We start from the raw sequence: 134,599 nt of genomic DNA, 5'->3' as shown, positions 1-134,599 counted from the left end.
TGAAACAGAACCATTCAGGTAAAGAAATGTATAAAAGTGAAAATATTATTATATGATTATTAATATGCATTAATCTTGTTATCAATTATGTAATAGCAAGTGAAAAGAGGAGCAAGACCCTTTGGTTTTTAAAACTATTTGGGTTTAAGGTTACTTACATGGGTGTTGCACTTACAAGAGGAACTGTGTCCTTTGTCTTTTGTTTGCTTGGCGCTCCAAAGGGAAGTGTCCTGTTGACTTACTCTCCATCACGTCCTTATCAAACCTGGAGTATCTATCAGAAGAAAGATATTTGCATGCCACTCATCACACCCATTTTGTCAGAACACATGTAGGTGTGTTTTCTGGGTTAGCATATATTTTGCACCATTCCATTTTTAGCCTTGATACATTCAAGTCAAGGGGGTTTATGGCCTCTGAACAATTCCTCGTAGTGTCTGCAATCAAGATACTGCAACATCATGCTAGTGCATTATAAAACGAAGAGCAGCTAGTCTGTTTTCACTATCTATTTTCATGAAAAGGGTTGGAAGTTGGGTGGGGGGAAGCATGGGATAAGGGGAGACAAGAAAGAACATAGAGGGGAAATCAAATCAGTATATTTTATGTCTGTATACTAATGTGAGAAGTATGGAGAATAAGCAGTTAATAAACAGAGCTATGACACAACTGGCATCACAGAGACTTGGCGGGATAATACACATGACTGGAATATTGGTATAAAAGGGTACAGCTTGTTCAGGAAGGACAGGGCAGGGAAAAAAGGAGGAAGTGTTGCCTTATATGTTAAAAATGTACACACTTGGACTGAGGCTGAGATGGAAATAGGAGACAGACTTGTTTAAAGGCTCTGGGTAGGATAAAAGAATAAAAACCAAGGGTGATGTCATGGTAGGGGGTCTATTACAGACCACCTAACCAGGAAGATGAGGTGGATGAGGCTTTTTTTAAACAACTAACAAAATTATCCAAAGCACAGGACTTGGTGGTGATGGGGACTTCAACTACCCAGACATCAGCTGGGACAATAACCCAGCAGGGTACTGATTATCCAACAAGTTCTTGGAATGTACTGGAGACATTTTATTTCAGAAAGTGGAGAAAGCTACTAGAGGAGAGGCTGTTCTAGATTTATTTTGAGAAATAGGGAGAATTTGAAAGTGGAAGGCAGCTTAGGTGATAGTGATCATGAAATGGTAGAGTTTATGATTCTAAAGAATGGTAGGAGGGAAAACCGCACAAAAAAGATAATGGATTTCAAGTAGGCAGACTTAAGCAAATGCAGGGAGTTGGTATATAAGATCCCATGGGAAGCAAGTCTAAGGGAAAAAACAGTTCGAAAGAGTTGGCAGTTTTTCCAAAGAGACATTATTAAGGGCACAAGAACAAACTATCCCACTGCGTAGGAAGGATAGAAGTATGGCAAGAGAACACGCTGGCTTAACAAGGAGTTCTTCAATGATCTGAACTCAAAAAAAGCCTTACAAGAAGCGGAAACTATAAATTATAAATGATGAACATAAACAAATAACACAAGTATGTAGGGACAAAATTAGAAAGGCCAAAGCACAAAATGAGATTAAACTAGCTAGAGACATAAAGAGTAACAAGAAAACATTCTACAAATACATTAGAAGCAAGAGAAAGACCAAGGACAGGGTAGGCCTATTACTAAATGAGGAGGGGAAAACAATAACAGAAAATGTGGAAATGGAAAAAGTGTTAAATGACATTTTTGTTTTGGTTTTCACAAAAAAGGTTAGTAGCGATTGGACGTCTAACATAGTGAATGCCAGTGAAAATGAGGTAGGATCAGAGGCTACAATAGGGAAAGAACAAGTTAAAAATTACTTAGACAAGTTAGATGTCTTCAAGTCACCAGGGCTTGATGAAATACATCTTAGAATACTCAAGGAGCTGACTGAGGAGATATCTGAGCCATTAGTGATTATCTTCAAAACGTCATGGAAGATGGGGGGGATTCCAGAGGACTGGAAAAGGACAAATATAGTGCCAATCTATAAAAATAGGGATAACCCAGGGAATTACAGACCAGTCATCTTAACTTCAGTACCTGGAAAGATAACGGAGCAAATAATTAAGCAATCAATTTCTAAACATCTAGAAGATAATAAGGTGATAAGTAACAGTCAGCATGGATTTGTCAAGAACAAATCATGTCAAACCAACCTAATAGCTTCTTTGACTGGGTAACAAGTCTTGAGGATAGGGGGAAGTGGTAGATGTGGCATATCTTGACTCTAGTAAGGCTTTTGATACTATTCCACATGATCTTCTCATAAACAAACTAGGGAAATACAACCTAGATGGAACTACTATAAGGTGAGTGCATAACTGGCTCTAAAAACCATTCCCAGAGAGTAGTTATCAGTGGTTCAGTCATGCTGGACGAACATAACAAGTGAGGTCCCACAGGAATCAGTTCTGGGTCCAGTTCTGTTCAATATCTTCATCAATGATTTAGATAATGGTATAGAGAGTACACTTATAAAGTGTGTGGATGATACCAAGCTGGGAGGGGTTGCAAGTGCTTTGGGGGATAGGATTAAAATTCAAAATGATCTGGACAAACTGGAGAAATGGTCTGAAGTAAATAGGATGAAATTCAATGAGGACAAATGCAAAGTACTCCACTTAGGAAAGAACAATCAGCTGCACACATAGAAAATGGGAAATGACTGCCTACAGAAGAGTAGTATCTGGGGTTTATAGTTGATCACAAGCTAAATATGAGTGAACAGAGTAACACTGTTGCAAAAAAAGCACCCATTTTGGGATGTATTAGCAGGCGTGTTGTTAGCAAGACACAAGGAGTAATTCTTCCGCTCTACTCCACACTGATTAGGTCTCAACTGGAGTATTGTGTCCAGCTCTGGGCACCACATTTCAGGAAAGATGTGGACAAATTGGAGAAAATCCAGAGAAGAGCAAGAAAAATGATTAAAGGTCTAGAAAACATGACCTATGAGGGAAGATTCAAAAAACTGGGTTTGTTTAATCTGGAGAAGAGAAGACCGAGAGGGGACATGATAATAGTTTTCAAGTACATAAAAGGTTGTTACAAGGAGGAGGGAGAAAAATTGTTTTCCTTAACCTCTGAGGAAAGGACAAGAAGCAATGGGCTTAAATTGCAGCAAGGGCAGTTTAGGTTGGATCTTAGGAAACACTTCCTGTCAAAGTTGTTAAGCACTGGAATAAATTGCCCAGGGAGGTTGTGGAATCTCCCTCATTGGAGATTTTTAAAAGCAGGTTAGACAAACATCTGTCAAGAATGGTCTAGATCAGGGGTGGGCAAATTTTTTGGGCCAAGGGCCACATCTGGGCTGGGAAATTGTATGCATGGCCATGAATGTCGGGCAGGGGCAAGGGGTTGGCGGTTCAGGGCAGTGGGTTGGGGTGCAGGAGGGGTATAGCAGGGGGCTCAAGGCAGGGGGTTGGGGGCTTAGGGTAGGGGGTTGGAGTGCAGGGTGCAGGAGGGGTTTGGGGTGTGGGCTCCGGCCTGGGCCACTTACCTCAAGTGGCTCCGGGATGGCAGCAGTGCGCAGTGGGGCTGCCCTGCACTGCTCCGCTCCCGGAAGTGGTGAGAATGTCTGGCAGTGGCTCGTGGCGGTAGGGTGGGGCAGGCGGCTCCACTGTGTTCTGCCCTCGCCTGAGGGTACCACCCCCGAAGCTCACATTGCTGCGCCACAGGGCTGGCAATCCTGCGGGCTAGATTGAAAACCCCGACGGACCGGATCCAGCTCGTGGGCCATAATTTGTCCTCCCCTGGTTTAGATAATACTTAGTCCTGCCATGAGTGCAAGGGGACTGGACTAGATGATCTCTCGAGGTCCCTCCCAGGCATACGATCCTATGATTAAAAAGAACATGCACCATTAAAACATGTATGACCACCATGATACTTGCCTTTTCCTTATTTTAGTGTCTGCCCATGCAAATAGAGCAACCGCTTGGATCAGAGATACATTGTCAGTTCCTAACCAACATTCTATTTTCTGAAAGGTCGTAGAAAAAGGCATCTGGGACAAAAACAAAAAAAGCCATTTTGATTTCAAATGACAATACAAATGACAATATAATAAATAATGGAGTAGGTCTTCCACCTGCCCTAAACCTCCTGGATAGAGGCAGTTACTTTTCTTGGTGCCAGTAGACTGGCCTTCTGTGTAAACTGTCTGCATGAACTGAAAAGGAAGAGCTGTAGGGGTCCTCCTTAGCATGTTATTACACAAACTCTAAATATCTGGCATACCCATGAGTCTTTGAACAAGGGGGAACCAAGGTGACATATTTTAAATAGAAACAAGTGCAATATCCATTTGCTTATTAATATTCTCTATTCTTGACTTCATTATGGATTTCACATTTTTAAAACTTTAATCATTTCTGATTTTGAGAAACCTAGTGAATGCAAAGACTTTTGAATATATTCTAACCAAGGAAATTTACATGAAAAAGTCCAACAGAGTAGTGCCTCTAAGCATAGCTTTGGCAATTGCTGTGAGTGTATACTGTGACCATGAAGCCAAAAATTAATATTACTATATTGCCATTTGGGCAGAATAGAGTCCATACATGTCTTGGCTCTCAGAAGAGCAGCGGTGTTATTATTTGGAAGACTGATAATCTTCCTAAGAAATTTGTTTAGAATCACTTTCCAGTCCCATGGTATCATTCCATCCCCATATTTCAGCACCATACAAAACTGAGTGCGTACCTTGGCCTCAAACAGTGTGAGGGCTGATGCAATTAAGTGGCCTCCATGAGCCCAGGAAAAACATAACACAGCTTCCATTGAATTTGAGGCCTTCGCTTTGGTCAGTAATCATGTAACGCAAGAGGCTGGTTCCTGGAAATAACGGATTGTGCTCGACTGTACTTGCCTGACATGTTGCTGGCTCCATCAGAGATTTTTCCTCTCAGCTTTTGCAATGGAAATTCAGGCTAAGAAGTAAACCGCACACCATACCATAAATATGCTTTAAAAAAATAAATTTTGGAAATTTTAATTTTCCCTTCTCTCCCCTTCTATTCCCTTTTAGCCAATGAGTGAAGTGTAATGATTAACGTCCACAATTTAGGGCTTTTTTTTTTTTTTTTTTGCTACTCTGTAACTTTTCACTTAAAAAAATTACAGAGTGAAAAAGGGATGAAAAAAAAAATCCCTGAAGTCATGAGACTACTGCATAGGACCTTCAGCTTAATGTTAAAATTGAAATCAGGCCCTTAATGCCCTCAGACTATCTTTAATAATAAGCCCTTTTGTAAAATTTGTAAATAAAGGAAGACAATCTTGATACTAATTTTGAAATTAAAAGAATAAATGGAAAGTAAGATTGGTATTTGAAGAAATTGCTAATAATTACTATCAGTTTGTAGAGTAACAGCCGTGTTAGTCTGTATTTTCAAAAAGAACAGGAGGACTTGTGGCACCTTAGAGACTAACCAATTTATTTGAGCATAAGCTTTCGTGAGCTGCATCCGATGAAGTGAGCTGTAGCTCACGAAAGCTTATGCTCAAATAAATTGGTTAGTCTCTAAGGTGCCACAAGTCCTCCTTTTCTTTTATCAGTTTGTAATGACTTCAGTGAGATTACACAGAGTACTGCTAACTTCTTTCACATGGGAAAGAAATTACAATGGTTACAGTTATGCCAAAAATGCCACTTAAGCTTTTTTTAAAAACAAGACTGAAGATAAAAAAGAAAACTTGAAAGTACTGCAATAGGTCTAGCACTTTCCGTACTTACTGGTGGGATTCCTGTGTTATTTTGGTATGTTTGATGAATAGATGTGTAGAAGATAATTGTTTGTATTTACTGCGTATGGTTTGAGTTACTTATAGGCCAAAACACAGGAAAGTTTGAACATGAGCAGAATGTGGTATTTATGTGAAACGGTTATTTTCTTGCTTTAATTTTCACTGGTTTGTAATATCCTAGAAGCATGCTTTTTATATAGATTTTTATATTAACTCTTACCTCTTTTTTTCTTATGTGAAATAAATAAATAAGGATACAGAAAATGCATACTGTGGGCCACTTACTGCCTTAGGTCTGCATATATAACTGCCCCTGATCTCAATAGACATCAGTAATACCTAGCTGTTCCATACCATGATACTTCCCATTAGAGGTCAAGTGATTTGCCCTAGGTCACCCAGAAGGCCTATGGCAGAGCCAGGAATAGCATGCAGATCTTCTGAGTGTCAACCCACTGCTCTAGGTTCACTAGGCCACATTGTCTCAGTGCAGTAATTGTTAACCTTTCCATGATGGTGACCCCTTTTGCTAAGTCAGAACTTTTGCAAACATCTTCCTCCCCCCAATTACATTTACTATAGAAGTAAGAATAAAAAAATGTATCAGTGATCACAAGGATAGGCCTATATAATGTATTTTGTGTGTATGTTTGGAGAGATGGCTACAGATTGCTTCACCTTGAAGGGGAAGGGTATGCAGGAGGTAGGAGTGTGATACTTTCTTTGCTTTAGATTGTGCAACTTCCAACTGTATAACTTCCAAGGCCTTGCACTGCCCTGACTACCTTTTGTGTGACCCTCTGTTTGTGAAACACTGTCCTAGCAGAGCAAGAGCACAAAGTAGCTTCTACTTTAGAATTTGGGATCAACTGAGTTCCCTCTAGAAGTAGCAGCACCAGGCAGGGAACAGAAATAGACAAAGTGCGGCTGACATTTCTGTTTTTGATTAGGCTTGTTTGGCCTTTCGTTGCCAGTTTCAGTTTTTCTTTCTTTCTCCTTGTTTTGTTTTAGTGGGGGCCATTTCACTGGTTTCACATTTTTTCCCTCTGCTCTTTCTGAAAAACAAAATGAGAGGCACAGCCTAGAAGATGAGAAATAGCCTTTGCCCTGTCCAGTATTGGGTAATATTTGAAGTATTGGGGACAGGCGAGTCTAGGCCTGCCCAAAACTAAAGACTCTCCCCTCAATTAAGGGGGAGGATCCATTGATCCCAAACAACAATTGATTTACTGGGGACAATGAATGAAAAAACAGGAGTGGGAGTGGGGTCAAAGATTGAAAATCAGGGATCTGGTGGGGGACACTGAGCAGAGAACCCTCGATAGCACCCACTGCTACTCAAAGGTGTCTAGGGAGTCAGTGGTTGCTCCCCAGAGGAACTGTGCCTGGAGGCATGATCATACCAGGGATTGGATAGGGCCCCACAGTCGCGGAACACCTCCACCTTCCTCCTCCTGGTATGATGGATGGCCACCTTGGCCAGCGCCTGGAAGAGGTCGACAAGGAGGTTCCTCCGCTTTGTGCGGCCATGGATGGGGTGTTCATTGATCAAGAGGAGTGAAGAAAAGTGCAGCCAGAAAAGGGGCTGCAACTTGATGTACCCTGTATAGGATGACCAGACAGCAAGTGTGAAAAACTGGGACAGGGGGTGGGGGGTTATAGGAACCTATATAAGAAAAAGACCCCAAAATCGGGACTGTTCCTATAAAATGGGGACATCTGGTCACATTAAACCTATATAGATATGCACCAGGGTGTCCCTCTCTCCACAGAAGGACAGGTGTCAGGGAGTTTTGAACCGCGTCAGGTACACACCTGTGGTTATGGCTCCATGAATGAGCCACCAGCTAATATCTCCAGCCAGCTATGGAACCAGAGTGGAGTACAGACTGGCCCACTGGAGTGCCTTGCCCTGCTTAGGTGGCAGCAGATTGACAGCTCAGAGAGGTCTCACAGGAGACCTCTTGGGTGGAGATAAAAGAATTGCCGGTCGTACTGGAGGTGGTAGAAGAAGGCATGTGCAGCATGCTCCATGCCGGACTACCTGAACTGAGAAGAAGACTCTGCAGGGCCTGGAGGAAGCCCAGTATGGGTTTCCCTGGGTAATTGAGGCCTCAGCCCTTGTGCACAATCTACAGAGGGGTGTACTTGGGAGGGGGCTGCCCAGGATCTAGCTGTGATGCTGCCTACCATGGGAGCTGGCCTGGCTGAATGTGTCTCAGCTTGGGGAGTGGGCACCAGGCTGGCACCAATGGTGCTGCTGGAGGGGCTGTGTTACATCCCTGAGACTCAAGTGGAGTATGATCCCACCCCAGCTGGGAGATGAGGCCATTTGCTCTCTGGGGAGGGATGAGGCCAGCAGGTCCATCCTTACAGCAGGCAGGCGGGGTGTTGGGGGTGGGGTTTACAGTGCAGGGGACTCTGCCCTCTGCAGGTAGTGTGAGAAAGTGCACAGCGCGTGTGTCATCTGGGATTACATCGTCTGTGTGTGTGTGCGATTGTGGTCTTTGTGATTGTGTCATCTGAGTGTGTGTGATTGTGATTTGTGATTGTGCATCTCTGTGTGTGTGGATGAGATCGCTGCGATTGTGTCATCTGTGTGAGTTTCTGACTGCGATTGTATCATCTGTGTGCATGTCTGACTGTGATTGTGTCAGTTTATTGATCCCTGCGTATGGTTGTTGTCTATGAGTGGAATAAGCCTGTGTGATTGTGGTGTGCCATGCCTGCTTGGTGTGGCACTCTTTCTCCCTCTCGTGTCACCTAGGCCATCTAAAAGAAAAGGAGGACTCGTGGCACCTTAAAGCTCATGCTCAAATAAATGGGTTAGTCTCTAAGGTGCCACGAGTCCTCCTTTTCTTTTTGCGAATACAGACTAACCTGGCTGCTACTCTGAAACTAGACCATCTAGAGATTACTGAGTCTGTTACAGCCTTAGCTAAGAGCCACATGGCTTTTAGCTCATGCAGTAGAGGCTCCTGCACTAAGCTTCAGAGATCCCTGGTTTGATCCTGCTGGCAGACACACACAGTACTATTAGTATGATGAAAGCCCCCAAACCACTGTACTATGTAGCACTTCCCCGACCCTGCTCTACTGGAAGCTTCCCCTCCTAGCGTACGTGACCCACCTATCCTTTGTTTTGTGTTTGCTAGGAGACTGGGAATCATGGGCGGCAGGTATAAGACGCTAAATGGGGCAAGAAATGCCAGATGTGGCACACCTCCCTTTGGAAGTGTGTCTGCCCTCCACCTTTGGAGTACTGCCTCTGGAAGCTCCTGAGAAGTGGGGGCCACAGGTGCCCTGACCATGGCCCCACCCTTGCTTTGCCTCTTCCCACCTCTGCTCTGCCTCTTCCCCCGAAACCCCCCTTGCCCGCCTTGGGGAGGGGGGATACAGAGAGGTGTGAGTGGCGGGAAGTGGGGCCTCAGGGGCTGAGAGGAGCGAGCGGAGGGAGGCCTTGGGGGAGGTGGCGGAGAGGCACAAGCAGCGCGGGTGGGGGGCTCACGGAGCAGGGGTGGAGCGCAAGCTAGGCCTTGGGGGGAGGAGGCTGAGCTGGGGTGAGGCCTCGGGGCAGAGCAGGGGGCTGGCCCATCCCCCACTTCTAGGGAGCTTCTGGTACAGATGCCCAGCCTCCCCAAACACAAGAGTCACACACCACCTAGGCTGGGGATGATTGTGCTGAATCATACTGAGTTGGTTACTCTGAAGTGCAGAGGAGGGTGTTCAATGAGAAGCAATCTTAGTTTGCAGGCTTGCACAGATAGGGAATTGCAAGGTAGAGTGTTTCATAGGTGAGAGAGGGGAGATAGATTACCCTAGGCATGAGATGCAACTTTCCTTTGGTGAAAAAGGGAAACTCGTTGGCTTCAAAAAATTGAGGCTCCCATCTGCTATTTTGGTTTTTGCTACAGGGGACATGTTGGTTGTTCCCTGATTTAAAGCAAACCAAAACCTCATAGTCTTTTGCCAATTTTCTGTCTTCATTTGCAGTTCATGTTCTGTGCTAACTGCTGTTTGTGAGCTTGTGTGTGTAGGTGCTTAAGTATGTTTTGTTTCTTTGCTTTCCAAAATATTGTACTGACAGCATTTAAAAATCTTATCTATTTCCTTAGCAGATTTTTGAAATCCCACCCATTTCAACAGAACACATCTATGTTTGTTCGTCTATATTAGCATACATTTTGCACAAATCAAATTTTTAGCTGATCCATTAAAGTTAATGGGATTCTGACATGTACTGTGGTCCCTAATAGGGGATCCTGATATAGTATTTGGGTGTGGCCTGCACAGAGTTCTTTTGAGGCCTGAGCAAAATCTGAAACTGAGCTCCTTCCCTCCCCCAACCTTTCCAAATCCCCAAGGTTGCAAAAACACTGAAGGGAGGCCCTGGGGCAAGAGCAGGGAGGAGACTGGAGAGACAGCCTGCCATGCACCCAACCTGCAACTGCAGCTCCTCACCTGCAGTGCTGGGCCTGGCTCCCCATTCCCCCATTCTGGGTGTTGTGATCTGACGCACAGGGTCACAGTACAAAACCTGAGTGACACTGTGACCCTATGCACTAGGTGGCAACACCACTCCCACAAATTTGTCCCGGTTGCCCCACTGTCATGATGGGGGGATGGCCAGGCCAAACCTGAATGGCACTGTGCCCCTGTGTACCAGGTCACGTTGCCACTCAGTTTGGGGGTAGAGTTGCCAGGTGTCCAGTTTTCAACCAGAATGCCCACCCCCAACACTCCTCCCACCTGCTGTAAGGACGGACGGTCTCATCTCCCAGCTGAGGTGGGATCATACTCAACCTGAGTCTCAGGGATGAAACACAGCCCCTCCAGCAGCACTCTTGGTGCCAGCCTGGTGGCCACTCCCCAAGCTGAGACACATTCAGTCAGGCCAGCTCCCAGCCATGGCAGGCAATATCACAGCTAGATCCTGGGCAGCCCCCTGCCAAGTACGCTCCTCTGCAGATTGTGCACAAGGGCTGGGGCCTCATTTACCCAGGAAAACCACTCACCCAACGCTAGGCTGCCTCCAGGCTCTGCAGAGTCTCCTTTACAGTGCAGGTAGTTCAACAGGGATCATGGGGCTTTGGGGTGTGGGCTCTGGGCAGCACTCACCTCAGGTGCCTCCCAGGAAGCGGCAACATATTCTGGTGGCTTCTAGGCATGGGGTGGCCAGGGAGGCTCCACATGCTGTCCCCAAACACTGACTCTGCCCCCACAGCTCCAATTGTCTGTGTTTCCGGGCCAATGGGAACTGTGGAGTCGGCACTCAGGAGCAGCGCACCGAGCCTCCTTGGCCACCCCTGTGCCTAGGAGCCGCAGGGACATGTCACCACTTCCTGGGAGGTGCCCGAGGAGAGCGCAACCTGGAGCCCACACCCCGCACCATACCCCAACCCCCTGCCCTAGCCCTGAGCCCCGTCCCGCACCCAAACTCCCTCCAGGAGCCTGCACCCTAACCTCTTTCTCCTGCCCTGAGACCCCTCCTACACCCTAAACCCTTCATCCCCGGCCCCACCCCAGAGCCCGCACTCCCAGCCGGAGCCTTCACCCCCCACTGCACCCTACTCCCCTGCTCCAGCCCAGAGCCCCCTCCTTCATCCTGAACCCCTCATTTCTGACCCCAGGCTAGTTCATCATTAAACCGTTACCAAATAATGCTAGGGGCTGCTTCCTGGTAATAATAAGTAGTGCTCCATTGTAATTGCCTGACACATTGCCGGCTTCACCAGAGATTTATTCTCAGTGGCAAATATAGGCAAAGAATGATACCACATGCCATGCCACAAAGATTCCTTTAAAAAATTCAGTTTTTGAAATTTTATTTGTCCCGTCTCTGCCCTTTATTTCTTTTTAGCCAACGAGTGAAATGAGAGGATTTTTTGGTGTTTTACCGGGGTTCTTGTTTTGTTTTTTTGTCACGTCGTAACCTTTCACTTGAAAAATTATGGCGTAGACATAGGAAAAAAGGAAGAAGACAAACAGGAAAGTTTGAACATAAACACAATGTGGTATTTATTTGAAATGGTTATCTTCTTGCATTAATTATCACTGGTTTGTAACATCTTAAAACATGTTTTTTAGATAGAATGATATATTTACTTTTACTTCTTTTTCCTCTAATGTAAAATAAATAAATAAGGATATGGAAAACACTATGGACCCCTTACTGCCTTCAGTTTGAATGATGTAACTCCAGTTGATCCGAATGGAAATTAGTAATACCTAGCTGTTCCATAACACTTCCCTTAGATATCATTATCCAAACACAAAGAGGTGAAATGACTTGCCACACGTCACCCGGTAGGCCAGTAGAAGAGCCAGGAATAGCATGCAGATCTTCTGAGTGCCAACCCACTGCTCTGTTCACTAGACTACATTGTCTCAGTACTGTAATTGTTATCCTTTCCATGATGGTGGCCACAATTGGGTTACACTCTTGCTCTCACCAGCCTTGGTTATGTTGCATGGTGACCCCAACACACCCCTAGCCCCAGATTTTCCCCCAGAACAGCATGTCCTGTGCTACCCATCCCTCTCCTAGACAGTATAAATATTTTAAGTTCATTATTTCTTTAAGGGAATAATATGTTAACTCATTATTTCAAGCAGTTATTCAGACACTTCAATTTAAACACTCTGGATTAGATAAAACAGTAAAAACAAGTTTATTAACTACAAAGAAATAGATTTTAAGTGAATACAAGTAATGAGGCATAAAAATCAGAAATGGTTACAAGAATAAAAATGTTTACTAATGCCTAATTTAACAAACTATATTAGATTCAAACAAAATTTCCACCACATAGTCCAGCAGATTACTGATCAAACTGTCAGGTCAGGACCCCTCCTCCTCCGAGTCTACATGAAAGGATATTTCATGCTGTTTTTTTTCACCTGTTTGAATTTCCTTTGTCTTCCCTTCCTGCTTGATGACTCTGTTAGCTGCTTAATGCAAATTAAGGCACACACACATTTCTTTGTTTAGAACAGACCTGTTTTCCAATTTCTGCCTGGACAAATTCATGGCCATGAAAAACTCATCACAGACCATGCAATCTGGTCTCTGTTGTGAAATCTAGTTATTGTAGGGGAGGAGCAAGGCTGGGGGCTCCTACTGTGGGCCAGGCTCTAGCTTTCATGGGAGACGTAGGGGCACAAAGTCACGTTAGGGGGACACCTTTCTGCAGCCAGGGGCGGTTCCCGGAGGCAGGTCTTACCCAGCCCTGGGGAGCAGCCAATGCAAGGGAAGAGGACATACCATCCCTCCCCAGCCTGGCCCCTCCCTGGCTCCAGGCCCAGCGCTCAGGGATTAAAGGAGCCTTGGGTTGGGTCTGTGTGTGCAGGTGACCACAGCATCTCCCTGATCATGGGCAGTCACCCACTCACCCGCCTATAAGACTGGTCCTGCTCCTCTCACTCATGTGACCCTCACTTCTGTGCTGCTGCCGGTGACAGCGCTGCCTTTAGAACTGGATGCCTGGCCACCAGTCCCACACTCCGACCACCCAGCTCTGAAGGCAATGCTTCCCCAGCACAGAAGTAAGGGTGGAAATACTGCAACCCCCCCCCACCCCATGACCCTTTTTTGGGTCTGTACCTCTAGGGTTACAACACTGTGAAATTTCAGATTTAAATATCTGAAACTGTGAAATTTACAATTTAAAAAATCCTATGACCAGGAAATGGACCGAAATGGACCAAAATGGACCCTGAATTGGGTAGGGACCCAGCTATGGGGTTTGGAAGGTGCGTTAACAACATCATACAGGGGAACCTTGCACCTTTCCATGCAATGTTGCCACACATATTTTACTAGCACAATAGTGCCCAGCAAATTACAAGCTTTCAAATGGCGCCTTACGAGCCACACTTTGAGCAAAGATTTATTACGCTAGCATGCAGGGGGCCTGCACACAGCGGCGCACGACAGCTTGTTTGGCTTTGATTGCCAGGTTCTGGTTCTTTTCCCTGTGGTTAGTTTTGGTGTGGGGCTTTATTGCTGGTTTTTCATTTTCTCCCCCCTTTCGGAAAAGCAGACGGTGCAGCTCCGGTGGGGGAACAGACCCAGCCTTGGCCCCGGTGCCAGATCTGCAGAGGGTGCGTCTGGGAGCGGGCTGCGCAGGACCCGCCCGTGATGCCGCCTGGCCTGGGGAGCGGGCACCACACTGCATGTGCAGCCCGAGGGGCCCCGCCAGCTGCTCCCGAAACCCCTAAGACTCTGGAATGGGTATGCATCGATGAAGTGGGCTGTAGCTCAAGAAAGCTTATGCTCAAATAAATTTGTTAGTCTCTAAGGTGCCACAAGTCCTCCTGCTCTTTTCTTGGAACGTGTCAGGGATCTAACGCGGCACACGGATGGCCTGAAGGCGCACCCCTGCCTCCCCCATGCCACAGCCAATAGACAACTGGCAATAGTGGTGGGAGGAGACGGAGAGCTCACTCCATTCGCTCCCTGGGGGCGGAGCCATCACTGCAGCTGGCATGCGAGCGGGCGGGGGAGCCTCTCTGCAGCAGGCAGCGCCAGAAAGCGCACAGCGCATGTGTCACCTGGGATGGCGTCCTCTCTGCACTGTGGCTGTCCTCACTGATCTGTGACCATGTCATTTCATTGTGTGTGGCTGGGGTCTCTGTGCGATCGTGTCATGGCATTCATTGAGCCCTGTGTTTGGCTGAGGGTCTGTGACTCCGACCATGAGCCGGTGGGATGGCGTGTGCACGCTGGCGGAGATAGCCGTACTTCGGAGGTATTAGCATCGTAAAAGCCCCACCACCAGTCTGTAGCATATGGGACCTCCCTGGCACTGCCCTGCCCCAGGCTGCACCCTCCCTTCCCCCCTCCAGTATGTGACTCACCCATCTCGTTTGCTTGGAGATGGGATGATTGTGCTGACTCATGCTAAGTTAGTTACTGTGAAGTGCAGAGCAGAGGGAGTTAAATGAGAAGCAATCTGTGATTTGCAGGCATTGCAGTGGCACTAGCAGCTTCAAATTTAAAAAGACATACATCAGAAGATCACCTAAAATTACTGTGACAAAGTTCCTCCTCTACCTTGCTGGGTCTTGCGCTTATTGGGGGATTTGCTCACCTTGGAGCTTCACGGCAGCCCTCAGCTTGGCTGTTTTTCTGAATTCACAGTCCAGGTCGACTCCTCCTGTGTCTGACCAGGAGTTGGGAGGATTTGGGGGGAACCTGGGCCCACCCTCTACTCCGGGTTCCAGCCCAGGGCCCTGTGAAATGCAGCTGTCTAGAGTGCCTCCTGGAACAGCTGTGCGACAGCTACAACTCCCTGGGCTACTTCCCCGTAGCCTCCTCCCAACACCTTCTTTATCTTCACCATAAGACTTTCCTCCTGGTGTCTGATAATGCTTGAACACCTCAGTCCTCCAACAGTCCGCGTTCTCACTCTCAGTTCCTGGTGCCTCTTGCTTCTAGCTCCTCACACGCGCACCACAAACTGAAGTGAGCTCCTTTTTAAAACCCAAGTGCCCTGATTAGCCTGCCTTAATTGATTCTAGCAGCTTCTTGATTGGCTGCCGGTGTTCTAATCAGCTGGTCTTAATTGTCTCCAGAAGGTTCCTGATTGTTCTGGAACCTTCCCTGTTACCTTACCCAGGGAAAAGGGACCTACTTAGCCTGGGGCTAATATATCTGCCTTCTATTACTCTCCTATAGCCATCTGGCCTGACCCTGTTACAAAACTTAATAAAATCACTTTTATTTGTTGATAAACCCAGAGTATACCTGGGGGAGTAAACAGCTGTGCATATCTCTCTATCATTGTTATAGAGGGCAGACAATGAATGGCTTTACCCTGTATAAGCTTTATACAGAGTAAAATGGATATATTTGGGGTTTGGATCCCATTGGGAACTGGGTGACTGTGTGCTGGAGATAGGTGAGCTGCTGAGCAGTTTTTGGTTAACGTCTGCAGCTCTGGGGGCATGGACCAGACGTGGGTCTGTGTTGCAGCAGGCTAGCATGTCTGTCTGAACAAGGCAGGATTCTGGAGTGCCAAGCTGGAAGGGAAAACTATCTCAGAGGTAATCTCAGTACATCAGGTGACAGTCCCAAGGGGGTCTCTGTGACCCAACCCATCACAGAGAGTTCCAAAGAGGATGGAGCTAGGCTGTTCTCAGTGGTGGCAGATGATAGAACAAGGACTAATGGTCTCAAGTTGCAGTGGAGGGAGGTCTAGGCTGGATATTAGGAAAGACTACTTCCCTAGGAGGGTGATGAAGCACTGGAATGGGTTACCTAGGAGGTGGTGGAACCTCCATCCTTAGAGGTTTTTAAGGCCCAGCTTGACAAAGCCCTGGCTGGGATGATTTAGTTGGGGTTGGTCCTGCTTTGAGCTGGGGGTTGGACTAGATGACCTCCTGTGGTCCCTTCCAACCCTGATATTCTATGATTCTATGATATAGGTTAGCCTTCGTCCAGCCCTGAGTGTGGGGCAAGGGGCAGGGAGATCCAGCCCCGCCTCTCCACTGGGTCCCAGTCCAAGGTCCTTGAAGCGATGGGTGATCCTGTTTCTGGGTTGGCAGGGAAACGTGAGGCCACTGCCTCGCTTCCCAGAAACACAACAGGACCAATGTCTTGTTTTCCTGGGCTGTTTTCTATCAGCATCTGGTTGTGTTGCTCCATAGCTGCTGGGGCCTGGGTCCTGGTCTCCTCGCTGAGTAGCTCATTCTTCGCTTTCTCTTTGGGTTCCTCAGTCTCCCAGGGCAGCAACTTGCCTTGTCTCCAGGCCAGCTCAGGAGAGTCATCGCCTGCTGCAGCCGGTCATGGGTTTTGTGAATGGTCCAGCTCCCTGGGAAGAACATCTGGCTCTTTCCCTGGTCTTGCCCCAACTGAGCTGCAGGGCCCTTGTATTTCCTGCCCCTCCCCCACACTTCCTGCAAGAGGGAAGGGATGGGGTTAGCTGAGCCCAACAGGGTGAGTTAACCCCCTCTGTGCTGGAATGAGGCCATTCAGCCTCCTTACAAGTGTGTAGCTATATGCCTCAGTGAAAGGCTGTGACAGCAGGGAGGCAGCTAGGAAAGGCTCTGGCAGCTCCTTGCTTGAACCAGCTCCCGCCTGCCAGAGTCTTTCCCCGCTGCCTCCCTCATGCCAGAGCCTTTCCCCACTGCTGGAGCCTTTCACTTCTGTGTGGAAAGGCTCTGGCAGTAGGAAATGCCACTGGTAAAAATAGCAGTGTAGACATGGGAGGCACTACTTGGGCATGTAGAGAGCCATGTATGGTATATACCCTAGGGATTCAGGTGTGTAGGGCACGCTACTCATCTAAGCCATGTTTCATTGTCTACGGTGCTCTTTATATATGTGCTAGCTGCGTGTGCAATGTCTGTACTCAAAACGCTGTCATAAGCATAGACATAGCCTATTTCTCAGGTATTATTAATGCTAGGTTGAAATTTGGCATGCCAATATGCAACCTTTATATTCCTTCACTAAAAGGTATTGGGGGAACATGGGGTGGTCTGTTGCTGTTGGCGTTCTACTTGTGTGCCTCTTTTATTTTCAGCTGAACTTTTCAAGGCCTTTTCATGTGCTTGTATTTCCTAGAGAGGTGTGCATTTACTTTCTATGTGGCATTACCCATAGTTTTTTCCAGTCTGGATTCATGGCATTTACCCAGAGTAATGTTACTTAATTTACTGTAATGAGGTATATTAGTCCTTGGAGACCAGAGAGGGAAGTCTTAGATTCCAGTCTATCCTGTTCCAAGAATTCTGGACCAATGCAGATGCTGGGAGAGAGGAAGTGGGCCTGGAGTAACAGTATCTGGGAAAATCTCAAGCTATGCAATCCTTGTAGTGTAGGTTGGTACAAGGATTCCCTCTCTCTCAGCCAACCAGGACCAGCTCAGGGAAGGAGGGCAGCATATAATCAGCCTCTTCCCTCATAATGGGAGAAGACATTGCTTGCCTGCTGATTTCTTTGAGTCCAGGAAGCAAGGACTGAGTTGTTTTGAGCCTGCCTCCAAGCTGTGGAGGAAGGTTCGAAAGCTGCATCCCAGCAGAGATGCTTAGGAGGAAAGGACTTTGTTATGAAGGCTTTGAATTTTATTTGAAAAATTTGCTCCCATTCTATGTGGAGTCAGCTGAAGGTTACTTAAAGCTAGCTCAGGACCAGTCTGCTACATTTACCAATAGGGATCCATGATTTCAGAAACTAAACCACACACCATTGTATCCAAACAATTAGTAAATAGAAGAAGAGGTTATCTTGGACAAGAGTGTCTAAATGGAATTAACATTTCAAAAGCATAAGTACTCTCAATTCTTTCGAATTATGTAGTGTCAGATTGCCAGTTGGTGTAAACCAGCACAGATCCATTTAGGACAATGGAGCTATGCTGATTTACTCTAGATGAGACTCTAACTTGCTATCTCTTGATAAACTTTTCCTTCAGCCAACTTATCATCCTATGTGGGTCAACGGATAACTGCTGTCTGTTCGCTTGAAAAATATCACAGGACAGTTACCTTTGCCAAGAGACTAATCTGCATTATTGTCGTTTAGATGTTGTCTTGTCCAGTGCTTCAGGAGCTGTCCTGCACAACTGCAACAGAGCATCTCCAGCATCACAATTATTTCCTTCACATCAACTGCTCTAGGATTCACAGTTGTGTGTGTGCACACGAGTGCGTGTGTGGTTTTTAAACAGCTCTCCTCCGCATCCAGAAACTTTTTTCACTCTTCCTTCATCAGTCTGTCTTGCTCCTAAAATCATAATAGTAAAGAAAATTGAGAGTAGCTTCCCAAACCTTCCTCTGATTTGTAATCCTGAGCCTTGTAACCAGACCACAGCAGTATTCATTGCTTGAAGATCTCTTCTATGCTGTTTACTTATTATAACTTTCCCCTTTTACAGTACAGTTTCCTAACATGCTATCTATTATCCCTGTGGGAATTTTGCGCCACTGCGCATAAGCAGAATTCATGTCGCCACAGATTTCTTTGCTTCCCCGCAAATGATTTTCTGACAGGGAAGCTGCAAGAGCAGTTATGCACCACTCCCTAGCAGTGCAGGTACATCATTTCAGGTACCCGGAGCAGCCGGCACAGAGGTAAATCACAGCAGGGCCGGGGACATCCCAGCCAGTGACTCCTACCCTGAGCCAGGATCAGCTGCTAGTCCTGGCTGGGCTGGAGGCAGGAGAGGATGGGACTTCCTCTTTCTCTGCAAGGAGTGGCTGGGGCTGTGTCAGACCCACCCCCAGAAACCTCCCCCAGCTGCAGGAAGCTCAGCATCCTCCCCTGCTTCCTGCCCCCATCACTCCTCAGCTGTGGCAGGAGGGGGGGTCACTGTACAGGGAGATGCTCCCCCATCCACCCAACCCTCATGTATCTGGACCTGCCATTCCCAGACACCCCTGCCAAGCCTCATCTGTACATCCAGAACCCCCCCTAGCCCTCCATACCTGAACCCCACCCCACTGAACCTCAATCCCTGCATCAGGAGCCCACTGCACCCAGACCCCCTGCCTTTGGACTCCCCACCTCTGCACCCAGACCACCCCCCACTGAGCTTCCTGCACTCAAACCCCCACTCTGATGCCCCACCCCCTGCACTACTCTGAGCCCCCACATCCAGACCCCCATGCCACTGACCCCCAACTAGCTGCACCTAGACCCCCACCCCACCAAACCCCACTTCTCCAGCACCCAGACACCCGCATTGAGACCCCCATGCCCAGACCCCTCCTCTGAGCTCCAACAACCTTCATCTGGAAGCCCCTGCAGAGTCCCATTGCCCCTGCATTTGGAACCCTCCCAATGAGCCTCTGTGCATCCAGATCCCCCCACACCTAGCCCCTCCCCCACTGAGCTGCCTGCATCCAGATTGTTCCACACAGAATCCTCTCACCCCATACCGAGCCCCTCCACACTTGGATCCTGCCTGGTTGAGCCTGCCTGCCCCACACCTGGTGCACCTGGCGCAGAGGGGTAGAGCCCAGGGTCTTTCTGGGCATGCCCAGGCCTTGTACTGTGTCAGGGTTGGGTGCAGCCTCACTGCTGAGTCCGTGTCCCGGGGGTGGGAGGGCTGCAGGGTGATCTCCCACTTTTGTGCAGCCAGTGGCCTGTGCTCCCCATTGCCATGATGGAGCCTCTGCATTTACTTATTGACAAATGAATCTTGCAGAATTTTAAAATATTGTGTGCAGAATTTTTAATTTTTTGGCACAGAATGCCTTTAGGAGTAATCTGTTCATACCTATCTATTCATTATAGGTTCTTATACTGCCCTCATCATTTTAGTATCTGAGTACCTTCCAGTAGTGCATGAAGTGACATGACTAATATCTGTTACTAGTAATTTCTTCTCTCCTCCTCTCCCCAGGAGGAGAATTACATGTCTTGTTTGTTTTGGTAGGGTTATATTTGTGTGTGTTTGTTTTTTAAATGTGCATGCCACTGTGTGTTTAAGTTAGAGAAGGCAGATCAAAGAAGGGCACGTTGCACTTACAGTGAAAGGTGGTGAGGTTTATGATGCAGGTTTCTGCTTGATAAAATCTCTGTCTCTCATACACTTTGGCATATATTAATCAACAGTATTTTATTGCAGCATCTAATTTTAATTTCCAGTTAAACCTCTAACATTACTTCTCTATTTCCTAACATCATCTCCTTTTTATGCTGTACTAAAACCACACAGAAACTGAATGCATCTTTCCTCAAGCTACATCTAGTTTGGACCTTTGGAGTTTGTTGGTAGACAGTAACAGTTGGTCTTACTTGAGATGCTGGCTATACTTGAAACAATACCCATCCCACCCATAGCTACCCCTTTGCAAACTATTATTTTGCAGGTATTTACATGTCATCTGTCACCATAGGATCTGGACATCTTGAATAGCGTGATAAGAACACTACAATCCCTACTGGGTGGCCAAAAACATGCTTTCTTATGACAGTGTAATGGCAAAATTCATTGGCTAGCACCCATCTCATCACAGTACTCTAAAACCAACGCTAATTAAACAGATGTATCACCCTCATCCTTGAAGGGCAGCAAGCTGTACTCTCCAGTAAGAGGAAGTGAATTCCACAGCTGAAGGTCTTCTACTGAGAGACTCCTAAAACTGGGACTTCAGAGTCCTCTTCCTGAAACGGAAAGCTATCGTGTCCCAACTGCACTGTGAGTTTGTATGTATGGATGTGGATGATGGTAATTCATTTTGAAGGGAAAATTTCTCCATGCTAGGTAGGTCCAGCATATAGAATCTCTCCTGGACAGAGTTCTTCATTAAAACCCTCTTTCATTAAAACCCTCGTAGTGTTTGCTAGTAAGACTTAGGTCTAGTTTACCCATGCAAACTGCATGTACAATATTACATTTGCATTTGAGAAGTAAGGTTGTGGTGACTGAGAATACTAGCATTTTAACAAAGTGTTTTTGGAGTTACAGTATGTTTTCTGCATTTTAAAGAAAAGGGGCTCCATTGTCTATGGGGAGAAATTTAGCACTGAGTATCAAACAAAATAGCCATGGAGGTTACAAAAAACCTTCAGGGCCAGCTTGAAATACCATAGTTGCATTGAATAGTGTTTTACAGCATGAGCAATCCCATTGAAGTCAATCAGACTACTTTTGGAACAAAACACTACTCAGGGGGAGGGAGGACCTCAGTATCTCAGGAATACAAGATCAATTAACATGGAAATGGGAGCAAATGCAGAGTGATGCACTTTTGCGTTGTGGTGTGCAGGGAGTTAGCAATGCAACTCACATTAATATTTAAAGACTATCACCATTTGCCATACCAAAATTCATCCTAGATTCAGAATCTTCAATAATGATTAATAAGCTGGTTAATTGTGTGGCGTATTTGTGCACAAGTGATTGAGAAATCCATGGATTCCACTTAGAACTTGACTTTTTTAAGCTCATTGGCATACATTTCCAGTGAAAATGAACTAGTTGGACTCATTATGTATTCTTTCTATATTGCTGACTGTTAGAAATATTGACATTATACATAAGAGCAAGCACAAAACATACAATAGATGTGTCATTTTAAGCTCACTATATAATGTAAATTTTTTTTAAACTGTGCTTCTTTTCCCCTCCTCAGATTAACTAGCATTCAGGCTACCCGGTGCCAGAAGGTTTTGCATGCGGCATATAAAAACAAGTAAAGCTTTCTTTTGTTGGACAAAAACCTAGACAACATGTTTTTCATGTTTTTGCACAATAATAAACTTGCTGAATCAAGTAAAGAGAGTGATTCTTGGCAAAGCTTCAAGATTATAAAATACAAATATTAAAGTGCATATAATATTAAAGTGTGCATGATACTTAATTTATTTAAAACTGGTCTTTGACCAGATGGTATTCACCCAAGAGTTCTGAAGGAATTCAAATATGAAATTGCAGAGCTGTGGTATGTAACCTATTGCTTAAATCAGCCTCTGTACCAGATGACTGGTGGATTGCTAATGCAATGCCAATTTTTAAAAAAGGCTCCATAGGGGATCCTGGCAATTACAGGCTGGTAAGCCTAACTTCAGTACCAGGTAAACTGGTTGAAAGTGGAGTAAAGAACAGACTTATCAGACACACAGAAGAACAGGATATGTTGGGGAAGAGTCAACACAGCTTTTGAAAAGGGAAATTGAACCTCATGAATCTGAGCAGGCCACAGAACCTCACCCACCCACTCCTGTAATAGACCCCTAACCTCTGGCTGAGTTACTGAAGTCCTCAAATCGTGGTTTAAAGACTTCAAGTTACAGAGAATTCAGCATTTACACTACTTTAAACCTGCAAGTGACCCAAGCCCCGTGTTGCAGAGGAAGGCGGAAATCTGCTGGGTTCTCTGCCAGCCTGACCTGGGGGAAATTCCGTCCCAACCCCAAATATGGTGATCAGTTTGATCCTGAGCATGTGGGCAAGAGCCACCAGCCAGACACCCAAGAAGGTTTAAATGGGATTTAAAATGGTGCATAGGATGGTGAAGGCCCTCCGCATACATACAGGTGAATTGAACCATTAGTGGACTGTATATAATGGTATGCCCTGAGCCACTGGGGTAAAACTGTCCTTTACTGTTCAAGAGTGGAGGGTGAAGAGTGGCCATCTTCAGTTTGCTTTTGATCACTATAAGATTCAGGATGCCTTTTTTTTTTAAGGAAGACATAAAAATATATTGGCTTTAACCCAATGTAAAGAAGTGAATATTCCATAAGCAATGATAATTTATGCACAGGATAGGAACTAACCATAAACAATATGGCCAATCCCAAGTATTCAAAAATCATGAGTCAGGCCCGAAAGAATCATTATATTTTAAAGATGAATTTTTGTGGTCTCCTTTTGTCTTCTGGTTTTTGCACCTTTAGGGTGCACTCAGGTCCCACTTACAAGCTTTTCTCCTTAAGCTTGAGTGCTAGCATTTTTTAAAATAAAAACTGAGAGATTCTCAAGTATTCTGTTGGCTTAAAGAGGTGAGTCTTCAAGTAGAACTCCAACTGTCGTGCGACTTGTTGTTTATAACAATCATGAACTTACAGCTGGAAGATTTAATATGTACAGCTAACATAGTGTCAGTGGGCTGAGTCCATCAACCTTTATTTCTCATGAGAACCGGCAGATGGCATTGTGTGGCAGCACTAAAAATCAGCATGCTGAATGAAGTAAGCATTTATTTCGTATTTACTGGTGGGTGGAACGTACTCATAAAAATTCCTGTTTAAGTAAAGTGTCTTAATTTATGCTTTAATGGTATGATCCAATGGCTATTGTAACCAAAGGGCATTCCATTGACTTTATAACACCAAAGACCTGAGCCAGTATCCATTAGACAAGTATCTGCCTTCTGATTCCGCTAATGCCGTATCTTGGAAAGATGAAAGAACAAGAAAAATCTGAGTTTGAGTGTCCTTGTATGTGACATACTTGGGATAAAGTATTTATTTACTCCACTGGCTTAATGCAGCAGTTATTCTTCTAAATTTAATTATAATGGTAAGCTATTGCTTATTTTATTTCCCATTTTATAATAATACATAAAAAAGTGGGTTAAACTTTAAAGGAAACATTATAGTATAGTACTGATATCCTCACACCATGATATAGTTTATGAACATAAATATATCACTGTAAGGTCAATATACAATAAGACAAATTTTTTTTATGCAAACTACTATTTCACTCTAGTAGAACAAGGTATGAACCTGTAACTTGAAATGCAAAGGACAAATAGTATTTATAACTTTAAAATGTTCACTTAAATATAATAAAAATGATTGTCAGAACTGGTCACCCGCCACCTCCAAATAACTGTGCTTGTAAATAGATTCCAAAAGTATAAGTTCATTTAAAATTGCAGAGAGACACTCAAGGAAATGAATACAGACTTTGGCTGTTGAAATAATGTCAATGATAGTGTTTCAAATTGTGGTATCCGTTATAACTACGGTCAGTTTAGAATCATTACAGAGAAAAGTGAGGTTTGGAAGCACTTGCTTTCAGCTCTGCTATAGAGCTGGTTGGGAATTTTTCAATAAAATGGTTTTCATAAAAAAAATGCTGATTGATTAAAATGGAAACTGTTCACAAAACAGGGTCAGATTTGATGATTCTCCTGACTCGAAAAGCATCTGGGGAAATTTTTTTCAAAATTGGCAAAAGTTTAATATTTTAGAAATGAAGAATTCTGGTTTTCAGTTTTGAAGTAGCTTTTTATTTTGAAATTTAAGCTAACTGTGATTGACAAAGGTTAAAAAATGTCAGAATCACAGTGGAACATTTGGATTGACGCAAATTGGAAAACTTTATGACTTCCGTCCCCATTTGGGATGGGAAAAATTTTTGAATTCTCAAAAACAGTCATGGGATGGGAAAATCATGTATCGTCCAGCTCTACTCAGCTACCTCACTATCAGATGTTCTCACTGTTGCTGAAAGACAATTGCCTGCTCCAGTTGGAGTAAAGAGAGGCACTTAATAGGTTAAGGGTGCTTGATATTGTGAGGTGAGAACTATATCCAAGTGTTTGATTCTTTGGTGAAAGAATAAATTTCTCCTGTGATGGGAGACTAGGGCCTTTGGTTTAAAAAATGTCTAGGCCAGAGGATTTTTTTTTCCCCCGGGATATGCCTATTACTGTACTGTCATGCTGAATATATTGAAATGTTTTTATTTTGCCGCTGCATTCTGATTTATTGTTGTCAAGAGAACTCAACCAAAGTTGTCAAGAGAACTCAACACAACAAGCTTGTCAGGATAAGGAGGGGGTTAGAAGGTGAGATAGCTAAGTTTGTTGGTGTATAGCTGCTCAGATGGTAGAAGCCTATACGAACAGAGGACTTCATATTCAGTGCAAGAAAAGAGAGAGAACACTTCAATATATCTTCATCCTCAGGAGGGTACAGCCTGTTGCCTCAGTACCTATATCTTGGGCTAAGAAACTCTTTGCCCTAGGGGTATTTTGGAATGTGAGGCTGCTATGTTTGTGGCTGACCTGTCAGTGAGGAATTCTGAGAGTTGTAGCAAAGAGACTTGCATAATCACATATCACAATTTTCAATCTGAAATCTCCTAGTACAAAAATAAAAGGAGAACAAGGAAAGAAACAAGTCTCTAGGGAAAAGCAGCGTGTGTCCTCTAACTTCTTGACATTCAACATGGCAGCAGACCAACAAATACTTAAAGGTGCAGTTCACAGAAAACAAAGCTCACTTACAGAGCCACATACACCGTGGGAAAAAATGTTCTCAGAAAATGTGTGGGGCCAGGTCCTGGGTGCGCGTTAGCAGCATTTTCTGCTCCTGGAGAGACGGGGGGTGGGGAGGACAAAGATAGCCTTATCCCACCTTTTTGCCTCCCAGCATATTAAATGGTAAAATTTGTTAAATCAAAAATTAATTATAAACACTTGAGTGTGTTTTCTGTTTAATAAGTATAGCTTTGGGCTTGGTATTCCCTTTATACATTGTCAAAATTATTATTCCTACTATTTATGTTATGATAGCACCCAAAGCAGGCTATGGGCTCCTTTGTGCGAAGTGCTGTGCAAACATAGAGGCAGGCATAATTCATGCCCCAGAGAGTCAGAGCCAATAAGGTATCATTTAAGGAATTCATATTATTCTCCTGCAAATTGCAGTAACTGTCCAGCTCACGCTTAATGTTTTGTTAACTTAGTGCTTAGTTTTTGCTGTGTTAGTCTATGAACGTCCACAATGAGTACTTTAAAAGCTTAACTTTTAGTATATAGTATCTGAGTTTTTCCAGCCTCTCCACTCAAGTTAATAATCTAGCCTTATTATCATGCTTGTTGATTGCCTCCGGAACATCTCAATATCCTTTCTGTACAAGGCTGCCAGATACTTAGTGGAGTATTGTAAATGTCTTAAGAAAAGTAGATAAACTTATTCCTCTTGTTTATTGACAGACATATGTTGGTGTTGATGGTTTCATGATTTTGTCTCACACCCAGATTCCCTCTATGTGTTTGTGTAATATATGAGCTTCAGTTTCCATGGGCTGTGCTGCCAATTTAGGATGCAACTCTGCAACTTGATTCAAACTCACAATAAGACTCATTGGGTTGCAGACACATACAAAACAGAAACAATAATGCTTGCAGAATCTTCTGCAAACTGAAACCTTTGAGTTCTGCACATCACTGTTTGAGTTTTTTTGAAACCCCAAACCCTGACATCTTACTGGCTGGATTATTTGGATTCTGATTTTGTTTGTGAATTGGGACTAAGGTACATTACGTTTGGTTCAGTGAAGCAGTTATGTATGTTTTCATGTGAACATCTTCTTAAGAGGTTTCTTGAGGTTTTTTCTCTATTGTACACAGTAATAACTAGGCCTTATATATTGGTTTTCATTAGAAGGTGACAAAGTTACTGGTTTGGTCAATAGGGGAGAAGCAGTAGATGTGATAAATCTTGATTTTATTAAGGCTTTTGACAAAGTCGCACGTAACATTCTCATAAGCAAATTAGGGAATGGTGATCTAGATGAAATTACTATAAGGTAGGTGTGCAACTAGTTGAAAGACTCTACTCAAAGTTTAAATTCAGTATACGTAAGTACAAAGTACTGCACTTTAGGAATGAAAAATCAAATGCACGGTTACAAAATAGGGACCAGGTGGTAGTAGCGCTGGAAAGGGTCTGTGGGTTATAGTGGTTCAGAGACTGAATATGAATCAACAATGTGATGCAGTTGCGAGAAAAGGCTAATAACGTTGTCGAGTGTATTCACAGGAGTGTCGTATGAAAGGCCTCAGCTGGAGTACTTTGTCCACTTCTGGGCACCACACTTTAAAAAGGTGTGGACAAAACAGCGAGAATTCAGAGCACAGCAACAAAACGATAAAAGGGCTAGACAACCTGGCCTATTAGGAAGGGGTAAAAAAAAACTGGGCATGTTTTGTCTTGAGAAAAGAAGACTGAGGGGGGACTTGCTAACAGTCTTCATTATGTTATGGGCTGTTTAAAAGAGGATGGTGAACAATTTTTCTTCATGTCCATCAAAGGTGGGACAAGAAGTAATTGGCTTTATCTGCAGCAAGGGAGATTTGAGTTAGATATTAAGAAAAACTTTTTGACTATCACTTTAATTAAACTAAATACAGAATAAATGGAGATCAGCCAAATATAATAAATCCTATTTGTGGTAGACTGAAGGCCTGTCTACACTACTGCTTAAGTCAATGTAACTTACATCGCTCAAGGGTATGAAAAAAGCTACTCCCTTGAGCGACACAAGTTACATCAACTTAAAGCGGTGTCCACAGTTCACTATGATGCTCTCCTGCTGACATAATTTCCACCTCTCATTGAGGTGGAGTAATAATGCCAATGGGCGAGCGCTCTCCTGTTGGCATAGAGCGTCTTCACCAGATGCACTACAGTGGCGCAGCTGCATTGGTGTAGTGTAGATTAGCCCTTAGTTAGATTATCATTTTAACAAACAAGTTTAGGATAATTATAGACCTAACAAGAAGCTGACCTTCAAACTATGATTTGGATGTTTCACCCCTTCTATTTTTTTAAGTAAAGAGTTCACAGTCTGACCAAAGAGTTCATCAGCTGCCCCCTGCTTTGAGGGCCCCTGAATTCCAGGGCTTAGACCCTCAGAGCACATGGCATGGTCAATTCTGGCTGGTCTCTGAAATCTCTTCACCCATTCTCTTTCTCAGAGCACAGAGAGAAGAAGCAGTGTGGTGCAATCCAAGCTGAAGAAACTCGCTTCCTGCATCCTAGTGGTCCACTGCTCTGCTCATGTAGTTCAAACAGAACAGGGAAAGGGATGGGCACGTGACAGTATGCACTGTTCCACAGTCTCTGAGCATGCTTAATGTATTTAACCAGTGGTTCTGAAACCTTAATTTGTGGATCACCCAAGTCACTCCAGATGGTCAACAAAAGGAGAAGCTTTGTGAACCAAATAATGGGAGATTGGGCAGGGATTTGAGAAGGATGTTGCTCCATGAAAGGGGCTTTTGCTAAGTGAGGTGAATCACTGTCTGTTGTGACTAAGCAGTTTTCTATGCGATAACAGTTAATTTATCTCATAACACTTAGTAACAGAGATTGTACCACAGTCCTTCCAAGTGAAATAGTGATGAACTTGGCCCAAAAATCTGAGTACATCTTTATATTTTTTATTTCCATCAGCGGTATTTTGGGAATTAAAAGTTGGGTATTGAGAGTTGTGGGAATGGCTCCTAATTTATTCTGTTTTTTTTTCTGACTCGACTTTTGTCATATTTTGCAACCCTTCTGATTGTTGTGATATACGAGAGCTGACTCTTGGTGGTATTAATGGTTATTAATATTTATGGGTATTCATTTTATTGTCACAAATATCTGTTCTAGAAAAGGTTTCTCCGATAGTTAAAAGCTTACATAGTCATGCCAAACCTTTAACCACATGATAGTCTACAACTGTTTTGAAGGACAGTAATTATGTCTGAGGGGTACTAGTGCTATGCAACTTTGTTGGAGTCTCACAAATCAAAAATAAACCAACTAAGTAACTTCATCTCGGTTATGTCTTTTTGCCATGAGTGTTGAAATGTGCATATGTCTTGGACTTCAAGAATGTGACTTTTTTCCTTCCACTCCATTCCTCTGATAAGTGTTTTGTTTCAAACAAGCTTAAAAGTCTCAATGTTTTTTGTTGACATGGCCTCATGCTGTTATGTGCTGTTGGCAAAAGGGGCTCTTCATTCTTTGGTTACTTACTATTAAGTGGTTTTTTTCCCCTTCCATCTGGCAGAGTCTCAAAGTGAAAACGAAGATTACAAATGCTATTGTGGGCAGCGTGCTGAATGTCTGAGTTACTGCAGACATTCTTATCCCATTTGTGTTAAATTTGACTATTGTCAGATAGAATTTGCATGTAAAAATTATTTGACTGTTTCAAGCTGGTAAGCCTCTTGTGAGATTATATGCATTGCAGTAATGCTACTATTAAAAAATAAATACTAGTGCAAGAAGAAAAATTGAAGCCATCTTTATTTGACACTTTCCTTGGGCTAGGGCTTGGTGCTGTTTCCATTCTCTTTTCAAGAAGAGAGTAGATGAAGTTTAAAGCAACTACTTTTAACCCAGTTTAGACTGATTTTTTTAAATCATGGGTTGCCCATGAACTCCATCAACCAGTGCAAAGACCTTGTTTAAATTAATCATAGTTAGACCCGGCAGCTCAAATTTTACGGTCAAAGTTGCCTAAAACCCAGCTGCGGTAACACTCTTGGGGGTGGGGGAGGGACTGCAAAACATCTCTCACACTCCCCTGCCCACCCTCTCAGATGTGACTAGCTTTTGGCCACTCTCACCAGGCCACTATGCATAAAGCCAACATTAGGATTTTGGGGAGGATCGGTGAGGTAATAATTTACAGGAATTGTTTCTTAACTCCATCGCCATGAGCCTTCTGCTGAAAGAGAGATGGAGCCCAAAAGTTTGTGCTGGGGTCTCTATATAGCTGCCAATATTTTGTGCAGATACAAAACAAGTGGCCTTTTTCTTTTAGGCCACAAACCCCAGGAATCATCTGGAGGCACAGAAGCTCTGTGCCTCTGTACCATCCCTGGTAGCTCCACTCCTTAGCGTATGGCATCTCTGCTACTGATGGCTGCTCCCTGAAACTGCCTTTGAAGGGGTGATTCTACTGCACAGTCAACCCTTTTTATGGAAGAAAAAGCATATGTGTATTTCACCCTTGCATAACTCAGAAATGTTTGAACAGGTTTCCCCTTGAACTTCAGGGCTGATAGCCGGCCTAGGAAAACTTTAGCTAAGCCAAAAATACCTTTGGAGAAAGTTAAGAGCTTACACAAACAGAAGGTTTGTAATGGAAGTCTCAAGGTAGCATACCCTATACCATCTATACTGTAACAGAATAAAAGGGTAAAATATAGTTTGTAATACCATATGTGGTCTGCACACATCAAAATGTTGTCCATCAGAGTCTAAATAGCCTGATTCAATACCAATGTCATGCTGTTGTAACTGTACCGACTTCCATGGAGTTTATGTCAATATCAAATTAGAGTAATGTAGTAATGAACCAGCCCTTTGATTTAAAAATTAGCTTTCCTTATGTCTTGAAAGAAATAGCTAATGCATGATGATGCAGGTTTTGGTGTATGAGTAAGCCTGCCAGGCACCAGAGGGAGCTCACCTTAACTAAAAAGTTCTGAGGAAATAATCCTCCTGAAGTGGAGCTGAAGGACAGCAATCAACATTTAGTAAACAAAAAGGTGAAAAACGAGCAGAGAACAGTTGAACTAAAACTTCTAATATGGCATTAAACCAGAGTAAAAATGTACTGTTACAGCATTTGACAATGTCTTTTTTAAATGGAGGGGGAAAACCACTGAAAGTCAGGAAAATCTTTTTTAATTGGAAGAATAGCTGTAAATTGGAAAAAAAAAAACACCTTGGTTCTTACTATGCAATTCTTGAGTACAAGATGAATACTTCTCATACTGAACGTAAAGCAGTGCATAAAACTTCCGAGAAGGCTGTAATTCAGTGGATGCATAGTATAGTACAAACATCATAAACCACAAGGACTTAGCTCTAGAGACTTAGACATGTTAGCAATGTCTCTGTAATTGAAATAGGCGCTTCAGAAACTTGTAATATATGCAGGATAAATTTCAGAAGTTGTTAGGTTTTAGGTTGTTTGAAGAAAGGCAGAGAGGGTACATGAGATGAGGAGGAAGATTAGTGTGGGTACAATGTCTAACAATGAATTTGTTCTCTTTAAAAATGAGATTTTTCAGGAATTTGAAGCAAACTCACACTGTACAAAAACTTAGGGGTTCTCTAAAATATTAACCGATCCATAGCTGCACAGCTCAGGATGCTTTTTGACCAGGTGTCAGTAATACCTGCTGTTTGCCTGCGGACGAGACTTCCTTCTTATGGCAAAAGTCTCTATCCCTTTCCTCCATCCTCTGATTCCTGCATAAATAAAACCCAGATCTTTGGCTATGTTCTGCGAGCAAAGTTCAGCCTTGACATGAGGACACTTATCTGTATCAACTCCAATGACTTGCCCTGCTTAATCCACCTCTGAATCTACTGTTGCCTACAGTCTTGTGATATTTGGAGGTTTTAAATGTCACCTGATCTCTGTATTTCTGCCTTCCAGCTTATGAATTTTTCCTCATTCAAAATGTTCATCTTCTCCGATGGGGCTGAAACCAAGGAAGATGGCTGCCATTTTCTTACGGTCCTGGCATGTAGACTTGAGGCTGTCTCTAATAGAGATGGGCCCCATTCTCATTGTTTTTAAAGGAAGTTGAAACTATGATACTCCAAGGAGAAACCTACAGATGTGGCCTGACAGGCTAGCCTCCTGGGCCAGGAGCTCAGGGGAGGAGGGTCCTGCGGGTCGGATGTGGCCCAGGGGCCGTAGTTTGCCCACCTCTGGCCTAGGGTGTCCCCACTCCAGGGTGCTTTCTCTGCAGTGATGATAAACTTAGTTAGTTTTACTTTTTCCTTATTGCCATCACAGCAAAAACACTGGTATGCAGAAGATAGAGCCTTGATTAGTTTCTTCTGCAGTTTCCCTTTGTGTTGGAATTGAGACCAAAAAGAGGAATCCTGAATGGCCTCCAGAGGTCCCTTCCAACTCTGTTATTCTATGAAGATTTGTGTGGACATGCTGGTAGATTGAACTCAGGAGATTTACAGGTGTGGGAAAGTGGGCAGAAAGGAATCATTGACATCTTAATCCTAAACAATGACTACTTGTGCCTTTTCATTTGAATTTGTGAAGAACCTACGGCTGAGGAACACTACCCCTCTTTCTGCTATAAGAGAAGTTGAAACTGGCTGCTTTTCAACTCAGCCACTATATTGCACTCTGTTGTCATATGGTTAGATAAATTCCCAGCATGCCATGTTACCATGGGAAACTTCATATTTTTCTATTTAAAATCTCTGCTAAAGTAGATTAGCAATAAATTATATTGTTTCAGTGCAGCACTTCAACATTTGAAATCAATAGATAAACTAAATGTTAGGAAAGATTATTGTTTATCTAATCTGTCTTCTAACCAGACAAAAGCTTTAGTCATATTAACTTGTCCAAGTTAATGAAATTCGAGTGTGTTTTCTCTTCTCCATTTTCTAAAATTTAATGTCTGTGTTGTGTATTCTGTTCCTTCTATATCATCTTTCTAGTGGATGACAGCCGGGTGGGGTATTCTTCATGCAGAGATGCTCTGCTGAGAGGAACCAGCACATGCTCTGCAACTCTGGGTCAATTTGAGAAGTTCAGAGAAAATGGTGGAACCACAATACCAAGAACTGAAAAACAAAGACTTCCCCAAACCCTCCAAGAATGGTGTGACTGTGTCCGTCATTTCAGGAGAGGCACTGGGTGTAAAGGTAAACTGTGATCATTGGTACAACTGGTGACTATGTACAAGTAATACCTACATTTGAAGCTTTAACTATTTATCATATATTTGCAGACAAGTTTAAACATCAAATGTTTTGTCAGCTCACTTTTGTTGTGAAAGGAAAGATCCTGTGAGTTTTATAAACATTCTTTAAAGGTTGCAGTTATATGGTAATTGTTCCATCTTGTCTTTTCTGTTTGGTAAGACATGTTTCTTGTAAGAAAATGCTGCATTACAGGTTATTCCCTTAAGTAATGTACTATAAATCATGCATATGACACAGTTCTCCTCTCAAAAAGAGCAAAGTCTGTGTGCTAGGCAGAAGATTCCTTGGCCTTTTGGAGGGATGCAGTTAACTGTCAGTTAACAGGCCCTAAAACAAGAAGTGTTGTTGCAGCCCTTACTCACATGCGTAGTCCCTTTTAATTCAATGGGACCACTTGCATGAGTAGGGCTATTCAATATAAGGGTTGCAAGTTCAGGCCCTTAAATGTATATGAAGAGCTAAATAATGTTTCTGCAACAGGCTGGCAGTTCATCTGAAGCAACCCATCCTGTTAGCAAGGTTTGCTCTTGTTGGGATCAAAGCAAGCTGGGAAAGGCAAGTGCTTAACTGTTCAGCTGCAGTAGTGTGTGGGGAGGGCATAGGGATCTCAATTCTCTAGTCCCGTGTTCAACCATGTTGGGGGCAAACACCTTTTGTTGGGATGCACAAGTGGTGTGGTGAGCAGGCTGGCTAGTGGTGCCGGCAACAGTATAGTGGATCCTGCGGGCCTCGTTCTATCATGCCTTGCGCTTTGTGTAATCATTAACATCTATGCAAAGTGGGTGTGAAATGCATCAGATCAGAATAGCAGCATTTCACACTCACTAGCACAGATGCAAATGATTATGCAAGGCATTGGGGAATCAGGCACAGAACGAGCATGTCTGCTTGGGGCCATGACCCGAACCACTCAGAGTGCCTGGGTGGCGGCACTGTGAGGAGCACGTAGCAAATGGCTCTTCTGGGCACACTGCCCTACATTTCCAGCACCCAAACAGACTGTGTCTCTTTGGAAATTATAACGCTTCAAGCCATCTCTGCTCTCACCTTTGCAAAAGGCAAAACAAGTTTCCATAGTCTCTGTACTCACTGGAGTCTAGCTGTATTTGAACCTTCTTTTTAAAATTTTGGCTAACTGAATGTTGGCTGAATATATATAGACTAGGGCCTGATTCCCCCATTGCCTTGCCCTTTGTATGGTCATGTAACATTTCTGAATCAAAATGGTAGCATTTTACAGCCATTCTGCACAAGGGGTATGGCAGTGGAGAATCAAGCCCTGAAACTATTCATAACATTTTCCCTGCTAACACTTCACAACAATGGATATCACTATTGTGCATGAAGTAAAGCTTCATGTTAATGATCAGTTAAAGGAGAATTTGGGGACTTTAGACCTGTAATTTCCTTTTGACAGATCTTAGTGTGTACTTGTAATTCCTATTAATGGGAATTACATGCAGCAGAAGAAAAGCTATAAAATGCTTAGATTTGTACTGGAAAAAGCAAGTTTTTGCAAACAGTGACCATATAAGAACTGGTACCAGAACAATTTCTAGATATTATTAGGGCAACTTGAAATATCAAACTCAACTTATTTGTTAAGTCTATGTGATTACGAAGTGTCTATTCCCTGTGTTTTTCTTTCAGCTGCAAGTAGACTTGTTGTGGAATGGACGCCAAGTAACCAATGAAATATTATTGTTTCACATTTCAAGTTCTGCTTTGAACTCATATTTACTAAAACCAGGAAAATTAATATAATTAAATCTTGGTTATTTTCATGGCAGACGATGAAGGTTCATAATCTTGGTATTTGAATCAATCTTTTTATTAGGCGTTTTATAAGCTAGTTAAATTGCACAAAAATCTAACAGCATATGAAAAAAATTGAGCCAATGTCCTCATATACATAATGTTACTAAGAGAAGACATGCCTTTGTAATCTACTGGAATGTGCATTGTAAAGGAAGACTGAGCTTTTGTATTTGCAGACAAGGTTACAAAGAAAAAACAAACTACACAGCTGGCTAGGCTGGGCCCAGCTGCTCACACGTAGTGCTTGTGAGCCCGTTCCCTCCCTTTCCAAGGTGAATCCTGACCACTCCATTTTGCCTCTACATTCCACTGCTCTCATTAAACTGACCGTTACCTTGTAGAAGCAGGGCAGCAGACAGTTGTCTCTTTCAGAATGCTTGTATATTTTTTATCCACAACTAGGGGCAGTTCAATCTTGATGCCCATTGAAATCTGGGCCTCACATGGGACTGCCAAGAAATCACATGAGCTGGAGTGATTACATCAGTCCTGCTTGAATCCTTGTACCACCTCCTTCCTTTCTACTGCATCAAGTTTGATCTTTGATCCTTGCTGTCAGGGCCCTACAGGAATGCCCCTGCCTAATTATACAACCCTTAATTCAATGAGACTGCATGGGTGGTGTAAGCAGGGTGGAATTTGGCCATCAGATTGTACCCTTTTGGGTCCAGAACACTTGTTGTCTTACCCTACTGGACTGTAAATCACCTAGTACATTTTGGCACTACATAATTTTATACTGGGAGGTGGGTTGGAAGAGAACAGTCAACACGCACAACAGGAATAGTTTGTCTTGGACAACTCTTCTAGCAAGTCCATACTTGCATCTTTTAAAAGAACGATTCCTAGTCCCCTACTAAGAGCAAGTATGGCTGGTCATTTCCTAACTAAGGAAGTGTGAAGTAACTGGTTCCATCTGTAGCTGCAGACATTTAAATGAAGAGATGGGTGTGACAGGATCCCCAAAGTGCAGCCTGGGACCGTGGGACCGCTATGCCCCCTGAACTCTCTCCAGCCTGAGCCATCTCTCTCAATGCCTTGCTAGTGATGAGCAGCAAACCCCTCCAGGTGCTGTTATCACTCAGAACAACTGCATGTGGAGCCCAACACCCAGTAGTTTGCATGAATGCTCCCAGAGCCACTCATGAATCACACAGAGAAAGGCACCAGAGCAATCCCCCTTCACCAGCTCCCAGCACTGTACCCCAGGAATATACTGTCTTGCACTCTTCAAGACAAGTGTGTACATTTATTAATTGGTTCACCACTTCATCAATGAAAAGTGGATATACACCAGCTTTTGCAAAACCTGAGCAGATCTGCCACACACTTCATAGAAACCCACTGGTAAAGATAAGAATAAAGATATGCAGTAAAACAAATTTATTGACTATAGAAGATAGATTTTAAGTGATATTAGGTGATAGGCAAAAAGTCAGAGTTAGTTACCAAAATAAAATAAAATATAAGCACACAATCTAAACTCTCAACCCTATTAGACTGGGCAACATCTAGATTAAGCAGTTTTTCTCACCCCACTGGATATTGCTGTCCTTAATATACAGATTTGGCCCACGTTTACGGGACAGTCTCCTCTGTTGGAGTCTTGTCTTTGTCTTTGTTGCTTGCAGCAAAGGTGGGGGAAGGAGAAAGGCCCAGCATGTGGCCACCGTGTTCTGTTTTATACTTTTAGTCCCATGTGCTTGGGGAGCACAAATCCAGGCATGTCTGGGGGGTATTGCTGAGTCTCCAGGCAAGGTTGAGCATTTCTCCAGGTGTGGCCTCATGCAGGTGAGTCATTGAATTGTAGCTCCCTTGTTGGACAATGGCTGTTGATGGTTTGTTTGACATGCTGCTCAGGTGTTGGTTACTTTACTTGCTGTTGCCTCTGGGGAGCTAATATCTGGCTGATTCTCCAATGTACAGCATGTTTTAGTGACAACCATATAACACAATTCTCATAACTTCATATGCATTAAAGATATACATATATGGATAGAGAAATGACTTTCAGCAGATCATAACCTTTCCCCTAATACCTTACAAGGCATGCTTTATATATGTAAGATCACGATGATATAAAACTGAGGAATATGGGGGTTACAGGATGCTCCCCCAAGGTATAGAATGTCACAATGGGGAAAAAGTAAACAGTTTCAGGAATGCTCAGTAAGGCATAATCATCTTGTTGCATTTTTTCTTGTCATCATTTTTGTTTGTTTTTGTGATCGGCACAATGCCTGTGTGGAACATTGAGCAGGAATGAGTTAACTTTTCTGCTACACAAATATAACTTGGTGCAGGTACTCCATTTCTGTTAAGGCTGCTCTTGAGACATAGAGAATGTACATGGTAGCATAGAGTATGGAATTTCTGTCGCCTTCTCTCAGTGGACATCAATGAACAAGGAAATAGGCTTTTGGGAAGAGGCTTTGCAGATGATAGCCTGCTACTATGGGTCCCCTGAAAGGCATTCATTGTGAACATCGTCTACAATATTTTCTACAAACTAGTATTTTATTTATTTCACAGATCCCTTTATTTTAAGAAGTAGATACTCTCCCAAGGAATATCCATACTTCCAAGTCAAACTGTTCCCCATGAGCTTTGATCTTACAACTACAAGCATGAAGTGCTGCAACTTCATTTGTAACTCAAAATTGCCAAACAAACAGTGCTGCAGAGTGCACACAGCTCAGTTGGTCCAAAATCTTAGTAATGTTGATCTTGCCTGTGCTCTTGCTTATTCAGGGTGCAAGTCCTTGACATAGGGCTTGTCTTCACAATGGAGGCAAGTCGACCTAAGTTACGCTACTCCAGCTACATGAATAAAGTAGCTGGAGTCGATGTAATTTAGGTCAACTTACCCTGGTGTCTTCACTGCATTGCATCAACAGGAGACACTCTCTGATTGACTTCCCTTACTCTTCTCGGGGAGCGGGAGTCCTGGGGTCGACTGGAGAGTGCTCTGCCATTGATTTAGCAGGTCTTCACTAGACCCGCTAAATCAGTTTCTGCTGCATCGATTGTAGCAGCGTCGATCTCCCCATAGTGAAGACCAGCCCATAGTTACCCGGGAATTACATTCCCACCTACTAGGATGGGATCAAATATACTCTTACATCGAAATAAAAATATTTGACTCACTACAGCATCATTATCAATATAATGAATAATAGTGAGAATAAACACACATCTGGTGCTCCACATTTGTACCTGGTGCTACAAAAATATGAATTTACAGTAGGACCTCTCCACCAGAGCAACAGAAGATGGAACTGGTCTACAAACGTTGTGCATAATATTGTGTCAGAGATGCAGTACTGAAATGATGCTGGTTTTCTTCAAAATGGAAGAATTTATCTTATGCTATAAAGAAAGACCACTTATTCTCTAACTCATGGTTTGACTGGGTATCTTGTGGAAATTGTGCTGTTAGAAGCTGCTCAGCCAGGTAGAGGACACATAGACACTTGGATGTCCAAGGTGTTCTTTTGCCACTGCTAGGTAGTTGGTGGAGCCTCTTCTATTTAAAGAGAAGCTAAAAGGGACTACACTGCTCAGATGGAGCAGGCTTTCAGGCAACACAGGCCATCCACATATACTCCTCTGTAAAACACCTTCTGCTGTTTCCAGCCATAGTGTTTAGAACCCACATACTTGAGGTCTGCCCTCCTGGAATAATAGCCTGTCAACTAAAACAAAGAGTGTAGAATGGACTGATTGCACAATAGGATGGTTACTAAACAAATACACCAGAAAACTGCTATATTATTTAGTTTTTACAAAACACACCAATTAAAAGTTCTCAGTCTAACTTCATGGTTAAGATGGGAGAAGAGGCAGCTGCAAGAGAGAAGGAAGAGAAGCCCTGACGATTTTGATTCCTTCAGTTGCTATGGCCAAAAGAAACTGGTAGGGTTGGGGCTGATGCTCTTTGTATGGTATTACCTTGCACCAAACAGCAAGTCCTGCATGGGGGCATGTGTGCAGCCACTGCCTTGCAGAAGTTTCTGAATTTCAAAGCTGAGCGCATTAATACTCCTAAGTGTGAGGGATCTATACTGACAATATCTGAAGGAGTAATAAACCTTTCGACAACACCAAGTCCCTTAAGAGTAAAAAATCAATGGGACAGTCTCAGACTTCCAAATAGCCAACTGTCTTCTAGCCAAAATTCAGTGCTATGCTTAAAAATAATCTCTTAAATAGTCATTGGAATAGAAGAATAGTGAATAAGACGATAAATTGCAGGCACTGGGTCTATTGCTACACTCAGAATGTTGGACAGAGTGTCAACTTTTGCCTGCCAAAAACTCTGTATTTTGATGCAGGAGCAAGTCCAGCAGCAGGGAGTATCCCTTGATAATCTGCATTTAGGAAATCAGTCTGAGAACCTGAAATCTATCACATTAAAATGCAAAATCCACAAAAAATAATAAAATAAACTACATTGGCGTGTACCTTGTAATAACAGTATCTGTTCAGGTATAGCTACAGATATTCTCTTCTCACTCTGGAGAGGTATCATCTGTTGTGTAGGGGGCACAATCTACTGGAAACTATCCACAACTCATTTTGGGTGTCTCCCTTCTTACACATAGACCGTAAGAATGAAATCTGTTCTATAAGACTTCCATGATGTGCAGATATGAAACTATTAAAGTGGGGAAACTCCTTTTTTTAATAATGTAGAAAAGGAAGATCAGATGCTTCTGTTCTCCCTGTCCGAACACAAGAACAAGGGGAAGTTCAGTGAAACTGGAAGGTGATAAATTCCAAACTGACAAAAGGAAATACTTTTTATGCAATGTGTAATTAGACTGTGGAACTCATTGCCACAGGAAGTTGTTGATGCCAAAAAATAACAAGATTCAAAGCAGGACTGGAAATTGTATAGAGATAACAAGAATATCCAGAGTTATGTTTATTGCTAACAAAAATTTTGGAAAGGATATTTAAACCTCATGCCACAGAGCTGAAGCCAGTCACTAACTATTAGAGATCAGGATAAGACCTAACGTGGGAGGCCAGTTATCCAACATCTTTCTGATGTGGGGTTCTTGCACTATCCTCTGAAGTGCCTGCTACTGGCCATTGCTGAAGACAGGGTATTGGACTAGGTAGATTTTGGGTCTGATCCAGTATGACAATTCTTTTGTACACAGCACATAGAAACAAAGGGACAGTCTCCACTATACCCCATTTGAAATGAGCTAAAATTCCCTTGGACGACTCAAAGTATGCTAGGTTTCAGAGTAGCAGCTGTGTTAGTCTGTATTTGAAAAAGAAAAGGAGTACTTGTGGCACCTTAGAGACTAACAAATTTATTTGAGCATAAGCTTTTGTGAGCTACAGCTCACTTCATCTAATGCAGTCATCGAATGCATTCACTGAAGGACGACCCATCACTCTCACAGATCTTGGGAGATAGGCCAGTCCTTGCTTACAGACAGCACCCTAACCTGAAGCAAATACTAGCAACCACACACCACACAACAGAACCACTAACCCAGGAAACTATCCTTGCAACGAAGCCCGTTGCCAACTCTGTCCACACATCTATTCAGGGGACACCATCATAGGGCCCAATCACATCAGCCACACTATCAGAGGCTCGTTCACCTGCACATCTACCAATGTGATATATGCCATCATGTGCCAGCAATGCCCCTCGGCCATGTACATTGGCCAAACTGTACAGTCTCTACGTAAAAGAATAAATGGACACAAATCAGACATCAAGAATTATAACATTGAAAAACCAGTTGGAGAACACTTCAATCTCTTTGATCACTCGATTACAGACCTAAAAGTTGCAATTCTTCAACCAAAAAACTTCAAAACCAGACTCCAACGAGAGACTGCTGAATTGGAATTAATTTGCAAAGTGGATACAATTAACTTAGGCTTGAATAGAGACTGGGAGTGGATGGGTCATTACACAAAGTAAAACTATTTCCCTATGTTTATTCCACCCCCCACTGTTCCTCAGACATTCTTGTCAACTGCTGGAAATGACCCACCTTGATTATCACTACAAAGGTCCCCCCTTCCCACTCTCTTGCTGGTAATATCTCACCTTAAGTGATCACTCTCGTTACAGTGTGTATGGTAACACCCATTGTTTCATGTTCTCTATGTATATAAATCTCCCCACTGTATTTTCCACTGAATGCATCCGATGAAGTGAGCTGTAGCTCACAAAAGCTTATGCTCAAATAAATTTGTTAGTCTATAAGGTGCCACAAGTACTCCTTTTCAAAGTATGTTGTTTTTCTTCTGAGCTTATGTACATATTAATATATGCATGTTGTAGGCAGTCACCTAATGAAGCTCTGGACAACGTGGATCACTTCTTCTATCTCTGCTCAATTCTTACCAGCTCACTTATCCTTGATAGGGAACTTTTGATGCTAGAATCGGCAAAGCTTCTATTACCTTTGGCAAACTTACCTCATGTATTTGGAGCAACAAGTTGCTAAACCTAAACACAAAGGTGACTGTTTATCAGGCTTGTGTCCTGAGTACCCTCCTTTATGTTGGTGAAAGCTGGGTAATGTACTCCAAGCAGGAGTGGAGATTCAACAGTTTCCACCTCCACTGTCTTAGAAAAATCCTTGGAGTTACTTGGGACAAACGGATCACCAATGACAAGATCCTTGAGACAACTGGCCTACAATCTATGCAAACTACGCTGGACATTTGCAGGCTTCACTGGTTGGGGCATGTGGAGCACGTGCCTCAAGATTGCCTGCCGAAGGCTGTGCTGTACAGTCAACTTAAGAACTGCTCACGACGCAGAGGAAGGCCAAAGCTCCGATACATCAACAAGGTGAAGCAAGGCCTCCAGAAATTCAGCATTCCCACTGACAACTGGGGAAAATCCTTCCCAAAATTGTTCAGATTGGAGAAGCTGGGTTAAGACTGGTGCAGTCACTGCAGAGAGCCATCAGACAGACCAGGCTGAGGCTTGCAGGTGAGCCAGGAAGCAGAGTATGCTTCAACTTTCATCAGGCAAGCATAGGCACTGACTTCTAATGGCGCTGGTGGATGCTTGACCCCCCTCTGCCCTCAGCCCTGCCCCGACTCCACCGCACCCCGCCCCCTCCTGCCCCCATTTCAACCCCTTCCCCAAAGTCCCTGCCCCACCTCCACCCCCTCCCTGCCCCTATTGGACTCTTTCCCCAAATCCCTGCCCTGGCCCCGGCTCCTCCCCTGAGCATGCCACGTTCCTGCTCCTCCCCCTCCCTCCCAGAGCTTGCTACCACTGTTTGGCGTCAGCAAGTGCTGGGAGGGGTGGGGGAGGAATGGGGATGCGGCGCACTCAGGGGAGGACGAGGAGGTGGGGGTAGGGGTAAGGGGGGGAGTTTGGCTGCCGGTGGAGAACCCTATAGCTCTGGAGGACCCATGGAGTCGGCGCCTATGCAGGCAAATGGACCTATAGCCACTGTGCGAAGGTTTGTTGCTCGTGCATCAGGCTCTTTTCCCATACCATTGCTAAGCACCCTGATGGACCAACTTTGTCGTGTCTCCTTTCATCTGTCAGGATGTTGGACGTCCGTACCCATATAGCATACTGTGCGATGTCTTCATCTTAGGATATGGCATTCTTTCTGAAGGAGAGGTTCAGATGAGCAAAATTGTAGAACAAAAAATAGAGTTCATGTCACCTGCACTGAGAATTAGTGTTTGGTGGAGGTGGAGAAGCTACTAGGAGAGGCTGTTCTAAATTTGATTTTGACAAATAGGGAGGAACTGGTTAAGAATTTGAAAGCGGAAGGCAGCTTGAGTGAAAGTGATCATGAAATGATAGATAGAGTTCATGATTCTAAGGAATGGTAGGAGGAAGAACAGCCAATGGATTCCAAGAAGGCAGACTTTAGCAAACTCAGAGAGTTGATAGGTAAGATCCCAGGGGAAGCAAGTCTAAGGGGAAAAACAATTGAAGACAGTTGACAGTTTTTCAAAGAGACATTATTAAGGGCACAAGAGCAAATTATCCTACTGCATAGGAAAGATAGGAAGTATGGCAAGAGACCATCCTAGCTTAACCAGGAAATCTTCAATGATCTAAAAATCAAAAAAGAGTCCTACAAAAAGTAGAAACTAGGTCAAAAAACAAAGGATTAATATAAACAAATAACACAAGTTTGTAGGGACAAAATTAGAGAGGCCAAGGCACAAAATGAGATCACACTAGCTAGAGAAATAAAGGGTAACAATAAAACATACTACAAATACATTAGAAGCAAGAGGAAGACCAAGGACAGGGTAGGCCCATTACTTAATGAGGGGGGGAAAATAATAACAGAAAATGTGGAAATGGGAGAGGTGCTTAATGACTTATTTGTTTCGGTTTTCACCGAGAAGTTTGGTGGTGATTGGACGTCTAATATAGTGAATGCCGGTGAAAATGAGGTAGGATCAGAGGGTAAAATAGGAAAAGACAAGTTAAAAATTACTTAGACAAGTTAGATGTCTTCAAGTCACCAGGGCCTAATGAAATGCATCCTAGAATACTCAAGGAGCTGACTGAGGAGATATCTGAGCCATTAGTGATTATCTTTAAAAAGTCATGGAAGACAGGAGAAATTCCAGAAGACTGGAAAAGGGCAAATATAGTGCCAATCTATAAAAAGGGAAATAAGGACAACCTAGGGAATTACAGGCCAGTCATCTTAACTTCTGTACCCAGAAAGATTATGGAGCAAATAATTAAGCAATCAATTTCCAAACATCTAGACGATAATAAGGTGATAAGTAACAACATGGATTTTTCAAGAACAAATTGTGGCAAACCAGCTTGATAGCTTTCTTTGACAGGTAACAAGCCTTGTGGATGGGGGGAAGTGGTAGTAAAGCTTTTGATACTGTCTTGCATGACCGTCTCATAAACAAACTAGGGAAATACAACCTAGCTGGAGCTACTATAAGGTGGGTGCAAAATTGGTTGGAAAACCATTCCCAGAGAGTAGTTATCAGTGGTTTGCAGTCATGCTGGAAGGGCATAACGAGTGGGGTCCCGCAGGGATCAGTTCTGTTCAATATCTTCTTTAATGATTTAGATAATGGCAGAGAGAGTACATTTATAAAGTTTGCAGATGATACCAAACTGGGAGGGGTTGCTAGCACTTTGGAGGATAGGATTATAGTTCAAAATGATCTGGACAAACTGGAGAAATGGTTTGAAGTAAATAGGATGAAATTCAATAAGAACAAATGCAAAGTACTCCACTTAGGAAGGAACAATCAGTTGCACACATACAAAATGGGAAATGACTGCCTAGGAAGGAGTACTGCAGAAAGGGATCTGGGAGTCATAGTGGATCACAAGCTAAATATAAGTCAACAGTGTAACACTCTTGGAGAAAAAAAAGCAAACATCATTCTGGGACGTATTAGCAGCAGTGTTGTAAGCAAGACATGAGAAGTAATTCTTCTACTCTACTCCGTGCTGATTAGGCCTCAACTGAAGTATTGTGTCCAGTTCTGGGCACCACATTTCAGGAAAGATGTGGACAAATTGGAGAAAGTCCAGAGAAGAGCAAGAAGAATGATTAAAGGTCTAAAAAACATGACCTATGAAGGAAGATTGAAAAAATTGGGCTTGTTTTGTCTGGAGAAGAGAAGACTGAGGAGAGACATGACAACAGTTTTCAAGTACATAAAAGGTTGTTACAAGGAGGAGGGAGAAGAATTGTTTGTCTTAACCTCTGAGGAGAGGACAAGAAGCAATGGACTTAAATTGCAGCAAGGGAGGTTTAGGTTGGACATTAGGAAAAACTTCCTGTCAGGGTGGTTAAGCACTGGAATAAAGTGTCTAGGGAGGTTGTGGAATCTTCATCACTGGAGATTTTTAAGAGCAGGTTAGACAAACACCTATCAGGAATGGTCTAGATAATACTTAGTCCTGCCATGAGAGCAGGGGACTGGACTAGGTGACCTCTCGAGGTCCCTTCCAGTCCTATGATTCTATGATAATTTATTGCTTATACCCCATAAGATGATGGACTCTTAGCTAAACTTCCACCTCATAACAATTATGTTGAAAACCTCTGCTATGCTGTGTTTTGCACAAAGTGATAGTGAGGCTTGCGTTGTTCAGTATCTGATCTAATAGATTAACTACTCGTGGCAGAAGCTTCAGGTGTAAGGCAGAATCTCTTTTATTTATCTGTGTATGTTTCAAACTTGTTACTTATTATTTATTTGTATTACCATAGCACCTAGGAGCCCTAGTCATGGACCAGGACCTCGCTGTGCTAGGTGATGTACAAACAGGGTATGTCTACATGACAGCTGGGAGGTGTGATTCCCAACGTGGGTTGATAGACTCCTGCTAGTTTTGCTCAAGCTAGCACATGAAAAAGCAGTATGGATGTTGCTGCCTGGGTGGTGGCTTGGGCTAGCTGGCTGACCTCAGACCCAGGGGGTCAGGCAGGCTTGGACTTGGGCAGCTAGCATGAGCTGCTGGGCTTGCAGTAATGTCCCACTCTGTACCCTTGGCTATTGCTCTTCTGCCAGACTCTCTGAAGAGTCTCATACCAGCTCTTGCCTCATCCCTGTGTCTCCATGACTAAAGAACAATTCATGCCTTTCATTTCCTGCCTTGCTTGCACGAATAGTTGTGACCCAGAACTAAATCCTCAGAATTCCTTGCCTTAAAGGGCTACACTGGCTGTGCCTGTGTGTACATGGCCAGCATCCTGTTGCAGAATGTCAGAGATGGAAAAGACTATTGAGTGCTCCAGAACTTCTCCTTGCCAGTAAAGAACCATTCTCTATATTCTAATGTCTTGACCAGGCTAGTTTAAAAAGTGCTACGTACTACTTCCTGTAGACAAGCCTCTCGCCTCCAGAGCACCTCCATGTGTTCACGCACGGTATTGCAGAGGTTTTTTCAGCTTAGTACCCCCTTTAGCCATTCTTGTTCCACAGCGATCTGTCATTTTCCATGGCCTAGCCCTCCAGCCAGGTCACTACTTAGTGCATTCTCCTGCCGACCCTTAAGGGCAGGGCACCTCATCACACTTTCCTTAATAGATTATTCAGGACACCTCACTGTTAGGAAGTATTTCCTATTATTTTGCCAGTGTTTCCTATTGATGATATCATTCCATTACTCCTAGTTCATGCACCCAGTTAAGACACTAAATAAAAATATTGCCAACCCTTAGTTTTAGAAATCATGAATAGGTCTTAAAAATCATGAGATTTAAATTAAATAATACATTTGGGACTCTTTTTATTTGCCTTCTGACTTCTGAGCCTTTAGAGTGCACATGGATTACATTTTCAAGCTTGTCTCCACAAATATAAGAGCTAGATGCTTTGGTTGGTTGGTTGATTTATAAGGAATGCTGAGATTCTCATAATCACATGAGTCCAGGAGAGCTAGATGCTTTGGTTGGTTGGTTGATTTATAAGGAATGCTGAGATTCTCATAATCACATGAGTCCAGGAGCTGGGGCTTTAAGAAAAACACCAAATATCAAGATGTTGTTTTCTCCAGGTTTCTTCCCATCCTTCTGATCTAAGTCCCTTTGTATGATTTTTATCTCCTGACTGCTGTTTGCAACTCCTCACAGTTTAGTAGCATCGGCAAACTTCATAAACATGCTATTTCTTCACTTTTCCAGATCATAAATTTACACATTACATAAAACAGATTTAGCACTGATCCCTGCACCATCTATTAGCTATCTCTCCATAACTCTGTACCGTTGCCATTTTTACCCTTCCTTTCCTGTTGACAGGTTTCAAACCACATGACAGTGTTCCTATCCTAGCCAATTCACATTAATTTTGTAAGATTTTGTAAGACACAGGGGTCGTCTACAGAGTGGGGTAATGCACTCTATGGGGATGTGATTTTTAAAATGCATGAATGTATTGTGCATTAATGGTCCATGTAGACCTGCTGATGCTCTAAAGGTACTAACTAAAGATACGTTAAAGCATACTAGGAACCATTAGTGCACATCGGCAAGGTCTACACAGACCAATTAATGTGCAACACGTGTGTGCTTTAGAGCACATTACCTCTTCCATAGAGCACATTACCTCTCCACGTACGCAAGCCCTCGGTATGAAATGCTTTGCTGTAATCCAAGAATGATATTTACTGCATTTCCTTCAACCACTAGTCGCGTATTTATGTCGAAAAGCAATCATGAAAAAACAGTGAGCATAAGTAAATAAAGATGGAAGGTGTAGGTTTACATAAGGTATATATAATCAAGACCTCACTCTTAAGTAATATGGCAGAAACAGTATTCACAGCTGAGGCCTCCACGTCTCACACAGGTATTTTCCTTCTGCCATTCATGTAAATGGGTTTCATCTGTGTGAAGTACTGCAAATATGGCCAAAATAATGAGATACCCTTGAGGTTTTATGGTTTTCATTGCCAGATGAAGCAATTGTCTGTTTACAAAAAGGGGGGGAAATAGTATAACTGAAGTCACTAAAGTCTGAGATGGATACTAAACTAGATGAACCACTGGTCTGATCCAATATGACAATTTCTATATCCCTTTGAAGCATACATGACATTATGAGAAGGCATGTTTTAGTTCCACCTTTTGCCCATTGCTCTTGTTCCTACCTCAGTACTCTGTACATTGGACAAGAGAGGGAGGCTCTGAATTAATAGTCCTGATCTCCTCTTCTTTCACAGGTCATTTTCTATAAGGTTTCAAGATTTAATAATGGGCTCTTCAGTCTGGCAGAGAAAGATATAACATGATCCAGTGGCTGGAAGTTGAAGCTAGACAAATTCAGTCTGGAAATAAGATGCCAATTGTTAAAGATGAGAGTAATTAACCATTGGAACAATTTACCAAAAGTTGTGGTGGATTCTCCATTCCTGAGAATTTTTAAATCAAGGTTGAATGGTTTTCTAAAAGATACTCTCTAGGAATAATTCTGGAAATGTTCTATGGCCTGTGTTATAGAAGAGGTTATACTCATAATGGTTGCTTCTGACTTAGAATCTATGAGCATGTCCCGATTATATGCATTTAAAATAAGCAGGCCCTTTAAGGGGAAGAATAGTGCTTTTTCCAGATCCCTCCCACATGAAGTCAGTTTTGTCAGCTCCTTTAATTTTATTTGTGAGTGTTGTGATAGTTGGTCATTCGCTCAAGGCCCTAGCTCTTGGAGTCAGATTATTAGGTGAAAATCTCAGCTTTTATTTATTTTTAAAGGAAATTTCTAGCCTCCATGGTTGTAGAGAAAATCTTGAAAATTGTGGTTCAGAAACTAGAAGGGAAATTTAAAATAAAAATCTTACTAATTTTTACACCTCGTGATTTTTAGGCCAGTCTCATGATTTTGGGGAGTCTGACCGATTTTTTTTTTGTAATCCTTGGGGTTCTGTACTAGGTAGTCAGACCAAATCTATCCATGCAATACCAAAAAGAGACGGAAACTTTCATCCTGACCCTCTGTCTAGCAAAAGGCACTAGCTTGATCTACCAACCTCAGGATACCACAGATGGATCGGACCACATAAGTTCCCCAATATTTTAAGATGCAGAATCCCTGTTAAGATTCATGTGGGAGGTTCTTAAACTGTTGTTTGTTTTTTCAGCTTGGGCTACAAACATGCAATATGGATAGGCTTGGCAGAATTCTACTTTTCTTCCTTTATAATTTTGATAGATGATATTGATGTTTATTTTAATCATTATTTAGATTTTTATCTATTTTAATTTTCACAGTTGTGAAAAATTATGCATTTAAGCATTTTTATTTTATTTGTATCAATTTAAATTTTCACAGTTGCAGGAAATTATGAGATGACATTATTAATGATAGTAGATGTTGAGATTCAAATGGTTAAAGCTTTATGAACCATTTAAACACAAATTGTCAACATTGCATGTCAACACATACAAAGTAAATATCCTTAAATCAAGAGCTCATAGCTGTTTTTCTGTTCATTTACTAGTTCAGGTAACAAACCGAATTCAAAAATCTAAATCACTGGATTTTGACTCTAAGAAGTCCTCAAGCAGCATTTTTCTTACTTTGCCTATCTGTAAACTTTGATTATTTATCAATGGAAATATTTTTTTGTCCATGTGTGTGCACAGTTAAATCAACGTTTACTGACATTTACTGGTAAAAATCTAATCCTTGCAAACTTAATATGGGCTTACACCATCCCTTCAGCATAGTCACCCCATATTTCCTATATCCTGGGATGGCATTCATCACCTGACCCAGTCCTTACCTTCCTCCATGTGCACACACATTCACAAAGGACTGACTATGGTATATACCTGTGACTGTCACTCAGGAGCTGCTATGCTGGAGACGAGGGGTGGGGGGAGGGAGGAAATAAATGAAATAAGCGGGGGGGTCATGTATACTAGTGGGGCAACAAAGAAAATAGCAAAGCATGCTCCACAGCTGTACATTACTGCAAAGCGTGGCTCTTGTTTTGCCACTATTTTTTTGTTGTATCTCCAACCAAAGCTAGACATTATTGCTCTGTGTCAGCATTGCTGGATTCTCCTGGTCTGCAGAATGTGTCTTGGAGCTTGCAGCAACTTGGCACGTGCAGACAGTGCTGTTGGAACTGTTTGTTTCCAAGAAAATTGAGGTAATTTTTCAGTGTGGGAGAATGTTAGTGTTTGTGGGTCACTGTTGTTCTGACTTGGTTTATAAAGCTGCATGTGGCGCTCTCTGTTGTCCAAATTGAATTCAAGGTCAATGAGATCATTGCAAACATGCCCCATATGTAGAGTGTGAACTAAATGGAAGCTTTGAATTCAGATTTATTACTTGATCATCAAACTGACAGGTAATTCCCTAACACTGACACATTGCACTGATTCTGATAGCCAGTATCAGGGGGTAGCCGTGTTAGTCTGTATCCACAAAAACAACAAGGAGTCCGGTGGCACCTTAAAGACTAACAGATTTATTTGGGCATAAGCTGTCATGGGTAAAAACCCCACTTCTTCAGATGCATGGAGTGAAAATTACAGATGCAGACATAAATATACTGACACATGAAGAGAAGGGAGTTTCCCCACAAGTGGGAACCAGTGTTGACAGGACCAATTCGATCAGGGTGGATGTAGTCCACTCCCAACAATAGATGAGGAGGTGTCAATTCCAGGAGGGGCAAAGCTGCTTCTGTAAAGGAAAATAACAGAACATGACTGGCCATCATGTATAGCCCCCAGCTAAAACCTCTCCAGCACATTATTAACGATCTACAACCTATCCTGGAAAACAATCCCTCACTCTCCCAGATCTTGGGAGACAGGCCAGTCCTCGCTTACAGACAGCCCCCCAACCTGAAGCAAATACTCACCAGCAACTACACGCCACACCACAGAAACACTAACCCTGGAACCAATCCCTGTAACAAACCCCGCTGCCTACTCTGTCCCCATATCTACTCTAGCGACACCATCATAGGACCCAACCACATCAGCCACACCATCAGAGGCTCATTCACCTGCACATCTACTAATGTGATATATGCCATCATGTGCCAGCAATGCCCCTCTGCCATGTACATTGGCCAAACTGGACAGTCCTTACGTACAAGAATAAATGGACACAAATCAGACAGGAAGACACATTTAGGCCCTGACCCTGCAGTCGGATCTTTGCAGGTGGGTCCTTGTGCCTGTGTGTAGCCTTGGTTCCTTGCATGGACACAAGGATCCACCTACGGGGATGTGACTGCATTAGTTAAATAGCTGATAATCTCTTTCCCTTCTTTGTGTTGGAAGGGGGACGGGGCAGGGAGGTGTTGATGTTTTTTTGAGAGAAGAACAGAACACTCTATCCTCTTATATAAATATTTCAGTCCCATTTTAGCTACCAGCTTCTCAGACCAGTATCACTCAATGTGGGTAAGAGATTAAGGCCCTCAATCTTGTATCAGGATTTTCAACAGCAGACCCCCTGCACTAGTATGATGTCCCATGGAAGCAGGGGTCCACACTAGCAGATCCCGATGCAGGACTGGGGCCTGACATGGCTCCATACAGGAGTTAGTGGCCTGCAGTTGAGCCACCACATTCACACTGAGGTTTTTGCTATCTAGATAGGGACAATGGACAAAAGACTTCATTAAAAAAAAAAAAAGCACACAGGGTAAATGCCCACTCAGTCCTCTCAGGTCTGTGCTCAATGGAAGTCTTTGAACCAATATAAGGTAAACAGCTGTTGCCCAGCCTGCAAATAAAGTGTGAAATCTGCTATGGCTTCGGACCCCTTTACAAACGGCAAGTGTAACGTGGGTACTTACATTTCACTCCTGGTAGCTTGTTTGTTCAATGATCTCATTTTAGTATTAAGGATTTTGCACAATCAGAAGTAAATTATAGGAAATACTACTTTTGAAATTCTTCTGGGCAGGATGTGCATTTTCATTAGATTACCTCATCCTTGGAAAGAGAAGAGCAGGTCTGTCCAAAGTAGATTCTGATATAGAAGGCTGGCTGCCAGGCATAGTTTCAGTTTCTGGGTTTACACTCTCTAGCATGTAGTAGAGTTGAATGATTTGATTTGAATGACCGGTGTGTCCAACGCAACAAAATACAGAAAAGTGGTAGCCACTGTCATCAGGGTTAATCATTTTGAATTTAAAGTTTATTTTAAGTAGAAAATATACTAGACTTGTTGACATTGAATGCCCTCTGGCAAGAATTCAGCAGGTCCACATGGTAGTGTTTATTTTTTTCTCCCTTATAAAAAGAATGATCATCTTAGTCTTTCTTTCTTTCTACATACCTCTGCTCCTGATGAGCCAGTGGTGCCACAGGTTTAAATGCCATCACAAATAAGGGGGGTCATAAGGTACACATCTCTCTGGGCCCCACTACCATCTTAAAAGCATGCCACGCCTGTGGATAGGTAGGGAGGTGTCTATATCTGATTATCAGTCTCACAAAGGCTGTACGCCAACCCATCTGTCTCACTGCCACCAGCCCACTGGTTGTAGTGAAACTGTCACTTCCACAGTATGTGAGACCCATATCATAGATCCTTAAAGTCCTTCATGTGAGCGAGTCAGAGGGTATGTCTGCATGGGAATAAAAGACCCATGGCATGGCCACATCTGGCCCAGGTCAGCTGACTCAGGTTTGCAGGGCTCGGGCTGCAGGACTAAAAATTGCGTAGCTGTTTGGGCTTGGGCTGGAGTGTAGGCTCTGGGACCCTCCCACCCAGGGCCGTCCCTAGAGGGGTGCAGGGCCTTGGACATAGGCACTGAGTTTCTATCTGCCGAGGGGGTACTCCCCCCCAGCTCCGCCCAGGCCCCGCCCCACTCCACCCTTGCCCCCCAAGGCCCCACCTTGCCTCTTCCTAGCCTTGCCTCATCTGCTCCCACCCCACCTCTTCCCCACCCAGTTCCATACCCTCCCCCGAGTGCTCTGAGCCCTCGCTCCTCTCCCCTTCCCCCCAGCGCCTCCAAACACAGAAAAACAGCTGATCGGTGGTTGGCGCTGGGAGGGAGGAGGAGGTGCTGATTGGCCAGGCATGTCAGGGCAGGAGACACTGCGGGGAGGAGGAGGTTGGTAGGGGTGCTTCTCCTCGCCCTTGCCTGCCTCCCCTCCTTGCCTGCCTCCTCACAAAGTGCAGGGCCCCCCATAGTTCGGGACCCCATACAGTCACCCCAATTTGCCATACCCTAGGGACAGCTCTGCTCCCACCTTGCTGGGTCCCAGAGCTTGAGCTCCAGCACAAGCCTGAACATCTACAAAGCAATGTTATGGCCCTGCAGCCCGAGCTCCGCAAGCCCTAATCAGCTGACCTGGTCCAGCTGTGGGTATTTCATTGCTGTGCAGACATATCCATAGAGACTAGCAGTAAGAGCACTGTTTTGCTTGAGGCTTTCAGATGCTCTCCTGTGACATGAAGAAGAAATTTGAACTGAGTTAGTGGTTTAAGCTTTATTCTGGGTGCAAGGTCATTTGTTGCCATTTTTATAATTTTGCAATATTTAATTATATTTTTCAAGTTGTGTATGTTGCCCTGTATATGTAAATAATGTTACCATTTGTGACAGGATCCCCCTGGAGTGCAGCCTGGGACTGTGGGACCACTGTGTTCCCTTAACTCTTTCCAGCCTGGGCTGTCTCTCACAGTGCATTGTTAGTGACCAGCAGCAAGCCCCTCCAGGTGCTGTGATCACTCAGCACAACAGCATGTGGAGCCCCACGCCCAGCTATATTGAATGAATGCTCCCAGAGCCACTCATGAATCACACAGGGAAAGGCATCAGAGCCAAATCCCGCCTCCCCCTCCCCTCCCTGCCCCCCAGCTCCCAGCACTGTATCCCAGGAATATACCGTCTTTCACTGCTCAAGATGGGCAGTGAAAATTTATTGATTGATTCACCATTTCAACAATGGAAAGTGGACATACACCAGCCTTTGACAAACCTGAGCAGACCCACACTTCATTCAAACACACTGGTAAAGATAAACAATTAAACAAATGTATTGACTATAAAAGGTAGATTTTAAGTCATATTTAAGTGATAGGCAAAAAGTCAGAGGTAGTTACCAAAAGAAATGAAATATAAGCACACAGTCTAAACTCTCAACCCTATTAGACTGGGCAGCAACTAGATTAACTAGTTTTTCTCGCCCCACTGGATATTGCAGTCTTTAATATACAGGATTGTTCCTTAAACCTGGGCCAATCTCCTCTGTTGGAGTCTTGTCTTCTCAGTGTCTTGGTCGCTTGCAGTGTAGGTGGGGGCAGGAGAAAGCCAAGCCTGGGCCCCCTGTGTTCAGTTTTATTCTTTCAGTCCATGTGCTTGTAGAACACAAGTCCAGGCATGTCTGGGGGGCATTTCTGAGTCTCCAGGCAAAGTTGATCAATCCCCCTGGTGTGGCCTCATGTAGGTGAGTCATTGAATTGTAGCTCCCTTGCTGGACAATGGCTGTTGATGGGTTGTTTGACACCTCGCCCGGGCTTTGGTTACTTTCCTTGCTGTTGCCTCTAGGGAGCTAATATCTGGCTGATTCTCCAGTTGACAGCATGTTTTAGTGACAACCATACAACACAATTCTCATAACTTCAGATGCATTAATGATATACATATATGGATAGAGCAATGACTTTCAGCAGATTGGAACCTTTTCCTGATACCTTATAAGGCATGCTTTATATGTAAGATCACAATTATATACAGATGATGAATATGGGGGCTACAGGGTGTGCCCTCAAGATATAGAACATCACACAATTATACTTTGTTTTTCTTTGATTTCCATGTTTCAGATTACATACTCATCACAATGTGACAGCTTGGATTTTTGTGACTGGATCCCGAGCTTCTGTAAATTGGTGGTGATATGTCCAAATTAGGGCTGTCAAGTGATTAAAAAAATTAATTGAGATTAATCGCACTGTTAAACAATAATAGAATACTATGTATTTAAATATTTTGGATGTTTTCTACATTTTCAAATATATTGATTTCAGTTACAACACAGAATACAAAGTGTACAGTGCTCACTTTATATTTATTTTTGATTACAAGTATTTGCACTGTAAAGAAACAAAAAAAATAGTATTTTTAATTCACCTAATACAAGTACTGTAGTGCAATCTCTTTATCATCAAAGTTGAACTTACAAATGTAGAATTATGTACAATTATGTATGCATTCAAAAATAAAACAATGTAAATTTTTAGAATTTGCAAGTCCACTCAGTCCTACTTCTTGTTCATCCAATCGCTCAGACAAACAAGTTTGTTTACATTTGTAGGAGATAATGCTGCCCACTTCTTGTTTACAATGTCACCAGAAAGTGAGAACAGGCATTCTCATGGCACTGTTGTAGCCGGCGTCACAAGATATTTAAGTGCCAGACGCGCTAAAGATTCATATGTTCCTTCATTCTTCAACCGCCATTCCAGGGGACATGTGTCCATGCTGATGACAGGTTCTGCTTGATAACAATCCAAAACAGATGTATGTTCATTTTCATTAACTGAGTCAGATGTCACCATCAGAAGGTTGATTTTCCTTTTTGGTCGTTCGGGTTCTGTAGTTTCCGCATCAGAGTGCTGCTCTTTTAAGACTTCTGAATGCATGCTCCACACCTCATTTCTCTCAGATTTTGGAAGACATTTCAGATTCTTAAACCTTGGGTCCAGTGCTGTAGCTATCTTTAGTAATCTCACGTTGGTACCTTCTTTGCATTTTGTGAAATCTGCTGTGAAAGTGTGCTTAAAATGAACAGCATGTGCTGAGTAATCATCCGAAACTGCCAAAAACATGAAATATATGGCAGAATGCAGGTCAGACAGAACAGGGGACATACAATTCTCCCCCAAGGAGTTCAGTCACAACTTCATAGAATCATAGAATCATGGAATATCAGGGTTGGAAGGGACCTCAGGAGGTCATCTAGTCCAACCCCCTGCTCAAAAGCAGGACCAATCCCCAATTAAATCATCCCAGCCAGGGCTTTGTCAAGCCTGACCTTAAAAACTTCTAAGGAAGGAGATTCCACCACCTCCCTAGGCAACGCATTCCAGTGTTTCACCACCCTCCTAGTGAAAAAGTTTTTCCTAATATCCAACCTAAACCTCCCCCACTGCAACTTGAGACCATTACTCCTTGTCCTGTCCTCTTCTACCACTGAGAATAGTCTAGAACCATCCTCTCTGGAACTACCTCTCAGGTAGTTGAAAGCAGCTATCAAATCCCCCCTGATTCTTCTCTTCTGCAGACTAAACAATCCCAGTTCCCTCAGCCTCTCCTCATAAGTCATGTGTTGCAGACCCCTAATCATTTTTGTTGCCCTTCGCTGGACTCTTTCCAATTTATCCACATCCTTCTTGTAGTGTGGGGCCCAAAACTGGACACAGTACTCCAGATGAGGCCTCACCAATGTCGAATAGAGGGGGACGATCACGTCCCTCGATCTGCTTGCTATGCCCCTACTTATACATCCCAAAATGCCATTGGCCTTCCTGGCAACAAGGGCACACTGCTGACTCATATCCAGCTTCTCGTCCACTGTCACCCCTAGGTCCTTTTCCGCAGAACTGCTGCCTAGCCATTCGGTCCCTAGTCTGTAGCTGTGCATTGGGTTCTTCCGTCCTAAGTGCAGGACCCTGCACTTATCCTTATTGAACCTCATCAGATTTCTTCACACATGAAGGAATCAAATTCCATTTTGAAGATTTCAAATTCTGTGATTAAACTGGTGGATTGTTAGCCCAAGGTTATAGAGAGGGAGACGGAGAAGAGAGAATATACACTACCACAGGAAATAAGTTACAGGAAAAAACACATGGGATAGCTAGGAGCTATATTTCACTATGTATATGATATTGAGAACTCCTTTCTGGGTTCAGGCTATTTGTAGCGATTTTGATATTCACATACTAATGTACAGTGCATACATTTAAAACTTTATTGCATCTTCTTATTGTTCCTGTTTAATTGTGTTTCTGGTATGTCATCCAACTCCTTCCTGTCCCATATATAGATGGCGACTTAAGTTATTAAATTCAATTTTGTTGTGAAAAATTGAAACAGAATTACATGTTATGTTAGTATAATATAAGATGCAGGAGCACCAGCATATTGTGATTGCAGTGGTCACATTGCCTGGGGGAGACTGGAAAAGGCTTATATGATATCCAGTCCATCTCCCTTCCCATGCATAATTGTTTTCTGCTGTACATTTTGTATTGTCTTCAAGAGTTAGCTAATTCCCTAATTGCCTAAAATGAATATATTCCATTTTTATTGACTTATATATGTTCACAATTTTCAAAGGATCCTGGGCCTGTTTTATATAAATCATTATTTTACAGGGTCTTTTTACTTATTGATTATTCAAATCTCTTTTCTTTGTTTTTCTTGCAGAAGTCCAACTTTTAAAGAGGAGCTCAGGATCTCAGCAATTTTTGAGTTATTAATTTCATCCCTTCCTTTCATTTTATTGTTTAATTTTATTTATTTTGAATTTATATATAAAAGAATACCTATCCCTGGGTGTTAACTTTTTCTTATATTTTCTGGGAGTTAATTTATCACAATAAAAATCACAATAGATAAATGGCAGCATGCCACAAATTCCTGCCCTTCTGCAGAGAAAAATAACAAAAATCCTCATCTCTTTTTCCCAAAATTTACTTCTGCCCCACTCCGTTCAGCCCTCCCCAAACGTCTTTGCAGCATGCCCTGATGGTAACCAGATTTGGGATATTTTGGACAAGAGGTTAAGGGAGAGAGAGTTCTACAGTTAGGTGGTATCAGGGTAGCAGCCGTGTTAGTCTGTATCCAGAAAAAGAACAGGAGTACTTGTGGCACCTTAGAGACTAACAAATTTCTTTGAGCATAAGCTTTCATGAGCTACAGCTCACTTCATCGGTGTGGTAGTCACTGAGCATGCCCTGCCAGCACCTCTCTCTCTTACAAACTTAATGATCATTAGTTTCAGTCCCTCTGATAATTGCAACTGTGACAGGATTGCATGGGGGAAAAAGGTGATCTCCGAAGTAGGTAAATCCTAGGCCAGTGTCAACCCCTTAAATTTCAACAGACAGCCAATGCAGGTCATGAAACACCAGTATCCTGTGCACAGAGCAAGATACTCCACTTAGCAGCAGGCAAAGTGTGGCATTCTGCAGTAGCTTCAGCTTTCAGAAACTTGGGTTTAAGGTTTTCCCCCTGCAGAACATGTTGCAGAAGTCCCGATCTAATGGTGGTGAGAAGTTCCTTCCTAGCCCTGTCAGTGGATGATTGGTTTATGCCCAGGATCAGTAGAGTTTATATCCCTTATTTTAAAAATTCAGTCTAGAAATTCTGGATGTGCTCACTATTCATATTAATTTCAAGGTCTCTCCCTCCCCTTTTTTTTAATTCGTTGTCCTTGGCCTCAATGTTATCTTGTAACTGTAGATTCAAGAGGTTAATTGTCATTTTCTTAAATTGTTTCCTCTTACCAGTTTTAAACTCTTCACCTTTCACTTTAATTGAATATCCCTTTGTTCATATACTTTGAAAGATAAAGGATAAGTATGATAATGGACTTGAATGACCTAAACTGTAACTCCTGAGGTTCTCTGATTACTTGGACTCTCATTATTTATGAAATAGTTATTTAGTCTTTATTAACAACATTTGATTACAAAGCAAACAGTTGAAGTAAAAGCTTTTGTTTGTGTCTTTGATTTCTCTGTTGGTACTATTAACATTGCATACAGAAATATTACATGTATGTGCAGCCTGAATCTGTGGTCCAAACGGCTTCAGATATTCATGTTAATTCATTCATTATTGCTTGGAGTTGAAAAAAAATTAGCTTCTAAATGAGTTTTTTAACAAGCCGTGGAGAATGAAAACTAAACTGTTGTGCTTTGATGTCTTGGAATTTACTCTTAGTCCTTTTAATATGGGTCAGGTAACCTAATCACAACAATCACATTCTTTGTTAGCAGTCTCAGCAGGGAAGGCAGGAATTGATTTGGCATGGAGACTAACCTCTCACCCCTTCAGGTGGTCCCCTCAGGAAAGCATGGAGGCACATAAATGGATTAGTGTGGGGAACCTTACATTGCTGGCTGTTAGTTCAACACTTTCCATGAGCATTACATTCATCTGGTTGTGACAATAGTACAGCTCTGTGCAACAAGTGAAACACAGATCTATTTCCATTCCATTCCTGTTTTCACATTTGTTTTTGTATTCCCTTTTCAGACTAAGCTTTTCCATTGCATTTGTACCCTCAGTTCATAGTAATATGTTGGGAATATGACTAATGTAGATCAGTATCCTAATTGTTTTAACCAATAATGACTGATGGGTGGGGTATTTCCTGGCAGCTAGTGACCATCTGGAGGAGGCCTTTAACCCATCTGGTAATTAACTGCCAGGAAATGATTGACTCTGAGGTTGTTATCATCTGTTATAAACCAAATAGATTTTTTTTTCTTCCCTCACCATGTCTATTGCACTACCTACCTCATGTGCTCTCCCTGATGAATATTTTTTCTTTACTGAATAATTTATTATCTGTATATGTAGTTGTCCAAGATGCACCAGGAGCTTTACAGAAATAAAAAATGTGGTTGCTGACTGGAAGAGTTTACAACCTGGGGCCTCAATCCTGCATTTGGATCTGTTCAGTGGACCCTTGTTGAATTAAAAGGGGCTCTACAACAGATGCGAAGGTCTGTCCACTCAGATTCAGTTGCCATATCAAGGCCTACATTTAGGTATAAAGCTACAAAATTGGAAACAGACAACAGGGGCATTATGGGTAGGGAAAATGATGGTTACAATAATGTGCAGCATCCCTAAAAGATATATGTAGATGAATGTTAGCATATAGGATAGTTATATAACAGTAACCACCCAAGAAGCAGCATTGACTGGCTCTGGATGAGACCTATCTGTCACTGGTCAGAAGGACACGTCACTCTAATGCAGAGCCTTGAAGAGGAGGAAAAATTGAGGGACTCTGGGCAGAGCCCCCGCAAAAGTCACTATTTGCTCATACCATTCATAATGTTCCATGAATTGTGCGCAGCTCCGATTCTAATATCCTGATGGCATGTCATCAGTATGCATCTAATCACAAATGCAAACGGAATCTGTGTGATTTCTTCATTCATCTGACAGGAAACAACTATTTTAGGAGAAAAGAGCAGATAGGACCACTAATTATGAGATCTCAAGATGTGGGATTTTCATACCTCAGTTACAAATTGTAATCTGATCAAAAATTGAATCACAATTGGAAATGCACCATAGTGAATTAAAAAAGTGTGTCCTCTGAAAAACATTAAAACAAAAATATCTTTTAAAATGATACTATAAAATACTTATGGAAGCATTTGAAACCACATGTTGATGGAATTTATAACTTTGTTGGTATGTAACCTCCACTTCATTTCATCGTATTTTATTTGTTTTGTCTGAGTATGGCAATAAAGTGCCAGCATTAAAAAGGTTCAGTAAATCAGCTCTGATATGTAGAAAGCAAATTGATGGATGACTTAGTGTACTTTTGTCTGTCATGCTTGCATTAGAAAATGCAGTTTTGCCTCATTGGTGCAGCCATGATTTCATTAGGCTATACAGCTTACATGTGGCAATGATTTTGTCTCATAATTAAGAAAACGTTTACAAATAAAGCCTGAGGAAGGAAGGAAAGAATGTTCAGAGTGATAAAAATTACAGACTTGTGAATGGGAAGTCTTTGAAGGGTATGCAGTGTGGGTAATCCTTGGTTTTAAAAGGAAATGTGTAAGTATTGATTAATGACACTGTGTTTTTTGTTTTTTGGGTTTAATATGGAGAATCTGCATATGATTAGAATGAACCACTGCTAACTAAAGGCCAAATTCTGAACTTCTTACTCACTGCTTGGTCAGGGAATTTTCCACTGAAGCCAGAAGAGCAAGGATTACAAGAAAATGAGCAAAGACTTCAGGATTTGGCTTTATGATTATATATCTTAGGCACTTAGGAAGTGGTGGAGATATTTTTACATGTCTGGTAGCACTGCATAGTTAAGGGTCCTTTATAAATCATCTTCAGGATGTGCATAACTTACAGCTAGACTGGTCCCTTGGGTATGTGGAAGGGGGAAATGTCAACTCCATGGCAACATATTCTGTCCCGAAGCCCTGTGAAGAGCTCTCTGTGGCATTAATGGTTCATGAGCAGAGAGAGACTGGAAGGGGAGGGTGGAATTGGGTTTACTGTTTGCATCATCTCTCCCTATTTCCCATGGGAACCACTAGGAAATCCACAGTCAAATGAATTCTGAGGCTGAATTAGCTTTTTGTATGGAGCCTTTCCACTCTGTGGAACCTTCCTTTAGGGAATGGCTCCCAAGGCAGCTGTAAACAGGGAAAGCCCTGTCAGCACAGCTCCACCATGGTGAGTGACTTCAGAAGCACAAGGTCCCTGCATGGATAGCTCTGTCCTTTGATTACATAGGCAGATCCCCTGAGATCCAGACACTCTCTAGGCCAACCCCCTGCCTTTTGTTTAGAGATGAGAGCTCCACACCTTTTCCCCATCCCTGAGGAAATGATCTGGAGGCCTCTTCAGGAGTTTACCTGTTAGTGGGCTTTTCCACAGTGGGAAATGATCTGGCCCGTGTCTATGGAAACTCGCTCTTGTATGAAGTTGGCCTGTAAGGTTAAAGCCTAGCTGCAATTTGAAGACACAGAAGAGTAATGTAACATGGCTAATGATATTTGTGCCTTTACAGAAGAATAAAAGGAGGGAAATTTACTAATTCTGTGGCCTTTCTTGTGCTGTGACTTTAGAAGCAGATTTTATTTTTTAAAGGATGGTTTTGCAGTTCATTAATCCATAGATAAAACAAAGCCCTTTGGGTATTGGGTATTTAACAATATGAGTTAACCCACAAAGATGCAGATAGTTTAAACCAGTCTAGTGTACATGTGCAGAAAATAATATCCAGAAGCATGTCTGTTATATTTTGGATGTGATGGATAAGGCTGTATTACTTTGTCAGCAATCTCCTACAGAAAACAGTAAATGATTTTGTCGTGAACAATATAAAATCTCTGTAAAATTCCAACTCCCTCTTTTAATTCTTCTCCATCCCAGATTATTCTAATAGTTCCTAACCCTTTCCTCTATTGTTGATTTATTTAAGTTTAAGCACTGAGTGTATGTATTCGTGTACAGCTGTGATCTCCTTCATTGTGCTTTGCACCTGCAATGAGACAACTTGTTTATTATCCATTTATGTAGGACTGTAAAGTGTGCACAGTATTTTACAACTGGTCAGCGTGCCATACAAAGAACGTCATCACTGCTCTAAGGTGCTCATGGGCTAACGGCATAAATGGGAATATTTCTTTAAAGGGTTCTCAGAAGCTGCTTAAAAGACAAGATGGAAGAGGCTGCATTGAGATCCCTAATGCAATTTCAAAGCCAAAAGACTGGGCCCATTGTGTTCATTACAATGAAGGTGAAAGTGATCATTGCTAGTGGGAGGCTCTGCTTGGTCTTGCTTTAGGTAAACAAAAGAAAAAGCCTCCTGTTTACAAATCCTCCTCTCTCCCCCTAGGATGGATTAAAGGAAGAGAGAATGCTTGATGTCAACATCCTCCCTGTTCCAACATAACAATAAAATTACCCTTTTCAAACTAGAGCTCAAAGGCCACTGAAATCATCTTGAAAATGTTACTTTGTGTGTGTGTAAACAATGAGACAAAACTCACCCACTACTTAGGAACTGTTTATAGCACGCTGATGGTACTAAATCTGTTATCAATAACTTTAGAGGCCATTGTTGTTCGTTACAAGCTCCATTTGTTTTGTTCCAATCTGAGTCCTTGTTAGTGTGCATAAAAGGCAATTTCTGCAGAAAATCACTTCATAAAATGCAAAATTTTTAGTATTCTGCATTCTCAGTAAAATGAACACTACTGTAGTTGGAAAAAATATTTTGTAAAAATGGCAACATTGTTGTTATTCAGCGACCTAGATGCGTCATGGCAGGGCTGTGTAAAAACTGTCTATTGCACCCTGCCTTCAGATTTCGCTATCATTGTTCGTTCACAGATTCCTTACAGCGTGCTCTGTCCTGTGAAGACAGAAGAAGCCATAGTCCCTGTTCCAGGGATAATCTCCTGCAAACATTTACTGCCAAGTGTAGTGCTCATTGCCACAGTAGTTCCATATGATATATCTACATTTCAGAATTTTTTGTGATCAAACATGAATCTTAAATTGGCTGCTGCAATACTGACTGTCAATCAGTGTAGATGACCGAAAATCATGTTCAAACTTGTGTCAACTCTTAGTTAATCTGTTAGCTGATGTTATGCTGAACACAATTTGCTCTAGTTTATATTGGCCAGTCAGCTGTGGTCAGCATTGTGTCAGCAAACTCAACTCTTCACACTTCATGGTAAAATTTTATAATGCCCATCAACATCTGTAGGACTAATGACACTGAGCATCCTTCTGAAAATGTCTTATAAAATTTTGAAGCGATGAAACCAATGAATTTATATAGAAATCTAATGGAGTCCAATAAAAACTACTCTAACTATAGAATTTACTAGAGAATGATAGTGTTTCTAGATTTTTTTTAAATGTATAGAATTCTATAGCAGCGATAGATTTCTGTATTAAATTCTATAGGATGATTCAAATCCCTGTAGCAAGGGTTTTTTTTCTATTAAATTCAACAGCACTTTTCTAAAAGGACACTAGCTTAGCAGTAAATGTTTCCAGGAATGGGTCCTGCATTGTTAACTATTTTGAGGGAAACATTCTGCCAAGACTGCAAAGCTATCAAATCTAGCAACACTCCACTGGGAGGTGACTGAAAAATCAGGAGAAAATGGCTGTCAGCATTTTGGAATGGACTGCCTTTTCTTAGATACATTCTGACAGCTTAACCAAATTATTCCAGCTAAACAACTTTATATAACAATAATGAACTTATCAGTTGCTCCTGTATGTTTGTCATCCAGTTGTTTATATAAGATCTAAGAACATCTTAATAATTATATAATACCTTAGAAGGTTCTGAGATAGCTTTATCACTTGTCTCCTAGGAAGGAAGGCTGTACATATTGGAGGATTTTCTTTTTGGGGCCTTTTTCATGCAAGTCTGGAAGTGCCTCTTAATTAGAAAAACTTCCAAATAAGTTTGGGCTGTTGTGGGATCCCCAGTGTCTCTGTTATTGGGGCGGGAAGAATAAATTGTTATTACTCTGATTATGGGAACTGTGCTTGGAACTGTACTTGGCCTTTTGTTATGATGGAGGGACTCACCATCAACTGAGTAGCACTCGCTAGGCAAGGGACATGGGTTCCAAAACTCTGTGAATTGAGAGAGACTTGAGACAGGTATTAGTACCTGGTGGTGTGGGTCCCTTTGTGAGGGCCTGAAGCACCAATTGCACCTCTGTCTCTCTCCACTGTGGAATGTCAGAGCTAATTTTTGGTCTATTAAGAGTCTTGCTACAGGTACTGTGCTGCATTCACTTTGGCCTTATGGTGCACCAGCACTAAGGCTCCCACTACTATGAGCTGAAATCACTGAGCACTGTGTCAAGTAGTGGGGAGCCGGAAGATCTAGAGTGCAGCGGTGCTGTTCGTGGATAGACTGGCGGAGTGTTCGTGAGATGGCGAGGTGAGCAGAGCTGTTTGTGAGACGGCGAGCTGTGCAGAGCGGAGCCGGTCGTGAGACAGCGGTGTGTTCGTGAGATGGTGAGCTGAGCAGAGCTGTTCATGAGACAGCGGAGCAGAGCAGAGCCCTGTGGGGCAGTCAGCTTCGGGACACGTAAGGTGCCCCTTACCTCTTTCCCCCCCACACAGGCACATTTTAGCCAGACTGGGGAGTAACACTATGCAGATGAATTTTTGAACTCTGGGGCTGGACTTTTTGGACTTTGGGTGATTTGTGGATTGCTGGACTCAAGAGACGTTTGGGTTCTGGGACTCAAGAACCCGAGGGAAAGGATGTGGCCCAATTTTCTGGGGTGAGTCTTTGCTCATGGTTTGGTTAATGAACACTAGTTGTGGTGTTTCCCCAATTTAATGCTATGTTGTTTACCTCATGTTATTAAAGATTCTCTACTACACCGAGACTCTGTGCTTGCGAGAGGGGAAGTATTGCCTCTTTGAGGCGCCCAGGGGGTGTGTAAGATTTTCCCAGGTCACTGGGTGGGGGCTCGAGCCAGTTTTGCATTTGCTTTGATGAGAGGGAACCCCTGTGTACTGAACCCGGCCCTTGCTGCTATCAACTTGGCCTGGCAGAAGGGTTACATAAGGATAGGCCAAGTAACCTCCCCCCGACTGGAAAAAGTATTTTATTGCAGTAATAGTCCTGTTGGATATATTTATTAGTTTTATTTGCTTCTGTTCTATTAACATCTGTTGTATGCGTGAGATTTCATTGTTGTTGCTGACTTCTCTGAGGAGCGTTTCTGTACAAAACAAGGAAACATAATCATTAGAACACTGGCATCTTTCAGATTGTTAGACAGTTGATAGCCAATATGGGTATGCACGCATGTTTGCCTGTAGTCTCCAAAGGCCAAATGTAATATTGTTGATGGAGGTGGGGGTTATGCTAGTGCTTAAAAAACACCTAGATTTTTAAAAAAAAATCTTGATTTTCTTCAATATTATGTAAACGATAAGAATGCATGTATATAAACCTATTTATCCAGCTTTTGGTTAGCTGAAAGTCGGGCATGTCTCTACACATCTATGCATTTCTCTTCTGCTTAGCCCATACCCTGTTTTTCTAAAGACTTGTACTGTGATTATCATACCAAAAAGAGAAAAGGCTACTCTTCACACAATTTCTTTTATTGGATGGGCTGGACACTTCCCATGAGTATACAGTGTATATTCCCAAAGGAATAATGGCTTCCTTGAAACAAGCAGATGTAGGGAACATTTTAAATATTAATCAAAAACTGTTCCTCCTCAACTCCAACCTCTCAGTTGGTAACTTTGTAACCTTGGCATAATGGTTAACTCTGAACTTTTCTCCTTGATCTTGTATTTTTGTGAAGCTGCCACTATGACAGTGGAAACTCCTACCTTGACTCCATTGCTATAGAAATCTTCATCTTCCACTTCATCTCCACTTGAGTACTGCAACAACCTTCAGCATTGAATAACTAGAACTTGGGGAAGCAGACTTCATATGTACAGTGCTGTTGCTTGCCTTCTTGCACGTACAAAGAATATCTTATCCTCAAATGCCTTTACCACTATTCATCTCTGGACCCAGTTCAAAACTGTATAAGCCTTTCCCATGAGAATTTGACTTTATGCTACTTCTCACTCCCCCTGTTCTGTTAGCACCCAGTCTCATTCCCTCCACGCAATCTCACCGTTTTTGGGTGTAAGAGCCATTTTTCTGCAGGTCTTGCTATATGGAAGAGCCTGTCTGTAACTCATCACCTCATTCACACTTTCAAACATTTCATATCTCAGCTGGAAATACAGCTTTTCCCCTTTGTCTTTACCTCTTGAGCTCTCTCATTTTTCTGTAATGTATTTATTATTTAACTTTGTCGTGGAACTATTTAAGTGTGAAAAGTATTTTGGAAAATGCTTCATATGAAAGATGCTACAAAATACAGTTAAATAATTGTAGTGCTGAAATGATCTTCAAATACTGTATGGAGTGTGTAACTCAATTTTTTTGTTTTGTTAAATAACAACAAACTCAGTTATTCATTTGACGACATGCTATTTATTATGTGAAAATCATTGTATGATATAAATGTACATTTATAGAAGTGACCTTTTTCTCCCTACTTCTTCCCTAGTCAAAGGTTTATACTCGCATACCAACATTATATCTGGACTTCAAGCTGGACAAAGGAGCCAAGCACATTCAGCACAAAGGTAGGAAAGATTTCATTGACCAGTTTAACAGACATTGAAGCCACTTCTCCTGTAATGGGTTGAGTATGAATCTCGGTATCTTTGTATCATTATAGGTAAAATATTCTCCTTATGGAGTGTTGTATATCCTCAGAGTTTAAAAGTTAGTTACCCTTGGCCAAATGCTGCCCTTGAATACAGGGGCATAATTCTCATTGATGTGAGTATCGTCCATGTATCCAAGGGCTGAAGATCCTCCCTGTATCTAAAGTATAATACTAGGTTATCAGGCCAAATTCTCATGTCTGAAAACCATTAATAATTGGGAGATGTAAAACTAGTCCAATTCATGTAATTTTGGGAGACTGTTTTGGAGAAAGGGATGTGCCTGGTTTGGATCCACTAGTTGGCAGTGACTAAAAATGATTACCATCCTCGCCTGTGTAGTGGCTTGAGTGAAAGGATTGGTGCTCTCAGATTTGGGGTTGGGGGTTCACATCACAGTTGGCACTGTAGTATCTTTATCGCTGTTCTCAGTGGGGAGATTTCAAAGTAAAGCAGCAAGAGGACTAAACTACTCTCTTCCCTTCACCGCATTAAAGTTGAAGCTATTGGTGAGAGAATTTGCACACAGTTGCCTGTACTATGCCTTGTCTGTGGATAAATAGGGCCTCCACTCTCTGGGATTGTAAATCCCAATTTATAGCAGGGTTCAGTGGCCCTTCCCTCACTGCGGGGGTGGGCCTTCCATTACTTTGGTGGACTGTGCTCACCAGTCCCAGTCATTGGATAGGCTCACCACTAAATTCACTTCACTGGGAAACATTAAGAAGATTAAAACCAAACCAAACTAATAAACAACCTAAAGTTAATTGGTTAGCTCTCTGTATTGGCCCATGAGAAGCTACTTCAAATATCTTCAAGAATCAGCCATTTTCCTAATTTGATAGCAGAGAAGCAGTTTGACAAATGGTGCAACATTATTAAAGCACAGACTACTTGAGCCTTACAGTTTAGCTGTGGTATTTCAAACATTGTTCTCTCACTATTTCCTTGCACGTAGAGTTTTAATATAGCCTTTGTAGATTTGTTAATTAATAGATTACACTCTGTTGTATAGCAAATACCAATACAATTTGGAGGATTTCCCACCAAATCTACTGCAAAGAAGCATGGAAACAGTGTAACAATATGGGATTTTCATGTACATCCATTTTATTCTATAGTGACTACTAATGCACGCTATTTCCAATTTTTTTCTGGGTCATCTTCGTGATCCCTTCAGACTAGACACATCTAAGAGTTCAGCAGCAGGTCAGTTACTTTGCTTCCTCAGAAAACAGATGTTTATACACAGTATTTTTACAATAGCAGCCGAAGCAAGTCAGTAAAATGTTGCCCATTACATTCTATGTCACTTGCAAAGAATCTAGGGCCCAATCCTCCTTCATGCGGTAACCCTTACTCTCGTGAACAGTCCCAGTGACTTCAGTAGAGCTCCTCATATGTGTAAAAATTGGCAGGACTGGTCTCATAATTAGCAAAATCTCCATCATTACCAAATTCCTTCACATTTGCAACACATTTTTGCTTGTTAGCTTGAGAAAAAAGAATTCAGTGTTGTTCATTGCTGTAACTGTTGTAAAGTATTTGCATAACAAATTGATTTTACTTCTAGTAAAACAATGTAGAGTTGTTTGCTGTCTTACATTTATGGCGGGGGAGGAGGGAGATAATCTCAGGATTTTGGAACATGCTGCATATACAGAAAAACAAATTACCTGTATATGCATTTGTCACAGATTTCATCAGATACATTACTCATGTACCATACAAATAGTAAATGTGACAAGTCTGGCCTGACATCTCATCTCAAAATATATATATACCATGCCGTCATTCTGTTTGTGTGTGAATATATAGCAAATTGTGTCAATCATTAAGGGCTGTGTTCACTCCATTGCACATAATGGCCCAGAACTTGGCCTCCAATAATGCTGCTTTTAATAGGACAGCTGGGGTTTCTCTCAGTGTGGGGGATAGCTAGGGTGCATAAAGCTGATACCCTTCCCCTTCTTGGAGGTATGTCAGGTGTGGGAGGAGGCGTGGCAGTCCCTGGCTGTGGAATGGCCCCTATAATTAGGAGACTCGGGCTTCAGTTTAGTAATGTATTTAAATACCTGCTTATGTCTCATTCACTTAATGGACTTAAGCCCATGCTTAAGTGCACTGCTGAACTGAAGCCTGTAACCCAGCCTTCTGTGTGCGTGAAGGTGCAGTGCATAATTAAGCAGTATTCTATCTGCTATAAAACCAGTTCTTTTCAACCCCTTTATAAACGGTGTTACGTGCCTGCTACAACATGGATGTTTCAGAGAGTGTCTGTAGATAAGCATAATCAAATTGAGCATTACCCTTTCATCATGCTTTTCTCTCTCTCTGTATGTTACCAAATTTCCAGTACAAAATGTCAAATCTAATATTGTGCACTGGGCAGGAAGGAAATCAGCTTATGGGAGCACACAATGGCTCACCCCAAAAAGGACAACCTATCAATAGAGCATCTTGCAAGTCTTGGCTGGTTCATTTCTTTTCTTTGATATTTCTTCAAAAAGAATTCTCATTGTAATTGTTTTATATATTGTAACTTCACAGTACCTTTTTTCTTATTGTCTGAGGGTTGCTCATCTTGTGTTGTAACCGTTGAAATGCTTGTCATATGTGTGTTGCTTTTATGATGATAATGTACCTCCGTAGGTGGTGTGGACTGAGAGAGAGAGCACTTCAGTAAATGTTTTTACTATACATTTGTGCAGGAGCATGGTTTCCCTTGTGTGCAAATGTGGGATAATGGCATATGAGGTGCAGCTTGGCATTTTATGAAATACTGAGGCCAGTTCTTGCCACAGAAAGGCAGGCACAACTCCCATTGAGGGCCATCCACTTGTTGAGGATGGTGACAGGGGCCAATATGACCTCACTTTCTCCCAGTCCTTCCCCCATTGAGATAGGTTCTTCTTTCTCCCATAAGATGCTTAGGTGGTGTGACATTGCACTCTATATGATTTTATAAAAATATGCTAATGAGTGTGAATATAATGTAACTGGAATATGCTTCACGCAAAAGGTCTCTTGTAAGGTATCATTACAAAGCTTATAATCTACTAAGTGTGGTCATCCTATTTGGATAAATGTATCACTCTTGTATCTGAAACTAGTGTGACAGGGCAAGAACAGATGGCTATGGAAAAGTAGTGGGAGACAGCTATATTAGCCCTAGGCTAAACAAATCCCTGGTACCAGGATAAGTGAAATGGCAGCTGCTCCAGGTCAATTAAGACACCTGGGGCCAATTAAGAACTTTCCAGAAGGCAGAGAGAAGGCTAGATTGATTGGGACACCTGAAGCCAATCAGGGGCTGGCTGAAACTAGTTAAAAGCCTCCCAGCCAGTCAGGTGGGTGGGCATGTCAGGAGCTTGTGGGAGGAAATTGTGTTGTTGGAGAGGCTGAGCAGTACACACCATATCAGGCACAAGGAAGGAGGCCCTGAGGTAAGGGTGAAGTGGAGCTTGAGGAAGTGAGGGCTGCTGTGGGGGAAGTAGCCCAGGGAATTGTACATGTCATGTTTCTAAAAAGTCAGCTACTATAGCTGAAACTATTAGGGTCCCTGGGCTGGAGCCTAGAGTAGAGGGTAGGCCTGGGCTTTCGCCCCCCCCCCCCATTTGCCCCCGATTAATCACTGAGACTGGGAGACAACAGAGACTTTGCAAGGAAGGATAGCTTCTCCTCACCTCCCTCGCTGGCTTATGATGAAAATGGCTCAATAGTCTGTGACCCTTGTCTCTAGAGAGAGAAAGGTTATGTAGAGGGTCACGGTGAGCCTCTGAGGCTAGTGAAATCTGCCAGGAAATGCAGGACCCACAGAGGCAAGGACAGAACTTTGTCACACTAGAAATATAACTCTGAGGTCCTATTGTAGTTATGCAAAGTGTGGACCATTAATGGGTGGTTTGGAATCTTAATGTCTCCCATTAACCAGGACAATTACCTGTAGATGGCTCTGTTTTACTTGTAAGTCTTCCTGTATACCTGTGGGCTGGCAAGTGGGTAATGAAGTCTTACAGTGACATGTGATCATGTTACGTGAACTAGAATCCATCTTTAACCTAGTGCTTTTCCATTGAGAAGCGGGATGGGAACCCAGAGGGACAAAGGATTCTTGCCTTATGCAAAAGATATAAGTGGCTGGAACAGAACAAAGGGGGCAGCCATCATGAGAAATCCCCTAGCTACCACCTGAGATGGAACAAGGGCTGTACCAGGGAAAGGATTGTGCCCAGACCAGGAAGGTGTCCAGTATGTGAAAGAAATTTATTGAAACATCTGAGGGTGAGATTTTATTTGTATTCAGTTTTATTACTGTACTAGACTTAGACTTGCACGTTTTATTTTATTTTGCTTGGTAATTCACTTTGTTCTGCCCGTTACTACTTGGAACCACTTAAATCCTACTTTCTGTATTTAATAAAATCACTTTTTACTTATTAATTAACCCAGAGTATGTATTAATACCTGGGAGCGGGGGGGGGAGAGGAGGGGTAGACAGCTGTACATATCTCGCCGTCAGTGTTATGGAGGGTGAACAATTTGAGTTTACTCTGTATAAGCTTTATATGGGGTAAAATGGATTTATTTGGGGTTTGGACCCCATTGGGAGTTGGGCATCTAAGTGTAAAAGACAGGAACACTTCCTAAGTTGCTTTCAGTTAAATCTGCAGCTTTGGGGCACCTGGTTCAGACCCTGGGTCTGTGTTGGAGCAGAGAGGGTGCTGGAGTGCCAAGCTGGCAGGGAAAGCAGGGGCAGAAGTAGTTTTGACACATTAGTTGGCAGCCCCAAGGGGGTTTCTGTGATCCAACCCGTCACAGCGGGATCAGGGCCTCCCTGCTTATTCTTACCTCTCCTTAGAAGATTAGGGTCCTTCCCCCCCGACTGGGTCCTTGTGGTGGGGGCAAGAGCCCCATGGCACCACTTGCTGGGGATCCATGGGACTGTCTTCCTGTGAAGGGGTTGCTCTTCCACCTCACTGGGGGCGGCTGCAGTCCACACAATGGGGAGAATGGGCCTGATCTGTCTCCTGTTGAGTAGAGCTCATTGGGTATTTTCTGACAAAATGTTTTTTGCTGGAAAACGCTACTTCATCAAAACTGAAAGTGTTCATGGATGAATCTTCCCCTTTGAAAAAAAATGGAAAAAAATATTTTCCTAGTTTGGAACTTTTCATTTTGAAATTTTCACTTATTTATATTTCAAAAAGGTTTAAAAATGTAAAGAGTAAAATCAGAAATGTTTTGAAATTATTGAAACACAATGTTTCGATTGACCCAATCAAAGTTTTTTTCATATTATCAGTTCACAAACATTTGAGATTTCAAGTTCTCGTCTTGGTCTGGCTTGAGAAGAAATTTCAAAATCTTAAACTCACAAGATGAAGAGACCATTTCCCGTCCAGCTCTGTAGTCAAAGTCACTGTGAGTCATTTCACTGACTTCAGGGAGTGCTGGATCAGAGCCAGTATTATTCACTCACTCACAAGAATGATGTGAACCCTTCTCAGGGTTTGCACAGTGCTTTGAAGATATGGTAGGCGATGTATGTGCTAAGTATTATTAAAAGGATAGTGTCAGGTCAAATTTTTATCCAGAATTTAAGGTTTTGTAAAAAATATTATTTACAAAATCTAAAACCCATGGAAATGTTACCATGGCTATTTTTTAATTCCAGTGAGAAGAGTTTTCTTAACCATACATTCCTCTTTTCTGTTTGTAAATCAAACATCACAACATTAAATGAAGTCATGAAAACTTGAAAGTGAAAATGACTAAAACTGAGTGTAAGTGAAAGTGACTAGTTTATTTTCAGTGACCACTGAGAAATATGCAAAATCAACAAGCAGTAGCAGGTAAAATAGTTATGTCAAGTTCTTCCACTTTTCATAATCTAAAGTGGTGTTTGCCAATAAGTAGGAAAATTAGAAAATGATTTTTTTTACTTTTAAGACTTTTGAGAGGAAGCAGTGCAATTTAGTGGTGTAATACCATACCCAGAGTACTAAACTGATCTAGAGCTCTTAATACATACTGGGGAACCTCTTCAATAAAGGGTTGCACAATTGCACCCTGGAGAGCCTTTGTCACTCTGAAGCACATTTCCCTTATATACCCAAACATTGATACAAGGGGATTTACTTATCTTCATTCTTTTCTCACACTGCTGAATATTGACTTACCTGTATATTTTCCTTCATAACTGGCTTTTTTCCTGTGCCAGTGTCCCTAGCGACTCACAGAATTCACTCTCTCTTTGACAGAAGGACTGTGATGTCACATACATTGTATTAGTGTCTCAACTACATTAGTCCAGTCTGTTCTTCAGAGTAAAAAACTGTGGAGGGGAAGAAATTAGTTAAAAATGTCTGTGACAACACTGGGTATGGTCATTTGTGGCTTTTTTGAGGATTGGGATGAGCATGAAGTGTTTTCCAGCTCAGAAAACCTGCTTCCATGCTGAAGACACTAGTGCAGCTTTGAATAGATTCACTGGCAATCGTCCAATGGTGGGAAAGCTAGTGACTAATCTACCCGAGTGCTCTCACTGTTGCCAGCACCCATAAAGCTGCACCAGTGCTAGAATAACAGTGAGAGAATTTCTGAAAACCCAGAGCCTTTTCAAGTCTTCTGCTGAAAAGATGCCACAGTTGGGAAGTGAAATGAATGGAGTAAGAGGGATTTTAGAAGGCTGTCTTGTGAATTTGTGAGATACCTTTGTGTAGGATTGGAAAACAAGCCACGTTTTATATACAGTGATTTCACTATTTAATTTTAGATCTACTGTGTTTGCAGTCTGTGATCATCATTATTATCATGGCAGATCCCAACAGGACATAGCCTCCTTGCAGTTCGAGCACCACCCAGATTGATGTCTAGTTATGTCTGCCATGTGCAATCTTACCATGCCACTGAAGTTTCTGGTGATCACATGATTGCCAGACATGTAGCAGCATTTGTTGGTAAACACACTTCCTAATTCAGGAGTCCTCTATCCTAATATAAGACTGTACCAAGAAAGCTGCTGGCAGAAGTGGCTGGTGGATTTGGCTATGGATATCTTCATTGCTGATCTTGTCCTGCTGCTTAGTACGGAGTAGCTGACAAAGATAGCGAGAATCAAAAGTACCAACCCACCACTCTTCATCCTTCCTCAGCACCCACATTTTACGGCTATCCAGTAGAGCGGATGTAACTGTAGTCCTATAGAGCCACAGCTCATAGCAAGTTCAATGTCATGACAGCCCAACAGAGGCCGCCGAAGGGCCCGGGACATGGTGGTGGCTGCTGCTGATATATAAATGTCTGCAGTTTTTGAGCATCCTCCAGCATTGTCTATGATGTTGCCCATGTATTTGGCAGTTGCCACCTCCTCAGTGTCCTAACCACACAGGTTAATACTTGACTGGTCGTAATCTGGAGCTGGAGGCTGCTTGATGGTAACGGCCAGGAACTTAATTTTGTCTGGATTGATAACCAGACCAGTGCACTCTGTTTCTTGCCCAAGCAGATCAGCCATCAGCTGTAGTGATTCACCAAACTGAGCCAACATGACAATTTCATTGGTATATTTGAGGTCTCAAAGGAAAATGGTGTTCTGTTCAATGCCTACTGCCTCCTCAAGCTTGTCCATCAGCCAGTCAGTGCTGATATTGAACAATGAAGGTGACTCAATGCAGCCTTCCCGAACTCGAACGTAGTTTTCTGTTCCATTGTAGAGCTCTTCAGTCAATGACACTATCTTCCCAGAGATACCAAGTCACCTCATCGGCTTTCACAAGCTTGCTCATTGCACTGAATCCAAGGCCTGATGGAAGTCTATAAACAGTAATGTGCCCAGCTTATTAAATTCAGCCATCTTCTTAAAAAGCTGTCTCAAGGGAAAGATCTGGTCGATAGTGGACTGATCAGGTCCAGAGCCACACTAAATACCCCGGCCTCTACCATGAAGTGTATCATTGATTCGAAACAGTAACATTGATGATAATAACAACAGCGTAATACCTCTGTGGTTGCTACATTTGCCCTTATTGTCCTTTTCTGAACAGAGGCAGAATAGCTCATTTCTTCCAGTCATCTCAGATAAGAGTGCACCAGATGGTCTGGAAGAGCCTGTGTACCCATGGTACAACAATACTCTCACCTGTCTTCAGCACCTCAGGTTTGACATTACAAACCCCTTGTGGCTTCCCACATTTCAACTTATGGACTGTGATCCAGGTCTCTTCTTGGTTGAAAAAAGATGACAGTACCGGAACTTCCTGACCCGCTTCAGTCAGAAGATGCACAGTAGGTGGTGGACTGCTGAGGAGTGTCTTGAAATGATCTTCCCATTGATACAACTCATCTTGCAAACTTGGACTGACTCTTCACTTGGCAAACTGGTGCCACCTTCCCCTACAAACATTGCAAAGTTGAATAGAGGATGTGAAGGTTGTGCCTGGGGACAGCCTGATCTAAACCGGCTGCATGAGTGGACCACCAGCACAATGACATGATGACGTTTTGCAACTTACACATAGGATCAAATGCTGTCTTCAGCTGTGAAGATGGACTTACGCATACAAATTCAGCAGTGGATTATTTTGGGCTACAAGAGGAGCATATTGCAAATATAAAAGAACACTCTGTCCCTAAGCTTAGTATAGAAATGGAGAATTTAAAGCCCCAAATATCCAGAATGTTATACACTATATTGCTGTTTCCCAGATACAGTACTTACAATCACTATCAGAGAAATTCCATTATGGTGTCTTATGTCATCTTTCTCATTTTTATTCTAATAATAAGTGTGTCTTTTGGCCTGCCCATGTTTCCAGTGAAATCAATAGTAAAACTCATATTGAGTTTACTGGGGAAAGGACTGGGGCAGTAGAAGTTTTAGCAGAACTTTTAAGCCTGGCAACATAGTGCAGAGAGAGAGAGGTTGTTGGCAGAATGAAACAACGCTTTCCTGAAACAATAGGATTATAATAATGCTAATTAAGTGCTGTGTTGCAGCTACCTGTTCTCAAGACTCTATGCTTAACCCATTTTTCCATATGTTTCTATATATGGAGAAAGCTGTTGAGCTTACAATAGAAGTTTATATATCGAGTTTTTCCAGGCTAATGACAGACTGATAAACAGGGCCCAACTATCTGCGTGTTCTGGGCCTCAAGCCCAGACAGTTGGGAAGATGTAGATTGTTACAGTTATTCTCTGCAGTAGTACACCTATTAGATGTGTTCTTTAAATTTAGAAAAAAATAAGGACTTGGAAGGAAAATCCAGAAAGTATTTCAGAGGGGCATGTACTTAAATTATGCTTTCTTACTGCTATAACAAGTCTCCAGCATAGATGAGAACTACATAATAATAGCTTGTATATACCACTCTTAGATTTCCAAGGACTTTCCATAATAGGGAAACTGAGGCACAGAGCAGTGAAGTAACTTACCCAAGGTCATACAGCAAGTTAGTGGCAGAACCAGGACTAGAACCTTGGTCTTTTGACTCTGTGACCTGCCTTAACTACTGTATCAAGCAGCTTTTTGCACAGCACACATTTGCGGGTGGGGCGGCAATGTAAGTGTATTCATTCTTTGGGATTTTTAAAAGATTTTTTTTTTGGGGGGTGGGGGCGTGTTTTCTTTTGGAAAACTTAACAGGTTGCCTGATTCTTCCACTACAAGGATACAAGTAACTCTTATCAATGTCACTAGCACTACTTCTGACCTGTGCCAGATGTAACTGTAGACCAGAAAAAGTTGCACTGTGTTCATTTGTTTGTTGGTAATTGATTGAATTTAAATATAATTATTTGCAGAATCCTTGTTTCTGCAACATTACCATTGCAAAGCGAAAACCAACCAGAAAAAAGATCTAAAAATGTGAAGGTTAATATTTCAGTAGCAATGTTAACTTGGCTTCATTGCACAAAGCCAAATATAGGACAACACATAGTGGATATTAACCAGTATACTTACAAATCTGATCATTAATTGAAAATCATATAAACCTTTTTAACTCACCCTAATGACTGGGAAACCCATGCAAATTATTGAATTTTGGACGTTACCAAGTATGTGAATGAGTAGGACCTAATACAATCACCAGTGAGAATACTATTTATCTCAAATGAGAAACCACAGTTTCTATTAAATTTAATAATTTCCTCCAATAACATTAAAAGAGAGATTATTACAGAACAAGAATGGCATCCTTACATTTAATTATTCTCCTCTGTGGCTTGCATGGTGAGGGTGTGACTATCAATCAAGTGCAGTTAATAATAGAAGGAGGCTTCTAAACTAAAATATATGGTAAAAATCTTATACCAAATGACAGAAAGTGACACAGGAGATGGTTGGTGTGGATTATAGGGAAAATATTTACTTGGGGTAAATTCAGCATTTCATCTTACAGAAGAGAAATGAAGAAAGTTAGCAAGGAACTCCTTGGAGAAATTAATGGGCCAAATCCTCAGATGGTATAAATTGCTGAAACGACACCAGCCAAGGATCTGGCCCCAGGTGTTTAGAAGAATTGCACAAAGAAAAAGGGTCCAATACAATAATAAACTGTTACAGCAGGTAAGGAAAATGTGTTACTGACAGAGAAAACTGAGAAAGTTCTGAGGCTAATACAGAATTACTGTGAGGAAAGTAATAAAAGTGGATACGATTCTGGAATTTACATTTCAGAGCCAGGAAAGAAAATCCATAAATATATCTCATGAAAGAAAAAAGAAGGCAGACTTAAGTGCTTTTCCATCCAAGGAGATTTGCATGGAATTTGTGGTATTTTCTCAGAGACTTTATGCAGCGAAAACAAAAGGTGGAGAAAAGACATACTGAAAATGATTTAAAACAGGCAAACATGCCTAAAATCTGAGGGCACTGGCAGGAAAGTTTGGAAGACCTCATTTCAATTTGGGGGAAAGGGACCTGCAGTTAAAATGTCTACAATCAGATGAAGTAAAAGATCCGAAGGGACTATTTTGTGAATTCCGTAATTAGTCAGTGGCCTGTCTGGTCATGCAGTAAAGCTATTTAAAACATTTCTACAAAGATGGAGTCTCCCAGATTGTACATAAGAGGAAGGAAAAAATAAATCCACAGTGTATATAAAGTACTGTGATGTGCCAAATTCTGTGTGCCACCCACAAGTGTTAGAACTGCTCAGTTTTAGACAGACAAGGTGGGGTGAGGTAACATCTTTTATTCTGCCTGAAGAAGAGTTCTCTGTGGCTCAAAAGTTTCTCTCTCTCTCTCTCTCTCTCTCCAACAGAAGTTGATCCAATAAAAGATATTGTCCCTCACCCACCTGGTCTCTCTAATATCCTGGGACCAACATGGCTACAATGCCACTGCATTTTACAGAAGCCCAAATCAAAATGGGGGATAAAAATGTGCCCCATAAGGGACACATGGGAAATTTTTCCAAAATGAATCATGTTGGAGAACTTTGAACAGGTTTTCCTGGCTATTTTCAGTGACCTTTCTGCCCTCTTTCTGTGCTAAAGTTCCACAAAAATAACAAGAGAAACTAGATAACTTATACAGGGGAAATAGTAAAAGTGACCACAGAAAATGAAACAATAGGAAAAAACATCTAATTGTTTCCAGTTATAGTAATCTTAGGGATTACTTATAATGATAGTAGATACAAAATTTTCAGATGAAAATATGAGCTTTTAAATTGCTGTTGTCCCTTTAAACTGAAATAAATCTGTATAATTACGAGAGCCACTGTGGAGCGTATCATGGAGAATGGAGCATACAGTATCAGTATAATTCCATGCAGTGTTAAATATGAGTACATTAACATTATGTATGCTTACCTTTAATATTGTTTGATTATATTTCAGGGTGGACATCTTGTATTTACATGCTGTCTGGCAATCTGTATGTTGGTAAGTTTCCCATTAAATTTTATTTCAGTTGTTCATAGGGAGGATTCAACTTATTAAAAATTACTGTTCTGCAGGAAAAAAGGAAAATCAGACCTACAAATAATTTAGATCCCATACTTAAAAAATTAAAAATAACAAAGGTATGTGGTTTAGTGCAGTGATCTGTTAGTGCAATCATTTATACAGTGTACTTCCACTGGGTATCAATACATGTGCCATTGATACCATCAGGTTTTAATAAAAAGTATCCCAAAGAACATATTTACATTAAGAGATTATACATTTTCTATATATTTTTTTCAGATCTGTTTGACAACATAACAAAAGTGATTATGGCCCCTGTCGGGCAAGCTGTTCTATGTAGGCTGACTCCTATGCCTTCACAGAGTCCTCATGGGGCTCCACACAGGTGCAGGCATCCACCTTTATAAGGCAACTTGTGTGCTGTGCTCATTAAAATGGACTTTAGAGCAAAATGACATAGACATTGTCTCGAGCAAATCAAGGAATATGACTAGTGTAACGTTCCATCTCTTTAATGTGTTTTAAACAAAGACTAGTCAGTTAATAATAATCTCTAGCTCTTATATAGCGGTTTTCATTAGTAGCTTTCAAAGCATTTTACAAATGTGGAAACTGAGGCACAGAGTGCTGACATGACTTACCCAAGGTCACTTAGCAAGCCAATGGCAGAGCTAGGAAGAGAACCCAGTTTTCCTGAGTCCTAGCCCACTGGTCTGTACACTAAGCCATGCTGCCTCCCATAAGTGGGCCCTCTCTCCTTCAATCATTTGTGAGTGGAGCCAGCTGCTGGCTTCCATATGCTTCTAGGCCAACTTGGTCTGGGGAGAGCAGGTCACTGTTCCTAGGTCTGGGTCTCTCAGACACACTCCTGGGTGAAGAACCTTTGCCTGACACCCTTCCTTGGGACATGGGGCTCTACAACCTGGCCACAGTAAACCACCAAATCACTGCCTCAACCCTTCCAAGCCCCCGGTTCCTTATTCACAGTGCCTCAGAGTTTCACCTAGCTGTGGGCACACTGACCTTCTTTCAGAGACAACGTAGCAGGCAAGCAAGGGATACAGGCTTAGCAAAGGAATTTCTTAATCACAATCACTTTTAGGTAATGTGACAGGGCAAGGCCAGATGGCTATAGAAAAGTAGTGGGAAATAGATATATTAGCCCCAGACTAAACAAATCCCTGGTACTAGGATAAGTTAAATCGCAGCTGCTCCAGGTCAATTAAGACACCTGGGGCCAATTAAGAACTTTCCAGAAGGCAGGGAGAAGGCTAGGTTGATTGGGACACCTGAAGCCAATCAGGGGCTGGCTGAAACTAGTTAAAAGCTGCCCAGTCAGTCAGGTGGGGGTGCATGTCAGGAGCTGTGGTAGGAAGTTGTGCTGTTGGAGAGACTGAGCAGTACACACCATATCAGGCACAAGAAAGGGCGCCCTGAGGTAAGGGTGAAGTGGAGCTTGAGGAAGTGAGGGCTGCTGTGGGGAAGTAGTCCAGGGAATTGTACGTGTCACGTTTCTAAAAGGTCAGCTACCATAGCTGATACTATTAGGGTCCCTGGGCTGGAGCCCGGAGTAGAGGGTGGGCCTGGGCTCCCCCCCAACCTTTTCCCCCTGATTAATCACTGAGACTGGGAGACAACAGAGACTGTGCAAGGAAGGATAGCTTCTCCTCACCTCCCTTGCTGGCTTATAATGAAAATGGCTCAGTAGACTGTGACCCTTCTCTCTAGGGAGAGAAGGGTTACATGGAAGGTCACAGTGAGCCTCTGAGGCCAGCGAAATCCGTCAGGAAACACAGGACCCACGGAGACAAGGACAGAGCTTTGTTATGTTGCAAAGCTCTGTAACTCTACAGTGCTTACTGTGACAAACAGTCCTGAGACACAGCCTGTTCTAGACTGTTCTCAGTATTTCTGAGGTCTGGGCAGACTCTCCTGTCTTTTCTGTCTCCAGCACAGTCTTCTGGCATGTGGAGGTGGACATCCCCCTTCTCATACTCATACACATTGCAATGTGCTTATGATGAGTATAACTATTAACAGTAGGCTAACTTTTGGCTTTGCCCCAGGCCTATGGAAGGGGCAGCATGTAGTTACACTGCGCCAGGAGCAGACCAGGAGCCAGATTGAATGAGTGTCCCAATCTGGTTCCTGGCTACCCCTCCTGCTCAGGGGACAAGGGGAGGTATCCATGTCAGCCCTCTACCGGGCACAGGTTACTTACCCCTGTGTGCCAGCTCATCTGCACTTGCTGGTGCAACATGTGGAGGGAGTCAAGGTCCCTCCCATTCCATGCTCCTGCCCTCATGTGCAAGAATGGAAGTAGCATCATGGAGACAGCTGTCTCCTGTGTTGTAACCTTCCAGATGTGTTGCTCATGCAGGGGTGTGCGGGAGTGTCTTACATCACCTCCTCACTCCATTGTGCAGGTGTGCTTAGGGCAAGGCACAACCTTGCTCTGTGTTGGCAACCAACAGAAAAAGAATAAGACTCGGTAGCAGTATAAAGTTTGATTGCATGTCCAGCGGTGTTTCTAGCTGAATATTTGCATTCAGTTGGTTTGGGTAATATACCTTATAACACTAGCAATTGCAGACTCTTTTCATTCTTAGCTCCAGAAAAAAAGAAATAAACCCTTTGGGGAATACATAAACAGTAGCTGAGATAGTCACACTCTAAAAATATTACAGTGTACATGTAGAACCTGGTTTTTCAGGTTGCTTTTCCTTTCCTTTTACAAATGTTTAGACAGCCAAATCTAACAACACTTGCAGCAGAACTATTTTCAGTGGGGCTTTTCTGAACAGCGCTGTTAGATTTAGCATTCTTGGCCAAAGTCAGTGATGGAAAATATTTATCTGATTTGGCTGTATTTATAACTGACAGCCATTTTAAAAACTTTTTTTCTCTTGAAACTTCCTTTTTTAATTAAAGAAAAATAATGATATTGATAAAATACTAGAGAAATCACCTGTGAACATAGGCACTATCCTCTTTCCTGCTACTCGGCAGCCCTTTTGCAAACATTTTACACCTAGTCTTTTTTTGCAATATTGACTAAATTTTGTAACATCTTACATTTATTTTCCAAGGGCCTACCATTCAACTATGAAGCCAGAAATTGCTAGAACGGGAACAAAACATTTGGATTACATCTATGTCTGTACCTCATTTTAAGTGATCCTTCAAATCACAACTTTATGGCTTCCATCCATGCACTATTAAAATGAGTGGGAAGGAGCAATAATCCCATATAAAGTCCGACATGCAGTTCCTTGGCAGAGTTGTGCTAGTCAAGTCTAAATTCTGATTCCCTGGAAGAACAGTAGAAGAGAAATCACTTAGGAAGCTAAAAGGTCATTCTTAAAAGGATGTTGATGCTATGTTCAGAATATGGGCCACTTTAGACTTTATTTTATTGCTTTGCAAAGTCCAATTCAGTTTTCAAAATGAACGCTTCGGTGTTCTTTCTGTGTATAAGGAACAAATTCATTCCAGCAGTCCAGCACTCCTTGAATATCAGACTACGGTGTGCACACAAAGGAACACAGATGAGTATATTCACTATCCTTGTACAGCTACCCTTTCAGCAATGCTTGATAGCTTTTAAGGAATCTTAGCTCTGTCCTTCCACGTGACACATGGCGACACATCCTTTTCCAATTTCTTCATGATTTTGTACCAGTTAACCAAGCCTACAAGAATTACATTAATCCAATATACAAATGTTGTTTGTCTGAAAAACGTTCAGTACAATTTCATTTTTCCATTTTTAAAGCCCTCCCCATGTTGAAGGGCTTAGAAATGTCAGTACTTCTACCATAATTCAAGGTGTTAGTTTTGTAAATTATTCCCACCCTGCAGCCTACAACTAACTCAGAAGTCCACAAATCAGGTAGGGACAAGAGTTTGGGATTAGGGTAGGGGTGGCGGAAGTCTTCATATCAACCAGAAAAGCCAAATCACATCCTGCGTATCTGTGACTAACAGTCTTTCAAGGTGAAAAGGGACCATGTAAGGTCCTATTCACCACTTAGGCCTCACTTGCACCTTTAATATTGATCTTAAGAGGGATATAAGTACAGGGGTGAAAGTAAAGCCAAAGACTTACCAGTATGGGGGCCAGCTCCAGCCCCCGGAACAGGTAGGGCCTCAGGCAGAATGGGTGGGGCTGGGGGTCAGTGTCCCCTGCCAGCCCTTCCACGCTGCCTGGCCCACGCTGCCCAGGGCTCCAGAGGCAATTTAAAGAGCCCAGGGCTCTGGCCGCTGCTGCGGTAGCAAGAGTGGCGGCCGGAGCCCTGGGCCCTTTTAAATTGCCAGCCCCAGGGCAGCTGCTCCTTTTGGGCCCCTCTCGCCGCCCCCTCCATCGGTGGCTCTGCCAGTAGGGACCCAGCAGGGTCACCGATGGGGGGCACAAAAGGGGCAGCAACATTAAAGCACTGCCATGGCAGCGCTTTAAAGTCAGCTGGGTATGGGCCGGTACTGGCAGCCACTTTTTACTGGTACACCATAACAGTCCGTACTGGCTTATTTTCATCCCTGCCTAAGTGATAGGTAGGGCCTTGTGAGGGACTGCTACACTGGGGGTGAAATGCACTCTTAAAATCAGTAAAAATCCTATTTGAATATGCACCAAAAAGCTTTCATAGGAATATGACTACTAAAATTCCAGGCACTCCCCTCCTCCCTGTCTCTTTTTTTATCCTTTTTATTAACAAGCGTGTTAGCACTAGTGCAGTTCTCAATATTTTCTATCCAACAACACCATGTTACAACAGAAAAATGGTTAGGGACTCTTCTTTCTGCCCTCGCCTGTAGCCATAAAGAAAAGGAGGGCAGCCATCACCTCCCAGACCCATTTGCAATCCCTAGGTTGAGAACTCACATATTAGTGTATCAGATGCATTCATCTCCATCACACTTCTTCTCTCAACTGGATAGTACTCTAATTCCTATGGCCATGGTCTATCAGAGGATGCACATAATAGACTTGACAGTGGGGAGAAATGGCCTTTGTTCATCTGCTGCAGAAAGGAAATGAAAAGTAAAAGACAACTGGGGTGGACAGTGGGTATGTGTAAAAGACAGAGTGGGAGTGTTAGAGGAAGATGAATTAAAGAAAAGCATGCATGTTCTTAAATAAAATAGCTCTCAGCAGAAGGGATGACTAATTATTTCATAATTTGCAGCTTTGATAGTGTCATGCATTGTCTTTTTACATATCTGGTCTATTCAAAGGATCTGATGATGCCCAAGAGAAAATAGAACCCCATCACACAGCGGTGTTGGATGATGGTGACTGTGTTCAGTTAGAAAACAAGGTAATCCTTATCCTGTTCTCATGCTTGGAGTTTGTGACTCAATTCTGTAAAAGATTTTGGATGGGAATTATTAACATTATTTCTTTGATTGGTATTTCCATCAAACCCCCCCCCCCCTCGCCCAAGTCTTTTACTGCACAAAATGTGACAACATACCATAAGAAATATTAGGGCCAGGAAGAGGCCAGGCATCCCAGAATGCATGTCCTTTTCATAACTGGTCTTAAAACTGTTTTCTTATTTTTTCACTGTACACATCAATTCCACCCTTGCGCTGGAAACACATCTAGATTAGGGGTGAAATCCTAACTGGGGAGCTTTGCCACTGATGTCAGTGAGGCCAGGATTTCACCCTAGGTGTTTGTTTCAGCTCCTTTAAAATCCCTTTCATAATTCTGAAAATTCTAACTGGGTCAAAGTGAAGTGTCCCCTTTCACAAGAAAGGCAAAGCTCAATTTCATTAACCCTAAAAAAACAGAGAATCATAAAATCATAGAAGATTAGGGTTGGAAGAGACCTCAGGAGGTCATCTAGTCCAATCCCCTGCTCAAAGCAGGACCAACCCCAAGTAAATCATCCCAGCCAGGGCTTTGTCAAGACAGGTCTTAAAAACCTCTAAGGATGCACATTCCACCACCTCCCTAAGTAACCCATTTCAGTGCTTCACCACCCTTCCAGTGAAATAGTTTTTCCTAATATGCAACCTAGACCTCCCCCACTGCAACTTGAGACCACTGCTTCTTGTTCTGTCATCTGCCACCACTGAGAACATCCTAGCTCCCTTCTCTTTGGAACCCCTCTTCAGGTAGTTGAAGGCTGCTATCAAATCCCCCCTCACTCTTCTCTTCTGCAGACTAAATAAAGCCAGTTCCCTCAGCCTCTCCTCAGAAGTCATGTGCCCCAGCCCCCTCATCATTTTTGTTGCCCTCTGCTGTACTCTCTCCAATTTGCCCACATCCTTTCTGTAGTGGGGGCCACAAAACTGGATGCAGTACTCCAGATGTGGCCTCACCAGTGCTGAATAGAGGGGAATAATCACTTTCCTCGATCTGCTGGCAATGCTCCTACTAATGCAGCCCAATATGTTAGTCTTCTTGGCAACAAGGGCACACTGTTAACTCATATCCACCATCTCATCCACTGTAATCCCCAGGTCTTTTTCTGCAGAACTGCACTTAGCCAGTTGGTCCCTAGCCTGTAGCAGTGCATGAGATTCTTCCATCCTAAGTGCAGGACTCTGCACTTGTCCTTGTTGAACCTCATCAGATTTCTTTTGGCCCAGTCCTCCAATTTGTCTAGGTCACTCTGGACCCTATCCCTACCTTCCAGCATATCTTCCTCTCCCCCACAGTTTAGTGTCATCCCCGAACTTGCTGTGGGTGCAATCCGTCCCATTATCCAGATCATTAATGAAGATGTTTAAGTGCTTCAAAATGAATTCCTTGAGGACCTGCTCCTAACATGAATCTCAATCAGCCCCATCTATACCCTATTGAGATCATCCTGCCTTCTTGCTGTGTTCTGACTCTTGGGTTCTTCTTGGGTTCGGTTCTACTCCTCACTCACACTGAGAAGAATCATGGTGTGGGCAGTGTGTGTGGCAGAGACGCACGGAATCCAGAGTTGCTTGTGCTCAGACACAAGCTGGTGCGTGAGTGAAAGCTCTCTCTCTCCTTGGAGGGGACCTTCTTCTAGAACTCAAGGACAGGAATTTTGAAGGAGATAGATTTATTTATGCATTCACATGTATTCACTCCATTGGTCCCAGGCCCTAAGTGCATTGCAAGGTGTAAATAAAACAACATGATGTTGGTCATGAAAAGGGGCAGAGTGACAGCCTTGGAGATTGAGGTTCTCAATAGATTCACAAAACACATCCAGCATGAGTAGCACTAGCTTCCCTGTGCCACCACAGTGTCTGAAGGCAGTCCTGGAGGGAGTACCTCAAGGGGTCAGAGGAAGGGAATCATGGGTACCTATCCAGACTAAAAATAGGTTTGTGTTGTGTATAAGGGCGATGGACTCAAGGGAGAATGAAAGGAGAACTCATTCTCCATGTCCACTCAGTACTCATTCTTTCACTGAGGGACTCATTCTTTCCTGACAGGGCTGCCAACTGGTGACACTGTTTTCTGTGTCCAAGATTCATGTCTACTAAAGACATGGATTTAAGGTGACCTGCTTTTTCATATAGGCCACTGACCAGCCACCAGATGATGGTGACTAGCAATTAGTCACCAAGGCTTCAATGCCATCAGCACAAGATAAATGCCTAGACAGAGAGCACTGGATTTGAACTGGTAACCCAGATGTTAACAGCACATTACCAATCCCTGTGAATCAGCCAGTCCTTTTGGAGTGATTTTTTTAATAGGAAATGCAATGTGAGGGTTTAACTGGAATCTTTAGTAAACATTATTGATGGTTACAAGATCAAATAAAGATCAGGAATGTGCTAAATGAAATCTTAAAATAGTTTTTATATGTCTTAAAAGTACAAAAAAATCATCCTATTAGAGCCAGATATGAAACTTAAATATACACTCTGTAGAATACACATTGACTTCTATATAAACAACCACAGGGGATAGACCATTGATTCTCCCTTGCTGATGTCAGGGAATTGATTTACCCTTTTATTGACCTGAGATTTGTAAATGTTAAAATCCAGTAAATGTTAGTGTAAATAGCCAATATTTCATCCCCAAACTTCCACTTGTATCCTATGCATTTTCCTTTCATGTTATTGTGTTATTGTAATAGATGATCCTGGAATGGAGATGAGGCCCGATAGGGCCATGATAACTCTCAGGGCTTTGCTGTCATATACCATTCCATCTATACTTTCATAGTTTATACTCCCAAGTGAATTATGATTCTTCTATTCACTCTGAAGCCATTATTGCACATGCCTATACTGCACTGAGGAATAAGGATATGTCTGTAGAGGGTATCTTAGGATCAGCAATAGGCAAAACGTTTCAGAAAAATAAATGTCATCCCGTCCTAATTTCTGCCTGCTGTCTATATAGCCAACTCAAAGCCCGTAGTTTAGCTTAGTTCGTCCATAGCTCCCTACCTGTTATCTCCATTATACCTACTATCTTTCTTTGAGAAGATTACATTATGGAGTATGGAGGGAGGTTGCCTTTATTCCAGAGCCTCCATGCTGAGCCAGGCCATCTGCTCTGTTGAGCTCTTATTCAGGCCCATATCTGTGAAGGTACTTAGGCACCTAAGTCCTTTTTTTTAGGCACCACTCTGATCCACAAAACTCCCACACAGCTGCTGCCTAACTCTGCAGGTGCCTAAACTTGCTCAATGCCTAAGTTTTTGTGGTAAAAGTTCCCTAGGGGCCTATGTTTGATTCTGGGCATAGGCACTGCTGTCTCTACTCTAGGTTTCTGGGCACCTATCTCCTGCTTAAGCCCTAAAGCAACCCATGAACTGGAGGAAGATAGGCACGCCTTTGCCTAACTAACCTGTGGGGCCAGATCTAGTAGGTCAGCTCAGAGGCCAACTAACTCCACACAAAATGGCCTAGCAGAGGGGTAGCTCATTTATAAACTTTACCCCATGGTGAGAGCACTCATGTGGGATGGGGGAGACCACAAGTTCAGGTCTCCCTCTGCCTCTGAAGGAGAAGGGATTTGTACAGGGATCTGCTGCCTCAAAGCACTAGGCAATAGACTCATTCTTACTCTCTGGCTCCATTAATATGTAATTATTCAATTAAAGTGGAATAGATGCAATAGGAGAGATGCAGGGAAACCCACATCAGAATACCATGTTGCCTAGCGGTTAGGGCACTCCCTTGAGAGATGACAGACTCCTGTTCTCCTCATCAGGCAGGGGCAGGGAGACTTGAACCAGCTCCTCCTTCTCCACTCCCTGGCTGTTCTGGGTGGAGTTAGGCAGCCTCTGAGCACACCTACTGGATAGGCCCCGCATGTTCGTTAGGTGGAGGAGTGCCTGTCTTCCCTTGGCTCATGGTTCACAAGGAGAGATAAGCGCCTCTCTGCAGCCCGGACATAGGCACTTAACTCTGTGAGAGGGACAGGGCTTAGCACACCCCCCTCTCTTCCATCTCTCCCACTGGCTAGCTTACGCTGCTTCCTGCCTAGTGTGCTGGCTTTGTGGTTCGCATTCTAAGGCACCTCTCTCTCCCCATTCATTGTGTAGGAAGCCTAGACAACTAACTCAGCTCTGTGGATCACAGTTTGATCTGTGATTTTCTAAGTGCCTACTTCTCTTGGTGGATCCAGGCATCAGTTACTCAGTTCCTGCATTTTCAGCAAGGATGGAAGGGAGGATATAAAGGGAGAATAAAAGAGGCTTTAAGCCACCTTGCACTCCTTATATGGTAGGCCCAGGCAGAATCTTGTCTGGCCCCGGGTGTAAGTTAGGCTAAGGGCAGCTCCAGTTTACACTCTACTTATCATGGTCTCCTATGGGTGCTGGGAAGCAGAAAATTTGTCATAGTATGCCCAGGCCACACTCTTTCCTTCAGAGCCTGGGAATGGGCCTCAGGGAGCCATTTCTGCTCATTCTAAGGCCTCTTTATTCTCTGACAGAGCAATGTGAGAATCTTTAGCAAAACTGAGAGACAGCCTCTGGGACTTTGCCAGTATGGTTGCCAACTTTGTAATACTGTATTTAAAAACTGGACACTCCAGCATGAGTGCTGGATCCTCCCCTTTGCCACCCCTTCCCCCTAGGCCTCACTCCTGCCCCACCTCTTCCCCCAAGACCCTGCTCCTGCCCTGTCCCTTCTCCCTGAGCCCCCCTCCCTTTGCTCGTCTTTCCCCCTCCCTACACTGCTCACTGCTTTTCCCCTCTGCCCCCCTCCCTATGTGGGTCAGGAGGGACTTGCCTGTGGAGCCAGGGTTGGGAGCTGCAGCCACCTGATGCAGGCAGGAGGTGGTCCTGGCTGAGTAGAGGTTGTTGCAGGTGATGACCCAGCACCTCCCCTGCCCGCAGTAACTGGACTTTGGGTGTCCAGTCAGTAGATCTGACCAGACACTGTCAGGTCCCCTTTCTGCTCAAAAACCAGACACTTGACCACCCTATTTGCCAGTCAAATGGAAACAAGGTGTCAAGGTTCCTTCCCCACTCTGAACTCTTGGGTACAGATGTGGGGACCTGCATGAAAGACCCCCTAAGCTTATTCTTACCAGCTTAGGTTAAACACTGCCACCACCAAAGTGTTACACAAAGAACAGGAGAAGTGCCTATTTGGAAACGTCTCCCCCCAAAAATATTGCCCCAAGCACTACACCCCCTTTCCTGGGGAAGGCTTGATAAAAATCCTCACCAATTTGCATAGGTGAACACAGACCCAAACCTTTGGATCTTAACAGCAATGAAAAAGCAATCAGGTTCTTAAAAGAAGAATTTTAATTAAAGAAAAAGTAAAAGAATCACCTCTGTAAAATCAGGATGGTAAATACCTTACAGGGTAATCAGATTCAAAACCTAGAGAATCCCTCTAGGCAAAACCTTAAGTTACAAAAAGATACAAAAACAGGAATATACATTCCATTCAGCACAACTTATTTTATCAGCCATTTAAACAAAACAGAATCTAACGCATATCTAACTAGATTGCTTATTAGCCTTTACAAGAATTCTGACCTGCATTCCTGCTCTGGTCCCAGCAAAAGCATCACACAGACAGAGAGCCTTTGTTTCTCTCCCCCTCCCCGCCCCCCGCCAGCTTTGAAAGTATCTTGTCTCCTCATTGGTCATTTTGGTCAGGTGCCAGCGATGTTATCCTAGCTTCTTAACCCTTTACAGGTAAAAGGGTTTTTCCTCTGGCCAGGAGGGATTTAAAGGTGTTTACCCTTCCCTTTATATTTATAACACAAGGTATTTTGTGTCACTTATCACCAGAAATTTTATAGCACAAGAGCTCTGATTAAAACTCCAAAAATGCCAACATTTCACTTACTTTTTATGTAACTATGATTAGTTCACAGAGATGAGGGTTTTTTCTGCGTTCCGCCATGATGGGCTGAATTCTGTTCACCTTACTCATTCATATGGTCCTACTAACTGCTTAGGGTTTGGCCTGAGTCTAAAATGCATATGGGGAAACCAATCTTACATCTTCTGTTTCTGTTATAAAGTACATCATCTTCGATGAAATGTAATTGCCACTTGGCTATAATCTGACCTCCACCCCAAGGTGCAGTCATGCTACAATCTGTTAGCAAAGCTGTTCAGTTGCACAAGGCTACTATAGGTGAGGAATCTTCCGTCAGATTTCTTTGATATCCTGTGGGCTCTCAATCAGTAGCCACTTCGATTGCCTCACTCTAGAATTTTAGTGTAATCTGTAAGCAAATCACTGCAGTAAAAACCCAGCAGATAGTATATCGACTTGGTTGATGTTATTCTCTGCTGAGATATGTAACGTTGCTCTGAGTGAGGGGCAAGTTAAATGGCAAATATATCTACCTTGTCGGCAGCACTAGCAATGCGGAAGTCATGGGCAGGAGTAGCTATGTGGATTCTCTTGCTTGCTCCCTAAGGGGAATTGCTTGTAGACAGTGAGTACGGTGAAGGAAGTTGATGTGATTTGAAATCTTGTCTTTCCTTGACAAATCATGTGTTTGGCGTGGTCCAAAAGTTTTTATTCAGTTGTGCAATTGGTGCAGTCTATACCCATTGTGTCCCACGATGATTGTGCAACAGCAGTACATGTCCTTAAGACAATGAGGTTCTACTATTGTAATTTCCTCCTTGCAAAGCATCCAGCAGTTCATCTCTTTTGCTTGCAGTCTCTTCAGTATGCAGCAACACATTTGTTCACTGCTCCAGGGCACTGGGATCACATTACACTTTCCTTGCTTATTGTACATTGACTGCTTATGAAGTGTCAAATTGACTTGGAATTGTTCATCTTGGTTTTTACACCTTTAGTGGCTATATTTGTTACCTACTCCGTAACCCTCATCTGGACAGGTAATTACATTCTGACACCACTTGCCCTCTAAGGACCACAGCAGAGTATCAGATTCCAGCATGTGAGCAAGTCTTTGCTATAGTGGGCATTGGATGTTTGAATTCACTGCACCAGAAACCTGCCTCTCCTCCTTTTTTCCCTATTGTCCAGCGCCTTAACTCTTTAAACGTCATATTTTATATTTTTCTCTTCCCTTATCTTATGTTAGATTTCCTCTTAGATTTTTTTTACAGTGAAAAACGAGGGGGTTTTATTCAATTTTAGAACATTTGAGGGCATTTTTGAAATAAGAAAAACAAAATTGTGAATTCATTGCACTACATGGTGGTTAATGTTTGGTGACCATTTCAGCTGTGTTCTGACTACATGTCACATAAACACATGTTAAGGGCCACAAGGTAGTCAGCCTATGCAGAGGTGTGCAAAGGAGAGAGAGCACAAAGCTTCCCTTCTCTTTTATCTCCTTTGTTGCAGGAAGCCACAGTTATAGCTGGGGCCCTACCAAATTCACAGCCATGAAAAATGTGTCATGGACTGTGAAATCTGGTCTTTAGAGTGAAAGTACCCAATACTATACACATTTTACAGGGGAGACCAGCGTTTCTCAAACTGGGGGTCCTGACCGAAAAGGGGGCAGTGGCAGGGTTCCAAGATTATTGTAGGGGGCGTCATAGTAGTGCCATACTTACTTCTGCACTGCCTTCAGAGCTGGCTGGCCAGAAAGCGGCGGCTGCTGGCCAGGCATCCAGCTCTGAAGGTGGCACTGCCAGCAGCAGCACAGATGTAAGGGTGGCAATGGGCGGCCGGAGAGTGGCAGCTGCCGGCCGAGGACCCAGCTCTGAAGGCAGCTGCACAGAAGTAATGGTGGCAATACCATACCATGCTACTGCTCTCTGGCCTCCCAGCTCTGAAAGCAGCACCGCAGCCAGCAGCAGTGCGGCAATAAGGGTGGCAGTACCGCTATTCCCCCCTACAATAACCTTGCGACACCCCCACACGATATCCTTTGGGTCAGTACCTTACAGTTACAACACTGTGAAACTTCAGATTGAAATAACTGAAATCCTGAAATTTATGATTTTAAAATTCTATGACCATGAAATTGACCAAAATGGAGGGGGAATTTGGTAGGGCCCTAATTATAGCCATTGATGTCCTGATCAGTGGCTCTGTGGGCTAGTGCCCTTAAGGGTGTGAGTTCCATCAAAAGGGCAGAGAGGAGGCAGGGTTTTGGAACACCACTCCTCCATAGCAGCCCATACCTCTGGCTTGCTACAGACAGGAGGTTGCACGCCCTTCAGCATAGGGACCATCTCCTTGGATGTGTATGTATAGCGCCTAGTGCAATAGGGCCCTGATCCACAGGAAAATCTCTCTAGGTGCTACTGTAATATAAATATGAAATAAGGGGTGGCACAGCAGTTGTTGTCTCCAGGAGATTTGGGCACAGTGTCTCCCATAGAGAGCTGTTTGAAAAATTTCAAAGTATTCTACATTTTGATGATTTTTCTGCATTTTTTTTTTTACCAGCTCTCCTCCTGGATCTTCCTGTTGGGGTATACGGGCCTTGCACTGTCTCCTGTTCTGGGCTAGGCGTTAGTGGCATAATCTGGCCCTATCTATACACGGAGCAGTGAATTCATGGTTATTGTCATTCATATGTGCTAAAGCTGAACAATCATCCTGCAGATATCTAAGGCCCTTATCCTGAAAAGCAGTTGGTACAGATAGAATCTTGTGATGGCACAGTGCCCCATTTCTCTGCCTGCATTCAGGGGTCCAACAGCATGGAGTAACTTGCAGGATCAGGGCCTAAATTGGTTGTTTGATCATTAGTAATAAAAAAATATATATACAGATCAAACTCAGCATTTAGCTTTACATTTTCCAAAACATTGTGCTAGTATGCCTAGAATGAAGTTTCTGGTTGCAACAGTCATGATATTAACAGTGTGTTTACTAAAACCATCTTTTAGAAGTTTAATAATGTGTGTCTGTTCATTGATAAACCTAAAATCAGCATTTAATTGCTGTGTCATAAATATCTTGTTAAATCTAAATTAGATCCTTATTTGAGACACTTGAGGTAATGACCCAATTTTTTTCCTTGTAATTGTAAGTGGAACAAAAGGTCTTCTGTGTGTGGATTAGTTATAGGGAATGTGTAGATCCCCTCATAGGATCAATTTACAAATACTTGCTTAATGATTTTAGCTGGGAATTATATTAGCTTCCTGAACTCTGCTTAGTACAGAAACTTGTATTGGTGCAAAATCCTGTAACTAATGGTTTCAAATGCAAAAAATGTGATGAAGTCATCTGTTATTTTGAGGTCAGGGTTAATTAACTGCTTCTATTGAGCTCATATTTTATTGTTGCAGCCTGAAACTACCAGTTTAATTGGTGATAATCTAGGGCCTGATCCCACAAATCTTTTTTCATGTGAGTAGTCCCATTGGTTTTGGTGGACTACAGTGAGCACACTTCACAGAATCATGCTCTGAATGTTTTGCTACATGTCTCTGGATTAAGATGATTTTTGTTTCCAGTGCTTCTCCTTTTGTTTTGTTTGGCATGTGGAGATGTTGGTCTGGACCTGTCCTTGGGTATAATTTGTTAAATACCTGAAAGGAATTTATTTTCTCACCTGAATTTTCACACTAAAGTACATGTGAGCAGATACTATACAGAATGAATTTGATACCAGAGGAAAACTATCTGTTCTTTGTCTTGTCTGTGTGGCACCATCCCCTCCCTGTGCTCCCATGAGGCCTACTAAGAGCCATCTTGCAGCAGACCTACCTCCCCTCAGGGGGGCCCTGTCAAGTAGCTGTCTCCAGTTCAAAGAGTATAAAACCAAAGGGTCTTCTACTGCTCCTAGGCTACCTTTCACTGTGTCCATTCCTACAGTGCTGAACTTCTCCTGAAGACCCAGCCCAGACTTGAGCCACTAGCCCTCAGGGTTTCTTCTCTGGAGACCTTTCCCTAGTCTGGTTCTCCCTGGACTGGATACTTATTCCCAGGCCATCTGCCTGGGGGTTGACCTTTCCCAGCCTGCTCCGGCCATGCCACCCTCTCCTTCCAGGGCCAGTCACAGGAGACCACTTTCCCCTGTAGCTCTCTTCCAGCTGAGTCTCCCAGCTCCCCCATCACCCAGCTCTTCCCCAGCTGGGTCTGATAAATGAATAGAGCCACCTGCTCCACAGCCAGTCAGGATCAGTTGCAGAGGCTAATCTGTGACAGGCGAGACTGAGCCTATCTCCCCATAAAGGGCCAGCCAGCCTGTGACAGTCTGTAAAATGTCTGTCTAAATATAATCTATAATAACATAATCTAAATATATGTTGCTATTTAATTCATTCAATTTTTCAGTGTAGGGTCCTGAAATAAGCTATTTTGTCTTAGTCGCTGGTGAGCTGATTAAAGAATCCATGGTACAGTATGGTAAGCGTTTCTAGTAAACAAACCATTGGTTGGTTGATTTTGTCTTGTAAACTGGCAGAAAGAATTCAAAGGATGTGGGCCATCTCCCATACCTGCCTGCTTTTGAAGCCTGTTATGTTCCTCTCCATCACAAATACAGTGATTGAAAATGAAAGTCAGTGCCTCCCATGTTCCCCAGCCAGTTTGTTTATATATGAGAGAGTGCTGTTGGACTAAAGGTGTATTCTTTGTATTTCTATATTCTAAAAATAAAATATACTATATTTTTTAAAGTACTATACTTTTCACTTTTTTCCATCGATGTTTGTTTGAAGCATTTTAAAAATAACGTGAACCGTGAAAAAAACTCCATGAAATCCATTAGGGACTTCACTATTGCTATTGGTTTTTTTGTGGGGGAGGGGATGGAAGTGCTCAGAGACTAAAGCGATGGGTGACAGTTGTACACTGGAAAATGAAAGATATCTGAGTCAGGACATGGTGTGGTGGGCAGGGGGAAAGTTGGGAACTATGGGTGCAGATAGTATGAGCAAGCTGTTTCCTAGAAAGTCAGAGAAGTTAGTTTCTCCACATTTCTGTTGACTCTTTGCTTTGTCCCTGCCTTTATTCAAAACTTTAAAGTTTGATTCAAATCCCATTGGAGTCAACAGGAGACCTTCTCTTGACTTACGTGGGCTTTGGGACAGGTTCTTAAAGGGGAGTCTAAATATAACTGTCTAAACCTGCAGCATTTAACTTCATTTTGTAAATATGATGGAGTCTATGGCCAGAAGGGACCATTGTGATCATCTCCCCTGACCTCCTCCATAACACAGGCCATAGAACTTCCAGAGATACTGTTGAGAATTTCTGCAGTATTAATAAGACTTAGCTGTTAATACGGCACTTTTCATCAGTAGCTCTCAAAATGTTTTACCAAGGACATCACTATCATTAGCCCCATTTTACAGATGGGGAAGCTGATGCACAGAGAGGTGAAGTGCCTTCCCCTGGGTCACCAAGCTGGGAAGAGATCCCATATTTTCCAAGTAGCAGTCCAGTGCTCTAACCACTAGGACACACTCCCACCCCACACTAGAGCATACTGAGTAGTGCCTCCGAAGGGAAGTTTACAGTAAAGCAAACAGGGTCATAGGCTGTACTTGGGATGGATAACAATGTGGGAAGGATAGCAGAGAAGCCAAATGTTAAATGAGGCATTTTAGTTTAAAATATTTTTAGATTAAATAGTATTTGAATTTAAATGATTAGTTAATTAACTGATTATAATGTAGTGGGAAAGGGCACTATACATACATGTGAAATTACCCCTTTGGCAAAGGACCTGAAGAAACCCTATGATTCCCCTTGCAAATGGAGGGAGGGAGAGAAACAGACACATAGACAGGGGAGGGAGGAAGACTTAGCACATCCCTCCTGGGGAAGAGAACTTCATGCCAACCCTAAATGAACCAGTACAGCAGGGACAAGCCACAGTCACTGGGGACAAACTGGTTGGCAGGGTAGAATGTTGCATTCAGAAAACAGGTGGTAAAAGACTAAAGCCACAAATAATATAACAGTGTGTTTCAAAAATAATTTCTCTATTAAATAACAGATCACATCTGAAAATACTGGATTAAAATTATTTTCTATACTAGGGTCATTTGTGATGAATACTCAGGAAGAAATTATACAAGCCATTGATGATTACAGAAATGCAAAAAATGGATTTGAGAGAGCTGCCACCTGGAAGTCAAAGATAGGAAACCAGTGATCTACAATGTTAAGAGTGTAGCTGGGTGTTTCATATTTACATCATAAGCGTCTGATCCTGCAATCCCTTACACATGTGAGTAGTTCTGTTGCCTTCAGTGGAACTACTCATATGAATAAAAATTACTAGATCAGGCCAGTAGTATATACTTAATATACCTAATTACCAAGCATGTCTGTGTGATTATGGTTTTTTGAGGGTTAACTCTACATTTTTGCATATATATATATATATGCAAATGTGGGTGGAAAGTGCATTAAGTCATTTTGTTTTGGTATACAGAAATATGTTTCTCTTTTGCTGCAAAAAAAACCTCTCATTTTAAATCTATTGCTTCATAAGGTCTCTTTTAAAAATCATTTATTTAAACTTTTTACTTTCCTTTGTGACACTCCATTAAGCAAATCTTACAGCCCTGAAGATATAAAAGAGTATGTGGTCATCTCCCCTTTTTTTTAAAAAAAAAAAAACGAGGGAACTAGCTATTGTAATACGTGTGCTGTGTAAGAACGTGTGCTGAAGTTTCATGTTTCAGGTAATCTTTTTAAAATAATGGCAGTCTAGATTGCATCAGTTAGTTTAAAAACTGCTATGCTATTGGTAGGGACAGAATGGGATTAGAGCCAAACTTTGACTCTGTTTCTGCCAAAGTCTGTATCAGATTTAAGACACATGCTTCTGCAAGCTTCCACGAGGGTTGTGAAAAAAGTTTTAATACAGAGTTGGATTACAGCTCTCTGTAGCTCAAAACATTGGCCGTTATACTACCATCTTAAAAGGCAGCTGTAACACAGAGCACAGAATATAGCATATTTTTAAAGTTTCTGGACCACAAATTAATTGAGTCCCTTTGTGAGTCCAGATGGAAGATCAGTTAATAACATTAATGTGAATCTGATTACCTGATTACTTGTGAGATTATCAGATAAAACCAAGCAAATGCTTAAACTTTTTTCAAATGTATCTAAAGAACAGTCTAGGAAATGACATTGTCTAGGTGAATTATAATTGTGTTGGATGAGACAACAGTTATTTACTTTCTCACGTGCTTATTCTGTTTGGATTTACAACTGAAATTCTGGAAGTTTTTTTAAATTGTTGCAAGAAATGCATTTCGAAACAGAGCCTTCCAGCTGTATGATATCAACTGCGTAGTAATCTGTGGATCTTAAACATCAGAATGTACAAACCGTGGGCAACCTTGAATATTTTCATGGTGTCTTTTCTGCATCTCCTGCAGGGATCTGATTATGAGTATGGACCTGTGAAGGTAGGTGGGCTTTAATTTACTAATATAACAAATCTCAATTGTCTGAGAATACATTAATTGTATTGCATGAAGTGGCGGTAGTGTCTAAATCATTTTTGTTTGTTTACCTATTTGGTTGTGTGAGTTATTGTTGTTCAGTTACACCGATATGAAGCAAGCGGAGAGGAACCAGTATTCTGTACTAAATAGTTTAATCCATAATCATTGTTTAATAGTTTTGTCCTTTTGCCACTTATAAAGTTTCTGCCTTAACTAAATCCTTTAATATCGGTCTTAAAAATAAAAAATTAACTTGAAAGTCAGAAAATTTAGATTTCTTTTAAAAAATAGATGCTCCCTATCATTTTGCATTAGTATATTATCTAGGGAATTACTTACAAGGTATAGAAAGACTTCCTCTGAAGCACTTGTTCAATAATTTGTCACCAATTAATGTCTCTTCTCACGGTTGTTAAAAGGCTTTATCCAGGTTTCTAACCTATGCAGTGACAGATAATAATACAGCATATTGACTGGGGATACAGTTTTCTTCTGGGATTTGTACATTAAAAATTAAGATGAAGCATCCTCATGAATGTGGGATTTTTCGGATCTGACTTTTTGAGAAAATGTAAATACTCCCAGACAGTAATTTCTAAAGGAAACCAAGTGTCAAATACAATTCCTAGTTTGTAGGATTTCCAAGTCACAGTTAATCCAGTGTGTGCTCCTGAGACACTAGCAAGTCCTTGTGCCATTAAGGAAAAAACACCACCAGCTAACACTCTTGTTCTTACTTCAGAGAATGTCCTCCTTTGCTAAGCAATGACCACACACTAGTCCATAAAACACACTGAATTCTGACCTCTGTTTCAAGAGGCTGGGTTGCACACACAAATGTAGAGATCCACTACAAGAATGACAATTAGCATTAGTGCATGATGTGTGTCTGAGAATGACAAATGACTAGTCCCTCTGCATCCTCCTAGTATGAAGTTTTAATTTACAGCATGAACAGTCTGTAATTTGAAACAGTGAAGACTAGTATAATCAGTCTGTTCATTTCCTGTGCACCTTGATTGATAAATCATTGGTTTCTTCCATGTAGATTACTAAACCTATGTGTGACTGGGTGCACAACAGAAGTAAAATAGATGATGAGAACTCTGTCTGCAGATATAGCACAGAGTGCTAATTCAGTATATTGGTAGTCCAATAGTTATGTGAGTAAAAAGTCTTTCATTGAATTTTGCAACAATATACGCTCTCCCAAGAATAAATGTAATGGCTTATTTAGCTCTGACATCCTTAATAGCTTTTCTCCATACTGTATGTACTATGCCACTGTCATACAGTCTTTTCAACATATGTACAGCTGTAATGGTTGACATTTGGCTGCACTGTCAATTAGTCACAGTTTGGCCATAACGTATTACTGCAGTATAAGACCAGTTACACTCCAGCACTAACATGAAGGTGTGGTGTAGGTCAGTCCAAAAAAAGATCTGTTTCAAATAGACTTCACCATGTGATAAAACCAAAGTTAATTTCTCTGCTTTCTCATACTTGAAATATTCTTCTCTTTTTTTGTGAAGAGAGAGCTTCATGATTGAGTTTTAAGCACATTTAAGTTTTTAGATATTTTACTTCTTGATAGCAAGATTTTGATATTATTTTGGCATTTACTACAAATGAATTTCCTAAAAATACAACTCTTTAATGTAATGGTGTTTAACGTAATCCATAGATTCCTAGCTGTTAGGGAGAGAAAATGCCGTTTGATTAACCTAGTCTAACTGCCGGAATTTTGCAAGACTCCGATCTACAGCGCTTCTACTATTGTCTGAATAAAGACATTTTAGAATAATTTCTGTGATGGCAGCTTGGCCTCTTCCCCTATTAGTTTAACCACTGCCCAGTTGCTCCTCTTGGGTAAGATCATCTCTTCTGTTATGCAGTACAAAAGGGAGTAAATGGACCTAAGAGGCCATGTGGAGAGGAAATATAGCTATGTGGGATCATACCGTGATTTATCTGGTGCTATTCAGCTGTTAAGTATTTCTCCTGCATGCAAGTAGCAGCTCTGTCACCCCAGAGGGTTGCATATGTAACCAAGGATGCTACAAACATTATTTTAGTTGCAGAACACAATATATATAACAATTCATACCATAATCTTCCAAAGCTCTTTTAAGTCAATGAGCGTTGTGCTTGAGTAACAACTGAAGAATAGAGGTGTGTGCAGTATATTAAAAATTACACTCACTCTCATGTCATTAAAGAACATTAGTTGGGTTGCAAAGTCAAGCATGCAAAAGTCAGAAAATGCCAAAATTAAGATTGACTTTTCCGTGCTTGACTCTGCAACCCTAAATGATATTTTACATACAAAAAATTTGTGGAATTTCCCAGATTAACAACCTCCCTCCCCCAAAATAACATCATGTGGCATCATATTGCCATCCACATAGTTCATCAGCAGGGTTGGAACCTTTAGATTCACCACAGACCTCTGCCATTTGAGGTAAGAGAGTAACTAGTACCAATGGTAGGTGTCTCCTCTATGTGGCCCAGTGCTGGTGGAGGATGAGATGCACACTTTGCCAGTAGGTTTCACAGATATTTGCTGACAGCTGAGGGATGTTGAGAACCCCAGGAGTTTTGGGTTGCATTCCAGGCTCCGTAGGGTAGTGTCTCTAGTGGGCACAGACCCTTCTGCCCATTCCCCCCCCGCCTAGGATTGCCAACATCTCTTGTTACAAGGGACATCCCTTATTTTTTCATCTCTGTACAACAAGACTGGGACTTGCTGAGTGCTGCAAAAATCAGGTAGAAATACGCCTGGTGAATGTAGATGAGTACTGCTTATTCATTATTACTGATGAGGATAATAGTAATATCAGGAGGAAGGGTGGGGTGGGGATGTGAAGAGAACAGTCCCTTATTTTTGAAATACAGTGTTGGCAATCCTACAGGCCTCACCCCAAGCTTGAACTCTTCAGCCCTGCCCAGTCTCTTCCCTACACCCAGCTCCTCATCCCAGACCCATTCTCCTCATCTAATTGGTCCTAGTATTCAGTTCTCTTCCTCCTCATCCCACTCCAGGTATCCTTGCCCAGCCAGTCCCAGTCTTCCCCTCTGAGCAACCATCTGCCCCCCTCCCCACACCCAGTCCTAGTCTCGTTGCCCCACCGGTTCCAGTTCCTCCCCTCCCAGCATCTCCATCTAAGCTGTTTTTCTCCCCATCATCTACTCGCTGATCCCCCTGCCCACCTTCCCAATTCCCACTGGCTCCCAATCTCCATCTACCACCCTCGGCTCCTCCTCCAGTCTCAATGTCCCCACCTCACCGGGCTTCTTGTCCATCTCTCTTTGCCCAGCCTGTCCAAGTTGTCCCCTCACACCCTGGCTCCTTGTTAGATATGTCTCTCCTGCCCAGTAGTTCCCAATCCCAGTCTTGACAGTTCCAGCCCTCCTTCCCCAGCCCCAGCTCTGTCTCTGATCCCAGTTCCCTGCCCCAGCTTCAACGTCTCCCCCCACCCTCCCATTTCCCTCTGTGGCTCCCAGTCCCAGCCACCATCTCCCTCCCTGCCAGCCTCCAGTGCCAGTCTTCCCCCCCCCTCCACCTCCAGCCCCTTATCCCAATCTACTCCCTCTCCCTCCCCCCATCAGGTCTGGCTCTTGATCCCTGTGCATTCAGTTTAGGCAGTGTCCTTCTCCACACTCCCTGAGCCCAGAAGATGGGGTATTGCATGCACCGAAGAGACAGACTCCCTGTTTTCAGTTTTGGGGCCTGTGCCTGGCCCAGCCACCCTTCGCTGCAATTACAGGGAAAGTACTACTCAGCCTGGGCTGGAGCATGCTCAGTGCAGATGGAACCTTTAGAGATTTCAGGTGCTAAACTATAAATCATCTCTACAGAATGTGTGAGAGCTGTGCTTTTTCAAAGCCTGATAATTTGGGTGGATTCTCATGAGAATGGGAAAAGGCACATTCCTGACACAAAGGCCACCTGCTTATCAACCTTCAAGTAACTGCTCCACAGCATGAGGGGGAAGAGGAGTTTCTAAATTAAAGGTCACCTGTTTTTTAACATGAGCTAAATGATGTATTTTTCTGTAAACTCATTCATGGAAATGGCTGATGCATTTTGGCTGAAACCTTCCAAAAACAAAATTCAGCCAGAGGCAGACATTTGCCAGGATAAAGTTCATCCTGAACAGTTAAAGTTTGGTTTCAGAGTAACAGCCGTGTTAGTCTGTATTCGCAAAAAGAAAAGGAGTACTTGTGGCACCTTAGAGACTAACCAATTTATTTGAGCATGAGCTTTCGTGAGCTACAGCTCACTTCATCAGATGCATCTGATGAAGTGAGCTGTAGCTCACGAAAGCTCATGCTCAAATAAATTGGTTAGTCTCTAAGGTGCCACAAGTACTCCTTTTCTTTTTAGTTAAAGTTTGGTAAAGTTATGAGCAACTGAAAACAGGGTCTTCTAATGGGAAGTGTGGGGCATCTTTCATAATAGGTAATGCTGCCAGCCCCATCTAAAATAATGGCAGGCATCAATAGTGACTCTACAGTGGAGGTCATGTTGAGATTGGCACAAAATTGGAAATCCTTTTATTTCACACTTTAACGATTGGATTAGGCTGCAAAATTTGGCACACTGGCCGTTCAGACAACAATTGCATTTTCCATGTTACTTTTTTGAAATTAGTTATTTTTTGCAGAGGAAACATTAACAAATATTCCCTAGTTGACTATCCTGACAGTCTCTTATTTTTAGGAATCTGCTGGCTAAACAACCCCAACCATCTTTTCCTGTCTCTCTCTCCCAGAAATTCTCTATTTTTAAGTATCAGAGGCAGAGGCCACTTTTTCCAGAACTTTAAAAAGAACTATTATTATATTCGTTGTAACCCAACTGATCTCCACCAAGAAAAGCCAATGGAACTGCTCCAATCCGTCAGCTACTTATGTTTCCAACACTACAGCTGTCTTTGTAATGGAGATGCAAGTTCCTCATCTCTGACAAACTTGTGCTTCAACTTTCCCTGCCCCCTTTTCACCATCTGCTAACCCCTCTTTGAAAGGGAGAGATGAAGCCTAAATTGTCAGATTCAAAGCCCACCTCTGCTGCTGAAGTCTGCTACCTCTGGCAAACCTCCTGTAGTTATTAGAGAGGAGCCCTGGACTTACAGACCTGAGGAAGACCATTGTACTGGAACTCCTCTGCTTGGCTTAACTGCAAGGTAAGGGATTCTAGATATTCCCCAGCCCCATGAAAACCACTGTACCTTCTCCAATTGCTCATGGACCCACACACAGTTAAAACCACTTTTCTAGGCACCCCACACTCATACAGTTAAACCTGTAGAGGCTGTTTGCAGTCCAACAATCTTCTGGAGGCCCATCAGACTGTGATTCCCACAGAAGGCTCACCAGATGTAGAAACAGCCTCCAGAGCAGAACTGGTATATCCATTTCTGCAGCATGGCCCTCACCAGTCCACCCAGCTTGCTCTGCTGCACAATGTGGAGAAAGGAGGCACGGGTCTGCCTTCAATATGATCTTCATCCCCAGCGGCATATAGCGAGAGTATGCCTTATGCCTGTGTGATCACAGGGAGTGTGAATGTAAATGTCTTCATGTAGGGTGCCCAAGGAGGAGAGAGATTCTACTTTTCCTTTCCAAAAGCCAGTCACGCTCTGTCCCTTAATGACCACACTGGCACTGTCTTTCACACAAAAACTGTGCATCAGTGCAGTGCCATCTGTAACCCTGCTGTTGAGGTTAGGAAATTGGAAGCGGTGGAGTAAGTGCGTGACATTAAATTCTGAGGCTGACCTGGTTAAAGATGAACTTGTAGGCTGCAACACCCTGAAAAACCAAAATCCAATTGAGGAGATTTTGCAAATTTAAAACACAACATCCTAGCTCCCTCTCGAGTGCCAGCTTTGATCAGTGGCTGTGTTCTGCAGTAGATTTTGCCCACCTTTCATAAAAAGACGAGTCTGTGAATTTCCTATCACATCTGGCTCTTTCCTTGTGGAGGCTACAACACCTGGCAGCAGAGCCAAGCACACAATGACCAATAGAAAGGGAGTTTCAAGGCTGCTGGAAAACATTCCCCACTTTTAACTAGACATCTCTTCAGTGTTCCTTACACCTCACTTTTTATAGCAGTTAGCAAACTATTTGAAACTACCAGTATGAAACAGTGGCTTTTAACAATATTTCTCGCTTTTGCTGTACCTTTGCTGATGTTGATTCACGGTGACTGAAGTTGATAGTCACTATGAGCAAGATCTTAAAAAATCCGCAAAATGTTCCTATGCTTTCTCTGGAGAGTATGATTTCCCTCCAGTAAGTCATGGAGAAAGCCGGTTTGTTCCTGGCTTCTCTCTCTCTCATCAACTTTAAAAGTAACACAGGAAGATTAAAGCAGAATTCTGTTTTATTGCCATCCCACACTGCATCAGTCCTTGACTCTTTTCTTATCAGTTTGGAAAGGAAACTAATAACGCAGTGACCTTAGCTAGCACAACGCTTGTTCATGAGAAACAGCAGGAAAAATCCTCCTGACTGCACAGTCTCAGTAGGAAATGTAATATCTGGAGATTCAGCAGACCTCTCTTAATATGATGAACTGTTGAGGGTAATCAAACACAGGCTAGCAGATGCTTTCAATCAATCAGCTGTTTGAAATAAAGACAGCAGCTAATTAAACATGGACATCAATCTTGGCCCACAACTGGGAGGCTATAAAACTGGTGGGGAGAGGCTATGATAGATGGGGATTGGAAGACCTCTTCAGACAATCATGGGGGTCACCATTCTGCTGGTTGGTGATCACAGTGAAATAAAAATAAGCAAGTAACTTGGACAGAGCAAACATTTACTTATTGATGATCTTCCTCTGCATCCCTTACTCATGCCTTATCTACATAAGAGATTTGCTTCAGCTGTACCACCAGCAACCAGTCATCAGTGTTGTTGCACTGGTGCAAACTCCTAGTGTAGACAGACAAAGCAGAAACAAGGATAGCCTGCTTGAAAAATGGGGTAAGCTACTCTGGTGCAAATTGGGGCTTGTAGCTAGGGTGACCAGGTGTCCCGATTTTATAGGGATAGTCCTGATTTTGGGGTCCTTTTTTTATATAGGCTCCTATTACCCCACACCACCTGTCCCGATTTTTCACGCTTGCTGTCTGGTCACCCTGCTTGTAGCATTTTTGCCTCTCTCAGTAGTGGTTTTGTACTCGTGCAGGTACTCCAGTGGCTTGCTGCAATCCCCAGTGTGGATGAGGCCTGAGTAGTGTTTACTCACATGCACAGTATTGACCATTCGCCATCCACTTGAAGCAGCGTATTCTTATGCACTGGTTTAAATCTGGATTTGGTTTTGTTGAAGGCTTTTTAAAAATCATTATCATAAAAAACCTCGCATAGCAGTTGTGTTGTTATAGCGAAGCGACTGGGGCCTATGTTTATTTTAAAGCCTTTTGATATGGCAAGTGAGTGAGCGCACTTATAAAAGCCGCCCACTGCTATATCAAAAGGGGCTTTAAAATAAATGTCATTTTCAGTCCGTTAGGGCTAACTCCTGTCCTGAAGACACAACCATAGTAGGGAGTGGAGGGGTGCTCAACTGCCCGAGGTGAGCAGTCGGAGGCATTCTGCTCCAAGGAGGCAGGATTCCTCTCAGAGCTTGCTGGCACACAATGAAAGCACACACGCAGAGCTGTCCCTTGGGTAGGGCAAATTGGGGCACTTTGGGGGGGCCCCCACTCTTCGATAAAATCGGGACTGTCCTGATATTTAGCCCTTTGTCCAACGTCCCGACCAATGTATGGTCAGAATGCCATTTGTCCCGATATTCAGGTGAGGAGGCGGGCAGGGAGGTGAGGCGGGTGGGCGAGCAGGGTGAGGAGGCGAACGGGGAGGTGAGCGGCAGGTGGGAGGGCGGTGAGGAGACAGGCGGGCGGCTGGTGAGGAGGAGAGCAGCGGGTGGGGTGGGTGCGCTGGCCAGACAGTGAGGAGACTAGCAGGGAGGTGAACTGTGGGCAGGCAGGTGAGGAAGCGAGTGGCAGGTGGGCTGTGGGGGGGGTTAGGAGGCGAGCGGCAGCCAGGTGCACCAGGTGGATGGCGAGGAGACTAGCAGGAAGGCTGATTTGTCCTGGGCCATGCACCCGCCTAGGGACAGCCCCGCACATGTGGTACTACACCCTTACTCCCCTTGCACTGTGCCTGTCCCTTTGGGGCTACTCTGGATCTTCCCTGTCTCCTCCCCATCCCCTTAGGGGGTACTGTGCATGCTCCTGAGTGCAAGGTTTGCAGTTTTGCCGAGCTCTAGCACAGACTGTGCAGTGACAGGGCAGAAGGAGAAAGGTCCTTGCGACTTTCCTCTCGACCCAACACTGTGCACCCATGTAAGGGGCCAGGCAAAATTTGGACTTTCCTGATGACTGTGCAAAGTCGGCTAGTGTATGACTTCTGTCTCCTCAGCTGGTGATACAACGCCATCTAGGGTCCTTGGGATCTAAACAGAACTGCAGCAGGTAGACAGCTGGTGGCGTGCTATGGAATGGATGCTATTTTGCAAGACTGAATGGGCATCACAGTGAGGTTTGGAAAGGGATGATTCCAGGGCTTGTTTTGCAGGTGGCTGTATTTCAGCCATAGGCACTTTTCTAGCTGTGGGTTTGAAACACAGCAAGTTTTCTGCTGTGCCTGATGACACGTCTGCAGCACCACTGACTGCAATGGTGCTGTTTACATGGAACTTAGGAGTTAGGTTTGGCTCCTGTTCAAGCGCAAGAAGTTTGTATCCTGTCGGTGTACTCTTTGTAGTGCTGCCAGTGGAGAATGATGCACACAATTGTTCTTTCATTTGAATTAGGAACGTGCTTCAGAAGCTTTTTCCTTTGGATACTTGACTGAACGGCTAGGGAAATATTACTTAAGAAAAATTACAGTTCCAGGAAATTATATGCATATGGGCGAGGTAACATAAGTTCAGTCAGTGATGGCAGTCACTCGGCATTATACAGTGACATTTAGAAATCCTGCTTTTTTGATTGGCTAGTCACAGACCTAAGTCATTTATTAAAGCAACGCAGGTCAGAGCCAGATACTGACAAAACTGCAAAACAACAGAAAGTTCCACAGCATTAAAAGAATATTTGTAATGCATATTGCATATTCAGAATCTCTAGTTCACTTCTCCATCTCTGGAACAGTCCAGCATCATTGTCCAAACCCTGAGGCCTTGCAAATAATGGACAGTTACCAAACTGAAATGGCAACTCCCTGGAAACATTCATATCGCAGTGTAATAGAACATTTCTTGACATGTGTCCCGTCACAGTATTAAACTAGCTCCTAACATTCACTATGATGCAAATATTACTAATTAGTGTCTGGAGTGGAATTCTGTACTGTTCCAAGCCTACTAATGTCAATTTGGAAAGAAAATATTACAGCATCACAGGAAAGTATGGTTGAATATGGTATTTATACAAACGATGGTCCAAAGAATATCCAAAGAGCTACAAAGCAGATGGTACCATTTAACTCGTACTGACTGATTTAGACAATCCCAGTGTGTTTATGATGGAATTCACTGATGCCCCTTCACATCCCAAGCTATTGGATTTTGCATGGGGAAGCATGCGTGTGCGTGAGAAAGGGGTATGGAATCCACCACCTCAACTATTGTGGGCAAGTGGGCTGAGACGGGGCAGGTCCCCACCACCTCCAGCCCTGCTTCTTTCCTCTCCCTGCCTCCCCGTAGCTGCCCTTCTTGCTTCCTCTCCCCCATCTTCTCCTTCTCACTGAGCTTGTCAGCTCCTTACCCACTCAGTGGTTTCTCATCCAGGAGCTTTAGGAGTCTCCCTCCAGTCCCTCCCCCAATATAAGTAGGAAGTGGTCTGGTGGCGGCGGCAGCCTCCCCAGCTCTCCTTCTGCCTGTGCAGCTCCTTAGCCCCATAAGGATCTAGACCGAACACTTAGAGGAGGGGGCAGTGGGCAGCACACACATGTTAAAAACAATAATAATTGAGATGAAAACATGGGCCCCAATCAGCCACAGCCAATGATGGATGGAATGCAGTTGGCACCTTCCCTATTCAGATACAGCCCCTGGAGGGCCCCTAAAAGGGCAAAGAATTGCTGGAGCACAGATCCATGCCTGCCACATGCTACCTCTGCCTTGGAATGGTCCCTGCAGCCAGGGCTGTGGTAGTGGTGATCAAGAAACTCCCCATGCGGTGGACCTTCCTAGGGGAGAGATTGAGGCTGTCCTATGGCTCGTTTGCACCAGTCTAGCTAGAGTATAGGGACAGTGCTGCACCGGGCCCATTCTTGTTAATTTCATATTTAACTGTGGGACTGCTGTCTCTGTGATTAGCCTCCAGAATGGCATGTGGTTTGTGTTCTCTTGGCCGACTTTGCACGTCAGTAAGAAAACCAAAAGATCTATATTAGAGCGGTGTGAAATGTTTATGTTACAAACTCCAAACTCACTGAGAGCTTGTTATCATTCTTAAACCTTGCAACCTGATTCTGAGAAGTAGTGTTGTTTAAATGGGAGAGCAAACTGACTCCCTAAACCCTCCCCGACTCCTTTCTGCAAGCATACACCCACCTCCCCACCTTCTACTACAAAAGCTACTACTGGCTAATGGGGTGTGGGGGGGATATATTTGTGAGACTCCTTTTGATAAAATATTAGCAGCACTTAACTGCAGCAAGTGAGACAAAAAATTGAATTAACCCGAGTTTATTTATGGCTTTACTTTAAAATCTGGTGAAAATCTGCAGGGTTTTTTTTTTGCTTCCTTTGAGTTTTTCAGTTCATCCAATTCAAAGGCCCAGACTGAAACCCAGAGATAGGAACCAAAGCACGTTACTTTGCATAAGTCTCTGAGGGCTTTGATAGCATAAGCATGCTGTTAAAGTGCTAGAAGTCCAATCTGCATTTGCTGTAGCTTTACAAAGGATGCAATTCCAGTGGACCAAATCAATCAGAATATAGAACAGCTGCTTTCTTGAAATCACAGTGTAACTAATACAGTTGTGCTGTGAAAACACATCACATTCAGCTAAGCCAGTAGCCATTTTATGACCATTTTGTAGCTATGAATGCGAAGATTAAGAAGCAGAAGATTAATTAAACCTCCTACTTCATGGAGTGAGTTACTAGAATATGGGAGATAGGAAGGAACTTTCCCTCATGCATGGGATCGCACAGTTGGAACATGATAAGCATGTTTCCCTGTCTCTGAAGTTTTAGGTATTGGTCCAAGAATGTGCTGCCAAGATTTTAACGAGGGACTCCCTGAAATGTTCCCCCTCTGTCAGTGACACATGTGACATTCCCTGGGTAGAATACTCCTCCTAACACAAATCCATCAATCCCATCCTCCCTCATACAAACTCCAGACAAAACCTGATTAATGTTACATATTTTTTACTCCCAGAAATCCACCCGCTACAGACTCCCCCTCCTCCTGCCTGACTGGCTTGGAGCTGCAGGGAGTACACAGTGCATTGCCTGTGTGGACCTATAGCTACAGTGGGGGGATGCAAGAGGTCACGCTGGTAAAGAGCATATTCAGAGCAGGCTGAATACTTTAACAACCTTAGCATTTTGGAGCGTGTTGTGAAACAATTGCTGCTGTCTGTCCATGATTATCACATCACTATGCAGAGGACCACGCTGGAGAGTTTGGGATATACCCCAAGCACAACTGACACATTTTACATAACCAGTGTGTACAGAGGGGGGTGGGAGGGGGAATCTTTAAGTCTTTTCCAACTTCCTGCTGCAGAAATTGAGTCCAGCTGCATATTCTTGTCAACCCTAGCACTCCATTTGTGCACAGCACGTTTACGTTTTCAAGGTTACCTTTGCAATGCAAAGAGCTGAAGACTGACTTTTAAAGAAGTAAAGATAAAATTTTCCTTTACAGGGCCCCAAAACTGGCTCTGTCAACAAGAGGCGCATCACTGTATGGGCCCTGCTGTAACAATGACAACAAATTATATGTTCTGAATGATACAGTGGGATAGCTTACACTTTTTTCTCAAGTGTTAGAGGCAAATTTCCTAGCCTGTGGCAAGAGAGGTGAGTAGCAATGTTCAAATAACTTAAATCCAGATTAGTGAGCCAGTGAGTAGCTTCAGAAGTGGTTTGGCATAAGTCTGGCATGCTACGGGCAAACGATCAAAGTGGGCACTGATTTACAATGTGGTCCATAGTTTGCGACTGGTGTGCACTGTCATATTGTGCATTGTCTCTTATCTTGCAGAGCTGTAAGAGATGACAGCATCTGCTGTGCAAAGTTCTGAAATGGTTCAATGCGGACCATTGTTTCCATGATAGGTTGAAGCCTGGGAGCTCTTTAGTGGGGTTGGCAATCAGATGTTTATTTGGGACATTAACATTATCCCAGAACTCTTTCCAGTGTGCCTCAGAATGGAATGAGGATGCTTTAAGAGCTTTAGCCCAATTCCCAAAAACCTTGCAAGATTTCAGATGTGTCTTTGGAAGGTTCTGGAGGTAGTCCTGAATTGTTAAATTCAAGTTGGCCGTGGTTCGCCTCTACTCATGAGCTGTGTGTGTCTCTCTCCTGATTTTGGGTAGGAGCACATGTGCCACAGTGGGAAACCATTAAACGAGTGTTCATTTTAATCCATCATGGCATGAAGTTGCACATCCAGAGATCTGGTAAGCGAGCTGTCCGCCAAACAGGTATGCAATATTGAACAGCCAAATAATGACCATTTAAAGCTAGAATGAGGTAATGCAACTTTACTGTATAAGTATGAAGCCAGGCTTCCTATAACAAAGCAAGAGGCCATCAACTTCAGGATCAGCCCATTTCATACAAGACAGCAATGTTAAAATTGGAACTCTATTACTAGGAAGCCAAATTACTCGTTTAGGATCACGTGGGTAATTAGCAAAGTGCTTGATGTGCACATTACTGCAGCTAATGATTATAATGTGTAGTGTGCAGATCAAGTACTTTTATTAATTTATAACATTTATAATAATACTTATAGGCAAGTACTTCACAGTGGATAGTGTTACGGATGGGAATTCATGTGTCATGATTTCATAGCTGATATAGATTCAGAAATATTGTTGGAATGTTGAGAAATAGAGAATTTCCATAATGCTACTCAGAAATGACATGCCATTGTTGGTGATGTCATAATTACTGCAAGCCAGATACTAGTTTGTCAGCCATATGGTAAAGCTGGACTCTTGATACAGGATTTTATAGGATACCGCAGTTGGTTGTTAATAAGTCTTTGATTTACTCTTGCAAGTCTGAATGTTTTCAAGCTGCTCAAGGTTTTCTCTCATAATTTTAGTATAGAGCACTGCAAAAGTGAAAGTCACTGTTGCACTATAAGTCTACAAAAAACAGGACGATTCAGCTGCTGGTTTCCCAGACTACTGCCTCTCGTGCTGACCAATATTGTTTCGTTTCCTTGTACTTCCCCAGCTGCCTATCTGTATCTATCCATTGTCTCTTGTCTTTAACTTAGATTGTAATCTCTTTGGGACAGAGACTGTCTTGTTCTGTGTTTGTACAGCACCTAGCACAATGGGGTCCTGATCCATGACTAGAGCTCCCAGGCTGTATGGTAATAATAATAATAATTATGATGATATTGAAATTCCTTAAGTGGTGTTCATGCCGCTGCAGAGCCCACACAAGCCTGCCACCACTGCTTAAACCCAAGAGTGGATGGCGAAACAGAGGAGCCTCCACATAATATATGGGTCTTTGTGGTGGCATTACATTAGCTGGTGATGGGGTAGAATGGGAGGAATTTGCTATTACCCACGGTTTCCCATTACACAAGTAATACCCAAGTAATTCCATAAGTGGAATTCCACAAGCATTCATGTCCTGATTCAGGAAAGCACTGGAACGTTTGCTTAGGTGTGAAGGTGGTGTGGGTAGGACTTTGGGGAGATGATTTTATCAGTTAAATAAGATTTTCTTGGGTTTAAATGTGTTTGAATATAGAGTGAAAGGTACAAGTGGGGCCATGGTCAAATTAATCAAAATGCAACCTTGTTTTTCAGTCCAGCTTTCTGTCTCTCATTCTGCACTGGATAGGCTTCACAATAGGTACATTTCCTTAAGTGAAGAGTTGATTGTTGCAGTCCTTGAAGACAGTGGCTTTTGATTTGCAGATACGCTTGTTTCTTTTCCAGTTCCTCACATGAATTTAAGACCTGAGTATGTCTTTTTCCTTTTTTATTACTTTGCACTCATCTTTTCCCATTTGTGCCAAATTCCTGCATGAGATGCTGAGTGGTCCAAACTCCAAACAAATTAAAAGTGCAAAGTCCATTTGTAACAGCCCAGCAGTTTATTAGTCTTAAGCATCCCTGTTAGCAGATGTTGATCCTGCTGGGAAAGTGTTAGATGGGTTCTGCTGACTTACTGGTGCAGATGGCACTACAGAGAGTTCAGATGTAGGGTGTGGGCTGAGCAATCCTTAGGAAGGAAACCTAGGAGCAGATGAGCCTAGGGAGAAGGTGTTACTGATATTTATGTCGTCTGAATGTGGATCGTTTTTGTCAGTAAAGCCCAATCTCAGGACAGGGCTGAGTTTGCACTTTATAGATGTTCTGTGTGCCAGATCCTCATCTGATGTTTATCAGCACTTTATTGAATTCAGCGGAGCTATGCCTAATTCATACCCACTGAGGGCCTGGCCTTGTCTTTGCAGGTCAAGTTGGCAAGGCTTTTGCTCACACCATCTTCTTTTCCATTCCAGTGCTACCTATTTTAGGGGGTTTTAGGGTTCTGGACTCGTCTCAAATTATTAGAGAGAAGATAGTATGGCAGAACCAGACCAGTGGGGTACAGGAGTCTGGTAGAAGGCAAATATAGTGGCCCCTGGATGAATAGTTTTCTGTTCCCTGAGTGACCAGAGCAGGGGCTGCACTAGAGCAATCAGGAACCTGCTGAACCAATTAAGACAGGCAAGCTAATTAAGAAACCTGGAGCCAATTAAGAACATACTAGAATCAATTATGGCAGGCAGACTAATCAGGACACCTAGTTTAAAAAGGACCTCCCATCAGTTAGTAGGGGGGCATGCCAGGAGCAGGGAGTGAGAAGGCGTGCTGCTGGAGGACTGAGGCGTACAAGCATGATCAGGCTGCAGGAGGAAGATCCTGTGGTGAGGATAAAGAAGGTGCTGGGGGGAGGCCATCGGGAAGTATCCCAGGGAGTTGTAGCTATAGCTGTCATGCATCTGATACAGGAGATGTAGATAGCTGCTATCCACAGGGCTCTGGGCTGGAACCCAGTGTAGAGGGCGGACCTGGGTTCCCCCCCACCAACTCCTGATTGGACACAGGAGGAGTTGACCTGGTCTGTGAGCAACACCAGAAGGGAAGGTCTAATTTGGAAAGGGATCTGGCCTGTCCCCGACCCACTAGGTGGGACAACAGAGACTGCAGAGATTGTTCTCCATTTCCCCCATGCTGGCGAGTGCTGAGGTTAGCTGAGTGAATGGCAGGTTTTAGCCTCTAGCACAAGCGGCCAAACTGAGGGCTGCCCTGAACCTCTGAGATGAGCAAATCCACCAAAAAGCACAGGACCCACCAAAGCAGAGGAGGAACTTTGTCACAATAGGTGTTAGTCCTTTATGGCTTCTTCTGGAAATACAAAAGTTATAAGTATCTAAATATCCCAAAGTTGACCTGATGAATTTTTTCTTGATGTCTGTGAGATTGTTCTTAGCCCAGTGCAGGAAAACAGATTTTCCTCTTATTGTTGAAGGATAGCTTTGGAAAATCTGAGAGTTCAGTGTTATGGAAAAACATACAACTTGATGCAAGTACAAATATGATTATTACCTTCTGGTATGGAATCTGTTCTTACAGTTCAGAAATAATATTGAAAATTGTGGGAAACCAAAGAGCCTGGGATCAGTCATGTAAACATAAGACTTTGATTTGATATTTGTTTTTGGTGTCTTTCTGCAGAACCTCTTACTGCAGGCCATAGCATTTGTGTTTTGTCATTTGTAGTGTGTGCTTTTTGGTATTTGAACGTTGTAAAACTTGTCAGATTCACCATGAAATAGCTTGAAACATGATTTTGTTCACTTTGGGGTCATGTGTATGAGTCTATCATGACTAGTTTCTCATGACTCTCCCAAATCATTGTAGATGGTAAGGTTTTTGAGGCATGGATAGTTGTTTCATTAGCTGTATGTACAGTGCATAGCATAATGGGATTCCAGTCCATGGCTAGGTACTATCACAATACAAATAATAACAGTGGAAATGACAGATATTTCCACATCCTCCTGGACTGAGCTTAAGAAAAGGGGAAGACAGTGAGTAAGAGATCCCTCAGCACCAAAATCCTCCAGCCTGACCAACCCACCTGAGACTGAACTACCTGACTACAGGTAAGTCTGATCAGACCTGCACCAGACTTATTTCCAAAGGTAGAGCCTTGGCAGAAGGAGTGACTGACACCAAACTAGAAAGCACAGTGAGGATCAGAGCAGTATGTGATGGAGGGGGCAGGCAGGAGGTGGTTAAAGAGCGAATTGAAATGAAAGAAGGTAGAGATGGGGTATCTGGAATAGACCGGGGTATGGACTATGTCTGGAATGTGCAAAGAGTGCAGAAGGAATGGGATCAGGGCAGTGAGAGGTGAGTGGGAGGTGCCCTCTGCACATTGCTTGAAGTCAGAGATATCTGAGAAAATGCAGCTCCAATCATCTGCCAAAGCAGAGGGGAGCTCCCCTCCTTTCCTGTGCTTTTGGGACTTGATCCTATGCTCACTGAAGTCAATGGCAAAGCTCCCATTGACTTTAATGGTTCAAGATCCGGCCCATGATAAGCAGCACTCCTCAAACCACTTCCCCTCCTCCTGGGCTGTGTGATGAGCACTGCCCTTCTGTTTCAATCAACTTTAAACCTTTGTCCCCAAAGGGAGGCTGTGGTGGAGGAAAAGACATTTGAACAGTAAGCAGGAGGTGGACTTGGGAAATGCTAAAGCACCCACCTTCTGGGGAGCCTTTCCATGATGTGTCATGTTTAAAACCAGCACAGCTGAACTGTTTTAAGATAAGGCCTTCCAGCCTCTGTGTGTGTGTAATGTGTTGTCTGCTGTAGATTTGTAGCAATAAGCTGGTAGGATCAGTCCTCTTCTGCATGTTTTACAGCACCAGGCAACCATATGGTGCTTCATGTATAATATTATTTGAAAGTATTAGTTTTCATGTTTTCACTGTACGGGGTCATTTTTAGAACAATTTCTTTGAGACGTGTATGTTCTTGGATGACTTTGGTATCAAACAATATTCATTGCTTCTCTGACACAAGAAAGTGCATAATTCTGTAGAATCCCTTCTGTCTCAGAGTTCACAGCGCTATGGATAATTAACAGGTTTGCTGCATTTTCACACGCTTTTAAAGAGTTTTTATTTTTGAATGCTCTTAAATTATGAATAACCATGTATACACGATGTGACTGTCTGGAAATAGGAGAAACACAGTCTATTACAATATCCCTGCCAATAGAACTAAGATTTCCATATTATGCTCTCTGAACTGAACTTTTCTGGCTCTTGTTCCACTTGACTCAGAGTGGGAGACCCAACTCAGAAAACCTCCCCAACCTCCAAAGAATCTAGGCTGCTGAATATTTGTTAGGACTGTGAAATGGCTAGTTAAACATTACCTGAAGTCAGTTTTCCTCTCAATGCTACACAGCCTTATCCCTTCTTGTGACAGCCTTAAGAAGGCTAGTTCGATCTATGGTTTGAGGGATGACGGCCTTCAAGGTCCCAAGCACTCTGTCTGTGATCCGGCAAAGTGATCTGGCAAAGTACTTAAGTACTAGCTTAAGGTGTGAACAGTCCCAGTGAAGTCAAAACATGTCCTTTACTTCCTTAAAGCTAAACACGTGCTTGAGTGCTTTTCTGAATAGGGATAGACTTAAGTATGTGCTGAAGGACATGCACATGCTTAAGTGCTTTGCAGAATCAAGGCCCTAGTCTGGAGGGAGACTCTTCAACTGGAAGGACAATTGTGCATATGGTGGGGCCTTTGAGGATGACAGGCAATCTCTGTCAGTAAGTGAAGTGGAAATGGTTATGGAATACAAGATGCTAGGAGCAGTGCTCTTAAGGGAGCAATGGTTTATCTCAGCAGCTGTTGCCTTAGCAGTAAAGTGCTTCAGGGCACCATAGATTGGGATGGGGATTACTGGGGAGAAGAAAATGGCTATAAAATCTTTCCCACCCCAAAAAGAATCTAATATATGAAAAGACCTGGAACTATTCCATGTACAGGTACACAGCTGGCTCAGCTGCACTTTAACACTGAGGGACTTGGAACAGTGAAGAGAGTTATACAGGTATAATCAAATTGGTATGGTTTTCTAGCATAGACAAGGCCATAGATTCACAGTGATCATGCAGATGTGTTCATGCTTTTCTTTTTATTGTGTTGTGTTGTCAGACTTTTTTGCCTGATTTTTAGGAAATCCCTTAGTAAACTCTTTAACCCCCCCTCCCCCCAAAGAACAAACAAAAAATTCCTCCTCAAACCACTGGCCTTCATGAATTTGAATAATATCATAGTCTCATTTTACAAGTTCCCTTTAATTTAAATCTGGTTTTAAAAGTCCCAGACACTGTTGGTTGGGCTGGAATGACTTATTGCAATAATAAAGGACATCATGCTAGTGTTTGAGGGTGTTTACCATTCTATTCCGTTCTACTGCATTTGAGCTACTTATTCATTAACTGATTTATTATTTGTCCTACACTCTTAGCGTCTGTGGGATCAAGTAGACAATTTACAAATGGAAAAAATAGGCAAAATGCTTAGAATGAATTATTTATTACAAATTATTTTGTCAGCTTTTCTTTCAGCTTTCCCAGATCAGCAGATCTAGGATGGCATTGGAGTTCAGTATTTGTAGTAATGATTCACATTTATATTACACTTTGGGGCTAGATTTTCCAGAAGGGTTAAAAAGCACTTTTCAGGCTTCGCTAAATGTAAACAACATCAGAAATCACTTTACTCACCAGTGAAACATAGCAGCCTGTAAGATGAAACATGACCACTGGCCAGAGTACAGAGTAACGCTACATATAGGCTTAGGATAGCAGTGAATAACTTATTTCAAGTGAACTAAGCAGGGAATTTTAGGTAGGTGGAAAGTACCTAAAACAAAGTTGGCCAGAACATCCGAGCTAACATCTGTACTCTTGAAAATAAAGTTAAAAAAAAAATGCCACGGATGTTTTAATAATTAACAGCATATGTAGTCAGTCTGTTGGTTTTACATCTTGTCCAGAAGACTGCTCCTCACACAGCATGGTGTCCCCCGACTGTATATGGAGTACTGTCTTAGTACTGATATAGATCTTGGACTATTACCTGCTCAATCACCAATTTCATATATTGGGGTTTCCTTAATGTTCTTTTACTTATAAGAATTGAAGTTTTGCGTATAAGAATTGATAAAATAAGATCCCAGGGAGGGCAGCACTTCATCATGTGGCAAAAAATTATTACCATGAGCCCCATCACAGCACAGTACACATGTGCACACACACACTCAGAGAAATACTGTATGCATCCAGTAAGGAATGCCCACAATAACATGCTAAAACCATCGCTGTCAATTCACTTGTGAACAATACTCTCTGTGACTACAATAGTTTTGCTTGAGTATGGTCTGCAGGATTTGGCCAGTAATTAATACAGGAAAACAGGTAAGACTGTTGTGAACAGGCAGACTCTCAGCACTGTGCACACCCTGGGTTAATGTCGAAAACTCATCCCCCTTCCTGCGGTTAGCCTTTAGCAAACCATGAACCTCAGTCAAAGTTTTCTCCTGAGTTTGGTTTGTTCCTAGGATATCTTCCTGCTGAGCCTCCCTGTCCATGGCCTTATACCTGGTTCCCCAGTTCTTTGGAGATATGCGAACCCTTTACCTTCACATTGGTTAGAGCTACTCAGAGTCATCTGTTCTGCTGAGTCAGCAGAAATAACTCTGTAGACAGGGCACTAATCTTTACGTGCGGACTGAGTCATAGAAATACAGGGGTTTTCTGCTATAGAGTCCTGGAACATGGCACCTTCTCACAAATGGGGGTATTTTATTAATACTGACATCAGGCAACAAGGTGAATTGGGCCCTATAGGTACAATTCTGCCTTTGGGGTGGAAGAGAGTTATATCATTCCAGCAGGAGCTCCAGCTGGCTTTGTGTAACAGGTAAGCGCAGTGTCTCCTGGAGCTGCCTCACTGTAAGGAAAATGCTGTTTTTTGAAAGTGTTGTTCTTATATGCTGCATTCTGTACACATTGCAAGTGCACTGCCCTTCTGATGTTCCTCTTTCGTCGCAGAGGGCATCTCTGTCAGCTTTGGAACGGTCAGAACAGCTGATAAGGAACGCAGCCAGTCTGGAAGAGCTGCTTCGAATCACTCACGCGGAGGACTGGAAGCTGTGGAAATGCAGGCTAAAGCTCAAAAGCCTCTCCAATTTAGATTCCCGATCTGCATCGCATCGTTCCACCAGATTTGCTGCTGCTTTCTATGACATTGAGACACTTAGAGGTAAGTGTGTGGTTGTTCATGAGTCATCAACTTCATCTTCAGGATCACCGAGCACATCTGTGACTAGGAGTTAAATAAACAGGCATTCTTAGAATAGATCAACTTCAGAGGGGAAATGGTGAACAAGGAAAGCAATATCATATGAAGGAACGTGTTAGGCGACAGCCTGCATACGTCTCCCTAGTTTATGGTCAGAGCTGGTTTAGTGCTCTCTGTACACAAGCCAAAGAAAAGATATATGAAATATGGATTTGCCAGTCAACAAAACAAGAGGAGAAGTAAACATGCAGGAATGGCTTGGAAAGGCTGGCTGAGGGGGACTGCCAACAGCAAAATGCTAAGTCCTGGAATTTGCCTGCAGGCAGAAACAAATGAGCTTTACAGAAAGCATTGGAATTCCTACTTTTATGAGCTGTGTTCTGATATAAGACACCTCATCAGCAGAGAGGTTGCCACCAATATGTATGGGTGAGAGCTACCTAGCAAGGAGGTATTCCCTTGATCTTCTTTAAGAGTCTGAGAAAATCTATCTGGAGAGTGGAAGTAGGTGCTGAAACAAAAACAGACTTAATACCCGAATGAGATGTAGGTTAGTCATAATCTAGATCCCCACTTAGAATGAATTAAAATACAACTCCCTTCAAATGAGAGAATCAAGATTTAATCTAAGTTCATTGAACTCAAACAAAGAGACAGTGATTGTTCCTTGATGAAGTGAATAGATATTCTATGACAGACCCTTATTATACAAGCTGTGAAGTAACAAGGTGTAAAAGATCTGTTCCTTTTATTGTACAGTCCTGAACTTGATATGATGTGACTACAACCAGAATATTCACTTCCCTGTGTGGAAGCCAGAAAACAGTGATCCTATTCCCATATGACTTCTAGGATATTTGCAGTCCCTCTTTCACATCTTTGCTGACACTTTCACATCTTTTGCTTATTCATTTTAGAGAAACTAAGACTTGGCTGTGTTAGCTGAACCATAATTTGCATCTCTGAGCTGGAGCACAAAGACACAGACCAAAATGCCCTCACTAAATTAGCGTTTAGATGATTGAATGGGATTTAGAGTCAGAGTCAGAATTTAAGGCCAGAAGGGGCTACCAACAGTCTGACCTTCTGTATATCACAGGCCAGCAACTGCCACCCAGCACTCGCACACTAAACCCAACAATTAGAATTAGACCAAAGTACTACAACCCTCAAGCAACTTAACTATTGTGTGCCACAGGCAAAGGACAGGAGGGACCAAATTGCACCAGCACCTGAGGCCTCTCCAATGGCAGGGAATTGATTTAGTGAGAGAAGCTTACATGAGCCAAGCAAGCAACCAACACCATATGCTGCAGAAGGCGGTGAATCCATCCACCCCCGCACATGGTCTCTGCCAGTCTGACCTGGTGGAAAATTTCTTCCTGACCCTGAGTATGACAGTGAGTCCAACTCTGAGCATGTGAGCAAGGTTCATCAGCCAAGCACCAGAGAGAGAGAATTCTGAGCACCAATCCACCCTATCCTGTGTCCAATCTCCATCTGTAGCAATCTCTGTTGCTTCAGAGGAAGGAGACCAAAAAAAGCAGAATACATTAGCAAAAAAATATCATTTCCTGACCAATGCAGGTGACTGGCTGAAGGAATGTAAGACATAAACCAGAGACCCCCCCCCAGGACTACCAAGAGCAGTTGTGCACCACCAAAGGCAACCCCGTCACAAAATTCCATTCAGATTTGTAAAGCCCTGTCTTAAAACTAACTACGTTGTTTGTTGCCCCAACAATTCCTATTGGAAAGCCATTCCAGAGCCTCTCTCCTCTGGCTAGATACCTTCTTCTAATTTCCAACCCAAATTTATTCTTGTGCCAACATTTTTCTTAAACTTAAATAGCTCTTCTCCCTTCATGGTGTTTACCACCCTGACCTACTTAAGAAAAGTGTTCCCACCACTCGCAGAATTTATTTTAAAGACAACAAAATCCTAGTACATCGTGATCTGAGAACGCCTGGAGGGGATAGTTAAAGGACATGGAATTTATCTATGCACCTTTAAGAATTATGCACAGAAGCATTAGCAGTCATGATCCAGTCATTGTATTGAACTAATGTCCAGTGCCAGTTGCTAGGTTTTTCTATAGAAAACTTGAAATCAACCTTTAGTTTCTCATTTAGTGAAACGGCAAGACTGCAGACAACTGATAATCCTCCATTTGTCCACACAACGACACAACAGATGAGCCCAGCAAGTGGCACTGGTGCAGTGTATGGCAATAGACTTTTATCAACACCTAAAAGTAACATAACTGCTCAGCTAATAAGGTTAGAAGAACATTCACCCTCTCCACAGAGTAGCAAGTGTAAACAGATGAATCAATAGTCTACAGATGTTCTTTACTTGTGCTATCTGGAGGAACTGTTAGCTTTCTTTTCCCTTTAAAATCTAACTCCAGATACAGAGCTGCCAAATATCCCCACCAGATCCAGGTGAGAAAATAACTTAAATTCAAATTTGTGGTAGAAAAATCCTGTTAGGTCTTCTTCCCCATCTTCTAAGGCAGAATTATTCCAAGGCCAACTCTATTAATGTTTTAATATGCCCTGAATCACCACAGAATCTGACTGAGCACCTACTAAAATCATACACATAAACTTATATTTCTCTTCTCCTCTCCTCTCCCAGTCATCAGGGACTGATCTGTCTATGGTGTATGTTTTATTTTAATGTGGTGGTATTGTGTGAAGACTAGGTCAAAGACGTAGATGCTCATCACCCCATTGCTTGTCTCTCTTTACTGGTTCCCCCTGAACTACCAGGGCAAATTCAAGGTTTTGTTCTTCATCTTCATCTTACCTGAGCTCCATGAATATGCATCTCTCACATGGAAGAGATGAGAGTGACCACAAACCTCAGTGCGTGCAGAACAAAATGTAAAACCCACTTCTCTGACCTAGTCTCCCTACAACACCTCAGTTTTTCAAAGTGATTAATAGTGGGAGAATATGTGTGCTTGAAGAGTATTTCTGTTATGCAAGTGACATCTTGAATGATTATGTGCACACAATTAAATTAGTTTGGAGAGCACATTGTTTTCTACTTTAACAGGAAGCCTAAAGTCAGAGTCTGATCTTGATACACTGGTATCAAATGGAGTAACTCTATCGACTCTAATGCAGTTACTCCAGGTTTACACTGCTGTAATGAAAATCAGAATCCATGCCCCAAAGTCCTAATTGCACAATGGCAAATAAATGGATCCTAGGCTAAGATGTTTAAAAGTGACTGGTGATTTTGGGTGTCCAATTTGAGACATCATGATGGGACCCGATTTTAAGAAAGCGCTGAGCACCTCCCTCTGAAAATCAGGTTCCTTTGAAGTGCCTCAAGCTGGGTATCCAAAAATGGAGGCACTCAAATACACGGGTCATGTTTTAATGTCTTTGCTTATCGGTGATATCCTGTCCCTATTGAAGTCAATGGGAGTTTTGCCACTGGATTCCACCCCAGACCTGCTTCTTGTGCCTTTTTAATTGAATGCAGTTATTATTTTTTAATACTGTTCATAATGATTGTGCTTTCTGCAGTCATAGATGAGGAATGGCAAAAAACTCAGTGTGTGCCAAGGGAGACCTGCGTGGAAGTTGCCAAAGAGCTAGGTACAACCACCAACAAGTTCTTTAAGCCTCCCTGTGTGAATGTGTTCCGATGTGGAGGTTGCTGCAATGAGGAGAGCCTGGGCTGTATGAACACAAGCACAACTTATGTTTCAAAAACGGTAATTGAAACCATTTGTCTTCCTCCTTGCCTGTCACTGGCTCTGAAACAAAGTGAGGGAAGAGGATGCTGGGCCTCTGAAAACCAGTTATGGAGATACCTGGGGTACAGCTATTCTCTACAGTCATAATGATAAGAATACATTTGTATTGATACAGAGTGAATAAGGCCTGGTGAATGATGATTTAGTGCCATTTTATACTCACTTTACACAAGTATACATGACAAAACCCAGTTCACAGCAGTGGAGAATAAGTTCATGTGAATGGACTATGGTCTCATGTAGCATTAACGAGTTTAATTCTTCTTTATTCTATAGTTATTGAGACCTGGGATTGCCTGATGCTAGTGGCTTATGGAGACTCTCAGCACCACTGACCTAATGGATTCTGTAGGAAATCTGATGTGTAGTGCCTCAGAGATAAGTTCTAAATTTTGAAAATTGTGACCAGTGACAAAAGAAAAGTGACTAGTGATTTTAGGTGTCTCATCGTTTGGGTGCCCTGCTTCACATGCCTTAAAGACACTTGATTTTTTCCAAGTGTTGTGCAGCTTCTCTTTGAAAATCAGGTGCCCTCAATACAAATGCCTTAGGTTTTCAGTGCCCAAAATCATAAATTGCTTTTGAACATGTAGGCTTAAATCAATAGGCAGATACTGCTAAGTAGCAACAGGCAGCAAATAACCTGAATTTTGCAGGCAGCACTAGTAATTTACAGTTGTTAAAACTTTATGCTTTATAGAGATACATTAAATTCTACTTATGAAAAGTTTTTGCACTGATACAAAATTCATGGACAATTGTTTAGAGAGAGAGTTAAAATATTCCTGGAACAAGCATTCTAAACCAGTGGTCTTGATCCACCTCTGTTATTCCAGTTGTGTATCAGTGTAATTCCATTGATTTCAGTGGAGTTGTGCTGGAATAAAACTGGAGTAACGCAATGGTGAATTAGGCCCAATACCTTCTATGTAGGTGTTTGTTAATCAGTTCCATTTCACATCAGGAGGAGAGCACTCTTATGAGCTGTTGTGTGTATACCACAGATGTTTGACTAACTCAGAGGTATGGGTTAGGCTAGAAATCATTTATTTATTCATGTAGTTATGCTTGGAGCAGTAGTTCATAAGTCTGTTAAACTAAAGTTTATTCAATTCTGCAGAGTGTAACATTCTTTTAACTTCCTTCAAAATAGCTATTTTCAAAAGTTTTTGAGTACATTCTGTTCCCAGATCCAACCATATAAATCCAGAATCATTCTACTAAAGTCAATTAAGTTACTCCAGACTTACATCAGTGTTACTGAGAACAGAATTGCTCCCTGAGCTCTTTATTTCTTTACAGAAAAATTGTAGGCTTCATGGCGAAACATCCACTGGAGGTTGAGACAGAGATGATAAATGAGTCTCTATATAAGTGATTGAGGTTACATTGCTAATGTATGTGGAAACAAGTTCCAGTCGTCTACATGTTTTTCAGCTTTATTCCTGAAACATACTGTTGATTGCTCAGCAAACGATATTTACAATATATTATTTTGTTAGCCCTGGGTGGACTAAGCTGATCAGTTCCTAGCTCAGTGGGCATTGCTTAATTGTCCCTTTTGGTTAACTTCGGTCAGACCTGTGGTGGCTAGCAGAAGAAGGGGCGGGGGGGGGGGGGGAAATGGCAGTGGGGAGGAAGCTGGCATTTAAAAGATTTTAAGGAATAATGATAGCTGTATAATAGAAACTGAAGAGCATGTTTCATCCTCCTAGCTCTTCGAGATTTCAGTTCCTTTGACAAGTGTGCCAGAGCCAGTGCCAGTCAAAATTGCCAACCACACACGTTGTAGATGCTCAGCAACTGTTCGGCATCACCCGTATGCCATCATACGAAGATCTGTCCAGTACCCAGAGGAGGATGGGTAAGGCTCTCTAATGTTTTGTAAAGACACAGAGTGTACTGCATTAACTAGGAAGCGCTTTTATTTTAAGTCATTCACTACTGGCTTTTCCCATCTTTTGCTTTCCCACTAGTTTTCAAACATCCTGGGTATTCTTCAAACTTATAGAGCCAAACCCAAGCCCGCTGTAAACAGGTTTAGTCTGCACATATTTGGCAGCCAGATTGAGGCCACAGTTCAGCAATGACCTAACTAGAAGCACTTGGGTAAGCCCATCGCAGTTAATGTACCTACTCATCTCCTTAAAGTTAGGCCCGTTCCTAACTTGTGCATCATTGGATTGGGACATCAGTGCAGACTGCCACAGTGTTCCTATCTAGGGTAATATGACACCATGCTTAATTTGTAATGAAAGAGGTCCCAGGGCTCAAGCAATTTTTTTACTTTCATAACATGGCAAGCCCAGAGGCGCCAGGGCTATGAACTGCCAAGCCTAGAGGTGCTGAGGCTCAGCCCTAGCAAACCCTGGTATAAATTAAGCACTGCTATTGCCATTAATTCACATAATACAGTTGACAGGTCTGGCAGTAAATACTTGTCTTGAGCACACTAACTGACTAGTGTTTTTCAGGTTTCAGAGTAGCAGCCGTGTTAGTCTGTATCCGCAAAAAGAACAGGAGTACTTGTGGCACCTTAGAGACTAACACATTTATTAGAGCATAAGCTTTCGTGGGCTACAGCTCACTTCATCAGATGAATAGAATGGAACATATAGTAAGAAAATATATTTTCTTACTATATGTTCCATATATTTACATACAGAGAAGGTGGAAGTTGCCATACAAACTGTAAGAGGCTAATTAATTAAGACGAACTATTATCAGGAGAAAAAAACTTTTGTAGTAATAATCAAGATGGCCCATATAGACAGTTGAGAAGAAGGTGTGAGGATACTTAACATAGGGAAATAGATTCAATATGTGTAATGACCCAGCCACTCCCAGTCTCTATTCAAACCCAAGTTAATGGTATCTAGTTTGTATATTAATTCAAGCTCAGCAGTTTCTCCTTGGAGTCTGTTTTTTGAAGCTTTTCTGTTGCAGAATTGCCACCCTTAAGTCTTTTACTGAGTGGCCGAGAGGTTAAAGTGTTCTCCTACCAGTTTTGGAACGTTATGATTCCTGATGTCAGATTTGTGTCCATTTATTCTTTTGCGTAGAGACTGTCCGGTTTGGCCAATGTACATGGCAGAGTTCTTGTGAAGCTTTTTTCAAAATACCTGACCATATTGTTTTTCCTTCTAGTTGCCCCTTTACCAACAAACTTTGTCACAGCGGCTTGATATGGGACAGCAACAAATGTGAATGCGTGGTAGATAAAGAACATCCTGGCAGAACGGAAGGTAAAAGTAGTATTGTTGACTGACATTTCTGTAGCTACCATCTCTATCTGAAGGGGCTTGATAAGGTTCTCTCCTTTTTCTCATTGAGATTTCTCTTGGATTCTAAATCAGTAGACTGCATTGCCTTATTATATAGCACTCTAGTTGTAAACACACACACAAATGGTGTTACCTCATCTCATTTTCTTCTGAACATTTTCGCCTTTTCATATTAGTAATGGGAATAAGGAATAGCAATGTACTGGAAGGAATTAATGTAGCTGGCAATCATGCTGAATTGTCATTGTACACAGATGACTTAGTCGTTTGTTTAGGGGGCTTTCAACTCTGTATCCCCCATCTATTTGCCTATATTCAAGAAATGTTCATGTTTTTCTGAGTTTAAAATAAATTGGCAAAGATATTACCGCACAAATTCAGGGCTACATTCTACCTTCATATATAGTGCACACATGAAAACCTGACTGAAATTAGTAGGGTCGTATGAATAAAAATGTGCAGAGTGTGGACTTCTGCCCCCAGTAATTCGAGAGTTTGATCCTGAAAACCATTCCTCACATGATTGGTTCTTATAGGCTAGACATGGCATCAATTGCACTTGAGAGGAAATGTGCTTGAGAGACACCCCTCTGAGGCATAATGCTTCCTGTGGTCCCCTCATGTGTCGGGGAAGGAGGGAATGTTTCACTCAAGCCTTTTACAGGGCTCTTTGTTCTCTTTCCCCTTGTGCCCAGCTCGTTTCCTGGCTGGCAAGTTGGCACTCAGGGTTGAGCTGTGACTTGCTCCCTCTCTCCTCAGTCCTCACCCAGTGCGTGGAGAGAGTTATGCATGCAGGCAAGACCAGGGCACACTCTATATGATACCAATGGGGCTACTTGTGAGAGTAAGGTGCTCTGTTAGGCTACTGGATACAAACTGAACAGAATAAAGTTAGTAGCAATGATATGTAGACGTGACTTCTAAGAAAGCATCCATCTTGGTATAAAATCATACGGTCATATCAGCTATTGCCTCCTTCCTGTTTTCTTGGTGGAGAAGAGTTGAATCCATAAAAGAAATCAACTGAAAACTTTCCTTGGGGAAAATAAACAAACTGCTATAAATCTAAAGAATCTTTCAAGATGAACATATTGAGAGGTATTAAAATCTCCCTAAACACCATACAATATTTATATTCAGGTGGGAAATAATGGGAATCTAATATACCGGGACTACATGGACACAGAAGAAAATCTTGTCTTTCTAGATGATCTTACATTCAACGAAATAAAGAATACAAACCAGTAATAAAGGCAATTTGGCAAGCATTTACATTCCTAGGCCAGTGACCTAAAATAAAACCACATAGCTCCATAAACTCTTCCTGTCTAGTACACTCTCTTAGCATTAATAGACAAGAAAGCAATTTTACTGGGACACAGGTTTGTCATCCTGGATCAGATCATTAGTCCATCAAGCATGGTATCCTGGCTTTATCAGTGCTAAGTATTTGATACTTTACAGGAAGACCAAAGTGTGGGGATGAGGGGGGCACCAGGCAAACTCATATTGCACCTAACATCTAGCCGTTTGTGCTATGGGCTAACAAAAGGATAAATAGAGTGACTTATAATAACAACTGTATTATGCCTTTTACTGATGTAAGGCAAACATTTGCAACAATGAACAATCATTTGCTGCAGTTTGACAGTAGCTTAGACAAATTAATTTGAAATAAGACCTTGAGGCTAAAGCAAAGAGAGAATTGAACAATCTACACCAATTAATATATGCCAAGGCTCATCACCCAAGGAAGGGGATGGGGATCACTTCACCAGAAACTATGCAGATTTCTGTATCTTTAAATTATATTTGCTTTTTATTTTGTTTGGCTGTTAATTTCTGGTATTAAGTTAACAACGATGGAGGCTTCCCTCAAATAATGAGTATATCCTTTCTGGCCATTGAGGTCAGAGCTCAGATTCCAGAGGTCATAGTCATAGGTTAAATTTCACATTCCATAGGTTAAATCCAAGACCTACTTATAAAATTACAGGAAATTACCGTTCCAATGACACATTCTATGCTATGACCTTTAACCAGGGTGTGCTGCCAACACTTTACTAAGGGCTCTCATAAAAATCTTCACCTTTTGCCATGATAAATCTCCTGGTATGCCAGGATGTGCATGTTTGCAGAGAAGAGGTGAGGTATGGAGGAGCACAGTCATTTTCTGCTTTTACCATTAAAACAAAATGTTTTCTCATTGCCCTCATCATATTAACCAAGAAGAGTGCTTAGCAAACAGACTTAGACTAGGCTGTACCTTGCTAGAATTGTTTATACTTTTTGTTTCTGAAAAAATATACTGAATGCATTGATTGAGAAGCAGTGTTGTGTGTATGTTGTTTGTACTTTGTATTGGATACGTTTGGTTTTTTAAATACCTTAAGTACCTACTGTATTCAAAAATCAAAAAACTCCTCGCAAATATTTTTTGTAGGCGTCCCAGGGGAGGTTGTTTGTCAGGGGTGATTTAGCAGTATAGCTCCCTTAGAGGCAAGGAAATCATCCCGATCTTCTCTTCAGTTTGGTGGAGGTCTTATCCAGCATATTAACTCCTAATAGAAATTCTTAGGATCAGATTCCCCCTTCATGTACACATGCATAAATCCTGGTGGTTTCAATGGAATTTCCACACATACAATCATATAATCTAAAGCAGAATCTGGGCATACAGACCTTATTGCCAAAAGATTTGTCTGTTACAGGACTCCCTCCTCTTGCTGAGCTGGCTAAGTGTGGACCACATATGGAATTTGATGAAGATAATTGTGAGTGTATCTGTAGATGGAAATGTCCCACCGATTTTTTCCAAAATAAAGAGAACTGCAGCTGCTATTTGTGTAGGGAGAGCCAGGAGAGCTGCTCTCAGAAACACAAGATATTTCATGCAGAAACTTGCAGGTAAGTGTTTCTTCCCTTTCAATTTCACACCTCTTAACATAGCTGGGCAACATGAAAACCATGTTCTTTTCAATTAAGCAATACATATGAACTTTTAAAATACAATTCACTTTTGTAGTTTTGGGGGTAGTTGTTTTTTAACGTGTTTGCCAGTTTTCTTTGCGGTCCCAATCCGTCCCAATCTATTGATATAGTGTCATTTAATGATGAAACCAGAGGACAGGAAGTCAAGACCCTGGGTTGTATTCTCGACTCTACCAGATACTCACTGTGTGACCCAGGGCAAGTCACTTAACAAATCAGTAAAATGGAAATAATACTTACAATATTTTCCTTGCAGAAGGTGTGAGGTTTGTTTAGCTAAAGCACTTTGAGACCCTTGGACAATAGGTGCCACTTAAGTGAAAAGAGGAGTTGCTAATATTTGTTATGTAGTTTCTAAGCACCCTTCATGCACAGAGACATATTTGTTTCTAATATCTGGGGAACGATTTCTTTAACTATCTTATCTGAAGGCAGTGTATGGCCCAGAGGGTTTGTGATGGGATTTGGAGCCTTTCATTTCCAGGTGGTTCAGATTCAGTCCATGTCCCTTGTGACTGACAGTCATTACCATCTGACTCCTGTGCAGTGGCCTTTGGGAAATAAGTTAATAGTCTCAATATAATTCATAGCGAACAGGTGTCCATGTGACAAAAATCATCATCACATAATACCTACTATTAAATGAGCATATTTTCTCACCACCCCAGTGGAGTACTCAAGGACTTAATGGGGGTGGGAAATTAACTATCCTTTCATGCTTAGAGATAGACCCTCTAGGTCAGGGCTGAGGTACCTTGAAGCTGCGTGGGGAAGCCTGCATTGTCTGTGTTGAATCTGTCCTGTCCTGTGGATAAGCAGAGTGCTTCATCTGCAAAGATATCACTTCAGCACCATTCGGGAGTACTGCATTCACACAATTTAAAAGACATTGAACTAGAGTGGCTCCTTCACTGCTCTGAAGGGGACTCAGAAGGAGGCGGGGGGACGGCTAGCTCCACAGTATTGCTCCCTCTCCTGGGATTCTCTATGATGTGAGGACTCTGCAGGATTTCAAGGTCAAGAGGGCATGAAGCAAGGAAACAGCTACTCTCTTCAGCATTGCCATCTGGTGGGCCCTTGGGTTTCCACTTAGGAATCTGATTAGAAATTACTTTTCTCTTTAAAGCAACATTAACTTGGGGGCACTCTAGGGCTGCTACTGTGCAACTGCTGGGAAATTCAGGCAATGGCAAGACATCTTGTTAAAGAGAAGGGATGTCAGCAGAATGATGTGAAAGGGGAAGTCCTCCATGCAGATGCCTCTCTTTATCTAGGTTTCCCCTTTTATGTGAAACTACTGGACCTATCCATTCCATGTCTTCCCAATCTCTTCCCATGCAAGGGCATTACATTTTGGGTAAATATGCTAAGATGCTGAAAATGTTGAAGGATATACAAGTGGAGAGCTATCACATTATCATGCCCCCCTCTCTCTCTCTCTTTATTAAACAGCTGTGAGGACAAGTGCCCATTCCAACCCAGAACATGTTCAACTGCAAAGCCAGTGTGTACAAAGCATTGTCGTTGTCCAAAGGAGAAGAGAAGCTCTCATGGGTCACAAAGCAAAGAAAATCCTTGATCTAGCTTTCCCCCTCTCTCCCAGAAACACACTGCTTTGCAAAGTAGCTGTCACTGACTTTTAAATCATTAGTAAACATGGGACATCTTCCACATTAATCGCAGAAGAATGAATCCAGTCTGCATTTATTTATTAGATTAATCACTAACTATTAGTGGACCCTCTGGGTCATTGATAGCTGTCTTCTAATGGATAACTACAGTAGAAAGATTACCAGCTGTAGGAAAGGAAGAGTGGAAGGAGCCAACTCAACACTGTTATGTGGAGGATGAGACTGGTATATGTGTAGTAGAGTGAACGTCACCGTCCAGCAGTTCAGGAATTTGAACTAAATAGTCTCTGAATTCTTAGCTAGTGCATCTCTTTGGTGAAACATTCTTCAGAGCTTCAGTGTACAGAATTTGGCTTCTAATATGTTCAGCACTGAATGATTTGATCTACTGTCCAGCTTTGATTATCATTTTGAGTTTATCATACAACTACTGTCAGATGTGCCATATTTAAATGTATATAAGAAAATAAATACTTCAGTTATTCAAGCTGTTTATTATCCTATGTCATCTCAAACAAATGCATACCAAACAAAAGCAAACAAACCCACCCCACAAAAGGGTCAAGCTATGGCTTTGTTGGGTTTGTCCCCACTGGAACTGACCCCAGTCCACACCTAGCTTGGAGTAAAGACACTAGGTAAATCTGGTTGTCACAGTAGTTTGAATAAAGGATTTCATTTCCCACACCGGTGATGGGTTTCAGTTTTGGGGGGGCGGGGTGTTGGCTCCTGCTGTGGTGTGTTGGTGCCCCACTGAGGTGGCACTCACACAAATACCAAAATACCCCCAGAGATTTTTTGGGAAGGCAAATTATGTTGAGGGCTTGTTTTACTCTTAGGCTGTGATGCTATGGAAATAGAGGGTATCTTCTGAAGGCTGAAATTCATTTCACCCACATAAGACCTGAGCAATGGAGCGTTATGCAGGGCCAAGCATGGGAAAAGGCTGGGAAGCCCAATCATATGAGTCACTTAAACCTGGATTGGACAAGCCTGGAGAAAATACTGTCAGGAACAACCCTACACTGGCAGTGGGATGGATTAAATAACCTAACAGATCTTTTCCAGTTCTAAATGTTATGTTTCCATATGCTATTTTCAGAAGATAGAAGCCCAGGAGGAACAGTGGAAACAAAACTGGACTGCCGGACATGACATAAGGAACAGAAACAAATCTTTGTAATGTGTGGGCTGAGCATTATTTTCTGGATTTGTACAGGCTTAACATTTGGATTTCTCTAAAAAGACAAGGGCCAAATCCTGCAGTATTTACTCAGTCATTGGGCAAATTTCCCATTAACTTTAGTGCATAGGCACGGGAACTAGTAGTGCGGGAGGTGCTGCAGCACCCTCGGGCTGCCAGCTCTGTGCCCGGGATCCCGGCTGCTGGCCCCACACGCCCGGAGTCACGGCCTCAGCCCTGGGGGTGGGGTGGGGTGGAGTGGATAGTGGTAAAGGGGCTTGCTTTCAGCACCCCCACTATTAAAAGTGTTCCACCACCACTGCTTTAGTGGGATTTTTATCTGAGTAAGGGATACTGGATTTGGCCCTAGACAAATGTTCTGAACAGTTACTCCCAGACCCTCTATCATCTGGCTATTGCTGGTGTACTTGTGGATTCTCCTGGCATACTCTCTTCTCCCTGATAGACTTCAAGTTCATACACCTATTCGTTATCGGACAGGTTGTCCTGGCCCCTTCTGCAGGTTCCTCAAGGGGATAGAAGAATGCCACCCCTCCACTTTGCTCAAAATCCAGGGATGGACATAGCCCCTCAGTTGGACTTGCTGGCAGATTAGGCAGCACTGGTCCAATAGTTATTGCAGCTTGTACATTTCCCCAATATGTCATGGAGCTGTTGGAGAAACTGCACTTCCTGAACACCACGCTGCCTCCCATTTTGGGCCAGGGCCTACATGCACAAAACTTTGTTAGTATAGCATTGTTTGCACAGCTAAACAATTTTTTTAAAAATCAGGCAATACAATTCTATACCCAACTGATAAGGAAGAGGCATTGTTAACATTAGGTTTGTTATGATGTAATCCCAAGGAATGATACTCTTAAAAAACAAAATAATACAAAAATGAAGGCCATGATCCTGCAAAGACTTAGGCATGTGCTTTATTTTACCAATTCTGAGTCATTCCATTGACTTCCATAGGACTACTGCCAGTGTACAAAATTAAGCACCTGCATGAGTCTTTGCAGGATCAGGGCTGCCTTATTGTCCCCCCGTCCCCATTCCTTCATAATACATAGTATCAAAGTTAACATTAGCAAAAAGAAAAGGAGTACTTGTGGCACCTTAGAGACTAACAAATTTATTTGAGCACAAGCTTTCGTGAACTACAGCTCACTTCATCGGATGCATTCAGTGGAAAATATAGTGGAGAGATTTATATACATAGAGAACATGAAACAATGGGTGTTACCATACACACTGTAAGGAGAGTGATCAGGTAAGGTGAGCTATTACCAGCAAGGGGGGGGAGGGGAACCTTTTGTAGTGATAGTCAAGGTGGGCCATTTCCAGTAGTTGACAAGAACATCTGAGAAACAGGCGGCGGGCGGGGGAGGGGGGGAGAAATAAACATGGGGAAATAGTTTTACTTTGTGTAATGACCCATCCACTCCCAGTCTCTATTCAAGCCTAAGTTAATTGTATCCAGTTTGCAAATTAATTCCAATTCAGCAGTCTCTCGTTGGAGTCTGGTTTTGAAGTTTTTTTGTTGAAGAATTGCAACTTCTAGGTCTGTAATCGAGTGACCAAAGAGATTGAAGTGATCTCCAACTGGTTTTTGAATGTTATAATTCTTGACATCTGATTTGTGTCCATTTACTCTTTTACGTAGAGACTGTCCAGTTTGACCAATGTACATGGCAGAGGGGCATTGCTGGCACATGATGGCATATATCACATTGGTAGATGTGCAGGTGAACGAGCCTCTGATAGTGTGGCTGATGTGATTAGGCCCTGTGATGGTGTCCGCTGAATAGATATGTGGGCTCAGTTGGCAACGGGCTTTGTTGCAAGGATAGGTTCCTGGGTTAGTGGTTCTGTTGTGTGGTGTGTGGTTGCTGGTGAGTATTTGTTTCAGGTTGGGGGGCTGTCTGTAAGCAAGGACTGGCCTGTCTCCCAAGATCTGAGAGTGATGGGTCGTCCTTCAGGATAGGTTGTAGATCCTTGATGATGCATTGGAGAGGTTTTAGTTGGGGGCTGAAGGTGATGGCTAGTGGCTTTCTGTTATTTTCTTTGTTGGGCCTGTCCTGTAGTAGGTGACTTCTGGGTACTCTTCTGGCTCTGTCAATCTGTTTCTTCACTTCAGCAGGTGGGTATTGTAGTTGTGAGAACGCTTGATAGAGATCTTGTAGGTGTTTGTCTCTGTCTGAGGGGTTGGAGCAAATGCGGTTGTATCGCAGAGCTTGGCTGTAGACAATGGATCGTGTGGTGTGGTCTGGATGAAAGCTGGAGGCATGTAGGTAGGCATAGCAGTCAGTAGGTTTCCGGTATAGGGTGGTGTTTGTGAGCATTGCTTATTAGCACCATAGTGTCCAGGAAGTGGATTTCTTGTGTGGACTGGTCCAGGCTGAGGTTGATGGTGGGATGGCAATTGTTGAAATCATGGTGGAATTCTTCAAGGGCTTCTTTTCCATGGGTCCAAATGATGAAGATGTCATCAATGTAGCGCAAGTAGAGTAGGGGCATTAGGGGACGAGAGCTGAGGAAGCGTTGTTCTAAGTCAGCCATAAAAATGTTGGCATACTGTGAGGCCATCTGGGTACCCACAGCAGTGCCGCTGATTTGAAGGTATACATTGTCCCCAAATGAGAAATAGTTATGGGTGAGGACAAAGTCACAAAGCTCAGCCACCAGGTTTGCCGTGACATTATCGGGGATACTGTTCCTGACGGCTTGTGGTTCATCTTTGTGTGGAATGTTGGTGTAGAGGGCTTCTACATCCATAGTGGCCAGGATGGTGTTTTCAGGAAGATCACCGATGGATTGTAGTTTCCTCAGGAAGTCAGTGGTGTCTCGGAGATAGCTGGGAGTGCTGGTAGCGTAGGGCCTGGGGAGGGAGTCTACATAGCTAGACAATCCTGCTGTCAGGGTGCCAATGCCTGAGGTGATGGGCCGTCCAGGATTTCCAGGTTTATGGATCTTGGGTAGCAGATAGAATACCCCAGGTCGGGGTTTTAGGGGTGTGTCTGTGTGGATTTGTTCTTGTGCTTTTTCAGAGAGTTTCTTGAGCAAATGGTGTATTTTCTTTTGGTAACCCTCAGTGGGATCAGAGGGTAATGGCTTGTAGAAAGTGGTGTTGGAGAGCTGCCGAGCAGCCTCTTGTTCATATTCCGACCTATTCATGATGTCATTAGCAAAGCTTTTCTTGTCTCTCATGTATACAGTTGGCCAGATTCCCTACAGCTGATGCAGGAATTCAAAAAATCCCTAAACCTGCTAGGCCCCTGATGGCTTGATGGAGATTTACCTGAAAGGACACCATGTTCCAGCACTGCCCTCCCTTGGGTTTCTATGGTGTAGAAGGGTAGATTTAATGGGAACCCTGCAGATGGAAGATGCACTGAATCAGTACATCCATCCTCCTACATCCCTGGTCACCACAGCCTACTTTTTGAACGGTGCTGGCTCACTTCTGTCCTTCCAGCACAAGGGAGACGGCAGCTTATTTCTTCAACAGTAAATTCCTGCGCGGGCAGATCTTCTGTCACCAAGGTCCTGTGTCAGTGTTTGTGTTGCTGGAAGCTGTCCTTTTCCATACTGCTATCCTACACGAATAATGAGAAAACAAAACTGGAGCATGTTCCCAATATTCATAACATGCCACATAACAGCAGCATGTGGAAAAGCTGAAAAGTTTAAGCATAACACTGCAAATGCCAGTTCTGTGGGAGGTTCTTGATTATTACAGCCACAAGACGGTCCGGATGTTGCAAACACCATGGCAAAGACCATAAATCCTCCATGTGGAAAACAAGAACTAAAAGGAAAACACTGACGGGATCCTTTGTTGCAGATGGAAACACAAGCAGATATGTAATGACAAGAGTTTGATGAGGATTTATAAAAACCCTTTGAGGATATTTTATTTGACAGATACTGGAAATGATCCATTTTGAAATCTTTAATGTACCATAAAAATAAATGCTTTTTATATATCAACTTTCATACCAATATATTATAAAATGCTTTACAGATTTCATAATAGAGATTTAGTATAACAATGCAGAAGACTTAAATGAGGCATGTAAAACTGATGGCAGATCTGTATTTTGATTGATGTCGTTAGCTCTTCCTATGACTAAAAGACCTCCACTGCAAAAAGGTTGCTTGAACAGAGGAACATCTCTGTCTGAAATTTGACATGCCTTTTACTACTGTGTTCAGCCTGCATTGCTTTTCAAACATATGGACCCTGATCTACAGATCTCATAACCAGAGTAAGAATTCTAAACTTTCCTGTTATAATATGTCATAATTTTTACATAATCAGAACTGTCTACATCTGGATTCTGGCCTTTTCAGTTCTCCTCTATACATTAA

The 134,599-nt window shown here is 42.6% G+C and overlaps 2 protein-coding genes across 2 annotated transcripts; both read left to right on the top strand.

Annotated features, from left to right (window-relative positions):
- Nucleotides 1–30,741: 30,741 nt before the first annotated feature.
- PIR (pirin) lies at nt 30,742–95,425 on the top strand. The gene is given in 8 exon segments (XM_077811628.1): nt 30,742–30,795; nt 31,845–31,973; nt 32,466–32,672; nt 65,859–65,937; nt 77,872–77,916; nt 83,176–83,258; nt 93,603–93,669; nt 95,310–95,425. Coding segments are annotated over 8 exon segments (780 nt in total).
- A 1,180-nt stretch (nt 95,426–96,605) lies between these two features.
- Nucleotides 96,606–128,984, top strand: VEGFD (vascular endothelial growth factor D). Its single transcript, XM_077807177.1, has 7 exons — nt 96,606–96,695; nt 117,105–117,315; nt 120,898–121,088; nt 122,846–122,994; nt 124,278–124,375; nt 127,126–127,321; nt 128,858–128,984. Exons 1-7 carry the CDS (start codon nt 96,606–96,608, stop codon nt 128,982–128,984), a joined length of 1,062 nt encoding a protein of 353 aa, XP_077663303.1.
- Nucleotides 128,985–134,599: the final 5,615 nt, after the last annotated feature.

This window comes from Eretmochelys imbricata, chromosome 1 (assembly GCF_965152235.1).
Source record: "Eretmochelys imbricata isolate rEreImb1 chromosome 1, rEreImb1.hap1, whole genome shotgun sequence".
NCBI classification, from domain to species: Eukaryota; Metazoa; Chordata; order Testudines; family Cheloniidae; genus Eretmochelys; species Eretmochelys imbricata.
This window is presented reverse-complemented; position numbering and strand designations above follow the sequence as displayed.

Coding starts and splice junctions, on each gene's coding strand:
- VEGFD (XM_077807177.1), top strand. CDS start 96,606: ATGTACAAACCGTGGGCAACCTTGAATATTTTCATGGTGTCTTTTCTG. Junction 96,696..117,104: donor ATGAGTATGGACCTGTGAAG/GTAGGTGGGCTT, acceptor CTTTCGTCGCAG/AGGGCATCTCTGTCAGCTTT. Junction 127,322..128,857: donor TTTCATGCAGAAACTTGCAG/GTAAGTGTTTCT, acceptor TTTATTAAACAG/CTGTGAGGACAAGTGCCCAT.